General features: G+C 49.1%; 2 protein-coding genes across 11 annotated transcripts in view; both read right to left on the bottom strand.

The window, feature by feature from the left end:
- LOC111158642 (6-phosphofructo-2-kinase/fructose-2,6-biphosphatase 3) overlaps positions 1–20,848 on the bottom strand; it is a 25,809-nt gene extending 4,961 nt beyond the window's left edge. For 2 of the 7 annotated variants that reach the window (XM_022520817.1, XM_022520815.1), the window contains exons 1-15: positions 20,409–20,846; positions 13,821–13,946; positions 12,826–12,922; positions 12,394–12,460; positions 11,747–11,821; positions 11,344–11,400; positions 9,114–9,238; positions 8,037–8,244; positions 7,604–7,750; positions 7,303–7,407; positions 5,915–6,044; positions 5,210–5,272; positions 5,019–5,083; positions 3,048–3,221; positions 1,644–1,666 (exon numbers count right to left, since the gene is read on the bottom strand). In XM_022520817.1, the coding sequence (XP_022376525.1) occupies positions 1,644–1,666; positions 3,048–3,221; positions 5,019–5,083; positions 5,210–5,272; positions 5,915–6,044; positions 7,303–7,407; positions 7,604–7,750; positions 8,037–8,244; positions 9,114–9,238; positions 11,344–11,400; positions 11,747–11,821; positions 12,394–12,460; positions 12,826–12,922; positions 13,821–13,946; positions 20,409–20,484 (1,538 nt within the window). In that variant the 5' untranslated portion in view covers positions 20,485–20,846. Of the gene's footprint in view, positions 1,667–3,047; positions 3,222–3,345; positions 3,360–4,702; positions 4,706–4,948; positions 5,084–5,209; positions 5,273–5,914; positions 6,045–7,302; positions 7,408–7,603; positions 7,751–8,036; positions 8,245–9,113; positions 9,239–11,343; positions 11,401–11,746; positions 11,822–12,393; positions 12,461–12,825; positions 12,923–13,820; positions 13,947–17,717; positions 18,312–20,408 lie in introns of those variants that run through there. The other 5 variants (XM_022520811.1, XM_022520813.1, XM_022520812.1 and 2 more) reach the window with 5 other exon arrangements.
- A 68,890-nt stretch (positions 20,849–89,738) lies between these two features.
- LOC111158601 (RNA binding motif protein 17) lies at positions 89,739–120,944 on the bottom strand. Of its 4 annotated transcripts, XM_022520733.1 has the most exons (14): positions 120,696–120,944; positions 120,407–120,457; positions 118,965–119,104; positions 108,972–109,109; positions 105,065–105,181; positions 101,927–102,093; positions 100,100–100,197; positions 97,210–97,266; positions 95,688–95,829; positions 93,659–93,810; positions 92,508–92,581; positions 91,621–91,719; positions 90,467–90,539; positions 89,739–90,341 (listed from the first exon to the last, which is right to left on the bottom strand). In XM_022520733.1, the coding sequence occupies exons 4-14, from the start codon at positions 109,092–109,094 to the stop codon at positions 90,238–90,240; spliced, it is 1,206 nt and encodes a 401-aa protein (XP_022376441.1). In that variant the 5' UTR covers positions 109,095–109,109; positions 118,965–119,104; positions 120,407–120,457; positions 120,696–120,944; the 3' UTR covers positions 89,739–90,237. The 4 variants fall into 4 exon arrangements, with proteins under 4 accessions (XP_022376441.1, XP_022376443.1, XP_022376442.1 ...); XM_022520735.1 differs by lacking the exons at positions 118,965–119,104; positions 120,407–120,457; positions 120,696–120,944 and adding an exon at positions 116,512–116,562; XM_022520734.1 differs by lacking the exons at positions 118,965–119,104; positions 120,407–120,457; positions 120,696–120,944 and adding an exon at positions 115,503–115,639.
- Between the last annotated feature and the right edge of the window lie 22,387 nt (positions 120,945–143,331).

Genomic DNA, 143,331 nt, shown 5'->3' with positions numbered 1-143,331 from the left:
AAGTTTCACCTTAGGAGGTGGGGGGATGCGTCCGAGGGGCACCCTGCAGCCCGAAGGTTTCTTCCCTGGTCACACCAGGCCACGGCTCAAAAGGAGCAAGACATGCACAGGATGCAGAAGTAGAAGGCTCCAGATCCGAAGGCCAGTTTCACCAGAACGCCTGCTCTAGAAGCCCTCGGTTACAGTGGTTGGCTACCAGGAGGTAGCAGACAGGGGACAGGTCGTCTTTAAGACAGAATTCCCCGCAGTAAGGAAACACCCTAGCTGCAGAGGGCAGCTGCATGGGAGAGCCTTCTCAACTAAAAAGGACATCCACGCAGCTCTGAGCAGTGCCCCAGGGGCCTCAAACGTCAGGTGCCCAGGCCAGGGGTAGGTGAACAGGACCTGACTGTCCCCAGAAGCCAGCAGAGAGAAGGCGGTCACAGCCTTCGGGAGAGGGAAACGGACCCATTCATGTCCTGGCTCTGCTACCGACCAGCTGGACGGCCTCAGGCAAGTGACTTACCCTCGTTCATCTGGTAAAAAGGGATAAAACTACCCTATGGACCTCTTGAAGTTATTTTAAGGCCCAAAGACATGGAACATAGGCAAGCAAGCCCCTTTTCCATGAGCCATAAAGGAACGCAAAACAGATTTCGCCGCCATTGGGGCGACCTAATCTAAGCACGATGTTAAACACCTATTTTCCAAGAACGAGCCACACTTCCAAGCTTGCAGGCCGAGCTCCTCAAGCCAGTTCTATTCCTGCACCCATGACTCAGGTGACCCAACCAGCAAAAGGGAGGATGGGCAGGTAGTGGGACCTGAAGGGCTGGGGAAGGGGACAGATCGTGGCGCCTGTTAATGGAACGCCAAGACAGAAGGCCTCAGCTCCTTCTGTGGTGGGGACCACCGCAGCAGTGGAGACTCTGAATTCTCTAGCAGCTGCTCTGCTCCAGTGGACACCTAGCCGGTTCCAGGAGAACTCCGGTGAAGGACAGGGGAAACCAATGGGTCTGATTCGAGTGGTGCACCCACTTCCGGTCATGACCCTTCAGGCTAAGCAGATGCTGGTACAGGACAACCAGATCCACAGCAGTGGTTCCCAAACCGACCTCCAGAGTGCCAGGGTCCTGGGGCGCCCAGGGGAGTGGGTCTCTGCTCGGACAGAAGGGAGAGCCTACGGGGTTGCAGGCCCACCACAGTCCCCCCCCCAGCAGAGTCTGTCCTTTGTTTTGCAGACAAGGCTCTGGGTTACTTTTCCTTTCAACACGAAAGGCCTCTCCTAGGGCAGGTACAAGACGTAAAAGTCGACGCATCAGGCTTGAGGCCTAGCCTGGTGCCAAAATCAGAAAAAAGCAGATTTATGTCAAGCCGGGACCACTGCAAGCACCAGCAGTAGCCAGGGGCCCGGGGGACATACAGGAAGCCGGCTGTGGCAAGTGGCGGCAGCAGGACGCCCTGGAGAGAGCTGGGCCGGGCTGCTTCTTGCCTCTTTTTCTAAAAATTCATGAATCCCCCTCCGCCGCCCCCAAGGCCATCTTTCTCTGTCAGAGAGGACAAACACGGCCATCGTCCTGCACACCTTATCAGGCAGGAGGCCACACTGGCAAGCAAAGTGAAAGAGGTGCGAGTAGCAAAATTATCCAGAGAAAAATACTTACAGACAGGCCTTCCCTAGCAAAGGCTGCAGAGAGCAAACGTGGAGAGAGAAAGAGAAATCAGTAGAGGGACAGCGTAGAGGCCCCAAGTATCTGAAACCGGGACATTCTCTGCTGGGATGAAGCCCTGTGGACTCTTTCGCCGGGCCCCACCCAATGGCTGCCAGACTCCAAGGACTTTGAACCTCGAAGGACTGTCCTGTCGAAGTCGGGGGGAGTCCTCTGTGACCCTGCAGCACAGCCCCAGGTGCCACCCAACGCCAGCCTGGGCCAGTCCCCCCAAGTACGTGTGGCAGCGGCCTCCTAACTTCCAACTGTGACCCCACAATTCACACCAAAACTGAATGTCACCCAGAAACCACTTCAGTTCTCAGTTTTCATAAAAAGACCAGGTAACATCTTACAAGCGGGGGCAGAGATGGACACCAGCGTGCGAGACGATCAGCACGGAGGACCCCGTCTGAACCGCCTTCTGTAGTAGGTGCTCTTTCCCCATTCCACAGCTGGGAAAACTGAGGCCTGAAGAGGCTCGGTGGCCTGCCTGAGGCGGCCTGGCACTCCCCACCCCACTGCACAACGCCAAGGGCAGACACCACGAGATTTAAATGAGCCTCAGCCTGCGACTTCTTTGTGAAGAGCCCAGACACGGTGGGAGGAGAGCGGCGATCTCGAGGTGGCCCTCAAATCCACGCCTGGGGACTGCTAGGTCTCACAGACTGGCAGAGTCCTGGCTGCCACAGAGAAAAGACTGCTCTTCTGAAAATAAATCCTAATGCCCAAGAGCCAACATCTGTCAGCTTTTCCTCTTCACAGCAAACCCAACAAGTGAAACTAGCTGGGTTTTTGCTTTCTGGTGTCTTTACGACCTGGTACTCTGTGACACCCGTGGTGTGAGAAGGTGTCCCTCCCCGGGCCACCCTGTGCGTGTGGCCGCCCGGGCTCTACCCCGGCTCTGGAGGAGAACGTGCTTCTCTACAACACGGCCTGGGAGGGGGCATGTAAGGAAGCTCCTCGACTATCGGCCTGGGACTGAAAAGGGGTCCTCGGGCCATGTGTGGCCCATGACCCAGAGCTGAAGGGACACTCCTGAACTAGGCCTTCGTCTTCCATTTTGTTTGAGGAAAAAAGTATTCAGGAATGTGTGTGGGACACAGACACTTGGCCATTTCTTCTACCCTGCCCAGCTCTGCCCCGTGAAGAACAGCTCCTCAGAAAGGAGGCACGTGTGCGCAGCCCTGGCCGGCGAGGAAGGACCCCAGGGTGCCACGAACCTTGTGGGCAGGGTGTGTCCACGTGCTGTCCCCCTCCCCCACCTGCACATGCAGGCCTGGTCTGAGGCCGCCACTGCCCACGGGGGCTCTCCTCCCGCCCCACACTGACTGTGAGAAAGGAAAGGGGCCAACGCACTTGTCCGGGCAGCTGGGAGGGCACCTCCGGGGGCAGGCAGTTGGGCAGCGCAGCGGAGGTCGAAGCCACATGCTCCTCAAAGCTGTTGATGCGAGGCTTTTTGGTGGGCTCAGGGCTGGCTAGTGGGGTGACACTATTGCGTCTCATGAGCGGGTTAGGTCCCTTCTTTGCGTCCTAAGCGAGACAAAGACAAAAGAGAGAAGGCGACAGTTACAGGGAGTGGGGAGGTAAATAAGCCAAAAACCAGAAAACCAAAAAACCAACCAAACAAACAAAAACCCCCAAAACTGAACAAAACACGTTTCTCTGCTTCTGGATTTTACGGATTCGAAACTGACCATGGTCACTAGCCCTGGGACCACAGGGTCGCAATTTGGTCCTGTGACTCCCAGATAGCAAGAACGAGGGAGGGTGCTCGTTCCGAGGGCTCATGCTAAGCCCCTTCCGGCCAAAACATTCCAAGATGCCCACTCGGACCAATGCGACATTCACAAGGTAGGTGAGGGCCGGACAGCTCTGCAGACACTCATTCAGGCGCGGCAGGTCATGAGACTGGAGCAAAGAACCTTGCTGCCAGCCTTCAAGAGAGCCGAGAAAGGGAAGCGGAGGCCTGAGTGCAAGGCTCGGGTCCCCACCGAGGGGACAAAGGAGGGGGTGGGGGGGAGGAGTCAGCTCCCCCACTGACCACGAGCTGAGGTACACACAGCAGACGGGGTGGTCTCCGGCTCCCCATTACCACGCCCTGGCTGAGAACAAGAAATGCAAGCTTCAACCCCCACCAGGAGACCAAAGTGGCAGAAAATCATAGGTGGGCAGAAACGGCAGAGCCAGAGCCAAATGCCAGCCTTCGGATCAAGTGACAATGCAACGGGAATGAGGACTTTTGTCCCAAGGCCCCGAGACTCTGCAGCCTGCAGAGGGGCCTGAGTGCAGGCCTGTGACCCTCCCGACACGGCCCCGTTCCACACAACGAGGGGCTCGGGAAGCACCAGAGCCCAGCTGCGGCCCAGCCCCCCCCGGCTGAGTCAGGCTGGGAGGCTGCTTCTCACCCCACCGCCCAGGTTCAGAAGTGGGGGCCGTCACAGGGCCGTGGCTGGCCGTCCATCCTCCTTCCCCTTCAGGCCACCAGCCAGGCAATGGCTGCTGGAAGGTGGGATTTTTCATGCCAAAATATTCTGGCCGAGCTCCTTGGGAACAGGGAGGTGGGTGTCCTGCACGGACAGGAACATCACACTCCGTGGAAGAGAAAGGGTCACCTGGCGAAGTGTCGTGGTTTGACAGTCGGTGAAAAGCAAATCCAATGTTCCTTCCCAACCACGCCCGGGCGGCGGTCTGCTCTGCCCATGGCGGGCCCCAACCTGGCTGCTTCCCTGAGAAATCAGATGCCACCAGGCCTGGGGTCTCCTGATGAAACCTTCTACCTACTGTCCCTCGAGTCCCTACTTCCCAAACCACAGCGCCTGTCCAACCCCACCCCCTTGCCACCACTTTCATCTTTTTGCTCATTCTGCAGCAAGATGACTGAGCGATTTGCTAATCCCGTTTGCACCAGTCACTCTAGGACACGGAAGGTGTCTCAGCCCCCCCAAAGGAAAAGACGCCGGCTGGGCTACAATTACACTCACAAGAGGGGACTGTGTCTTCCGCCTTAATACCCACTTCCTGGGTCACGTCGAAAGTGGGGGCAGAAAGCGTGGAAAGTAAGAAAAAGAAGCAGGCAAGAAGCCACGTATAAAGACAGAGCGGAAACACACACACGGCTGAAAAGGAAAGGCAGGGGAGGACGTCACAAAGACCGGCTGATTCCAAACAAACCGCTCCAGCGAGAACCCAGGGCTGAAGGGGACACAGGTGCATGGCTACAGGCCACGCCACGTGGGGGCCTCCCTAGGGATCACAACCGCTAGCCCTGTCACACCACAGAGACCCCCCAGGACGGAGGATGACCACGGGATGGTGGGGTGCACTCACCTCTGACCTCTCCCGGTGTGTGCTCACCGACTCCACGTTCAGGTAGATGGACTCCACACGGCAGCCTGCGGGGGGTGGGCACAGGGGTTGGCTTCCAGGGCAAGAGGCCAAGCCACTTCCAGCCCTGGAGCCACCAGGAGCCACCATCCCAGGGGAGCAGGGTGCGGCACGGGCCACGTCACTACACTCACCATAAGCGACAGGTGTCAGTTTGAGGACTGTGTGAAGGGGGCACTTCAGATAAGGCATCTCTTCTGAAAAGAAGAGAAAGGGCCCCACGATGAGAGATGAGCCTTGAGGACAGACACTCGCCGGTCCCCAGGGACAGCTTCTGCCACGGCATCAGCACCCGTGGGGTCCCCGCCAAGCACAAGCATCTCCACCCCACACAAGGCCCCCTCCTGCCAAAGAACGTGATCAAAACCAACCCCAAACCCACCCTCACACAATGTACTAGAGTTTTCAAAAAAAAGTCATTCCCCAGTTTAAGCGCATGGGGATTCGGGTGACGCTTGGGTAGACACAGGCTTAAATTTTAAGTCTCACGAGTTTTCTGGGCACTTTGTTCTTTAGAGGTGGACCCAACCCCCGGCCCAAAGCCCCCGGGGATGTGAGCAGCTGTCCTGGGAGGCTGTTTCACAAAGCCCTTGGGCCCATCAGACTGTGCATGGAACCGGGCTCTGAAGGCTCTCCCGAGGGCTGGCCAGGAAGCCCTGCGCTGCGTTGTCTCCCCTCACACTCAGCAGCACAGCAGACGACCGTGTGGTCTGGGTGGGGAAGGTCTGGGTCTGCAGCACCCCACACTCCAAGGCCAGTTTCCCTCTTCCCTTCTGGGGAGCCCAACAGGCTCCTAATCCCAGCCCCCACCCAGAGGAAGCCTGGAAGGACAGTGGCACCTGCACTCTTATCCAGGAAGTAGGCCAAGAGGCAACGCAGGACGGCCTGATGGCAGATGACCAGCACGTTCTCCTGGCGTTCCAGCTCCATGATCACCGGCTCCAGGCGCTGGACCAGGTCCTGGTAGGACTGCAAGACAGAGGGACAAGGACGTTGAATTGGAGCAGAGGCACATGCGGGAAGGGTAGGAGCTCGGCCACCTCAGTCACACCTCTTCTGTGGTCAGAAACCAGAGCACACGGAATCAACTGAGCCACCGGTCGCCAGCCAGTGGTACTTCCGTGGTGCCTCCCTTCTGGGCGCTGGGGGACCCACTGGCTTCTCAGGAAAGGGGATCGTTCCCCTGTTGTACATTCTGAGAGAAACGTAAACCATCCTCTCTCCTGGCTGCTTCCCGATCCTCCACAGGGGGAGGGAGGGAATGACATCCTGACACGTGCTTACAGCATGGGGAGACGCCAAAGACCACGTGTTGTACGACCCCATTTCTATGAACTGTACAGAACAGACATCTCCCCGGAGACAGAGTAGATCCGTGGTTGCCGGGGCCTGGGGGCAAGGAGTCACAGGCTGCGGGTTCTTATTAGAATGTTCTAGAACTAGTGATAATGGTTCCACAGTATTGGGAATATACTAAAAGCCACTGAATCATCTACTTTAAAATGGCAAAGTTTACGTTATGGGAACTTCTCAATAAAAAGAAATGGAAAAACAAACGATTGGCCTGTGGCTTTTAAAAAAGACCACCAAGGCTCTCACTCACGCCACTCCCTCCGTGCCCACTCTCTTTCTCTTACTAATCAGGTTCCAGGAACGGGGCCAGGGTCACAGAGGAGGTCAGCACCCTGAGCACGCGGGAACGGAGACATGACAAAGACTGAGACAGCCTGCAGACAGCAAGGACCCACTAGGTGTCACCCAGCGGCCTGAAGCAGAGCCTGAGGGCACCCCACATTCCAGAGGCTCCGTCCAGCGCTCACACGGCCAGATAGGGCCACACGTGGCATCAAGTCAATGAGTGCACGTGACCTGAGATGACACGTCCACCACCTTGTCTGTACCCAAGGGGGGGTCCCTTGTGCAGAGCGAATGATCGCCCAACTGTTGTCCTCTCCTGCTCCATGAGGGTCTCATCAGAGAAACACCTCTGGCCGTTGCTCCCGGGAGAACAAAGTGCGCTGCTCCCGGAGCTGTGTGCAAGGTTCTCCGGAGTATGACAATCGGCGGGGACAGCACCAGGAACACGCATGGAAGGGGCACGGCGGAGGCCGGATGCAGGAGCCCTTCCGCCCCACCTCCCAGAGCTCGCGGCTGCTGCGGTCACTGGGGGGGCGGCCGCCTGGGCCCCCGCACCCGCTCTGGGCCAGTGGGGAGCAGGCGCACGTACCTCCCCCGTGGGGTAGCGGTAGTAGTACTTGTCCTGTTCCCGCAGGGCGTACTCCTCGGGGTAGGTGTCCTTGATCTCCTCGTATGTCATCTCCTCACAGACGCCCTGGGGGGGGGGGGGGACCCGAGGGCACGGCGAGGGGCCCCCCCCCCCCCCAGCAGCACGTGGGCCTCTGCCCGGGGTCTGACTCCGGGGGCCCGGCGGGAGGAGCCCGCCCCGCCCCCCGCACCCCCCCCCCCGCCCCCCCCCCACCCCCCCCGCCCTCCCCCCACCCCACGGCCGAGGTCGGTCGAGCGCTCACAGCGTCGATCTCGTTGAGCGCCTTCCACTGCTCGTAGGGCAGGCGCAGCGCCTCGGCCGTCTGGATGGTGCTCTTCAGCTGGCTGGTCCACACCCTGAGGTCCTTCAGGTTCTGCTCCTCCACGAACTTGCTGAGGGCGTTCGCGAACTGAGAGGGCGCGGGACAGGGGGACCCGGGCTGGACTCAGGCTCCTGCCCCGCCCCCCAGGACGCGTCCCACTCCACAACAGGGACATCGCTCTGCTGCCATCAGAACAACGGGGACGAACGAGCCCGGGAGCCACCGAGGAGCAGCCCCCCGCCCACCCCCCGCAGGCGCACCCTCCCCGAGGACCTGGGAGGCCCAGGCCCCGCCCCCGCCCCCCCAGAGGCGCGCATGAGCATGCGACACCCACCGGGTCCCTCCGCAGCGCGTCCTGCCCCTGCTACCCTACCTTCCTGCCCCGGCTGGACAGGCCCGAGTCCCCTCCGATCTTCCCCTGGAGGTTGTGCTCGCTCTCGCCGTGCCGACACAGGTAGATGGCGCGGGGCTGCACGTGGATGTTCATCAGGTAGTACACGATGCGGCTCTGGATGTGGTCCTGGACCCTGTTCACCAGGAACCGCCGGCCCACGTCGATCACCTTGATCAAGGACAGGTCCCTGCAGGGGAAGGCACGGCGCTGACCCACGGTCCCCGGACCGCGCAGCCCCACCCCGCCGGACCCGGCCGGAAGCTCGTGGCGGAGACTCAGCCCCGGAGAACCCCCACGTCCGGCTGTGAGCTCGGTGAGGGCCCCCGCGGCGTCTGCTGTCTCGGACACAGAACCGGCCCGCACGCGTGGTCGCGAGGCCCCTGCCTCCCAGAAGAGGGGGCCAGCCAAGCGACAGAACAGACCAGAAAGGACACAGCAAAGGGACAGGAGCAAGACTGGGCTCAGCATACACCTTCCACACCCGAACACAGTGAGCGCCTGAAACACTGACTCCGGACATGCAATCGAGAATTTCTATATTATTTTCAAAAATATTTCATTTATTTATTAGAGAGAGAGAGAGAGAATGAGCAGGGGGCAGGGGGCAGAATGAGAGGGGGAAGCAGACTCCCTGCTGAGCAGGGAACCCACTGCGGGACTGGATCCTACGACCCCAGGATCATGACCTGAGCTGAGTTAAGCAAACGTTTAACCGACTGAGCCACCCAGGCACCCAAGGATTTTTTTTAAAAGAGGTTTTAAAAGAGCTGATGAAAGGACGCCTGAGTAGCTCAGTTGGTTGAGCAACTGCCTTCGGCTCAGGTCATGATCCTGGAGTACCAGGATCGAGTCCCACATCAGGCCCTCTGCTCAGCAGGAAGCCGGCTTCTCCCTCTGCCCCTCACCCCTCTCATGCTCTCTCTCTCAAATAAATAAAATCTTAAAAAAAAAAAAAAAAAAAGAGCTGATGAAAGTATCCAGGAGCAAGCACTTTGTGGGGACGGCAAGAAAACACTAAAGCAGGGGACTCAGAAACGGTCACGTCTTAGGAATTACCTATCACATTTGTCAGGGTCGAGGGGCTGATAGCTGGCTTCATAGCAACTGATTCGCTTCATGAAATCGTCCATAGCTTCCGCTGAGTTGCAATCTTTGTAATCCGGGCTGGAGATTTTAACCTCCTGTAACACCACAAAGAGGCAGCTGATGAATCATGCTGTGAAGGCTTTCTGCTTAGACGAAGCAGGATTTGAGGCTTGCAAACGGGGAAAGTACAGAGCAGCTCAGAATAATGATGACCATACCCGGCATTTAAGAGGAAAAAAAGAAATACACCAGGGGTTGAGTCAGAGCCCGATGATTACACTGGGAAGCACCCACGGGAGACAGAGGATCGCTCCCTGGAAGGATGGAGACAGGAAACCCACAAGGATTCTAATGAACACATCTGAATGGGCCACGCTTCCGGATCGACCCAGTAGCTAGGTCACCATCAGACTGCCCACCCTCAATTCGAGTTCCGGATAAGCATCTGAGACGTTCCCCACACCAACAGCAGGCTGCTACTTAGCAGCCTTCCTGCCACCACCCATGTGGGGCACCACAGGCTTGTAACTGGTCCCCAGTTAGGCTTCTCCACCTGGACCACACACCCCACCCTTTCAAAGGCTTGCTCTCCTGGGAAGGAAGTGAAGCAAAAATGACCCTCAGACCCACCATCTCCGATAAGTGACAGGGCTGAGCAACGGGACGGATTGGAGGGAAACTCAGAATTTGTTAACGCAGGTGTTCTTTTCCCCTACAACGTCTAGCACTGCCACGAGAGAGGCTGGCACTCTTCAAAAACCCAAGTTAAGTGGGGGACTAGTGCTTCACGGTGCAGAGTCTCAGTCTGGGAAAATGAAACATTCTGCCCATCGGGGGCTGGTGGGGAGGGGAGGCGGGGTGACCATGGCGAGGGAGGTGTGAGCATGCTGAATGCCCACACGCTGGCACACTTACACGGGTCAGACGGCCAGTTTGGTCTTCTGGATATTTTACCAGTGAAAAACGATCTAAGTTCCCAAATCCCTTTTCCCCTAGCACGGCCACCGCAAAGAGTGCCATGGAAGGGCCTAAGCCCTGCTCTGGGGCTGAGGCGGAGCCCCGGGTTTCTGAAATGGGGAAAATGACCAGGTGTCTCAGTGGAGCACGAGGTAAGCGGCGAGCTCACTGCGGAGCATGGGGGGACACTCGCTGTGGAAAATTTAGTTGTGTACCTGCCCGGGGCCTCGCTACCAAGCAGAATAGCAGAACCAAACCCAAGAAACACAGCAAAACCCTTTGTTCAGATCACAGCAACTTCTGTCCTACGTCCCCGTAATTTTGCGCCTTCTCCTTTGGACACACTGAACTAATCCCGACAGACTGTCCACAGTCTGAAGAGCCCTTCCTGAAACATAAACTCATTTCCTAGAAACGCTCATAAGTATTCCCACTGCCTTGGAGAAGAGTTCCAGTGCCAGAAGCCAGTGACTCTCCAGCCACTCTGCGTACAGCCAACCGGAGCGTCCCCCTGCACAAGCATCAGCACTGCTTCTCATTAGAAACACGCCGGATTCTCCTGTGTTTAAGCTGGAGAGAAAACGGTCTCCTTGGGAAGGCGACCTGTGGTAAAGTCCTCGTGGTAACTGTTTCCATTTAGGATGTATTGCTCTCAAGCAGCAGACTTTAAGAATTGATCAAATTAAGCCGCCAACTACCCTCAGCTGATCTGGGCAAACCTCCCCCTCGGCACCGGGAGAGAAAGGAATGTCACAGATACAGAAGCGGGAAGACTTTTACTGCCTCCATTCTTCCCACAGCTGGTGGTTCTGCCTTTGAAGTGGGCCGCGACCTACGGAGTTTTACTTGGTCGTTCTTACTAAGGACCTTGACAGCTGAAGAGTCCAGCTCACTGCCTCCTTCCCCAGCTGGAGGGGTAAGCTGCCCTTTGCCCCTGTCCCCCCCCAAGGCTGCCAAGCTACTGCCACTCACAGAAACTGTGCCCAGTCCCCTGCTTCATCTCTTACGTCCCACAAAGACTGCTTTCTGGCAACCGTCTGCAAGGAGCCCAGATAAAGCCAGTCCAGGTCCGAGAACACGCTTCTAAGTTAAATACCACTTCCTGCCTCCCTGGACCCCACCTCTCACACAAAACCAACAAGCTGTGAGAGCCCTCCGCTCTCAGCGTCTGGTTATTGCTCTGGGCCCTGGTCCCCACTTTTCTCTCACTGCTGCCCTAGACTGGGGTCCTACGCGCTCTTACCATGATGTTGGAGGCTACAACCATAGGGTCGTCGCACACAGACTCGATGAAGAACACCTGGAAGGAAGCAAAGCGGAAAGTTAGGAAACAACAAATGTGATTAACACAAAGGGCGGACTTTGGTGTCACTCTGATGTCACCACATCCGAGGAGGAAGGACCCCATTTATAAACACCCAAACACATAAAATGAACCACTTGCTCAATCCCGAGTCCGTCACCCTCCCCGTTTCCCAAAGTAACCCCTCAGAGCCCCACCAGTGAGACCCAACCTCCAGGCAGCAGAGCAAGGGCAGTGGGAGGTAAAGAACCTGGGGCCCCGGACACAGGAATCAGCCCGTCCCCGAGGTGCGTGTTCTCCCTGCTCCTACATACTCCAGAGCAAGACAAGGAGTCTGGCTCACCTTGAAATCATTTTCTTTGGCAAAATGAAGGATCATGTGTCTCCTCTCTCTGGTAGTGTTGGTGGCATCGAAAACCTGATGGGGAGAAACAAGGGCAGTGAAGAGAAGAGCCCAGGTGTCAGACGAATAGTATTTACCAAAGCACAAGTAGGTCGGGCCTGTCACCTCTAGGTGTGAGCCAAAACTGGTTCCAGGACAGACCATGCCCCGTGCTCCTGCCCCCACCCCGCCTGGCCTTCCGGTGCCTCTGGCACTCGGGGACAGATAGGAGGGTGGGAAGGGGACCTAAAGCAAACAAACACCAGCATCGCACAGGGGAGGGTGCCCACGGAAGGGACACCCGCTGCCATGGCGGGAGCGACCCCAGGCCCAGCCTGCCTAGGAGGGTAGGGTCCGCACAGAGGGGTGAGCAGAGCACACCAACCAGCCGTGCCCGAGTCTGCACCCAGTTCACTACCTTCCTGGGTCCCTGTGCCGCTCCAGCCACCCGCTTCCCCAAACTCTCAGGATGGTGGCCCCTGTCCCTGTTGGAGGGGTCCCTGCAGTGGCTCTGGGCACTGCTCTGACCTGTGTCTACACCTCCCTCCCTCCAGGGCACCATCCGGCTACGGGCGCAGGAGACAGAGCTGGCAATTCCCCAGACTCACCGCAATCTGGCCCCCCTCCTTGGTCAGGTAACTTTTGACGTCCCTCAAGGCAGCGAGCGCGCACTGCCTGCAGCACAGAGAGAGAGAGAGAGCGCCTGCCTCAGACCAGCCCGGCCCGCGGGGAGGCCCAAGCGGCCCCCCATCATCGTAAGCAACAGAGCGACCGGCCACTCCGTCGCTGAGCTGCCAGCCCTGGCCCCACAGCCCTGCTCTCGGGGCCACATGGCGGCTGACCTCTGTCTGCCGCCCTCTGAACCGGACCCCCGGGAGCAGAGGAAGCCAGAGGCTCACAGAGGCCGAGGCCCATGCTAACTGGCTCGTGGAGGTGGGCCCGGACCTCCTCCCCCGCCCGCGTCCCCTCTCTCTTGCTGAGCCTGCTGTCGGGGAGCAGCGCAGACCCACGTCCTGGCCCCTGCGGCCACTGGGCCTTACTTGCGCACTTTCATGGCTTCCTCGTTGTCGGGACGGAAGAAGCTGTAGGAGCTGTACTGCTTCACGGCCTCCCGGCGGTACTCGCCAACGTTGAACACTGCAGAGGCAGACACAAGGACCCTCCGCTGAGCCCCAGGGACGAGGGAGCCACACACACAATCAGGAGCTCTCTCGAAAACAGGAAACCACACCGACACACCAACGCCAACCTGAGCATGATGGCACTAGAACAGGGACACCGGAAAGCAGACCCCGACTGGCAGGGCCGAGTCGGGAAGGCAGCCCAGACCCAGTGCTGCTCAGGGTGGCCCGCTTTCCCACTGCCCTGGGGCGGTCCAGCTTCGTGAAGCCGTGCAAAGGGGTGACAGGGCAAGGATTTCTGCACCCGGTCCCCAGCAGAGCATGGGGTCTCACGCTGCCTGCAGGGTCCAGGTCGACCATTCTCCTGCTGACCCAGCAGCCCACGCCCAGCAGAAGCACAGAGCACTGGCGGGCACTCACTGATGACACATGGCACCGGGCACCATGGGGGACAGCAGATGCCAGAATGAGTTCAGCTGACCCCATGACCCTTGCCGTGTTGTTGGAAAGACCAGTCATAAAAAGGTAACCAACAGCATAGAGCTCAAGGCACAGAGCCCATGACAGTCAATGGGAGACTGTCACAACGAAGTGCTATTGGAACTTGAGAGGCACAGATCCCCACAGACTCTGTGGCCAGAGACGGCTTCCTGAAGGAGGGGAGAGCTGAGCTGGGCGGCTGGCAGGGCAGCGGGGGACGACAGAGCAGCAGGGGGGAAACATCCCAACACAAAGTCAGGGAACGGAGACAGCGGGGTGAGCGACACAGCCAGAAAGGGACTCTCACAACACCGGGGACAGGCCCGCCCCACAGCGGCCCTGCAAGGTCCCAGCAGCCACTTTTTCCCGGTGTCAGGGGTCGGTGAGCAAGACGGCAGAAATCAACGTGACCATGGCCCGGCCCATGGCCTCACCTTTCGTGGGCACGCCGATCCAGTTGAGGTAGCGAGTCAGCTTCTTCGAGATGTAGGTCTTCCCACGGGCTGGGAGGCCCACCATGACGATCACGGTGGGGGAGTTGGTCAGCTTCGGCCCACAGGCTGTGGGGGAGCAGAGAAGGGGGTTAGCCACGGAGCAGTGCACGCAGATGATCAAAATCCCGTGCCCCACAGCGAACTGGCAAATTCTGCAGAAATTGTGATTTCATTCCCACCTCAAAACCCCGGGTGTTTGACAGTCTAGTGGGGCTGAGACCGTCCCCTGTTGACCAGAGGACCCTCCCCCCCTACCCAGTTACATGTCTCCATCTTGCTTTCAGGTCATGGGTGGCAAGGGCTGTCCCAAGCCCAGATACCAGCCCAATCCCTGAGGGCCCTAAACCCAGCCAGGAACCCCGTTATGAACCCCACAGGAGAAAGCACTTTGTGGGGGAGCATAAGGAAGGGCCCCCCCCCCCACCAACACGAATGAGGGTGAGGTTAACAGTAGTGGAGGTGTTTCAATACGAGATAAAACACCAGGGAGAGAGGTTTCCCCTGGGTTTTAAGAAAGGAACCCAGAGAACCCTGTTCTGGACATTTAAGGTATAGTATTTCCTTGGCTGGTGCCTTCCCTTGAGACTCTAAGGGGACTCCAGCATCCTGATGACAAGAGTGCCAGCGGCCGCCCGCTGGGAGCAAGAGACCGGCCACCTGCCCTCCCCCACCCAGCCCAGCAACCCTGCCTGGGCCTGCCAGCTGCCACAGTCAGGCTAGCTCTCCCGGTCAGCTACGTGCCATTGCTTCCCGAACACCGGCCACACGGATGCAGGCAAAGCTACTGAGAGCAAACCAAAGATCTAGGCAGAAGTCAGGTTCAGACAGGGGCCTTGTCTCTTTCTAAGCAGGCAAGTGCCAGATGGCGAAGGAAGGAGAGCCACCAGGCCACCGAGAGGCACAGGCTTGAAGGAGGGCACAAACTGGACGCCCCAGTACGGTCCCATGCTCAGCCTGTGACCAAACTGAGATCACAAGTGCCAACACCCACCATGTCATTCTAGGAGCTGCTCCCTGGACCCGTGGGCTGTGGGCAAGGAGGAAGGAAACAAAGCACGGAGGGGGCTGCTGCTTTCATGTGTTAGACCATCGGCGACCTTCTCCATGCAGAGTGAGGAGGAAGAAAGGCCATCAGAAGCCAGGAGACATTCAGGAGCCACAAAAACCCTTGACTGGGATTCCCCAGTTCCCAGGGGCTGGAGACAAGTTTGTAGAAAACAGGCCAGGATGAGCACACAAATGGAGCAAAGGAGCGCCAGTGGGCTTTCTTGAGTCCAAGGAGCAAGAAGAGAAAGGTGATGGCCTTCCTGAAAACCAGGAGGGACACAAGACAGACCCTGCTGTTTGCGCTGTGGCTGTTGCAGGCGACTCACGAGTAAAGTCTGCTCACTTAGGCCCGAAAACAACATTCAATCTACTAATCCTTCTCCCAAGCCCACTCTGGCTCTCCTCTCTCCTATCCGATTTCTCCACCATGCCACTGCTCCCAAGAGTATCCGAATAGGCGGGGACCAGCGGACACACACTCTCTCCCTCCCTTCCTCTCTCCACCACCCCAGCTGTGCACGTGCATGGGATACTTGTGATGGACTCATGCCAAGTAAGTAGAGACAGAGGCTGACCGATTTATCAAATGGGGGATTAGTTCTACTATCAAGTCATCATAGGCACAAATCCCTGGCAGTCGATCCTTCGGGAGGAAAAAAACCACATGGACATGGCAGAGGAAAGATCTTAAGCCACGGATTCAAGTTGAATCTCAAACCCAAATAAGTCATCACTCTTTTATTCGGCAAAGCAGAGGCCATTCCCCCTATTCCTTCAGCTTCTCGTACAAGATTCAGCAAAACTGTGAGAGGGGCCGCAGCCATCCCTCTCTCCTGGCACTCCTGGGTCTCAGAGCAAGGAAACCTTTTGACTAAACCTGTGAGTCTTACTCTCCTTCACCCCTACCCGCTCTTTTTTTAAACCCACAGGTGATCTCAAATGCCTTCATGCTATCATCACCTGCCCCTGCCTCAGTTCCCCCCCAGGCCCTCGGTTTCTTCTTCTCTGCAGACCTTTATTAACCCATGGAAGAAGAGTGCCTCCTCCTACCTCTCCTACCACACTCGCTGACGCTCTGCTCTCTCCTCCTCTCCCCCAACAGCATTAACACCGTTTTCCCAAAAGTTCCTATGTGTTTCATTTCATCTTATACACCTGTGTAACATTGTAACTTCTTTTCAACCACCCCCCCCAAAATTTTTATACTCGCATGTATTCAGATGTCCACAGAAGCATGTTTAAGGGGATACACATACGTTCGCTACGTTGAAGGGTGAAAGATGGCTGGGTTCACAGACTATAAACCCCTTGACTGTGGTTTATGCAGGGAGAGGGATGGAGCTTAGGCTAAAAGCCTCATCCAGGGTTAAGGCTGACACTTGAGCAAGAGCTCGCAGAAAGTCCCCAAGTTCTGGGAGCTCACCCTCAACTCCTGTCACTGCATTCACTCATTCACCCAACGGACACACGTGCCCGGTGCCCTGCGAGCGCCAAGCATCATGTGGCCACAGTCCCTGCGTGGGCGAGCACCTGGTCCGGGGTGGGGAAGAGACAGAGTACGAGCACATAAATGCAGAGTCATTTCGGAGAGAGGAGCACTGGCGCTGGGGCTGGGTGTGGCCGGGGGGTGAGTCTGGACTGGGCAGCCGGAGTCCACGTCCCTGAGGAGCACCTGCGCTGAGGGCTGACTGTCCATGGCCAGTCACACCGCTGTCCCGGCCCGTCATGCACGCTGACCAGTAGACACAGCAAAGCAAATGACAACCAGGAGGCCAGCCGCTGAGGGCAGTGAGCGAGCGCCAGCCTATGGGGTCACCTGCGGGGTCAGTCCTAAAAATGGTCAGCTAGGTGGGCCGGGAGAAACCCCATGACCCTGCACAGAGGCTGCATCCGAGGGCTCCGGTTCTGGCCCTGCTCCCCAGATTAAGCGACTCACCTCTGGGAGAGCGGGTAATGCACGGCCACCAGCAGGCACCCAACAGCTGTCCTCACCCACCACACCGACACCCACAACCCATGCTCAGAAAAGAAACCGTTGGAAGATACTTCGCTGTTGCTCCCCTACCTCCTTCCACCCAAAGGCACTCCACCAAAGTGCCAACCACCAGAGACGCCAAGTCACTGGTGCTCTTTTCTGCAGGCAGGTCATCGGGCTTCGGTTCAAAGTTCCAGGAAAACGAATGGAAGGGGTGTTTCAAACGGAGGGCAAGCTGTGGGTGCGGACGGGGTCAATTCCCAAGCGGTCCCGCTGGGAGTCCCCCCACCCTGTGTCTACAGGAAGGTTTGCAGGAGCAAAGCGAACACTGTTCGCGAACACCTGCTGTGAGCCCGCCACCTCAGAAGGGCTCGCTGGGAGGGTTTCATGCACTTGGCCCTGGGGTATGAGAAGGCAGGCCCAGAAAGCTCTTCTGTCCCACTGCTGGATACCAAAGCATCCATTACTTTGTACGCACGCTGTAACTCATGCCTAACTAACCCTCGGCCACCGAACAGCCCTCCTAATCTGACGCAGCCTCTGACAACAATGGGGAGGCACTGGGCATTTTGGTGAATCATCGGACAACCTTGGGAGGCAAGCTGTAGAGTGGCTGAGAGGACAGCGCATGGAGTCAAAAAAACAGTGTTCGAGGCAGGGCCTCAGGGGCCCTGCCTCGAACCTTGGCCAAGCTCCTAGGGCTCTCCGTGTCTTAGTCTCCTTGCCCATGAAATGGAGGGATGCCTCATAAAGGTTCTTGGGAGGAGGACAAGGTGAACTACAAGGTCCTAAACGCACTACTTGCCCTTGCCCACCTGTCGTTTACTTCCTTGTCAGTTGCTTCCTGGTCAGTAAGTCCTGGCACGGCTTGCGATGGAAGGAAACTGCAGGCTGGGTCAGAGGATTTATCACCACACATGGGTGTAGCAACAAGACACCCAACTGATGTGCTTTACACACTGAAACATTGTCCAACGAGCCCATCTGGAACTTTCTGTTGTCGTCTGACTGTTCTCTGTACACGAACAGTGATGGTCACCATGCCATCTTTCTACTGAGGAGTTGCCTCAGAACCTCAGTTAGGACACCCTTAGAAAGATGGTAACAGGTTTAGAGGAAAACCCACCCAAGTTTCCAAATACCACTAAAGAAGGGGAGGAAGGTGATGGGGGAGGAAAAGGAACCAGGAAAGATTCTCCAAAAGGAAATACCCTCTTTTCCCCATTCTGCTGAGAGACAAATGTGATTTTTATCAACCCAGAAAGACACCACGATGATACGTTATGAAATAAGGTCATATAATAAATACCCAGGCTGCAGAGATTTTATAAGGAAGAATGTGTCTGAGACTACACCCCAGAACCACACACAGGGATTCCAGGAGTGGGCGGGGACAAGAGACTTAATCCACCAGCTTTAGCCCCCACACCCCTCTCCCCACCCCAGGCACACACCAGGCTCTAATGGTTCTCACAGGGATTTTAGGCAAATCTCTCATCTGCGTGTGAGACGTGCAGACTGATAGCATCTAATGGATGTGTCTCCGGACTCCGGAGGAAGCAAGCATAGCTGCACACTTGTCTCCCCAATTCTCACAATGGAGAGAACGCCAGCCAATCTCGGAACTTCACACCTCACCACAAACCTCGGGGGACAACTGAATGTGTTCACATGTGTACACGCTTACCTACAAACACGTGTGTACATACAGAGACCCCCACCTCTATTTGTATGGCCAATTACAGTTTACAAAGGGCTCCAGAAATACTGGTTTTATCCAAACGTCCAAAAGGGTGGGGTTGTTTCGGTGTCTCGCCATGGCCACATCTCCCTCCCGATTTAGGGCACTGTATTCCCCACTATCGGTCCGGGAATCCTATGGTCAGCCCCAGTGTAGAAAGCTAGTTAAGAGTTTATCTGAAAGGGCTGGGTGCCAGAAACAGACCTGCAAAGCCCCCGCCCTTGGCTACCTCGCAAAAAAAAAAAAAAGCAGTTCTTAGGGCTTCTGTGGCCCAGGTCTGGCTGAGGGGATAAGCTGGTGGAGAAGCAGCCCCCCCCCCCCCCCCCGCGTCGGGAGCCCCATGCCAGGTCCCCATCACCAGGATGACCTAGAAGCACCCCAGAGCCAGCTCTCCCCACCTCCTGTCTGGGGCGGGGAGGGGGTGTTGGTGATTCAGACCTGGGCAAAGCCTGAGGTGGCAAGATGTCCCCATGGCCTCAGTGACCATCCCCAGGGAAACGTGGCAGCAGGAGAGGCCACCAGGCGGCCTGGCACTCAGGAGCCATCACTGCCTAGAAGCACTTTGAGGATCTGCCCACAGGATCCCATGTTTCCCTTTGAGGAAACCTGACCCTGTCTGAAGCGGAACACCCAGCACCGGACTGACCCTATGCACCCTCCACAGCAGGTGTTGCCTTCAAATCCCTGGGACCGCCCTTCTAATAGGTGCCTGTCTCCGCAGCTTAGGGACAGAGCCCACGGTAAAAGGCAAACCTTTCCAAAGCATGAGCCACGATGACAGGGCAGGAAGAGGAACTGCCGGCAGATTCCAAGCACAGCACGGTGGACTGTGTGCGCGTGTGCGCGTGTGTGCGCGTGTGTGCGCTCACGCACTCGCGCAAAATGCAGCCGAATGTGCGGTCTCTGATCCAGAGACCCTCCCCAAACCCAGGAGCACAGGCTTGGTTCCCGGCAGTTCTCTTCTCGCCCCCAGAGCAGGAACTGGACGGGGAAGCCGGGAGAGGGAGGGAGGGAAAGGAGAAAGAAAATACACTGAAGAAAAAGGAGAGAGCGAGGAGATAGGGAGGGAGAGAGGAAGCAGACAGAAACAGAGAAGTGGGGAATAAAGATACGCAGAAGAGAGAAACAGGAGATGGAAATATAGAGAAGGAACAGAACGATGCAAAGCGGGAGAGAGAGGCGATGAGGAGGGAGGGAGAAAGGCGGAGTGCAGGGGAGGTAGCCAAGGCAGAGAAAGGGTGGGGAAAGACCTGCCGAGTCCTTCGGCAGAAGTAGGCCGGGCTGGGGGACCGCCCGGGGGGCGTCCCTGGCCAAGCGTCCCCGCAGCAAAGGCTTCCCGCCCGGTTCTGCGCGCCGGCCCCCCGCGCTCCGGAGCCGAGGCCGGGACGCGCTCGGACTTTCCGAGCCCCCCCCCCACCCCCCGGGCGCTCCCGGCGCGAGCCGAGCGGAACACGGCTGGGCGGCGGGCCCGGCCACAGCGCCCCCGACGCCGGCCAGGGGAGGCGCAGCGTCCGCGCCCCACCCGCGCCGTCCCCGCCCCGCGGCCTCAGCGACGGGACCCGCCCGCCCGCGGGGAGGAGCGGGAAGCGCCCCGGCCCGGCCCGCGGGGACGGCGGAGGAGGGCGGCGCCGGGCCCGGCACCAGCGCGCCGGAGGAGCGCAGTCGCCACTACAGCGCCCCGCCAGCGCCCGCCACACAATGGCAGGGCTCTCCACGCGGCGCGCCGCTCCCCTGCAGCCCGGCCCCCGCGCGAATCTGCACTCACATCTGGGCAGCGAGGGGCGGTGGTCGACGGGGATCCAGATCTTCTGCACTCGGCTCTGAGTCAGCTCCAAGGGCATCTTCACAGCCTAGACTCGGCGGCCCTCCGCCCCCCGCGAACAGTTCAGACTTGGGGAGGAGAGCAGCCTGTCGACCCCCGAAACAAAGGGGAAGGGGGGGTGCGTGCGCGGGAGCGCGGCTCGGGAGCTCTCCCGTGCGCTTTTTGGAAACGTGCTTTGTGCTAAATCACGAACGCCCTCCCGGGGCGTGGGGCTCCACGGGCGCGGCGACAGGGCAGGGGGTTAGGGCTGTGCTCGCAGCTGCCACCCGGCCGGGCGCGTCTACTCGGGAAGCCACCGGGATACTCGGAGCGCCGTGACAGCCGCGGTCCCCGGGTGCCGGCTCGAGCCGAGGTCCTACCCTCTCGCTCGCCGCCTCTCCAGCTCTGCTAGGCTGCAGCGCACCGTGCCCGGGCTTTTAAGAGTCACGACCGGCAGCTACGCGCACGTCAGCCTCGGGGCGGGGACGCATTCTTCGGGATCCAGCCCTCTTTCACGTGGGGGTGGGCCGGCCCGGAGCCAGCCTGCTGCCGCCCCCTGCAGCTCAGTCGCAGCAGCGCGCTTTGCGGCTGCCATCGCGGTGAGGACGCCCTCAACTCAGCTCTGGCCGAAAAGTCCCACTCGCTGAGCTTCGTCCTCCGTCCCCTGAAGATGACTGGCCTGCTTCCCAGAATAATGACCTCAGCGGCGCTGGGAAACAAGAAGCGGAACAGTCCAGTGTGGTGCGTGGACCCCCGCAGCCAAATCACCTTGGATGCTGGTTAAAATGCATCCTGCTGACTCAGCCTCTCTGGGAGTGAGACCCCCCCCCCCCAAAACCCCACATTCTTAACACGCGATCCACGTTAGGCATCCTCAAGTTGAAGACCCGGGCTTAGAGCTACAGGTTGGACAGAGATTGGGGGATTCGGGGGTGGGGGGGGGGTCTCTGCTACCTTAGAGAGTAAGCCAGAACGGGGATGATGAGAGCTCCTGTGTGACATAGGTCTCTGGGTCATCCCTTGCCAAAGCTGCTCCCTGAAAATAACTGTGAGTCTCACCCACCACGACTCCTGCTACCCGTGGGGAGGGGGCTTCCCTGGTCCTTCTTCCTCCCCACACCCACTTTCCTAAGTCCCTTGGAAACCTTGAGTTGTGCGGAACATTGCTCCCCCAACACCCAGCCCTGAGAGCTGGAACCTGGTCTTCTCCCTGCCTCCCCCGCCCCCGCCCGCTGCTGAGAGACCCAAGGGGCTGGGCACCAGAAGGGGACAGGAAAGCCCCGGAGGCCGGACTGAAATGGACGGAGTCCTATTGATCTTTGTGATCACCATTTACTATTTTCAATATACCCTAATCTCTCTGAGTAGAAGAGGAGGGAAAACTAGAGCCTCTTCGGACCTGCAATTCATTACCTGACTGTAAGCCCCCGGAAAACTACTGGGAGGTGGCACCTTAATTGGGCAGATCCCTAAAATTCATGACATTTATCCAGCACAGCTCACATCTCTTCCTCGCCATTTTTGAGGGGCGCGGGGTGTATGTGTTTCCTTCCTCCACGGTCCTCGGAGTCCTGCATCAGCTAGGGACACGGGACAGTCGCGTGGTCAGGCAAGTGCCCACCCTGTGAAGATCCGGGTGGCTTTTAGCGGGGACTGCCGCCCGCATGGTGGTCTTCCATGCATGTGGCTTCTGCACGCCGCGCGTCAGCACAGAAGCGGGGCCCTGCCTTGCAGAGGTGCATACCTCCCCCTGAGATTGTGCTGTGATTGGAAGGAAGAAGGCGGCGCTCCCTGAAATCCACACGGCCGCAGAACAGTCTGCGCAGAGCCTGCCACACGTCTCTCACGTCCCGCATGGCTCCGCCGGACCGCGCCCGCCTGGCGGCCCGCGCAGCTGCTCCCGCCCCGCCCCTCCTGGGCCTCCCTCCCGGGTCCTCCCTCCCTTCCCTGCACCCCAGCCCGCCCAGGGGCCGGGAGTGCCCAGCGTCGCCCACCGGGCGGGTGTCCCGGACCCCCACTCCGGGCACCCCCGCCCAGCCAGGGCCTTCCCCACCCCCTCTCCGCACCCCCAGCCGGCCCAGGGGCCACGACCGCCCCAACGAAGCCCGCAGCGCCGGTACTCCAGACCCCACCCCCCACCCCCCCCGCCCCCCCGCGCCGGGGCACGCACCCCCCCCCCCCCCCCCCCCCCGCCATGGCCCTCCCCGGAGTCCCGCTCCCCCTGACAGCTTTGCTGACTGTCTGGTTTCGGTGCTCGGGCAGCTGTTCAGAAACCCGAGTGCATTGCATTGCACTTGTTTTTCTGCAGTGGGAGCAAATGCCAGAGATGACACCCTATAACTCCCCAGGGAGAGTCCCACTCCACTCCTGAAACAAGAGTGGGCTGATCCAAAGAGAAAAACAGCAGCAAGCCAGCGCCGGAGCCCTGGGGAAAGTTGCTGGCTGGGGTTCCTGGGGTTTGGGAGGAGGCCCCCTGCAGCTGCACCCCTCCATGCTTGCACACTTGCCTCCCCCGGGGAAGAATCGGTGTGCCTGCTACTACCCCATCGGATTTTTTGCACACACAGGCAGGGCATGGGAACGAGGTGGCACTCTTCCAAGCTCCAAGCTTGCGAACAGCTGTGGGTTCAGCCCAGGGAGAGTGGGGTCCTTGCTAGCGGAGGCACGTCTTTAATGTGCTGACCCAGATAATGTGCCTGGCAGGGTCCAGTTCTGAGGGCACCAAGCAGTGGAAGTTCCTGGGTAAGCACTGGCACACGCCACCAGACCCCTCACTGGCCCTGCCTGTGTGTCAACAATGCCTTGCACTTGTGTGTCCATGGCTACAGAGCAAAGACGAAATTCTTCCTCCTCGCCGCCTGCACCTGATAGGGGAACAGGGGAACAGAAGTTCACTTAAACCGCCCCCCCCCCCGATTCTGATGTCTAAGTGCAAACAATGTGAGGCAAGGTGGTGTTCAAGGAGGACTTCACACTTGAAAATAAAGCAAGGGGACAGCTAGAATGGGTGTGGCATTTGCAACCCTCAAGTACATTAGGATAGTGTCCCTGTGAGGAGAAAATTGCCTCGTTGCAAAACTGTTTATGAACTCCAAGAATGCACTAGTTCAGAGTTATGGATTTAGACCTCCTCCTAACTCTTTCCCTAGTTCTGCTAATGGCTCCATCCTCTACCATCTCCCCGTCACCCACTTAAACATGCAGCCCTTCAGAAAAGGCTGCAGAGGACATAAAATCTTCTGTAATACATCCATATTTCACAGACAGGACAGCTCCAAGTACTGGGGGAGATTCCACGGTCGGGGCACAAGTAGGGCTACATGGAACCTTCCAGATGAGTCAGCCCTTTGTGTTAGTTGAGGAAAGGGAAGTTTAGAGATGAGAGGGGTTAATGAACTAGGTCAAAGGGCAAGACTGCCGTTATTAACTCTGTTCCCGGACTGACACAGACCTCTTCTGATAGTTCCCCAGGGGGACTCGTGATGGACGCAGTTTCAGCCCAGGGTGCTGAGTGGAGTCTGGTGAAGGGAAGACCGCCCTGTGCTTCAGACCTTGTCACCCAGAACAGCTGAGCCATTGGATGGGAAAGAACAGAGAAAGACCTTCTTGCACAATAATGTCTGGTGCAGGTGCTTATAGAGAATTCTCTAGCGCAGCGGAGACTCAGAAAACGATGGTGGAAATGATTGCTGGCCAACGTCATCTAACCCTTACCCTTGCTCCCCAGTGGGGCTAGACAACAGCAAAAAGCAAACCCCACTTCCAAGATCTTATGCCAGCGAGCCAGACTGCAAACCAGGCCATACCCACCTGCTCCCCCTTGAGAGAATGCAAGCACAAGCCGCGACAGGCTGGGAGCCATCCGAAGTTGTTAATTAGACATGAATTGTCGTCATTTGCTCCTTTAACAATCCCATGTCTGAGAGAGTGAAGTGAGACACCAAATAAAAGACTGAAATAAACCCTTACCTCACCATCCATCCAAAAACGAGAGAGAGGGTGATTTTTTTTTAAATGTTTGTCAGTGGTAGGTACATGAATGGGAACACGGACACAGATGTCCACACGATGCCACCTCGGTGGGTTGAAAAACCAACTCAAAACTTGCACGGGGAGGTTTATGCCATCTCCGTTCATAATCACCAAAAAGTGGAAGCAGCCAAGATGTGCTCTGGGAGGTGAATGGATGAATAAACAGGGGTCCACCCAGACAATGGGATTATCATTCAGCACTACAAAGAAATGAGCCATCAAGCCATGAAAAGACATGGAGACCTGTGTGTGTGTTATGGAGTGAAAGAAGCCAGTCTGAAAAGGCTCCCCGCTGTACGATTCCAAGTCTGTGACATCCCGGACCAGGCACAGCTATGGAGACAGTAAAATGATCAGTGGTCTCCAAGGGTCGGGGGAAGAAACGGTTAAGAGGAGAAACACAGGGTTGTGCAGGGCTGTGAAACCACTCTTTGGGCTACCGTAATGCTGGATACACGTCATTTATCCAAACCCCTAGAATGTCTAACGCGAGGAGTGAGCCCCGAGGTAAACTGGGGACTTCAGGAGATGGTGACACATCTGCGCACGTCATCCTTAGTCAAAATGCTCCAGCTGTTGAGTGATGTGAACAATGTGGGAGGCTGCACACGTGTGGGGACAGGGACATACGACAGCTCTACACGTTCCTCTCAACTTTGCTGCGAACCTAAAACTGCTCCAAAAAATAGAGTCTATTTTAAAAATTGCTATGTCTCGGGACGCCTGGGTGGCTCAGTTGGTTAAGCGACTGCCTTCAGCTCAGGTCATGATCCTGGAGTCCCGGGATCGAGGCCCATATCGGGCTCCCTGCTCAACAGGGAGTCTGCTTCTCCCTCTGACCCTCCCACTTCTCATGCTCATTCTCTCTCTCACACTCTCTCTCTCAAATAAATAAGCAAAATCTTTTTTAAAAAATTGCTATGTTCCTGCCAGTGCCATACACTTGTCTCCAAACAAGGGGGCTTACATGTCTCATGATGGGGCTGGGACAACATTCCTCCGTGGCCACAGCCGGGCTCCATGTAAACAGATGCAAAGGGGGCACCCCAAGTCCCGCTGAACCCTACAGCAAGTTTCTATCTCCTTCTGCCCAGGCTATGTTTCTCCACTTTCCTTTCTCCAGACCTTTCCGTTCCTTAGGGCACGCCCCTGAGCTTGAGACCAGGCTTTTAAAACTGCCCATTGGTGTTTCTTATCCTGTATTGAGCCCAGCTGCTGCTCTCAGAGTATCTTATACTCCTCATCCACCTCCTCATCCAATACCAAGACATAAATTATTTGTGTTTTAAAAGTATTATTTTGTGGCTTCAAAATATTTGTGCTTTCTAAAAACCAGATATCCTACAGTCTAGTTCATGGGATCAAACCCATGTTAATTTCCTGGTTTTGATATTTGATAGTCACATAAAATTTCACCAATAGAGGAAGCTGGGTGAAAGGTTCACGGGACTCTGTGAACTATGTTGTAACTTCTTATATTTCAAAATAAAAAGTGTTAAGAAAACAAAATATTTAAAATCAGTGAGAGTTCAGTTTCCTCAAATTCTGCAAAAAAAAAACAACAACAACAACAACAAAGAAGACACAGATAGTGTCGATGTGGGGGAGGCACTGAGGGAGAAGGGAACTGGCCGAGAGGCATCAAGAACTCTGTGGAGATTTGCATATGTTCCTACCATCTTTGCCTCTTGCAAATGACACACACAAACAGATTTTGCATGAATCCTGTACCTGCGGAGAAAGGGAATCAGGCTCAAATTGTGTTTTACCGTAGGGGGAAAAGATTCTACTTCTGGGCTTTGCATAGATCTTTGGGAGAATTATCAGTGGGTCTGTAGCTTGTCCCCGTTGTGCAAGCCTAAAATAAGAGAAAGACAGTCATGCAGAGTTCATTTGAGGGCTCCAAAAGGTCCTTGCTGATCCTGTCTTTCCCTGAGGGGAAAGGAGCACAAGGAGAAGCCCACTGCCCATCTTCTGGGGTCTGGCATTTATTAGATACTCACAGCAGCGACTGCGTGTCAGCTGCTGCAGGGAGCAAACTATGCCGGCATCTCAATGATCCTGGGTCCCACCACGGGAGAGAAGTGGGTGGGCAAACAGCTGTCATCACCGTACTGGGTGCCCAGCCTGACGCTGAGTATTACAAAGAAAAAGCTCCCACACCAAGAGTTCGTAACTTAAGAACGGTGGGGTAAATGTCCATGCCTGAGAATAAAAACGGAACGAAGAGCGAGGTGGTAGGTAAATGCAGGCTGTGGGGAGGTCCCTTGGGGACGGTAGGAAAGGTCCGCACATAATGGGGGCAGGTCAGGCAATTTCATATTCATCTCATGGTTCTTTAGTTTTTCTCTAACTCCGAGAGGACACATGGAAAAAGTCAACATCTCTCATTTCTTCCTACATTCAATAAGTATTCACCAACAGCCACTGCACCAGGGAGGATAAGGGCAAGTAAGATCTGGTCCTTGCCAGAATTACGAATTCGCTCTGGAATTTCATAGTGTCCCCCTGCATGCGGGTACACACACGCACACACACACACACACACACACTCACTTACTCCTCCCTCTGTTCCTTATAGTTAACCAAACTGAGGCTCAGAAATATTCAGTTCCTTGCCTGTGATCACATAGCTAATGAGCCAAGGATTTAAAAAAAAAAAAAAAAAAAAAAAAAGATCTTCAATGAGCCCCGCAAACTTTCAAGCCTCTCCCGTTTCAAGGGGATTGAAACCTTCCAAGTGGGATGTGCAATTTCCTTCCCAGTAACAATGCCAATGACAAAATCTTGAATCCAAGTGGTTTTGACAACGGTCCCAAAATCACTTAGCATTTGGCTACGATATGGAACAATCATCTTCAGAAACTACTGTGAGGATTCAGACCTAAAAACTTTCATAAGGCCCTACAGTGGAAGGTGCTACTTAACATATGAAAACAAAGCCAGCACCGCAGAGATTCACACATCTTTTCCTTCCAGCGGGTACACCTGGAGAGCCTCCACCTTATGATGTAAGAAAGGCTCATGGTCACTACCACAGGAGAGCAAATTCCCCAGTGTTTCCCAATGTTTAAGCCACCACGTCCATAAGAGCTGAAATATGGGAAGAGCCCACATGTCCATTGACAGATGATGGATAAAGATATGGTAAATATATACAACCGAATATTAGTCAGACATCAAAAAAAAATGAAATCTTGCTATTTGTAATGACTTGGAGAGAACTAGAGGGTGTTATGCTAAGTGAAATAAATCAGTCAGGGAAAGACATTTAGCATATGATTTCACTCATTCGTGGAACTTAATAAACAAAACAGAGGTTCGTAGGGGAAGGGAGGGAAAAATAAAATGAGAGGAAAACAGAGAGGGAGATAAACCATAAGAGACTCTTAACTCTAGGAAATAAATAAGGTTCCTGGAAGTTAGGTGGGATGGGGTCACTGGGTGATGGACACTGAGGGCACGTGATGGAATGAGCACTGATGAGTCACTAAACTCTACCTCTGAAACTAATAACATACTATATGTTAATTAACTTAATTAAAATTTTAAAAAAGAAAGAACAGTTTTGTGAAAGGAAACTACATCAACATGAAAAAAGAAAAAAGAAGTGAAGGAAGCCTTGGGCTTCTTGGCTACCTCCCAAAGGTCTTAGCATGTCTTAATTTATTAGTAAAAGGAAAGAAGGAAAGAAGAAATACTCCTATACCTCCAACATCATTCAAATCATTAGATAAATCTCAAATTTCTACTGTCAATAATACATTTTTACAGAATGGCTGCTTCGCCCAGGTTGTCAACAGCCTGACATCTCTGTGCCATCCTGTGGGAGCTACGATCTTAGCTGAAGATTTTCTAGTAGTCAGAAGAAACAGGTGAAACTAGCACCAGGAATATATTTTTAGTTAACGTCTTTTACATTAAGTTAAGTTCGTTTACATTCCGTATGTTAGCCATCTTTGCGCTCCCTTCCATACATCTGGAGTAAGAGCCATCCGAGGAGGGAAATAGGAACAAAGGGTCCGGAGGGGGATTCTGATTGGGGATACAGCCAGGGTGGGTGACACAGGGAGGTAGAAGGCGCCCCATCAAGTAGCACCTTCTAGATCCATCCGGAAGGCTGGTTCCTCTTCTGAGAAAGCTAGGAAGCCCCCGGAGGGCAATACGAAGACTGAGCAATGCAACGGATGACCCGTTAGGACAGGAAGGCCATATTCATGAATACTTCCATGTTGGCTAATGTAGCCATCCCAAGCGTCTGGAACAGAGGCACACCCATGGTAGGCTCTCAGGGTTGACCGAAGGAGAACTTGTTTAAAGACTGGCCTCTGGTTGCTGTGTTAAAAACAGGTTATAACATGCAGGCGATGATCTTGGGACCCTGAAATAATCATAAGGTCCAGAACCTCTGATTTGGATTTATAAGAAGGAGGGAGTGAATGACAGCTCAAGAAACAGTCTCCTGCGTGGAGATGTGTTTCCAACAACTTGGCTCTCAATTCCTCCTCCAACACCTCCCCCAAATAATGTCCTTCCTTGTGAAACTGAAAGAGGAGGGCGAACCAGAAAAGCTTTAGTCTGCAAAATTTCTCTCGAAGGCTTGAAAACAAGAGGGAGAGTGGGGGAGAGAGAAAGCTGGATGTTGGAACCCGTATCTGAGCTATATGAAGGAGGAAGGGGCCCTCACATCACAAGAAAAGTTGTCAGCTGCAGTGAGAATAAATTAATGGACAATTCATTGAGAAACCAACATATCAGGCTGCCTTAGCTCTTCAAGAAGAACCAATGCAGTAACCCTCTTTCTCCTGTCTCCGTGCCACCATGCACAGCAGCCTTCTAATTATCACTCACCCTCTCTCACAGAGACAACCACCACTTAACTCCCCTCACAGAATTACCATTTGTCTTCTCTCACAGGGAACTCCCAGGTGAGCGGCCTTTCCAACCCACAGTTGGAAATGTATCAGGTGGGCAACCTACATTGACACGGCATTCTCTTACCAGTTTGGTTTGCGACTCAGCCTCCCAAAGCCTGACTATCTCTGGATCCACTGCTAAAATCCACTTCTAATCTTTTTTTTTTTAAGATTTTTTTTTGTTTGTTTATTCATTTGACAGAGAGAGAGAGAGAGAGAGATCACAAATAGGCAGAGAGGCAGGTGGGGGGGGGGAAGCAGGCTCCCCGCTAAGCAGAGAGCCCGATGCTGGGCTCGATCCCAGGACCCTGAGATCATGACCTGAGCCGAAAGCAGAGGCCTAACCCACTGAGCCACCCAGGCACCCCTAAAATCCAGTTCTAAAGAGAAAAACCTGAGGACCAGACCCACACAGAGCCAGCCACCAGGAGGGCATGGCTGAGGGACCAGCCGCCTTTCTCTCTACTGGCGCCATCTTGCTTCTCTTCATAGTCAGCATGGGGATACGCCTGGGAACGCTTGAGGCTCTGTTTTTGCCACAGTAGTTTCCCAATGACAACATTTTATAGCCAACAGATACAAAACAAAGAGAGATTGAAGAAAACATCCAGGAGTGTGTTAAGATCCAGATTAACTGAGGTAATATCTCTGGGAAGAGACAAACCATGGCTACTACTGACCCTAGATGTCTCCTGTGTAAGGGTCTTCTGTGACCCTCACGACACTCTCTCCCCAATCACAGGTGAAAAGGAAACAGGAGAAAACTCACCTTGCTAAGAAAAAGACTATGTGACTTTCAGAAGGTAGAAGATTTTTGGAGCGCATCACTGGATACCTTGGACATAGGTCTGTTCAAGGAGGATAAGCTGGACAACCCCTGGCATTATTGTTCTTGGCAGTTCAGGCTCTTTCTCCATCAGTAAGAAAACTATTACTCAGACATCAGTCATCCATCGTCGTTGATCAGAGATGCCAAGGACGGTGTGTGACCAGCTGGATGGTGATTAAACCGGCGAAAGATGCAAACAGCCCGACAGGCGGCCACCGTCCCACAGCGAGCTCACAACCACACAGCCTGCCACCAGACACCTGTGTGCCAGCTTCAGGGGGACGGTGGCACCAGCACTGCCCTGATATGGAAGGCTGGACACTGAATGTGCACTCAGCCACCTGCCACCAGTGTCTGGGACAATATTACCTGCTACCTGGCCCTCTTCTCCCATCCATCCCCCAAAGCCGGGAACCTCTTTGGGTAAAGAGATAGTGGGCGTAGCAGCAGCATTCACAATAGCCAAAAGCCCAAGTGTCCACCAACAGATGGATGGAGAAACAAAACCGGGTCCATCCAGACAATGGAACACTCTTCAGCCACAAAAAGGCAGGAAGTACCAAAGCACGCTGAAACATAGAAGAATCCTAACACCCCCATGACAGACCGGAGCTGTGTCCTCCCAAAACCCCTATGTTGAACTCTAACCCCTAGCACCTCAGAATGTTTCTGTATTTGGAGACACTGTCTTTAAAGGAACCATTAAGGTAAATGGGGTGAGGATGGGCCCCCATCCAGCTTGACGAATTTCTCTGCGAGAAGAGGAAGTGTGGACACACAAAGAGACTCAGGCACGTGTGCACACAGAGGAAAGACTATACGGGGACACGGCCAGGCAGCAGTCACCTACAGGCCAAGGAGAGGCCTCGGGAAAAACCAAACCTCATCTTGGACTTCCAGCTTCCAGAACCGTGAGAAAATAAATTTCTGTTGTTCAAGCCCCCAAGATCGTTTGTTACAGCAGCAAGAGCAGACGAGTACGATTCTGCTAAGGGAAAGGAATCAGACACAAAAAGTCATGTGTCATAGGATTCCACTGACATAAAATCTCTAGGATTGGTAAATCCATAGAGAGAGAAGGCAGATTTGGGACAGCCAATGCCTGGGGTAAGGGGTGAAGGGGGACTGCCGGCTTTTTGGGGATGGGGCTTCCTTTTGGAGTGATGACAACATTCTGAAGCCAGACAGAAGTGAGGGTTGTTCAACACTGTGGATGTGTAAATGCTACCCAGTTGTGCACTTTCACATGGTTGGCTTTATAACGTGAAATCAGAGAGGGAGACAAACCCTAAGAGACTCTTAATCCTAGGAACCAACTGAGGGTTGCTGGAGGGGAGGTGGGTGTGGGATGGGGCAACTGGGCGATGGGCATGAAGGAGAGCACGTGATAGAATGAGCACTAGGTGTTGTATGCAACTGATGCATCACTGACCTCTACCTCTGAAACTAGTAACACAGTATATGTTAACTGAATTTACATGAAATTAAGATAAACTTTAAATGGTTTTATATTATGTGACTTTAATTCAATAAAAAGGGGGAAAAATAATGGCAGTAGACGAGAGACGGAAAGCTATCTGAGAAATGAAGCTATGAAGCCTGTTAAAGTCATAACAGGGTAGTTAACTAGACCAAGGAGAAGAGGATGCTAGGAAGGGTAAGGACAACCAAATCCAAGAGACCGGAGAGAGTTGGGAGAAGCCATGGTCGGCCCAGAGCTCCTCACCAGAGGCCCATGAGTGGTGGTGGGCAGAGGACCACCATGTTAGAAAATGGAGAGTTTCCCCAGCTCCTCCTCCTTGTCCATTCCTTCCCATGCCGTGAGATCAATCACATGCTTGGGAGGTTTCGTTACTTCCTGTGTTAGGGCTCCGGAAGGAAAGAAAGAAAGAGAGAGGAGGGAGTGATGGAGGGGATAAGGAAGGGGAACGTTTTAAGTGGAGTCGGGAAGCCCAGAAGGGGGAGCTCTTGAGCACATATCGCCCAGGCAGCTGACTCCACATTCCGGGGCAGGAAGAAGTGGGCTTTACTGGGGTGCCTGGGTGGCTCAGTGGGTTAAGCCGCTGCCTTCGGCTCAGGTCATGATCTCCAGGTCCTGGGATCGAGCCCCGCATCGGGCTCTCTGCTCAGCAGGGAGCCTGCTTCCTCCTCTCTCTCTACCTGCCTCTCTGCCTGCTTGTGATCTCTCTTTGTCAAATAAATAAAATCTTTAAAAAAAAAAAAAAAGAAGTGGGCTTTACTATCCCCAGAGGACTAAGGAAGTTTTCTCTCCCTGCCCAGCAACAGCCCAGCCAATGAGAAGCTGCTATACTTCAAACTCCCCGTTTCCCCCCCTGGATCTGGCTTTTTGACAAAACCATCCCTTCCAACTCCCCTCTATTCTCCATGAAAGAATGTTCCCCTCCCTTGCTCTCCAGGTTTGCCTGTGATGTACCACAATATGCATGTCCCAAACTGCTATTCCCAAATAAACTCATTGTGCTGGTAAACGAACTGGTTTTCTTTTTTAAGATTTTATTTACTTATTTGAGAGAGAGAGAGAGCGCAAGCACATCAGCGGGGGAGAGGCAGAGGGAGACGGAGAATCTCAAGTAGACTCCACCCTGAGCACAGAGCCCACTGCGGGGCTCAGTCTCACGACCCTAAGATCATGACCTAAGCCCAAACCGAGAGTCTGTTGCTTAACCGACGGAGCCACCCTGGTGCCCCTGGTTATTTTTATGTTTAAAGTTGAAACTATGTATGTATGAGAAGAGATGTTCTAGTAATTGGCTCACATGGTTCTGGAGGCCAAGAAGTCCCATGACATGTCACCTGCAAGTTGGAGCACCAGGAAAGCCAGTGTAATTCAGTCTGAGTCCAAAACCCTAAGAACCAGGCACACCGCTGTGCAAAGCCAGGAGGAGATGGGTGTCTTTGCTCAAGCAGACAGAGCACACTCACCCCTCCTCCACCTTCCTGTTCCATTCAGGACCTCAATGGACAGGGTGATGCCCCAGTGCAGTGGGGAGAGTCGCCTGCTTGACTCCGCCCCTCAGATCAAATGTAATCTCTTCCAGGAACATTATCATGGCCACGCGCGGAAAAAAACGTCTTACCAGCGATCTGGGCATCCCTTGGTGTAGTCGGGCTGACACATAAAATGATCTGTCAGGCAGCCCATCTTCCTTCACAGGACAGCCCCAGTTTCTGGCTGCCTGGGTAAATGATATTTTTCAGGCCTGCAGGTTAGACATGGCTGAATGGCTAAGGCAGGGATAGCAAAGTAGGGTCAGGCTCCAAAGTGCTCCACTGGCCGTCACCTGGGTGACACCTCACCTGGGTGTCTTCTGCTGCCGGAACAGCCTCTACATGAGGAGCAGCAACGGGGACGGGTTTCCCAGCAGCGAACCAACTCACCTTGCTACATCCAAACCTCACATGTCCCTCAGGCCATTTCCACCCTGAATCTAGAAACCCCTCTCTGACAGCCCTCCTGGGAAGCCTCGGCTCAAACTTGTGGCTTCAGGCAGCTTGATCCCTTTTTAGACAGTGCTACTGGCCAGACTTCCTTACACTGAGCCAAATGCCTCTTCCTGGAACTCTCCCCCACGGGTTCTCATTCTGTGCTGGGGACACAACAAGCCTATGCCCATTCCAGCAAGAGGCTTGGCCTCCAACATTTGTGAACAGCTGTCATGTTCCCACAAAAACATACAGTCTTCAAGCTAAGCAGCTCACTCCAGGGCTTGAAAACAGTGTAAATATGGTCTTCACACAGCACACACTGCAAAGCCGACTAAAAGCGTGAATGTGTCTCGTGATGTTAAAAGCATCGGTTCCAGAGAGAAGTTAATGGAGTAATGCCATTAGAGGTATGACAAATACCAAAATGAGCCAGGCCCTCGAGATTCCCAGGACAAAAAGCAATTCTCGGAAACCTATGGATGATCTAGGTTTTCTCAGCTACTGCGAACCAGATCTGTCTGGTCTCCAAAGCTTAGCCAGTGGGAGTAGGGGAAGGGGAGGAAGGGGCCTCAGCTGGGAGCAAGGAGCTTGGACCCTGCTGCCCACCCCGCTACACCAGGCCACAGGGCTTCTGGACCTCGGTTCCCTCCTCCACAAATGAGCTGTCGAGATGGCCTCTCAGATCTCTTCCACTCTCCAAAGATCCTAATTGTTCTCCACGACACAGAAATAGAAACTTGATAATAGGGACGCCTGAGTGGCTCAGTCGGTTAAGCCACTGCCCTCGGCTCGGGTCATGATCCCAGGGTCCAGGGATCGAGTCCCACATCAGGCTCCTTGCTCAGTGGGGAGCCTGCTTCCCTCCCTGCCTCTGCCTGCCACTCTGCCTGCTTGTGCGCGCTCGCTCTCTCTCTCTCTCTCTCTCTCTGACAAATAAATAAAATCTTTAAAAGAAAAAAAAAAAAAAAAGAAACTTGATAATAAGTACCAGACTCTAAGCAGCTCAAAATGGGGACAGCTGTTCATCCTGGGGACACCAGAGCCTCAGTTTTGGGCACGTGGGAGGTGTTCAGTATAGGTCTGGGAGATCAAGGGTGGTTCCCTTACAGCGACCCTGGGGGGCTCCCATTAGGGAATGGAAATGGCCTTCGTAAGTGCTCCAGGGAACTTGCTTATGAGGAATCAGATAGGGATGCAAACGCTCTCCTAAAGACTGTGAACTACTCCGCAAATGCAGAAAGATGAGAAGTTTTGAATTGCCCTGGCCCACCCCCAGGGGGATGACTGAGACGGCTGAAAGCACTTCCTCTGAGCCTGACTGCCCTGGGATCCGGTCTCCATCCCCAGGTGTCCTCCGCACCCCAAGGACATGCCCCCAGCACACGCACAAAATGAGGGGAGGAGCCCAGATCCAAACAGAGGAAGTCCGCACGCCCGGACTCCGGAGCGGACAGACACTGGCCAGCGGACCACCTTCTGCCGAGTAGGGAAAGAACGTCTCGGGGGCGCGGAGGGAGCCCGCGGTGGGGAAAGCGCGGAGCCGGCACTATGTGGCAAGGCCTGCCACGTGGTGTGGTGCCTGCAACACCGGATTGCCACATTCGAACGGGCGTCCTTGCCTGCTCTTCTCTGTGCCCCTGACACTTCCTTCCCCAGTCGAAAGCGCTCTAAAAATAGAGCTAAATCCAGACCAAAAACCATTTTTTTTAAGTAGCCCCCACACCCAGCGGATCCCACCAAAGGCTTATCCACCTGGAGTTTACTTTGTGTGTGATAGAAGTAGTGTATAATCTTTTTTTTTTTTAATTTGGATAATGCATTGAACCAGAACGTATTTCTAAATTTTTTATTTAAATTCAGTTTAATTAATATATACTGGATTATTAGTTTCAGAGGGAGAATTCGTCAGTTGCATAGAACACCCCATGCTCATCCCATCACGTGCCCTCCTTTGTGCCCATCACCCAATTACTCCATCCCCCCACCCCCCTCCCCTCCAGCAACCCTCAGTTTGTTTACTAGGATTAAGAGTCTCTTATGGGGGAGCCTGGGTGGCTCAGGGGGTTAAGCCTCTGCCTTTTGGCTCAGGTCATGGTCTCAGGGTCCTGGGATCAAGCCCTGCATCGGGCTCTCTGCTCGGTGGGGAACCTGCTTCCCCCTCTGTCTCTGCCTGCTGCTCTGCCTGTGATCTATCAAATAAATAGATAAAATCTTTAAAAAAAAGAGAGAGAGAGAGAGAATCTCTTACTGTCTCCCTGTTTTCCTCTCATTTTTCCTTCTCTTCCCCTATGTTCCTGTTTTGTTTCTTAAATTCCACATGAGTGGAATGGTATGACAATTGTCTTTCTCCGACTTATTTCATTTAGTGTAATACCCACTAGTTCCAACCATGTCACTGCAAATGGCAAGATTTCAGGTTTTTGATGGCTGAGTGATGTTCCATTATAAATATATACCATATCTGTATCCATTCATCTGTCGATAGACATCTCAGCTCTTTCCACAGTTTGGCTCTTGTGGACATTGCTGCCATAAACATTGGGGTTCATGTGCGCTTTTGAATCACTATGTTTTTATCCTTTGGGTAAATACCCAGTAGTGCAATTACTAGGTCATAGGGTAACTCTAGTTTTAACTTTTTGAGGAACCTCCATGCTGTTTTCCAGAGTGGCTACACCAGCTTGCGTTCCCAGCAACAGTGTAGGAGGTTCCCCTTTCTCCGCATCTTCTCCAACATCTGTAGTTTCCTGACTTGTTAATGTTGGCCATTCTGACTGGGGTGAGGTGGTGTCTCATTGTGGTTTTGATTTGAATCTCCCTGATGCCGAATGACGTTGAACATTTTTTCATGTGTCTGTTGGCCATTTGTATGTCTTCTTTGGAGAAATGTCTGGTCATGTCCTCTGCTCATTTCTTGACTGGATTTTTTGGGTTTTGGGTGTTGAATTTGATAAGCTCTTTACAGACTTTGGATACTAGCTCTTTAACTGATAAGATATTTGCAAATATTTTCTCCTATTCCACAGGATGCCATTTAGTTTCCTTGACTGTTTCCTTTGTTGTGCAGATTTTTTTCTTGATAACGTCCCAATAGTTCATTTTTGCCTTTGTTTCCCTTGCCTCAAGAGACCTGTCTAGCAAGAAGTTGCTGTGGCCGAGGTCACAGAGGTTGCTGCCTGTGTTCTCCTCTAGGATTTTGATGGATTCCTGTCTCACATTTAGGTCTTTCATCCATTTTGAGTTTCTTTTTGTGCATGGTCTGAGAGACTATGACCGGTGCTTTACGGTACACAACAAATGACATCTCTCTGCGTTAGGCTCCTGTTGGTCAGGTCTTCTGTTAGCTTTAGCCAAAAGCATTCTTAACTGGTGAATATGTCATGAATATTATCAAAATTTTACTAATATAAACTTCATAATTACAATATTAGCAATGTAATTGAGAACAGTTCTACTTAAAATCATTTCCCTATTCTATATCACAAAAAACAGCACCCAAAACTTTGACTTTTGGCCACTTCGCCACCAGCAGCCACCAGCAGCCTCACTGAAAATTTGGCCAAGGCTCCTGCTCTTGCAGAAGAGTCAGCAAGACGAAGCACCGTGAACAGGTGAGGTCTGAACCCGCAGAGTTGCTCGGCTGGGCCTTAGACGAAGTACTGGTCCAGCCACAGCAGACAGAGACAAACGAGATCATAAGGGACACCTTGGAGGCCCTGGTCTTCTTCCAACGTCCTCCTCACCCCGTCAATGGACAGTTTTTAGGGTCTGTTCTCTCCACCCTTAGTAAACTTGCTTTCAGAAAAGAATCTGCCCCCATTCCGGTTGGATCCTATGATTGCTAAATGGTGTGGAGCATCTACCCCCTCTCACAATGCTTGACTTTCAACTTTCATCCAGGCCTTGCACAGAAGGAGGAAGCTGAAGGAACAGCATGTCAGGCACCCACCACCAAGGCCCCTCACGAGGGGGGTGCTGGGCACCGGCTGCCTGGTGGGCATGAGAATGGCCTCTCCTGGTTTACGTCTGTTTCAAGGGACTGGTCTCTCCTGAAGGGATCACAGTCTGCCTTCTGAAGGGGTTCTCCCTTCGCGGAGTCACTCAGTGATGCCCCAGATCACTCCCCAAGAGTCGGAAGACACCCCCAAAGAAGGCAGAGGAATGAGGCTGGACTGGCAAAGATATGTGGGGAAAGCCGCCCTCACTCCAAATGAGACAGCTCAGGAGATGGAGAGGCACAGCCCTGTCTACAAGGGTGTCCTTGGCGTGTGTACATCAAGTTGCAAGCGCCAGCGTAGACGAGGACCCTACCCAATGACACTGCTGAGTCTTCAGAAACTCCTCACCAGTGAATAAGAAACAAGGAGACAGAAGCTGGCACACACGGACGGCACAGGACACAGAGGGCGGCGTTGTCAACGTGACCAAAGCCTTTGAAAACTCTAACGCACCACATATAAGGTGCAGTCCAAATAGCAAGACATTGTGATTACGCATTAAAGTAACGCGAGTGGAATGTCAATTTTCTTAAACATACTGGGTGTTCCTACACATCAGAAACGCTACATCCAGGTGGGTGAATTACATGCAATTCTCAGTCTTGCTTTGCATATGTGCCTTCCAATACATTTTATAATAACTCTCCTACGGTAATATTATAGCAAGTACTTTACAGCCTAAGAGCAATCATTATTAGCACAGCTACCACCTCCTGAGCACTGATGCTGGCCAGACCCTGTGCTCAAATTTTGCAAATATTTTCCCAACAACTCATTGGTAAGTAAGTGTCCGTATTTTTCAGATAAGGAAATGCAGGCTGAGGCAGGTAAAAGTCTTAAACCAGGTCACATAAGGGATTCCAGTCCACATGAGATCTGTGCCCTACTGACCTCCAGAAACGCAACTTTTTTTTAGGAATGCACATAGACATCCGGTGAAAAGGGGCAAGAAGAGAGGAAGGTCCGCCAGGAAACCTCAGGCAGGAGGGGCCGCCGGGAGCCCCCATGTCATTCCAGAGGACGGGGCTGCCTGGGAGTTTATCCCCTCAAAGAACCAAGCAGTTAACAAGGATAAATGAGGGTTTCTTCTTCTGATCCCCCCTTTTTTGGTGAGGGGACAGCAGTGTAAGAGAACTCAGGAGCCCCACATTGGAAGTTGAGGTTAAGGCATGGAAAGGAGAAATTCCTGGGTCAGAGACAGCCAGGGTCAGACAGGGACAGAGCAAGGCTGTGCCTAGCCACAGGTAATTTTGACGTGGCTCTAAGTGTTACATGGGTTGACATATAATACTGAAAGCTTTCTTCCACAAGGTCCCATCACTGAAAGATCCCTGTGTGTTGCCTCTGAGATGCTGTGTGCCCTCCTTAGAGGAACACTTGGGTCCACTCAGCCCTTTCCATATGAAACAGAAAATTGAGTTGCTCGGTCCCGTGACACACCGTGACCTCTGGGACCCCCAAGACATTGTACAATTCAGATGGCTCTGCCTAAAATGATAAGCCTCACAAGCAGGAGATGATAATCAGTTATTCGTGGTTCAAAATTAGGTATTACTCAATAAAGAGGGGCCAGAGGCTCCCTGCAGCGTGCGCCCCCGGAAATGGAGCCAAGGTCAGAACACGTTGGCTCTGGACGTTACGGCATCTGTGGAAAGTAGAAGAGCTTAGCTCCCTGCAGAAACAGCCCATCCCGGGATGCCTTCTAAGTGGATTATGCAATAAACCAGCCGCTGTTCCTATAATCCTCTCAAAGCAACGAGGGGGTCAAATGAGGATGTACAGAAGCAGCTGGAAGGCCTTGTGGGCAGATAGGAGAAGTGACACAACGTCACCAGGAAGCCCTCTGGGGCCCAGTCTGGTCACCTAAATATTTCTTCCACTGTAGTCCGCATGTAGAACCAGAACGTGGCCTCCCGGCTATTTAAATCAGGTCTTTTCTACCTTGGGTTTCAATAAATGGAAACGCCCACCTGATATGCTGGATAATCGAGGGAGGGGGCAGAGAGCGAACACACATCGATGAGTCTGAACCACAATATAGGTCGTGGTTTTCAACATCTGTGATGTGTAGGAATCATCCGGACAACTCTCTAAAAAATACCCAGTCTGCCAGGCCCGTGCGAGGCCAATCAGATCAGAACTGCTGGGTGGGGTTCAGGCTATGCAATTTCTCTAAAGCGTCTCAGCCGAGCCCCGCGGCTGCAGAATAAAACCTCCCGTCTTCGGGGCACCGAGCCACAGTGCCAGCAGGTGCATGCGCGGAGCCTCAGGCCGGTGCTGCATGAAGAGGGAGCCCTATACGGCACCTGACTGCTAAGATTTTATACCTTGTTGAGGAAGCAAGGGAAGGATGCACGGGGAGCAATCAGCAAACAAAATCACAGCGGAGGCTGGAGGTGTTTTGGAGATTTCTGAGCAAAGAAAAAAAATCAAGTATAACAAGTGAACCCTCTGTATTTGGTGTTCCTGCTGCATCTGCAATTTTTTTTTTCCTCTGTGGCTTGTGACCAGCCATTCAGCAGCCTTGAAAACCCTTTTTTTGTTTGTTTTGCTTATGAGAAGGAAGAACTGCCTCCTTCTCAAAGAAGCTGGATAAACCTTTAGGATATTCAATTACTAGGTAGTTTCCAGAGAAAATGACTTCCTGCTCGCTATTATAGGAGAAAAAAGTCCCCTGGGAGGTCACTTACGGCACCCAGTGCTTCACGCAGCACACAGGGAAACAGGCTGGAAGTCCCCGATGATGAGTATGGCAGGTGCGGCACGTAGGGACTGGGTCGGGGGACCGGGCTTGGCGCGTGCGCATGCGCGTGTGCAGGTGCACGTATGCGCTGCGGACTCTGCTGCTGGAAACCCAGGAGGGCTCGGCCACGGCCGCTTCCTAAGCCTGAGGTTCACAGGATGGGTGCATGGGGACAGACAGCCACTCTGGCTGACCCCGCTGCGAAGCAAGCAGGGCCCCTGGGGCATTGGTAAATGCGGTACGTCGCCTGGCACAGACTGGGCCCTCTGCCCTCCTGGCCCCAGACCCAGACTGGATGACAAACTTCACCCACATTTGGACCCTGTCCTGCTGAGACAGTGAGAGCGCAAGGGGTCTCACCTCCCTCCTCCACTGGCCCACAACCAAAGCGCCCTAGTCCCAGCCCGTTGTGACAGAAGCCAAACAGAGGTGCCGAGGGGGGTCTAGGGGTGCCACGCAGGGGACCTATGGCACTACCATTTCCAGCCCACCAGACGGGAGCCTGCTGCTCGGCCAGTCTGGCTGTACCTTAGAGCGAGCTGGGTGTAGAGAGGTGGCCTGTGGAGATCCTGGGGAAGGGGCTGGGCCTATGACTTAAGGAGGCCCTGTTTCTCCCAGAAAGCGGCATTAGGATTCAAAGCTGACCCACTTGAGCCCTGCACCCTCCCATCAGCTCCTTTTCCTTCCCACTCCCCTCCTCTTGTCCATGTTACTCTCTTAGTCTCATCTTACTCTATCACCCCCTCACCATCCCCACCCCAACCCTGCATCATAAACTTCTACTAACTCCATTTTATTGAACTCTGTGATGTGTAGGGGGGAAAATCTGGTAAGAGGAATTCATACTAAAATGTGAATGGCTACATTTCAGTCATCAGGTAACTTCCGAATTTCTCTATCCACTAGGAGGAAAACCAAAGAGTCCATCTACCCTGTTAGAGTTTACAGCAGAGCTAGAAAATCTGTCCCATGGGAAGACGTCACAGAACAATGGAGTGCTGAAGTAGGTCCACACAGGCTGAGTGCTAGAAGCCCGGAGTTGCCTCCCAGTGCAGGAAAGGCAGCCCGGCAGCCCCCCCGGAGCATGCAGTCAGGGTGCTCCTGCCTGCCTCCTGGAGCCCCAGCCAGAAGGACACCACAGCTCCTCGGCTACTGTCATTCCCAGTCTCGTCCCAACCCACGTGAGCGGTTTCATACTTAGATTTTACACAAAGCTCTGTTTGCAGAGATCGTTCTGGGCTACGACCGATTTGCAAGCCAAAGTCGGATCCAAGCCATTGATTTTGCAGGAAGTGGATCCAGACAGACGTTCTTTGCTTGAGGCCCTCACAAGTTAGGAGGAGCGAGGTCTAGGGCCCAGGCTTCTTGTCACCCAAGTCAGGTTTTAAATAAACATATTACTGAAATAGCAACAGGTAACAGTAACAGGTAACAGACCTATAAACATGCACAGTTCCATGAACGCTCAAAGCAAACACACCTGAGTAAGCAGTGCTCAGCTCGAGCCTCAGAAGCCCCCAAGCCCTTTGCCAGTGCACCCCACCCCCACCCAGTAACCAGTGTCTTGACTTAGAGCAACACTGATTAGTCTGTATGGTTTGACTCTGCATCAGCAGAATAGGGCAGTATGTACTCACTCTATCACGTCTGGCTTTATTCACTCAACTTTTGCCCACAAGCTGTTTCCTCTTACTGCTAAGGGTCCCTGCTACCATAGTCCTGTACGTTCCATCGTACAAATACACCACATGCATTTATCCATGCTGACGGGACACTGAACGGTTCCCCATCAGGGCTCTCACAGTGACACTGCTGTGCACATTCTCGTGCCTGTCTCAGTGCGCACATAAAGGCATTTTGGTAGGGTCTACGCCAATGGAGCTGCCAGGTCAGTGGACTTGCTGGGTCATAGCTGGTGCCTCTATTCCGTGACTACTGCCAAATGGTTTTCCAAAATGATTACACCGCTTTTCCCTCCACGGGAGAGTTCCCTTTACTCTACTCTGGTATGGAGTAGAAAAGAGGTGGACAGTAGCATCTCACTGCAGCTTTAATTTGCATGTCCTAGCTGATTCCGGAGGTGGAGTGGCTTTTCATTACTTAATGGCCGTTTGGGTTCTTTTTTTATGAATAACCATAAAATGTGTGTTTCCGTGTTCAGCTATTTTCGGTTTGCTTGCCTTGTGTTTTTCCTTTCTCTAGGGTGACTCTGGTGGGTCTATACATACAGGGACATACTAAGGGCCAATGAGCCAGACTCCCTGGCTGCAATGGTGACCGCCTGTCATTCTGGGCTCCTCTGGTCCTCTCCAGGCCCCCACTGTACTGGCTGTAAGATCTGATGAGGGTAACAGGACCTTCTCCCTTCTGTGTGAGTGAGCGAATGCATGCAAACAGCTAGCACGATCTTCGCACATCAGGAGTGCTCACTACGCTGGGATTTTTAGTTACCCCGGCAGTCTGTCTCGAAACTGCCCAAAACCGCAGGTAGCAAGTGCACACAGCAAGGCTGGGATGAAACATCACTATTTGTCGGTAACTTATCACCACCGGAATAGCAACTTCATACTTCTCCCTACTAAAAAGAGTTCTTTCCCTTGAGCGTGGAAACCAAAGGAGAGGTAAATCTGGAATTTGTTAGAGATGCTGGGACCAATCCATCCCAACCGAAAAGAAATGAAACAGAAGTGGTCCATGAGCACACATGAGGACCCCGTGTCCAGGCATCATCCGCAAAGGCTGCTGAAGAGGGATACCGAGTCTGTGCAGCTGGGGAGCCCACTAGCCACCCGAGCAAGTGCCAAGTACTCGCTCAGCCCCGCCTTTCCTCTCACCTCAGCAGTCGCCCACAGCCCATGGGGCCATGCGTTCCGGCTCCCCCAGGCCTGCCCCAGTTTTAGCCCCTGCTCGGCGGCCGGGTGTCAGTAAGCCTGGTTCCAGAGACAAAACTGCCCTGATGCCTGCGCCGGAGGCCTTGGCTTCCTCGGTGCCTCCAGTCCGGGACCGCAGGCCCGCCAGCAGCAAGAGGAGGTCAGGCTGGGGTGTGGAAACCCGCTTCCAGGACACACGGCCTGAAGGGCATGGGCCAGGGCCAGACCAGTGCTGCGGGCACTGTGGCTCTCTGGGGGGCCCCTACACTGGACTGCAAATGCAGGTTATGTGGCCGGACAGGAAGAGGTCAGGGAAGTCTCCGGTTCTTCGGGGAAACAGACCTGGGTAGGCGAAACGATGAGCACAGCAGGTCGGTGCTTGGAGACCAGGTCTAGCATGAAACCAGAGTGAGTCACAGAGACTGAATTCCCTTATTTTACACACAAGGAAACTGAGGCTCCCCAAGGCTTGCAGACAAAGTACGAGCTTTAGAAGGAGGCCCACCTGATCAGCACCGATCCCTCCTTTACTACGACTTGCTGGTTCACGTCTTCCTACTGCGAATTCATCTCTGAATCCTACCTTCCCTGTGCCGCTCACATGGTGGCCCGGCCCCAGCCCCCCCCCCCCCCCCCGCTGCGACTGTCTCCGCTCCCATTAAACCCCAACGACCCCACCCAACAACCTCACCCGGACCACAGGTCACCATTCCCATCTCCTTCCCCCGAGCGGCTCCCGCTCCAGTGCAGGGAGCCCACCGCAGACACACTCGTCCAGGACAGCGCTCGGGTTCTGTCCCTCCCCTGCTCAGAAAGGTCGCTCGCTGTCTCCCGACTTCCTCTAGGACCGCTCCCAAACCCCCGGGCTGCGTCCTGGGTTCTCTGCGAAGAGCTCTCCAGCAATCTCTCTGCACTCTGGTCACCTGACCTGCTGCTTCCCCCAAACAGCCCGTCCTCCCGGACACTTCTGCTTTCCCGGAGCATTCCCCCCCCCAGACCCCTCCTCCTCTTTTCTGAGTCCTCCTGTCTGGCGTGACTCTCCGCATCTCCCTCTTGCCGGGTCCAGACGCCTGCGTCCGGTCTGCGCCCGCGCACCGGGGAGCGGGCGTCTGCGGCGCGTCCCACCCGCACGCGAAGCTCTTCAGCGCTGCGGGATCCGTCGCCGCGTCGGGCCCAGAACAAAGCACCAGCCCTGAGAACACGGGTGGGAAAATCGAGGCAGGCGGGACCCACAAAAGCCGCCAGCACGGACGGCCTCCTTGGCCAGCTCGCCCTCCGGCAGGGGATGTCGTGCCTGGCGCTGGGCCCAGGAGGGTGACAGAGGAGCCCCTCCGTCTCTCGGGGGCTGCTGGCCACCGCGGGCAGGGGCACAGGCGAGGACAGCGGGGGCAGGGCTCCCGTTATGAGGAGCGCGAGGGCCTGGTGCGAACGCCGAGAACGATGCCCCACCCTGCCGCAAGACAAGGTGGAAGGCTTCGTGGAGGAAGGGGTGTGACGTGACGTGAGTTCTGGGGTGGACAGGTCGGGGGCTGCGGCGTCAGGGGCCAGAGAGAAGAGGTCGCCCCGGTAAGAGGAAGAGGTGGAGTGTGAGGGGCTACGGGGAGGACCTGAATGACTGGCGTGGGTGATGCCTCATGGATTACGATCTGAGTCTCCGTGAGTCTTCACGCGGGGTGAAGGCACCGGAGTCAGCAGGGGCCTGTCTCCAGGGAGCGACAGGCCCACGTGCCCAGCGCACAGCTGAAGCCTAGCTCTGCGCCTTCCGCGCCATCAAGCCGGCCGGCCGTGGCAAACCTGTAAGTTGCTCCAGTCCCGGGTGCTTCCCAGCGTCCGTCAGGGGGACCCTGAAGAATCCATCTGTGCCTTAGGAGAACCACACCTGAAGAAGTGACCCGCTACCCTGCCAGGTGTCCCTGGGTCTTCAGGTCCCATTTAAGGCACTGGGAATCATGCCTCTTGTTCCCAACCAGGAAGGAGCCCAGTCCCACTGACCCCGACCCTTTAGGGACCTGAGAAATGAGTGCTGGGACTGCAAGATGACTGCACAGGGACAGGATGCGCCAACAGGGTATCTGGATATTTACCGGGAGAATGTCCCACTGTTTGGATGGTTCAGACACAGAGGCGGACATCCTTCCCCACACCCGAGCCAATCCCCTTTGTGACAGGACGCGTCACATCGCCCCTGGCCCCTACACTGTAAGCTTGAGATGAGGAGTTAGAAATTCTGCTTTTGAAGGGATTTTTCTTCTCACTGCAGCCCAGAGCGCAGTAAGATTTACACTGAGTGAGTGTGCCCTGCAGAAGTAAACCCCCTGTGCAAATCAGTCAGTTCTCTGGCATCATAAGGTGTCATCATGAGGCCACGGAGCTTTTTCAGGCCAGAAAGGGACAAGGGGAAAAGCTGGATGCTTTGCATGGCAGGATGTGGGTGTGAGGGTGGGGAGAGTGGTTTCTACACTGGCTACACCTACTGGCCATCGCTTTCTCAAGACAGCACTCCACACCTGAGCCCCACGAGCCCACACCCAGAAGGCCACTGATCCTGGGGCCCGCTCCTGAGGAAATCTTCTCTAGAGAAAGCAGGCCAAACCCAAATCCAGACTCTGGCTCAGAACAGACTGGAAGAACCACTCTTGCTACCCCCCATCTTTGCCCCCCATGAGGGGAAGGGGGACAGGGAGCTTCTGGTTCTTGTGCTTGAGGACAGTTGATAATTACATTAAGTATAAATGGTCTAAACACTAATCAAAAGACACAGTCATGGTGGATAAAAAGAAAAAGCAAGCCCAGCTCTAAGAGATCCACTTGAAACATAAGAAATGGATACGTCAAAGTAAAATACACCAGGCAAACACTAACCAACGGAAAAGGGAGTTGCTCAATCAAGAGCTAAGTCGGTTTCAAAACCGAGAATATTTGTGGGGTTCAAGAGGGACATTTCATAATGATTAAACCAGCTGATCTGGCAAAGAGACACAGCAATTAACAGGCATGTCATTAGGACTATCTGTTAAGTATCAAATGTATTAATTACTATCGTTTCTATTTGGGTCAAATTGAGGAAAGCTTCCTAATGTCCGCGTACTGATCTCCCTGCTGGTAGCAACCTCCCCCTCCATATCTTGCTAGAATCATTCACCCTTTGGACACGCTGCTGTCAGGTAACCTTCTCTGTCGCCCCCTCTACGGGCCACGGGATCCTGCACCCACCACGGCACTCAGCAGTCCGGTGAACGCACCTTTGCGTCTCAAGTCTCTGTCCTTGAAGCCATGGGCTGTTTTGTTCACTCTGATTCCCAAACACATGGGACCAGACACTTCATATTGCTCGAAGAATGAATGAATGAGAAGTTCAGTCCTCAAAAACTCTGACCTCTCAGGGCCTCCCAGGACAGCAGTGTTCATTTGACTCGAACAGAAAGAACACTGAGCACTCAGCCAGCGGAACGTGCCCTACCACACGGCTAACAAGACCCGCGATCCTAGATACGCGATTTAAGTATTTGGGGCCCCGGTTTCCTTATCTGCAAGGTGGTCAAAGAGAAGAGCGGCCTCATGGAAGTGTCCCTTGAGAGCCAGGGGGCGGAAATGTGTTGGGCAACTGTCCGTGCACATCAGAAGCAGGAGGGGTGGTGTCCCTGCGTCAGCAACACCCCGGGGGAGGAAAGCACGGCTGTCTGCCAGGTACAGAACAGCGGGAGGGGACAGGGACCTTGTCACAAGCGCACCTGTCCACCCATCTCCTTCTCCACACTCCCCAGCCACCGGCTTGTCGCGGCTGAACCCAGCACCTTCCCTCTCTGTGAAGTGGGCCACGGACACCATCTGGACCAAGGAGCAAATTAACATCACAAGGCATGTGACAGGGACACATCCCTCATGGGAACAGATGCCGGCGAGCTGATCCACCATGCGTCGTGCGGGACGTCCTGCAGCGGCGAGAGTAAGGGCTGAGCATGCCAGGAAAGAAAGCGCCAGAGCATCTGTCCCTGACCGCCCCGTGGCTTTGGGTTTCCCTCTACGTCTGAGACACCGGGTGCAATGCTGCGGCAAGAAGAGGAAAACACCATCTCACCCCTTCTGAGTCAGTTCCAAATGCAGAACCTGGGGCTCCAGCCCAGACCTACGGACTACAAATGTGCATTATAATAACACCGCCAACGAGCCTGGCACATTCAAGTTAGAGAAGCACCGCTGTTCCCCTGCTGGGTCATTTCTCTGAGGAGCAGCATCCAGACGTTGACCACACAGTTTCCTCCCCAAAAGGCATTTCTTTAAGTTGTCCATTATAAACATGGGCTCCTGTGCTGTTATACCATACTTATCATGAAACTTAAGCAAAAATTAGAAGTTAAAAAGGATGCACTAAAATAAACAGGAAGGAAAGTTGTCATATTTTCTTCCTGCACCCAAAGTAATCTTTTGGGGGCCAAGGAAGGACATGAGGTATGCTCTGCCTGTCCCAACTCCTGGATTAATGGAAAACATATTGGTCATCTCCTCTTTCCAGAAAGTTCTTATTGCACAGTACCCCCCCACACACACACATGCCCCACTTTTACTCCTAATTTTTCCATTCCCACCATCAACAGCCACAGGAATTTCTGTGGCTGGGTGTTTCCAGTCCCATTTAAATGTGTATCTTCTGCATCTCATTCCTTGGAGAACCAAGAAAGAAAACATAAACAAGGGATGGAGGGGAGTGGGAGGGAGTCCGGCAGGTGGATTTCTTTTTTTTTACCTTAAAGGACTTAGTATTCCTTCTCAATTTTAGGTCACCAAACAAAGCAAGAAGCCACTCAAGATACAGTGAATTCAAGAGCTACAGAGGTTTTCAAATTTCTTCTCCCTGTGCCACCACCTCCTGTCTTAGGATAAGCATCTATTTTTGGAGCTCTGGTGGCCGGTAAACATGGTTCTCCTGCTTGAAAGCAAAACCACTCATTAGAGAACCAGAGGTGGGCCCCCAGGGCACATTCCCCCAACCCCACAGCTTCTGAACCACCACCAGCAGCATTCCAGGAAAGTCATTGCAAAAAAAGATTCCCAGAATGTTACTAATTTAAGGTTCCTAGAAATAGGGCATAGGGAAAGCCTTTTCAAGGAGTAATACTACATACTTCTAATAACACATACTATCAATCAGTATTTCATCTTTTCAGTATCTCAACCCAGACTCTCCAAGAGGCTGGGGACGGTTTGCGAAAATGCACATCCATGAAATAACTATAGAAACACGAAGCTGGGAACCCGCCAGCGGCCAGTTCTCCCTCATCCTTCTGAGCCTTGTGGCCGTTTTTGTGGGCGAGAGCGACGCGACAGGGATATCACCCCACAACACAACATTTAGATGGTACGGAATTTTTCACAAGTATTTTTAAAGCCTCTGCATACCTGTAAGCCTTTGTCTAGACCACAGCAGACAACCCCTTCCTCCCCGTCCCTTAGGCACCTCCCTTAGGCACCAGTCTGCAAGGGCAATTTCACCCCCAAGGCAGCCTAAGGAACAGAAACAAAGGCCCAAGATCAACATCAAAAACCCCTGGGGAAAGATGGGTCTGCTGGGTCCCTGCTCATGCCTCCTGTCTCCTACCCCTTCTTATCAACTCCAGTGGCTCCAGCCCACTTTGGAGCCGCGTTATTCCTCCTGCACTAAAATGAAGATCCAGCTCTGTGTCACCACGAGACCCCATTACAAACCCCCCAAGTAGGAGAACCAGAAAGAATGGGGAAGTGTCTGTTTCCCCAGTGCATCAGCAGCCCAACCAGCTACCTCGTGGCAAGAGAATACAAGGACGGGGACTCTGTTAGAGGACTCTGTTAGAGGACTCTGTTAGAGGACTCTGGGAACAGAAAGGAGAGGCATGTGGCTAAGGACCATTTTGGGGGGGGCTGTCCTGGGTGGCTGGACCATCAGCAAGTTCCCTGTACACGAGTCAGGGCCCTGCACATCGCCCGGTTTTCCGCAGGGCAGGCCTGGCGGACAGGTTAGCACTTGGGGCAGGGGAGCGGCTGTGCTGACCACCCATCCTTGAGTCTGGCAGCCCACTGAAGCTCACGAGGAAGTGGAGGTGAGAGCAACAGCAGCGCTGTCATTGCCGGACAGGGCTCCTTCAAGTCAGAACCAAAGCCACCACCTAGGAGCACCCAGCATGCGACAGGCACGTTTGGAGTGCTTGGGGCACAATCCTCACAACCACCCTGCCATCAACAGGTGAGGAGACGGAGGCACAGAGAGGGGAAGGAAGTTCTCTAAGGTCACACAGCTTCTACACGGCAGAACTGGCATCTAAGGCCAGGAAGTATGACAGCAGAGCCCAGGAGCAACTTCCCGCCTCACTCGCTCTCACTCCCAGCTGCAGCAAGAGCCTGGGGGGGGGGGGTGTTCCATCTCTGCCCCTTACCCGTTAATACAAAGACGACCAGGGTGGGTGATCAGGGGCGAAAGACAAGTCTTCCAGCACACTCCCCACCGGAGCTGCCCTTTAGGAGGAGGATGCTGGGGTGGGGACACCGAAAGGCCAGGGAAAGAACAATGTGTCTGGACTTTTGCTCCTAGCCTCTCCCTAAGTTGTTTATGCCTTAAAACCTACTGTTAGGGCACCACCCCTTGAGTTCCAGATCTCTAAAATCAGTTCAAATGGGAACTGAGCTACTTTGGCTTTAAGAATCCTCCTTAATGAAGGATCTGAGGGAGGAGGCAGGAGAGGACTTGCAGACAGACAGAACATTTCACCTTCTCTACAGCACTGCTTAGATCTTAATCTGAGATCTAAGCACTACTTAGCTGGGCTGGACTGGTTACTTGGATGATCTCCAAGGCCTTGATACCGTGGAGGAGACACGTATGACCCGGGAAGCTTAGAAGGAATCACCCGAGACTTACTGAAAGGAAGGTATGTGGACCTTCAGAGACAGCATCTAGATCTCTGAAAATTACATCCAGGTCAGAGAAGAGACCAACTCTGGATGCTGCCTCCAGGGGAAGAGGGCTCGGTTTTTTTCTTTTTTCTTTTTTTTTTTTTTTTTTCTGGATTTGGTAAGAAATTACAACCCGTCTGCTGGAGAGCCAAGAAAAACCAGATATTGCCTCTTTATACCAATTCCATACTCCCACCTTCCTCCCAGGGATGCTATTATGGGTTTTGTTTTTGACAATTTAATACATGGAGTAGAGGCAAAAGTAGATTCCTAAAGAGCTCCTGTCTTTTCACAAAGTGTTAAGCTATTAGTTTATAATATGAATCCAAAACTTCAGAGAGGGTTACCCCCTCATGCATCTGCCCTCCGGGCTTGGAGTCCGCAATGTCAGACACTGAGGGCCACAAAGCGAGTCAGAGCAGCCCAGGTGCTTCCCTCCTGACCTTTCTGTACACCGGATCTGTGCTGCCTCAAGGGCTGACATGAGCTCAAGTTAGTCACCCCTCCACTCCTCAGTCCTTACTGCGTTGGTCCCCCTTTTAGTCTGGTCAAGGCACAGGGGCTGAACAAGAGGAAGGAGCATCAGATTTGGAAAGTGGACGGGCTAAGAAGCAGGACGAATGTTGGATGACAGCTGGACACTGTGATCGCATTTGTTACACTACACGGCAAGATTACTGCTCTACCAAGGTGGAGAGCACTTATAGGCACAATGGGTCAGACGTGCCCTGCTGGAAAATTTGACTTGCTGGTGAGACAGGTGGCCTCCTCCCTCTCAGGTGGTGCTGGCATTGGCCTCTGGCCGAGGATGACCTCCCTCTTCATCCCAGGTGGAGAATCCGTGATATGGCTAAACACGGCCGAATGACCTCTAGTGTCATGAGTTCCATCCACGAAGAAACCCTTTGGCACTAATCCCAAAGTGACCCGTTCCATTAAAACAAACGCATCATGAAAGGCTTTGGAGTCTGGCACATCAAACTCCGATCTGAACTGCCCCATTTTCTGACTGATGAATGTATACGCCCAGTTGTACCTGGTTCCTAGAAAGAACTCCACAAAGGGTCATTCCTGCCCCTTCTCTATAACCGACCTGAAATTCCCCTCCCGTGAATAGTCTGCTCTGTCCCCTAGGACAGCACTGCGGCAGGGGACCACATATGACCACACGAGTCTCGTAAACACTAGCCGACGGCCTCACAAGGTCCTGGGACCTCTCCGCGCAGGGCTAACCACCCCGTTCTTGGAGCACTCCCCCTAGAGCCTGCTTCCTGCCCCTCCCCCAGCTGAGTCACTCTGGGCAAGTTAACTCCACGCCCTCCCAGGGAACTCAGATGCAACCCCGGCCCCAATTCATTCCAGACTGCGGAGAGGGGGTGGAGGTGAGAGGGGGTGGAGGTGGGAGGGGGTGTTCTCGGCTCGTGGTGAGGAGTCTGGGCCCCACACCAGGGGCAACTGGCCCTCAGAGGATGGCTGCGGTTTCAGGGGACCCCTGTGGCCCACGGCAGCCGTGCCGGCTGTTTACTGATGTGACTGACACAGAACATCCCGTCCAGGGTGCCGAGCAGGGACCAGCGGCGTCGGGCACTTACGACTGTTTACTCCACAGAGAAAAACACCGCACGCTCTGCTGCAATGTCCCCTATTCGCCTAATGCTCCCCCGCGTGTCCTTCCCCCCTGCGCCGCGCGAACCACCGCCCCGCCCCGCCCGGACTCCGGGAGCCACCTGCTGACCTATTTCCGCGGGCGCACGGACCTGATGGGGGGGGGGGAACCCGGCGGAGGAAACGAAAACAGGCCACTGGGCGGAGATGCTCGGAGCCTACACGAGGCGAGCAGCTGCGCAGGGTGCACGCCGCGCCCACGTGCCGGACCCGGCAGCGCGGGGCAGGCTGGGGCGGCGCCACGTGAACGCAGCGTGCGGGGCGGGGGGGCGGGGCGGGGCGCGAGCTGACCGGCCCGTGCGCCGCGCCTGCAGCCAATCCGGCCCGCCGGCCCCGCCCTAAGGCCACGCCCCACCAGCCGGCCCCACCCCGCGCGGAGCGTCCCGGGCTGACCCGTCTCCCCGCCCGCCAGCCCGCTCTGCTGACCTCAGCCCGGCAGCAGCGGGAGCGAGGGAGCGGCGGCCCGGCCGGCTTTGCTGCACCCCCGGCTTGCGAGGCGGCTCCTGCCCCTGCCCAGACAGGAAAATTGGCGCGGGCGGGGGCACCGTCCAGGAAGCCCTGCCCTCCACCTGCCATCGTCCTTAGCGCTCTGTCCGCACAGTGCCTGGGTCTTAGGAGGTATATGGAAGAGATCCAGAATATGCCACCCCAAAATATGCCTCTCTGGCATAAGGGTTATTTTGCGCTGGTTATTTCTGAGAAACTGCAGACACGCAGGAGCTCTGCAAAGTATAAGATACCCTTTTGTAGGGGGAATTACACGCAAAGGGGGTCTATGCCAGGAAGAGAGCTATGGCCACAGATCACCTCACTTACATGCGCGGCTGCGCAAACTGATTACCCTACATTTCGCCTTCTGACCCTTCTGTGAATATTCTTTCTTGCCTTTGAGGCCCCGGACCCTTGTCCCTTTCCTTAGCTCAGTTGGGTCCATGAGGCCCAACTGTCTGGCAGTTCAGAGTCTAGTATTTTTGTGGGACACGTGAATGTATGCACATCACAGACATAATGAAAAAGTGGCTTTTTCCTTCCTGATTATTTTTTGTGGGGGCAGGGAGAGTCTTAGCCAAGAATGTAAAAAGATAAAGAAAAACGTATTTTTTCTTCCCTAAAATATGTAGGACCAAGGTGTTGACATCCAACCTATGTAGGTTTCTTTTGCCTTAAACTATCCCTATTTGTTACTTTAAAAGTAATATACATTCATTGTGAAATGACTGTGAAATATGGAAAAAAACATATCCCAGTTGTGTTTCCTTCAGGCTCTCCTATCTGTGCAGATTATTTTTAGAGCCTCAGGAAATCTGGCATTAGCCTTCACCTCTGCACTGAATTTATGATCTACTCAATGTCATCACTTATGGGAAAATAGACCTCAATCATGAGGATTTTTATTTTCATAATAAGGCCAGGAGTAAAGGAGATTCAAGATGAGTGGAAACAGAGTACTAGATTCACACTTTGTGAGCCGTCCCAAAGGATCCTCACAGGTACATCTGTAATTGCGAAGGGGAAAAGCTATCTCTATGAGATGCCCTAACAAATGGCCAAAGTTATTCAACGTCACTGTTAAAGGGACAAGCCGACCCCTGGTCTGTTGATGGAATGCCAGTAAGAAGGACACACAGCATCTATGCAGTCTTCTTGCCAAACATGTTGAATCTGAGAAGGAAACCATCAGGCAATTCCAAATTGAGGGGCTTCCTGCAAAAGAAGTGGCCAGGGTCTTCACAAGTGTCAGCATCATTAAAATAACACGAACTAAGGCTGCAGAATTCTTCTAGATAAAAAAGAGACTTCTGGATAAATGTGTGACCTTTGATTGGATCCTAGATGCAAAAAGAAAAAAAAAAATCTATGAAAGACACTACTGAGACCACTCAAATACGGACCGGCAACTAGGTAACAGTCCTATGTCCCAGCAAGTTTCCAGCTAGGATGATAACTGTATGGGGATAATTTAAGAGAATGCTCTTGTTCTTGGGAAGAACATGCTGGAGCACCGAGGGACGAAATGCTGTGATGTCTGCAGCTCATTCCCTGATGGTGCAACATCAACAGAAGCAACGGAGTAGCTAAGATGGTTAGACCAACAGCTGGTGCATCCAGGTCCCAGAGGTCGATCACTGGGGTCACTCCTGCAATGCTGCTGAAGGCTGGACACTCTTTAAAGTAGAAGGAGACAGAAATGAAAACTTCCCCAGGCCAGCACCCCTCCTTGTCCTCGCACACATTTAGTTTCCTAACACACAATCAGTGCTCAGTGGGCCAAGACTGCATTTCTGCGTCACCAAGCAAACACAAGTCAAGCAACCCAAGTGGTATATTTGTGTAGCTACACAAAGAAAATACATGCGAAATTAAAGGGACAAGTCTGTGGCGAGTGAGTCCCTAACCGATGTTCAGTGTCGAGAAATATTTCCCATCTGCTTACAAGGCATGTCTCTGGAGCAGGATAGCTCTTCCCTCTCTCAGAGGCTCATGTAGACACACACACACACACACACACACACACACACACACACACAGAGCAAGTGCCTGAGACCATCATGTGGTTCAGCAACGGGGCCATGTCAGTGACCGACTTTGAGAAGGAGCACAGATTCTGCAACTTCTGTTTCAAATCAAAGAACACCATGGACATTGGTTATCAGGAGGCTCAGCGGGTCAAAGAGGTCTCCTGAAATCGAGGCCTCCCTTTGGCCAGTTCAGCTGCGATGCATTTCTGGCTGTTGCTTAAGCATTGTTACGAGAGGCCAGCAAAGCCTGTCTTGTCCACTCATTCAACAGACATCGGCAGTGGTTCTCACACCTTCTAGGGGAGACCCGCTACCGCTGATCTTTGGTGCCTGGCCTAGTCCAGGGCCACACCCTCTCAGAGGTTGTTTCCTTTTTAATGTCTACCTGACCAGCCAAGCGGATCCTGACGGAGGATGTTCCCAACTAGAATAATGCAGGACACAAGCGGAGCAAGGGAGAGAACGCGGCCTGGAACCAGCGGTGGTCTCCCTTGGAAAATAAGTGTGTAACTTGCTAGCAGGGGGAAGGATGAAGGAAACGTGCTCAGGAGAGTGAAATGAAATGAGACACCCCAAAGTAAGTCATGTGAATGAGTTTACATGTTGAACTATGCCTAGATACCTAAAGGCTAGAAGTTCCATGAGCCACTCTGGGAAGGCTGCACACCTTCTATTCCTTTTTTTTTTTTTTTTTTTTTTAAGATTTAATTTACTTATTTGATAGAAGGAGAGAGAGAGAGCAAGGAGAGCAGCGGGCAAAGGGAGAAGCAGGCTCCGCAATGAACAGGGAGCCCGATGGGGGAATCAATCCCAGGACCCCGGGATCATGACCTGAGCCGAAGGCAGACGCTTCACCAACTGAGCCACCCAGGCGCCCCACACCTTCTGTTCTTTCCTCAGCAGGTCAAGCTCCCCTAACCACACCTTTCATATGATCGTTGTAAGGAAACAGTATAAGATTCTAATGCACTTTGAAATTTCGATCAAGAATAGAGATTTAAACAACCGCAAGTCAGAGAATGATATTGTTTGAGGACTCTTATGTGCACGGAAGCATTAACGTTCCCATAAATGAATCACCTGAACATACAGTTCTCTCTCAGTCATCCACCAGGCACAAGGCTGGGCGGCAGGAACACTGCCCGGGGAGTTTACGGAATGAACACAAATTATAGCACAAGAACCATGAGTCCCTCCGGCTTGAAGACTTCAAGGCAGACTGTGGTTTGGGTGGGGCCTTAAAGATACAGCACAAACATACCCAAGGAGGGAGCTGATGAGGAGAGCACAGCTGGGAGGGTGAGGGGTGCGCAGGGAAAACCATGCAGTAAGACAGCTGACGTCAAGAATTGGGAGACAGTGTTTTCAGGGGCGAAGGCATGGTCAGCAAGATGTGAGCAGAAAAAATCTCGAGAGGGTAGACTTCTCCAGAGGAAGACAGTACCTTTCCTCTAGATCACATAGATAATACAGTCCCTAGGTTACAGAGGGGAAAATCATCCAGAGCAAGGCTGATTTAAGAACTAAACCTACCACCCTGCTTCAACCCAACAATTCCAAAGTGGACGCTTGTGCCGACCAAAAGTCAGATACACATAGAGTGTTCGTGGTGGCTCTGAACGTCATGACCCAAACCAGAAATGACCCAAAGGTCCATCAACCATAGAAGGGGGATGATGAGCACGGAATAATGTACGGAAGTGTTGAGTCGCGTATTGTACATCTGAAAATAGTAGCACACTGTATGTTAATTCAGTATAACTAATCCCAGTATGGATTAAAATTTTTTAAATAAAAAAATTTAAAAATTAAAGAAAAACAATGAAAGGGATAAGATGTCAACTATTCGCACAAAAGAATACTACACAATAGAATACTACTAATAAACATAGAATACTACGTTTCTAGACGTGACAACACGGAAAAAATCCAGAAGGGATGTTGAGGGAAAGAAGCTACATTGAAAAGATACATTAATGTACAATTCCATGTATGTGGATTTCGAGAATGAGCAGAACTTACTCCTAATGAGAGAAGTCAGCCTAGTGGTTTCTGCTGAGAAGCAAGGGCACCAGGGAGCCTTCTGGGGGTACCGGAAATGTTCTGTAGCTTGGTCAGATGCTGGGTTACATGGATGTACACATATGTATAAAACCATCTGGAATTTGCACACTTACTACACATATGGTATGCCTAAGCTTTAAAGAGACATAAAATATAAGCCAGAAACAAGAGAAAGAGTGACGTAGGTCTGTGAACCACTAAGGACAAAAAATTTACTGCCCCCAGAGCATGGCGGAGATGTGGCATATTATGGAAGGAGACTGGCTCGCCACGATTTGTTCAAGTTGGAGAAGAAGGAAGAAGGACAAGGACGGGTGCACGAGGCAGAAGTTGAGGGAGCCTGGAACGTAGGTCCCAGCCTCAGCCCCTCCGCCTGTCATCCGTCCGCCGTGACAAAGTTTGTAAAATCTCTGTATCTTTCTGCTTCTCCAGAAAATGCGGACAAAGCCTTGCTTCTCGAAGACTGAGAAACGAGCTGCCGTGGAGGACGATGAATTCCTTTTGTTTGTTTTCTGGAACAGCTTTATTGAGCTATAAATCACCCATTTAAAACTGCGCGATCCAATGTTTTTTATATACTCACAGACTCATGTAAACATCCCAATTTTAGAACCTTTCCATTACCCCAAAAGAACCTTTAGCTGTCACACCTCCACATCCCTCCTCCTCAACCTGTAGGCAACCACAAATTTACTTTCCTATTTCTACAGATTTGCTTTTTTTGGACATTAAATATAAATGAAATCACACAATCTTCTGTGAATAGCTTTTTCACTGAGCAAGTGTTTCAAGATTCATCTGCTTTGTAGATACAGGATTCCTTTTCACTGCTGAAAGATATTTCATTGTATGGATATATCATATTTTATTTATCGATCAGTGGATGGACATGGGGTTGTGTCTACTTTGGGGGTATTGAGACACGCTGCTCTGAAAAATCCATGTGTATCTTTTTGTGTGGACGTGTTTTCGTTTCTCGTGGGTAGACATCTAGGAGCGGAAGTGCCTTGCCTATACCCTCAGAAGGGAAGGGAAAGCCCAGAGGAGAGAGGGATGGGATGGGGTGAGGGCTCTCAGCTGGGCGCTCAGGGAAGGCCTCTGTGAGGAGAGAATCAGCCAGTGCTTTGCAGGAAAAGCTCTGAGGGAGGAATATTCCAGGCAGAGTGAACATTGCCCTAGGCCATGACCTGGCACCTTGAAGCACAGAAGGATGGGGCAAAAGCAACCGGGGGATGGGATCAGGCAATGAGGCTGGAGAGGTGACCAAGCATCTCTCATTCCGTTTTAACTTCTCCTTTTGACATCATTTCAACCTTACAGAAAAAGTCCCATGCACGAGGCATTTCCCATGTATCCCAGACTTCCCAATTCACCCTAACATTTTCCACATCTGCTTTATCATTCTCTGTTAGTACATTTTTTAAATCTATATTTTATATATAGAAGATAGTACATAAGTTAACATTTTTAAAAATTCATACCTATTATTTTTTTCTGAACCATGAAGATAAAATTTGCCCCATTTCTTAATCCTTCAGTGTGTATCACCTAAAAGCAAAGATGCTTTCCTACGTGCATAACTACAATACAACCATCAAAGGCAGGAAATGAACTTGAATACAACACAGACGCCAAATGCATTTGGCCAACTGCCACGCTAATGGCCAGGCTCCAGTCCAGCCTTTACAGTCAATGTCCACATGTCTGTCTGTCTCTATCTATCTATCTATCCAATCTGGGTCTCTACCTCCAAGGACCTAATATTTAAAAGTACCTACTACTTGAAATGGACTCTCTAAATAATTTCATTTCTCTGTTAAAACTTAAATGTCACTGGTAATAATAGAAATGAGCAACTAAAATTTAAGACTACAATATTAAGTTCTACTGTGGCGAAGCAGGTTTCCCATACTCTTCTCACCGTGTGTCCACTTCACTCCGAAGGTGCCCACTACTGTACGCACAGAGGGCACTCAAGTTGTCCTACTACTATTTTACAAACCATAAAAACACAGCTTTGGGAACCGCTGATCTCCTAAACAAGTGGGAGGAACCATTCTTCATTCTTTCTTGATCTCTGAGCCCCAAGCACAGAGACCAGGGTCCATCATAACCCCTGGTCCACCTCGTACACACATCATTGATCCCCGAGTGGCCCTCTTCTACACCGTTTGTTGAAGGGATGTAATAGACAAGCAGAAACCCATCAGCCAGTTGACGTCCGAGCTTCTCACTCTACCTTCCATCGAGATACACGTTCCCCCATTCCTGCTCCTGCCTCCCTCCAAACACAAGTAACCATTATCCTGAATTTTAGAAAAGAAATACTGGTTTTGTTAGGTGCTTACTGCTTAAAAGCATATTGTTCAGTTTTAGGCATTTTAACTTTATTTAGAAAGTATTTTACTGCATCTAAGGTTTTGCAATTTTTTTAAACGGTCGTGACAGCATCAAATACCACTGTCTCTCCAGGTCGGGCTCATCCAGACGGCACCGCGACCGACACCGCACTGCGTGACTGCAGCGAGAACGCATCTTCTCCTCTCCTGTGCGTGCGCTGGGTTGCTGAGTGCTGCTCCTCTCGGATGGAACATGGCCTGTGCAGGAGATCCTCTCCGTGACATGCCCAGGAGGGACACACCTGGTTACAGGGGATGTGAATCCCACCTCTACAAGAAAACTCCAAACTGTTTCCTGGACACGTGTACAACTGACGCGCCCATCACGATGTATCAGAAACGCTTCTGACCCACATTCTCTCCAACACCTTACCCCGGCAGACCTCTTCACTTCTGCCAACCAAGTCGGGGTGAAACGGGGTCTCCCGCTGTGGTCTCCACATGTGCTGTCTTGGGCCCTGAAGAGATTCAGTGTCTTTATCTCCTTATCTTATATTCCATAGCACCTGATTTTTTTTTTTAAGATTTCATTTACTTGACAGAGATCACAAGTAGGCAGACAGGCAGGCAAAGAGAGAGAGGAAGAGAAACAGACTCCCCACTGAGCAGAGAGCCCGACGCGGGGCTCAATCCCAGGACCCCGAGATCACGACCTGAGCCGAAGGCAGAGGCTTTAACCCACTGAGCCACCCAGGTGCCCCCGAGCACCTGATTTTTAAAAGTCGTTTGGTTCTTCCTAACAAATGGGCAGAAGACATGGCCAGACATTTCTCCAGAGAAGACATCCGAATGGCCAACAGACACATGAAAAAGTGCTCCATATCACTCGGCATCAGGGAAATACAGATCAAACCACAGTGAGATCCCACCTCACCCCAGTCAGAATGGCTAAAATTAACCAGTCAGGAAAGGACAGGTGCTGGCGAGGATGTGGAGAAAGGGGAACCCTCCTACACTGTTGGTGGGAACGCAAGCTGGTGCAGCCGCTCTGGAAAACAGTGTGGAGGTTCCTCAGAAAGTTGAAAATAGAGCTACTGTATGACCCAGCAATTGCTGAGAATGTACTACTACTGGGTATGTACGCTAAAGATACAAATGTAGTGATCTGATGGGACACATGCACCCGACTGTTCACAGCAGCAATGTCCACAATAGCCAAACGATGGAAAGAACCCAGATGTCCATCAACAGATGAAAGGATAAAGAAGATGTGGGACAGGGGCGCCTGGGTGGCTCAGTGGGTTAAGCCTCTGCCTTTGGCTCAGGTCATGATCTCAGGGTCCTGGGATCGAGCCCCACATCAGGCTTTCTGCTCAGGGGGTGGAGGGGAGGCTGCTTCCCCCTCTCTCTCTGCCTACTTGTGATCACTCTGTGTCAAATAAATGAATAAAATCTTAAAAAAAAAAATGTGGTGTATATATATACAATGGACTATTACGCAGCCATCAAAAAATGAAATCTTGCCATTGGTAACGACGTGGATGGAACTAGAGGGTATTATGCTGAGTGAAATAAGTCAGTCAGAGAGAGAAATATCATATGATCTCCCTGATATTTAAGAAAAAAGACAGAGGATCATAGGGGAAGGGAGGGAAAAATGAAAGAAGACAAAACCAGAGAGAGAGACAAACCCTAAGAGACTCTAAATCTTAGGAAACAAACTGAGGGCTGCTGAAGGGGAGAGGGGAGGTAGATGGGGTCCTGGGCGATGGACAACGAGGAGGGCACGGGAGGAAATGAGCACTGGGTGTTATAGAAGACTGATGACTAACGCCTCTACCTCTGAAACCAATCATACATCATATGCTAATTAATTGAATTAAATTCAAAAAATATGAAAAAAAAACCATTTAAAAAAACCTTAATTCCTTCTAACAGAAGGCAGAAAAAGGAACACAGCCACAGAGAAAAAAGGACGATCTCACCGCCCAGGACAGTTGGTTCTTCAGTCACGTGGATTATGATTTTTTTGACAGGCCATTGATGACTTATCAGTAGGTACTCCAAAATGAATTTTTTTGAAGTTTGATAAGGTTAAGAAATGTCCTATAAAACAACCGTGACAACATGACCTTCTGCTTCATTCAAACGACTTCAAATAAAAAGTGCAGCTTCTATTCGGGATTTGCACAAAACGTGGTTCCAGCCTGAAGTCGATCCCTGCTTCTGTTCCCCATTCGCGGTCCGCAAGCATGAGTCACGGTAAAGTGGGCACCAACTGACTCACTTTTTTATTATAAAAGCATGACATTCAGCTTGTAGGTTTTTCACACAGAACCCGGCCCAAGTGCAGACTCAGAACCCTTTCCCATGCGGACAAGGTGGCAAATTGATGACAAAATTCCCATTTGATTCTCTTACACGTCTGTTGGCAGAACTGCTTGGAGACGGAGCCCCACAGTCTCCGGGCTGCGGCCCGGACCGCAACATTCATTGGTTTCTTTCCTTTTGTTGCTCAAACGTTAATGAGGTTTTAAAACCAGTTTCTCTGAATGAGGCCGCGAGCCTGGGGCCCCGGGGTTGGCTGGGGGCAGGTGGGGTGACCAATCGCCCCGGGAGCGAGGAGGCCGCTGTTTCTTGCTATTTTCCAAGCCAAACAGGGGAAATCCGGGGCAAACCAGGCTGAGTCAGTCCCCTCGGCCCAGAGGCTAAGGGGGGCCGCTGAGGGCTGGGCTGAGTTTGTTCAGGAAGCCTTTCTGGAATGGAGTTTTCCCCTGCCCTACAATGAGCCCTTCACAGGCTAAGGAAATGAAGAAGGGACAGAAATTAACCGGCAGTTGGGTACCACTGACACAGAAAGCCCGGCCACATGAAAACCCACCCCTGCTCCTCTCCCTGCTTGGACCATATCCGTGTGCAGCGTCCTTGGGTAAAACACATCAAAATGGGAAGAATCCCTCATGTGTGGCAAGAATACTTGGCCCTGATTCTGAAAGCCAGCTTGTTCCGAAACAAAGTATCTGTCCGGCAGCTGGCCCGGAGCACAACAGATCTTTCTAGAATGCTTCTTGCTGAGTCCCAAGCCTCTGGAACCATGGATACAAAGTGAACCATTGCCTGTGGAGATCCGCTACTCTTGTAGGTTAGTCAACGGTCACTCCACGGAGCCCCGCCGGCCCCCACCCCTGCTGGCCGCACAGCCATTAGGATACCAACCGGTGTCCTCAGCACCCCTCCGGGTCACCTAGAGCAGCTGCAGGAGTCCTCCGTGACTCAGTTTTTCTCTTCCCCTACACCCAACCCCTCCCAAACCCTGCGGTCTGTGCCTCCCCTGTGCCTCCCCTTACAAGCACCTGTCCCTCCCCACGCTGACCTCGCCCAACAGACCCCCAGCTGGCCTCCCTGATTCACCCTCGTCACCCTGCACATCAGTCTCAGGAAGGCAGCCACATGCTGCATATTTGGCTTACAGTATAAAATTAATTCATGCCACCTCTCTGCTTAAAAGCTCCAAGGGCTTCCTGCCCCACCCCAAGTTAGAGGCCAAGGCCTTAGAGGAGCCCTGATTTACAAGATCTGCCCTGCTACCCTTCTGAATGGTGTCCTACACACACTTGGCTCCAGCCCCACTGGCTTCCAACACTCAGCCCACTCTGGCCACAGGACCTTTGCACCTACACTTCCCCCTGCTAGAACACTCTCCTAACATATTCCACAGTCCACTCCACACTCCCTTCAGCCTCTACCCAAATGTGCCCCCCCAGTGACCATCTTAGTTAACAGCCACTTGCCCCCACCTCCCTCCTCCTCTTTCCTGCTTCACTTCTCTCCATGGCACTCAGGCCCATTAAGCACACTCTGTATTTACTCACTTCTCTATTTACTGTCTGTATCTCCCGGTTAGAATGTAAGTCCTACGGAGGCAGGCAGCTTTGCCTATAGTGGCCACTGCTGTACCCTCGGCTCTTCACCCCCACCTGGCCCACCAGGCGCTGAACAGATGTTTGCTGAATGACTGAAGGGCACAGGGAAGTGACTGAGGTAACACCACCGGCTAGGAGAGGAACCAGCAGGCGGGGACAGGTGGCTGGCATCCAGCTGTGTTTTCTGCCTTTTCTACTAAGCGTCCCCGGCTGACAAGTCTACACCCTCCCTCTCCTTGTGTTCCCCCAGATGGTTAGTTTGTGAATGTCCCCAGGGAAATGTGGCCCTTGCAGATGGCTGACTGTGCGTGGGGCTCCATCCCTTCATCTGGATTCTCTGCTTCCTCCCAAGGCCTCCCGGTTCAGAAAGCCCCCAGGAGAGGCCAGATGCCCCCGCAGAATACCTACCAGAAGCCTTGAAGCATGACCACTCGGATCTCACAGAAGATCCTAAATCACACCCAGAGCCCTAGCTGCAAGGGAGTCTGGGAAATGCGGCTTACCACTTCCCAGCCTCCACGGGAGAGCAATCACGCGAGAACGGTCCTTTCAAGACGGCGTGTCACTCCCCACTAGTGGCCTTGAAATCAATTTACTGGAAGCAGACCAGAGTCCTTTTTAATGAAATGGAACAGACGACAAAATATCACAGTGTACTATATATTCTGGGATAAGTACTATTTCATGAGAATGTCTGTCCACGCATCAACCCAAATGATTACATCAGAATTTCTGGTGCATCAGACTTTTTAAAAAGCTCCCTGATTAATCCAAATGTGTGGCCAGGAAGGAGAGCCATGGGGTCTGGTCCTTTCCATAGGACCAGAAGCTTCCCCATGACTCCCGAAGGGGATCCCTTCTGCCCCCTGCAGCCAGCTTGGCCAAGAAGCTTGGGACAAGCCGTGTCTGTGTGACCAGTGATTAGAGGGCACTGAATCAGATTTGGAGGGAATTTTAGTTCACACCTTCTTTTTCCTGATGGGTAAACTGAGGCCATATGCTCACAAGTGGCTTGAGATAACCAGCCAGTACCTGACACAGTGGACCTGTCATTACCAGGTCTCCGAGTTCCCGGGCCAGTGTCTTCTCCCCAATGCCATGGTGTTTTCATACACATCACCCCTGGGTCCCCTTCCCTGGGGAGGAGTCAGGGACATGCTGCAGTCACGTCAGGAACAGAGCTCCGAAATGCCCAGGGAGCCCTAACCTTATCCAGTAAGCCACTGGGCCCCCGGGGGAGGAGAAGGCACCCCAGGACCCAGCCTGGGGACACAGACACCCAGGGTGCAGAGCGGGAGCCCAGGCCGTCAAGGACGGCACCAGCCCAGCCCCTCCTAGAGACGGTCTTTTCAGGATCTGCTCTCTGCACGGCCACTGGGGAACTGGAGAGAAAAGGAGAGATCCAAGGGCTTACAGTCCAAAAATGCTGACCCCAGGTAGCAAAATCGTAAGAAACGCAATTGATTTCCTTCCTGCTGCCCGTGGTTGAGTCATAGGAATTCCGAAGGGGCTGTATCCCGTGTGATGGTGGTACTTGGGTTTTGCTTCTGTTCCCTCATCATCCCTGAAACTCAGTACCCAGCAGGCACCTGTCAGCTCAGCAAGCCGCCGTGGCCTGTCATCTGGCTGGCCCCTCTCAGCTCCACGACACCAGCCAGGGTTATGGGATCAGCACGAGTGACAGCAGTGTCCTGGGGCCACCCGAGGAGAGGCAGAAGGCTGGGGTTTTCCTGGACAGGCGCACCTGCATTGGTCTCTCAAGGATCCCGACGAGTCAGTCCCCTTCGTCTGTCTCTCTGCTCACGGCCAATGTGAAAGAGTAGCTGGTTCCTAATGGCGGACTTATCGGACTCTATGATCGCGCCTGGCGGCACCCAGCCAGGACTGTTTCTCATCATGGGCCGTGCTGGAAAGCACAATGCAGGGGGTGCCTCCCAGCCCTGTTCACCACACAGCTTGAGGAGGGAACCAGACAAGCCACATAACCCCTGTGACCCACATGTCCTTCATCTGTACAGTGGACACAAGGCCACATGCATCAGAGGGCAGCTGGGAGGTGGGTGCACACACGGGAGGCACTCAGGGGGTAGGGGGAGCTCAGTAATGTCAGTTTGGCTTCTGACCATCAGGCAGGACCTCCACCCACTATTCCCCTGGCCCCTCTGAAGGTGGGGGTGGGGGCGGTGTGTGGTGCCAGGATACTCGGTACCCTACTCTCTGAAGACAGTGTTACAGACTTGTCGACCAGAAAGGGCCCTTGAGAATTTCATCAAGACCCCAACCTCCGAACAGAGCCACACACGAATCACAGGAGAAGGGTGTCAAGGGAGAACTCCCCCAGCCTTCCCGCACAGCTCGGCCTGGCTTTCCCCAGCCAGCTGTGGTCTTCCTGCGGGAACACGGCCTAAGCTTTTCCTGCCCACCCGCCTCTTGTTCTCATGGTAGCACATTTCCTCCTCTGACTCAATCCAACCTCAAGGCTGACTTCTCCAGACCTACTTCTTCCAGCCACGTGGCGGAGGAACGAACCCTGTTCCCCACCATGGCCACCATCACCCTGGAACCGTCCCAGAAGAGAAGTGAGTGTTCACATTTCATCCCCACCTGCCTGGAGGGGGACGGTCACTGCTGCCCGGGCTGGTCTCAGTCATAGACACTCAGGGCTTTCTGACTGACTGACTGACTGACTGTAGCACTGTGGACCATGTCGGGGAGACAGACTGTGGAGGTCTCCCTACAGGGAGGGAACTGCCAGATCTTACCCAACCAGCACCCCCCTTGGGCCTGGTGTCTACAAGCACTCAATCTAGAGAATGAACGAACGAACGAATGAACGAATGAATGAATGAATGGCATGGCATGCAATCTCTGAACTCTGCATTCTCTGCACTCAGGAGATACCAGGTGCATTCCTTGCACACCCAAGACACAGGACCAACACCTAAGACCCTGGGCTGCTTATCTGTTTGTCTCACCGGATCCACCCTTCACAAAAGGCGAGTCTGCCCAGTTCTGCGTCCCAGTGGGCGGACGTGCAAGCAAATTCATGGGCCAATGCCCTGAGGTCAGAGGGAGGGAGGGGCAGAAGGGCTGACTTGCCCAGTTTGTTCTCTGGAGGAATCCTTAAGGGAAGGTCATCTCCGATCAGGCCACAGATCAGGCCACAGGCTCCTCAGCCCTTTAAGCTGGGGTGGTAATGCCCAGGGTTCTGTACTCTCTTCTTTGGCTTTCCTAGACCCCACCCAAACTTCTGTAATAATGCTTTCAATTTTTCTCAGCTCGCCCCATATGCAAGCATGCCCCGTGCTTCTCACCAGGCCTCTGATCTCTTGATCCCAAGGTCTTACCTGTCAGGGCACAGAAACACCTCATGGGAAGGGAATGAGTGGTCCAGTAACGTTCTAGAGGTTAGCTAGAAGAAGTCCTTCTCCGGCTAGCTTCTGTTCGTCTTGGGGCGGGGAGGAGTAGAGAGCAGGAAAGTCTTTTCCTATTTTTTAAATTACTTTCTTTGAATAGTTAATATATTGATTCAGATGGCTCCAAGCCCAAAAAGACATGAACGAGTATCTGCACTCACTCAAGTCTCCCCCACCTGGACAGTTTCAGGGACAGAGCGCTGAGCCCCCCTCACAGGCAGACCTTTCCCCCTCCAGCAGCTCCAGATGACGTCCCATCACCGTACTGCACGGACCCGTCTCCCCACAGCTCCCACCGGTGCTTCCTTCGAGATAGGAGAGCACAACTCAGTTAAGTGCGAAGTCCCTCCTTGGACTCCAAGCCCTCCAGGGTCCCTGCCCTGGCTGCCCGCCGGAGCTTCCAGAACACCCAGCCAGGACTGTTTCTCACAGCCTGGGACCTTCAGGAATTGGCATCCACAGAACGGAGGAACAGCGTTTTTCCTCCGGCAATGTTCTCTTCAGCTCAAAAAAAAGAAAAAAGCCTAACATCTCGCAGTTTGCAAACGTCTGGTCCTGTATGATCGATCAGTGCCGTCATCGAGTGCAATCTCCACGCGTAAAACGTCATTCAGCAGCCCAGGTATTTCTTCCCTCCGTGATGCGGAAGCCCCACTCCTCTTCTCCCCCCAACAAGTGCTGGGACAAGCCTCCTGGGAGTTTGCCAGCAGAGACCACAAGGAAGCAAGTGCGAAGAAGGGGTGAACTTGGCACACCTGCGACTGTTCCCACGGCAGCTAAATGTGGTCAGGTGAGAGCTGAGGGAACCTCCCGGCCAGGGCACCATGTTATACGGGGAATCCGGGAGACCCCGAGGACCCCACGGAGCTCTCCGGCCCCGCTCTCAGAAGCAGTCACCTCACTTCTCACCATCCCCCAAAGAACAAGGAGTGCCAACCATCCCCCTTCCCAACCAGGTGCTCCTAGTGGCATCTTAGCAACCTCTGTTTACGAGACAAAGGCCAACAGGGCAACACGGGCAACCACAGCATTAACCTATTAAACCGAGTTACAAGGAAAGAGAAGAGAGGGCAAGAGGACAGGGTTGGAGGCAAGAGGGAGAGGACCACACAGCTCAGTCCCAGGCACCCGGGCGGGAGGGGAGGCCTGCTCTCACTTCTCGCCAGGCCACGGTACCCAGGTGGGAGTGCAGAAGCCTTGGGTTCTGAGGGACAGTGGGTCAACGGAGCCCAAGCCCCTCCCGGCCCCAATAAAACAGGAAGGAGTCGGCGCTGATTGCAAAGTAAAACCGAGTCTTCCTGTCCACCCCGGGGCCAGCCTTCCAGCCGAGCCCTACGCGGACTTGGGAGCATCAGGGCCTCCATCACCTGCCCGCAAGATGAGGCCAAATAAAGACAACGGGGGCCCCTTTCGGGGCAGGGGGGGCCATAGGAGCATCCGGGGCTTGCTGACAGGCCCTGTGCGCCCACCACGCCCCCCTGCAGAGGGGACGGTCCCAGTGCAAGAGCCTCAAGGCCTGCAGGTGGGGGGGGGCGGGCGGTGCTCCATGCAGGGGGCCCGGGAGGGAAGGTCTGGCTGGAGGGCACCTTCCGTGGCCAGACCCACCTCCTCCCATCGGTTTGCTCTTCCGTGCCCTGTCCCACCGGTCCCCGTGCGGCGTCCCTACTCCTGTCCATTCCGCCACATTAGAACTGAGGCTCCGGGGCGGCCCGAGGACTGCTGCCCAACAGTCGGAGGGCAGAGAAAGGCGGCGGCACGACTCGCACACAGACCTGCCTTCCCCACCCGCGCGCCCGCGGCCGACCCTCCCGCAGACTCAGCCTGCAACCCGAGTGCGCGACCGGGACCCCACGCGGCGACGCGGCCGCCCCCGAGCGCCCCCCGGCCGCGGGTCCGCGCGCGAACCCGCTCCCGCCGCTCCGCGAACTTGAACGCCGCGCGCCCGGGGGCTGCTTCCAAGTCGCGCCGCTCGCACCGGCGCGGGCACGTGCGGCGGCGGCAGGGGTGGCGCGGGGCGGCGGCGGGCGCGGGGAGCCCGAGGGCAGGGCGGACCCGGGGGGCGCGGGGGGCGGCCGGGGGCGGCCGGGGGCCGGTGGGCTCGCGGGGCCGGCGCCTACCTTTCCTGAAGGGCATCGCGGAGGGGGGCGCCCCGTGGGGCCGGCCCGGGACTCCGAGGCCGGGCGACGTCCGAGTGGCAGCCCCGCGGCTCGGGGGCGCCCTGGCCGGGCGAGGGCGGGGGGAAACGGGACATATTTGGGCAAAGCGGGGCGCGTCACAGCCGGAGGGAGGAACCGCGGCGCGGCGGGCGGCGCAGCCTCCGGGGCGGGCCCGGCGGAAGCCGCTTAACCCCTGAGCTCCCGGCGCGCCCGGGGCCGCCCACCAGCCCCTCGGGAGCAGGAGCGGCGTCCGGCCCGCTGGTCGGCTCCTGCGGGCGGCTGGGGATGCCCTCCCAGGAAGGGTCTGGGGACTGTGCCCCGCGCTTATCCCTCGGGCTCAGGGGGACGTCTCAAGGGGCTGCGCTGGCTGGAACTGAAATGAAACGAGGGGCGCAGGGAGTCACCCCTACCAGTGCGTCTCTGCGAGGCTCCCTGGCCACCCTCCTTCTAAACCCTCAAGCCTTCCCACTCCTGGGCTCCTGTCCCCCTTTATTACTAACCACCCCACCCCCCCACCCTCATCAAACCAGCAATTACCACCTCTGTCGAACATTCTAGTTTTCTCCTTTGGTCCCTGCTGTCTCCCGGGAACCTAGAGCAGCACCTCACATGTAGGTCGTTAAATATGTCAAAAATAATAAAAATAATGGGACTCGAGGAGCTGTAACCTAGAGAGATGGAGGAGGGAGGCCATTCCACGCATCACTACTCATTCTGCCTCTGTAAAGGCCAGCGCCTGGGAAATACTTCGTTGTTTGATGGGATCGGATACCTCACAGGCTGAGTTAATGCCTGTGGAAAGTGCTATTTTATACTGCAATTTGAAGAAATGATGTTACGAATAATCTCCTGATCTAATACTTAAGACGCTCGTGCAAATAGCAATTTCCCCACTTTCTATGTAGTGAAAAAATCCATCCAGGTGAACTGAAAACTCAGTGGGTTGTCTGTATTTAATCATTCCTTAGAATCAGTTTCCCGGCCTGCTCTCTTTTATGGGTAGTAGTCCATACTCCTGCCCCATATTTGGAGGGAGCCACTGTCTGGGGAGAGGGAAGTAATTGTTAATTCAGACAAGGTATTGTCAGTTGGCTTGGGACACGACCCCGGTGGAGCCTTCTGGAAAGACACTGTTGCACAGGGTTGGCTGGAGTCTGGGATCAGGAGCTCTCAGACCTCAGCTCCTGTGCCACAGGCCTCATGAGTGTGGGTGTCAGTCTGTGCAAGAGGAAAAGGAAGTGAGAGATGGGGAGGGGTTGCCAGATTCAGTGCGCTGAGAGATTGTCAACTCGTTTCCCTACCACCACTGTAACACTCGGTGAACTTGCACTTTACTCCCTGGACTCACATGCAAGGAAAGCCGATTTTCTCAGGCCAGGTAAAGGGGGCAAGACTTCTCGTCTCAGTGAAGCCAGAGGACATGCACTTTGAGGTGGGTGGGCCTTTCTTCCTTGTACTTGGCACCTTTATTGCCTTGTGGACTCACGTGCCTGATTGTGATACAGTCAGAAAAGTACATTTGGTCTTTGTCCCCAGTTCCTGGCACGTGGCTCCCAAAACCCTTGGAATCTGCGCAGGAATGAGGGAGTGTTTGCTCGTGAAATGACTGCTGGGGCAGGGCACATAGGCAGCTTCGGGTGAGGCGGTGGCCAGAAAGACTGCATCGTGCCGGGAGGGTTGGAACTTTGATACCACCTGTCTACCTCCAGGGAGGGCAGAGGGGCTGGAAATGGAGTCGGATCGCCACTGGTCGGTCATGCCAACGTAATGAAAACTCATAAAAACCCTGAAATGACAGGGTTCAGAGAGCTTCCGGGTCGGTGAGCACGGGGAGGGTGGCGTGCTTGGGGCGTGGGAGGTCCACACACCTCTGCCCTCCTTACCTTGTCCTTGGCGTCTCTTCTGTTCCATGAGTTGTATCCTTTATAATAAACTTATAATAACAAATAAGGCACTTTTCTGAGCTCTGGGAGCCGTTCTAGCAATTTCTCAGACCCGAAGGAGGGAAAGTTGTGGAGACCCCTGACTTCGTAGCCAAGTCGGACAGAAGAGTGGGTACCCGGGCACGCGGTCGCGGCATCGGCATCTGAAGTCTTGTGGGACCGAGCCCTTCCCCACCCTGTGGGGTCTGCTGACTCCAGGGAGTCACGTCAGAACTGAACCAAATGGCAGGTCCAAGACAACTGCCTGTTGGTGTGGGAACCGCACACAGGTGGTATCAGAAGCCTTGTGAGGAAAAGCGGTTTGGGCCCACGGAGCCTGATCTCTCCACTTGGAGTGTCGCCCTGTGGACGAACAAGGGCATGGGAGTCGCGCTGTCCTGCTTCTGTCGTGCGGGAGAGCGGCCCTCTCCGATGCCGGCTGCTGTGGATAATCCCCGGACACTTGCTCTTTCGCTCCCAAGCAGAGCGCACCAGCGGGGGTTGTCGTTGACGTTTCACAACTGGGAGGGTGTTTCTGCTTGTCCTGGGCACCAGGGAGGGAACGGCCTCGGCAAGTTCGCACAACAGAGAAACGAGCGGCGTGAAAAATCGGATTTGCTCAAGAATGAGCTCATGGCAGCCAGGCCCCAGGACGGGCTGGGAAAATGGCCTGGGGTAGGGGGACGCAGCCTTCGGTGTTGGACACGGAGGCAAGAGATGAAATGATTTAAAATGGGGAATATATTCCAGGTGCTGTCAACGATGCAGTATGAGCCATGGGGTGCAGTCATTCTGTCACTACTCTCCGAACTTGCGACTGTGTCAGTCTAATGACTGTTGACTTAACCCCGCTCTTCCGAGGAGCTCTCCACACAGCAGAGTGTGGCCTGAGACTCTCGCCTAGTGGCTGGAAGTGCGGGGGAAACTGCAAGGGCTGCCGTTCCTCCAAGGCCCCAGTTACTGTCCCTGTAGGATGGTCGCCATCAATAGCATCGTCTGGTCACTGAGGTCCTGAGGACCGGGGCGCACTCCAGTGTGGGGGCCCGGAGAGCAGGCTGGAGGGCGGGGATTGTGACAGGAGGCTGGGCCGCCGGGGCAGTTTCTGATTTAGTAAGTCCAGAGCGCAGTGCAAGAATGTGCACGGGAGCAAGCTTCTCGGTTGATCAGGATGTCCCCAGTCCTCCCAGGGCCATCCTGCACTAAGAGACCCAGAGAGGGGCACGGAACTGGGCTGTGGGGTGAGGGCCCCCTGAGAACTGGATCACTATTGGGGATCCTTTCACGTGGGGCGCGAGCCACCCCCTCCTCTGGCATCGATGACCCGCTGGGTGCCACCCCCCACCCCAGGCTCTTGAGGCAGGAAGGGCCAGGTCCAGAGCCTCTGGTGGTCTCACTGCAGGAAGGAAAGGGTCCTCTTCCCAGATTACTTTCCCAGTTCCTAGGCCAAACCGAAGGCTTTCATGACCTCTCCATAGGGAGGGCGACACTCGAAAAGATCTCACATTTTCTACCCCAGAAATCCCTCCCTCCCTCGGCCCTTCCTTAGTAGGCATTTGCATTTTCAAGCCTTTCCTCTCTAGTTATAGAATGTGAGATTTTGTCTCCAATGAAGGAATTCAGGCCATAGGAAGAGGGGCCAGGGAACAGTGGGAAGGAGTATGTGAAAGAGGAAGGAAGAGGCGTGCCTGGGGACAGGGACCACCAGGGCGCATACAGTACTTGAGAGCCCTGTCCCCCTCTACTAGGTTCCCCAGTGTGGAGAGTCCAGTGGGGACTGTCCCCACCACTGGGCAACCCCTGCCCCCTACTCTATGACCCTTGGCATGTATGCTCCTCGAAGTTTAAAGCTCCTGCTGCCTTAAGCTTTCCTGCTCCTGGGGTTCTGCCAACAGCTGACCTACAGCCAGCCAGCCCTAGGATGGGTGCGTACAAAGAGCAGGGGTGGGGAGAAGGGATGGGCTAAGAATCCCTGCACAGCTTCCTAGGCTCTGTGACATGCCCTCTTCGAGCCTCACTGTCTTATCTGTCAAATGGGTATAATGCAATCTTCATGGACTGCTGTAAGGGTTCAGTGAAACTGCATTTGCCTGGGGCACAAGTGCTCAATGACAGGTAGCTGCTACTATATTATTAGTAGTAGTAGTATTACAGCTGGAAGCAGGGTCCCTGGGGTAGTGAGAGGGAAGGGTCCCAGAAGAGGAGAGAAGCAACGGGGAGTATCTGGGAGAAGCAGTGTGGAGCCTGTGGGCCGGCCCAGGAATGCTGGGGCTGAGCTTCCATGGGGTCACGTGGGACAAAGGAAATCCTGCCACCTGGGGATGAGCTCTTCAACTGCCCATTACCAACACATGAGTGTGTGTGCGTGCACGTGTGCAGGTGCACACATGTCTCACTGTGTAACTATGAACGAATCAGTGACCCACAGTATTGGGAAAACTATAAACATTACAAGTAGTTATACGGACACATCTAACTCGCAGCTGTTGGTTTCTAAATACCAGTCTCCGACTAAAAGAACCAAGAGACCTTGGAGGGCTGGGACAGCGAAGTACAAGATGAGCCCAGAACACCTCGTGGTGCCAGAAACCAAGGAATTATTTCGCTGAGGTACCAACAGGTGACGAGGACGTGTGCAAAAGCCACAGAAGCAGAGCTGAAAGGGTGCATCCGAGCCAGTCTGAGCAAGAAAAGAAACTGTGGTGGAAACGGATCGTGCCCCGTAGAATAAAGTGAGAATCCGTGAGTCCATACCGACATAAATAAAGAAAACACTCACTAAATACCTAGGGAAGGAGGGAAAGCTCTTCCTCACAAATTCTAGAATTTATGGAAATGATTAGAATCCTAGATGTAGAAGGAATCATGGAGCGAGAAAGTCACCCTTGGGCGAAGATCACAGACCACATTGTCTCCGGGAGGAGCAGGACCGTGAGCGGGCGCTGAAATTAGTGAGCAGTAGTGCGGTGAGGGACAGGAGATTCACAGTCTCATAGTATCTCCTACAAGGTAATCACGGATGACCAAGGGGAAGATGGTGACTTTACGGCAGAGGAACCTGGAAGCCACCTGGAGCACATCATCAACATTGAGGTCTCCGGTGATGGACCCAATCGGCCTCGGGTGCCTCTGGATATAACGCACTGGGGAGGACACATCACATGTGTAGCGTTCTTGCCCCAAATGCATCACCTGAACTGGACCTTGAGGAAACATGAGACACCGAAGATATAGGACGTTACAAAAATAACTGGCAAATAGTTCTTCAAAAATGTCAAAATTGTGGAAGACAAGGAGACTGAGGAAGTGTTCTTGCTGAAAGGTAGCTGAAGGCGCGTGAAGGCTAAATGGAAGAGGTGACCTGGATGGCGCCCGCACCCACGGGGACGTTAGCAGGACAGAGGGTGACACAGGAGTAGTATTGTGCCAATATTAATCTCCGGATTCAGATGACTGTACTCTGCTGCTGTAACATCTGGGGAATTGGGGGGGGGCGGATTCTTTGTCCTCTTTGCAATATTTTTGTGTTTTGAAATTCAAAATAAAAAGTTAAAAAAAAAAAAACCTTAAAAAAGTCATTATAGAGGCTGCAGAACTCACTAAATGAGAGAACTCCCAAACTGATTTGGCTGTGTCGTCAGCTACTAATTACCATTAAAGATGGGAACTGCCTAATTTCCAGCAGCACAAGGAGGAGCATTACCGCTATGTAGTGACTTAAAATACCACTTACTGACTCTCGATTCTGTAGGTCGGAAGTCTCGCAGCGATACTGGGGTCTCCTTTCAGGGTCTCACGAGGCTGGAATCATGGTCACAGGCGAGAACTATACTGACTGGGTTTGGATTCTTAGTTGAGAGAATAATGGGATGGAATTCGATCAACTCTCTGGCTTCGTTCCAGAACTTTTATATTTTATACAAATATATTTTGTGTTTTTTAAGAAAAAAAAAAAAAGAAAAACCCTGCTTCCAATCTCACTCCCATGAGCAGAATTCAGCTCCCGTGGTTGCAGGAATAAAGTCCTTTTCTCCTGCCAGCTGCCAGCCAGGGCCCCTCTCAGTTCCCAGGCGCTGCCTGCCTTCTTGCCACGTGGTCCCCTCCCTTCCGCAAGTCAGCCATCCAAGCAGGCCCATCGCTTCTCATGCTTCGACCTCTAACCCCTTCTTCTGGGATCCTCGGGGGGAAACTCCCTGCCTTAAAGGGTTCAGGCCTGTGCAGATCATCACCCTCCCTTAAGCTCAGCTGAGCGGGGATCTTCATTTTATCTGCAAATTCTCTTCATGGCAGTACCTGGATTAGTGTTAGACTGAATAATGGGAAGCTTTGTGTGTGCCGGGCCAGGAATCCTGGGGACCGTGTGGGATCCTGCCCACCACAGAGAGTAACTCCTTAAACCAAATAAATGGGTACAAACTGACAACAGGTTTATGGGGGGTGGGGGGCTTGGCCTAATGCCCTGAGGACATGGGCTCTCCAGTGCCCACCAAATCAGTCTGACCTGGCTCAGAGAGAGTCTCCTTCCCCAGTAATCCTCCTGTTTAAACGGACTGTTACGCAGCCACCAAAAAGATGAAATCTTGCCATTTGCAACAATGTGGATGGAGCTATAAGGGTGTTATGCTAAGCAAAATAAGTCAATCAGAGAAAGACAATTATATGATCTTACTCACATATAGAATTTAAGAAATAAAACAGAGAATCATAGGGGAAGGGAGGGGAAAAAAGTGGGGCCCAAACCCCAGGACCCCGGACCATGACCTGAGCTGAAGGAAGACGTGCCACCCAGGCACCTGACCCCAAATGTTTCTACATTCCTCTCATCAAACAGAATTATAACTTGGGTGCTGGAAAGCAGAGGATGTGTGTGAAGAGAAGGGGGAAGGGATGCCTGTACCACGGAGCTCCTGCACGGAGAGGAGGGGATCTGAAGGCCTCTCAGTCCTGTTCACGGAATGACCCAGGGATGGCTGGGAGCAGTGTTCTCTGTGGGATTAAAGCTCTTTATATCCCAGTGCTTACAACTTAGAGCAAATGTTCTAGACCAGCACCAACCTTGGACTACAGATTTAAGAACATTTTACTAAAATGACCTGTTTCAGAGTCCCAAGATTCACCTGAAATTCAATGTCACAGCTCTGCGCCCCGATGGGGCTGCTCAGTGGCCCCTCTCGGGCCGGCTGGAGGGAGAACTGGAGACAGCAGAGAAGCCAGGGATCAAACACCGGGAGTTCTGTGTGGATGGCAGTGTTCACGCTTTGGAATGGTTTGTTTTAATATGGCTCTAGAAGTCAGGAAAAAAAACCTTTCCTCTAATTTAGCTGAAATCCTTCCTCTACGCCAATCAGCAGGGAGATGGCATCTTTTAACACTGAAGAAAGCAAGTTGGAGCCCTATTCCCTCCACACCTAATATTTCCAAATCGACTTGCCTCATAAAGAAGTCAGCATCTTGCTCCAGCCTCCTCTTCCCCTTTACGCCCCAGGAAGAGGAAACATTTCAGCACAGACAGGCTTGCGGGGGCCACGAAAGAGTGCGGTGGGTCCGCCGGTACCTCCCAGGGGGCGATGTCTCCAGTCTTTGCAAACTACTTCTGGGTCTGCCCCAAAGGTCCGTCGTTAGCAGGAAGGGACCTGCTACTCAGAATGTGGGGTTGTGTGGGTGGCTGGTGTGTGGGGGGGTGGGGACCATACAAGGACCGGTCGGAGAAAGGCTTATTTGTGTCAGAAAACACGCATCTGTCTAATCTAATAACGTGGCCTTCGTTCCTGCATCGTTACTATTATGAAAATAATACAGGCGGCGAGACATCACCAAGTGTGCAAATTACACACCAGCCTCACTGTTGAGGGGTGAGCACTCATGAGTTTCCCCAGCCACCGGCTATCACAAGGTCTACAGAGAGTCTGAGAAAATGAGCCGTTTTTATTTCCTCAAGAAAAAGGAGGGATTCTCCGGTGGGGCCCAGCCTCCTCCCTGCCGCGGCATCCAGAAGGCATCACTCCGAGACGAGGAGGTACGACATGGGGGCGCACGGGTGAGCTCGGGCGAAGGAGCGGACCGCTGCAGGTGTCCTCCTCGCCTCTTGACCCCTCTCACGCACTTGACCCAACCCCCAAGTTCTCGCCGTGCGCCGGGACATGACTGTGACCTTCCTACTGGGACGTCTCCTCCACAGGGCCCGCTGACCTAGTTCAAGCTGGGGGGAGGCGCTGACACCTGTGTGTGCTACTGAGGCCACGAGAAGCCCGAAACGTGAAGAGAAACTGGAGACCGCCACCCCCCTTTGTCACGGGGAGGCTCCCCTCAGCCGGAGCACTTGGAACAGGCGGGCGCAGAAGCGAGGTGACTCAGAGACCGCGTGTCAAAGCGAAGACGATGACTCACCGGACCAGGGAGACGTATGGTGGCGGGAGGTGTGAAGTGTCCTCCTCCATTCCTGTCCCTGAAGACTTCCTACGGAGCCAAAGTTTTTTTTAGCAAAGGTAGTATCTCTCCCCTTTGTTTTCTCTGAGAAGGTCCAGACTCACACTCCTGCAGAAGCCGTAACTGTGTCCACACCTTTGGGTGCTCGTGAGCCCACACAGGATGGGCATGGAAGCAGAGCAGCATGGAGACGCGGTGGCCCGGACGCAGGAAGGTAAGGGGGACTCGTTTCTCTGGACTGGGGAGTCGTGGGCAGGATAAGGGAGGCTGGGACTGTTTCATAGTCAGGCTCGCACAAGGGTAGACACGAAGCATCACGACTTCCCCTGAGTTTCTAGAGTAACGCGGTAGCTCTGGATTTCATTTAAAAAAAAAAAAAAAAAAGTCACTTGAGGAGTTCTTCAACCATCTCTGAGTCCTACAAGCATACATCAGTTTTTGAGAGAAAACACTATCCAGACATTTAGAGAATCACTTAATAAACACAGAAACTTCTGGAAATTCATTTAAGAATCCACTTACTCCACACATGATGTGGGGAAGAGGGACAAGGCCGCTCCAACCATGGGAGACTCCTGGCTGTCCACCTAATCTCCTAATCTCCGCCCACTCTCTTCCTCAGAAACGGAACTTCCAAGTTTGAGTGGGACACGAAGCTGTCCAAAAAAAAGGCTACAACCCCAGCTTCATCCACAAAGTTCTGCCCAATGTGATATAAGCAGAAATACTGCATTGTGGTGTGAAGGACAGTTGGCACATGCCACGTGAACCCTTCTTCTCCCCTGTTCTCCCTCTCGAAGGTGGAAGGCAGACGTGATGGATGGAACTTAAGCAGCCTTCACACACCATGAAGTGCAAGGCACATGCTGACAAGAGAGGAGCCATCAGACAGGCTGCCCCTGGGTACCCAATATCTTCACCTGGCCACCCCTGGATGCGTATCTTGGAACTTTTCTGTAAGCGACAAAAGCCTTCTCTTATTGAAGTTACTGTGCTGGGTTGACTAGTGTCTCCCCCCAACCTCCCCCCCCTCCCACATCCACACAATTTATGTCCTTTCAGACACCTCAGAATGTGATCTCATTTGGAAGCAGTGCTTTGCAGATATAAGGAGTCACAATGGGGTCATGTTGGAGCAGGGGGAGGCCTGAAGCCAACATGACTGGTGTCCTTAGAAGGAGAGAGACATGGAGACAGAATGCCACGTGATGACTACTGGAATTAAGTCTCTAAGTCAGGAAATGCCAAGGATGGGCAGCAGCTGCCAGAAGCCAGGAAGAGGCAGGGAAGGGTCCTCCCACAGCACCTCCCGAGAGAGCACAACCCCACTGGTGCCTTGATTTCAGCATTGCAGCCTCCAGAACTGTGAAAGGAAACAATTCGTCGGAGGCCACCGGTTGTGGTTATTTGCTCTGGGCAGCCCCAGGAAACAGACGGAGCTCTCTTCCCTTTTGTCATCTTTGCCACGGGAGGCCTAACTGTGCAGAACGTGCTGCTTTCCATTTGGCTCTGATGTCATTGTCCACTAAGGGACTGGAAATGTTGCTGGCAAACGGCTGATGACTCCCACTGATGTAGAGGAGATTACGGCGGTTTTATTACTGACTGCCCACTGAGTCCCAGCCGTGTTCTCTGTGACCACTTTTCCTCACAATTGGATTGGATTTAAAAAAAAAGAATGCCAGACGAGGTAGGAGGCAGAGGAGAACGGACGGATCAACAAGATCACTCAGAGCTCACTTCCTGAGATAGGGCTTCCCCTTCACTCTCGTTCCATCCTCCCCCTGGGACCCTCTCCCCTCTCCACCCACCCCGACCCATCCGTTCTGTGCCAGCCACCCCAGGAACAAACCTCAGAGTGCTCCCCCGGGAGTGTATTTTAGACCCAAGGAGGCCTTCTTCACTCCCCAAATTCCGACATGTAACCGCCCCGCTCAGAGGAGAAGCAAGGGAGCAGACGGTCGCCGTGTCAAGCTAACTAGGCAGGAGGCCCTCGCCCCTTCCTTCTCGTCGTGATGTAAAGGGCAGGCGTCAGCCTGAAGGACACACAGCCTCCGAGGACAGCCGTGTCCGTCGGCGCCTCCCTGCCGCGGCAACAGTGAACGGGCAAGAGGGACGTGTCAAGCTTCTCCTTTGCCAGCACTGTATGTGGCTCCACTCCTCCCTCAATTTTCAATTACATCAATGCCTGGAGGATTATCTTGTTAAAACGAGAAGGTAGAAGGTAGGAGACTCGAGGGCCCAACAGAAAACACCGCCAAGGAAGTGTGACATGGCGATGTGCAGCAGGCCTAGGAAGTGACCGGTCCGGACTGGGGAAGAGGACGCCAGGAAAAATACAAAACCCACAGATTCACTGATATGCCTGACCTGGGGAAAACTACTAAATGGCAGATAAACACCAATGGAGAAATTAGAAAAATCTTACAATAGGTACATACACTAAACAATTTTTTCAAACTGGGCAATTATTATTAACTCTAAAAAACCCAAAGGTTATATAAAAAAAAATAACCATTAATATACTACCTGCATCGTGCGTGAGTCATATTTATGTCCTAATAAGTTTGCCGTGACTGCTTTAACTCAGAATTTTGATGTAAACAGTTCACAAGAGTTGGAGGGAGAGATGAGACAGGAGCTGGGATGAGAGCGCTAAATCCTCCTCCCCCAGAAAATCACTGGGAACATGTCTACAAATAATAAGTCAAGAAATAGCTTATGAGCCAACGAATTCAAAATAGAAATAAATGCCATAAAAAAGTCAGTTACAAGAGTTGAATGTGTTTGCCTTTGGGCAACAAGGCTGGTTGGAAGACGGCTGTTCTAATTCGCTAGGAGGCTCTGAGCACTTCGTGGATTTTATAATTATGTGCATGTATTGTTTTGAAAAATTAAAATAAAAACTGAAAGTAGGAATAGCAGCCCTGAACTTACTTTTCAACCGGAATTTTGGTAAGAATTCTGCAAAATTCAGGTCGGAATGACTCAATAGGGCTGGCCCCGCACAAAGTACCCCTATCTGTACTCGCCTACAAAGGTTCGCTGACTTGCCATCTGTTTACTTCCAAATGATACAGCGAGCCTGATTTTGTTTCTTAGTTCGTGACTACAGCCCAAAGAACAGTACTGCAAGTAACTGGAACGTGTATCTTTGCTAGTTTAAGATTGTCTGCTAAATTATCAGACACTGATTCTATTTGTTCCTTCTGTTTTTTGAAGATAGTTCAGTAATAAAATTCCCTTAGCAACTCCATTCTTGTGGAACCATTCCCTCCCCTGGCATCCGCTCAGGTTTCAGCAAGCCACGGACCCATCCACAGGCTCTGCCACAAGCCCATCCACGGACTACAGTGCCTTAGCTTATGAGAAACTTGAAAACATCAGGTGTTCACTGCTTAGATGGGACATAGCAGGAAGAAGATAATAGAAGAGATTTAATTAAGAGGTATTTTTAACATCATTTGATAGTGCAGAGGAGGGGGAAAAGGCGGTTGCTCAAGAGAAGGACCCAGCTGTTTCCAAATTTGGAAGTCACTGGTATCCTGAAACATTTAAAAATAGGCTGCAAGCGATGTACCTTCAAAAGGGATGATAAGGTAGTAACACTGTCTTTCTTTGCTATCATAGTTGTAAACCCCAAGACATTCTCCATGTAAGCTAGTTTCCTAATCTTTCCCTTTCTCAGACTTTTAACAGAAGTTTTAGGTCACCTTTAAAAAGGAGAATCTATTTTATGAATGTCTAGCCAATGACTGAAAAAGGAAACTTACTAAATCGCATTTCATAGAACGAGGTCTATGTCTTTATATTTAGCAAATAATATCTGTATCTTAATAACTAAATACTAAGAGGAATTCTTCTAGAAGGAAACTGCTAGCTTTCCCCACAGTGTCGGTATATGTGCATTTATATAAAATGTCATTATTAAATTCACTGTCCTTCAAGAGACGAGAAAATCTTTATCATGCACTGCTTCTAAAAATAAAACAACGCGCGCAGCTCCCAAATTCTGCTACCTCTAAACCCGTAAGGTTCTGGTTCTTGGACTTAACCACTTCATTTTATGGCCTCGGATGAGAGGTCAGCAAATAAGAGAGAAAAGACAGAAAGACCAATTCAGGAACAAACTGACTAATAAAAGCTCCAGAAGAGATACAATGAAGGAAGATGTGATGATGGAAAGAGAGGAAGTTATCAAATATCACATATGACATGAAAAATTTCCAGGACAGGAATTCAAACATGAATTTCCAGATTGAACGAGTCCATCCCAAATGCCTAACAAATGAAGAGATATAAACCACGGCACATAATCACAAAACCTTCCTGAGAGAAGAGAAACATATCTAAAGGATGATCATCATTTTCTCTACAGCACTAAAGAAAGAGGATAGGATAGCAATACCTTCACATTTTTGAGGGAAAATGGGTTTTAACCAAGAATTCTGATTTAGTCAAATTATCAAGTATGATGACAAAATTTATTTTCAGATGCAAAAGCCTAAAAAAAATGTTATTTCCCAAGAGTCATTTCTCAGGAAACTACTAAGCCCCACCAAAAATAGGGAGGAAATTCAGAAATGAAAATAGAGAATCCAGCACAGATATCCAATGTGGGGGAGTCAAAGAGAATTTTAACAATTCCATGAGTTCCTGGGAAAAACAGAGTTAGCCTTTCTACTCCCTCTACTCATCCTTTCAAGTTAGTCATAGAGTAGCATTAAAAAATAGAAACAGAAATAAGTATTTGTATTGTTGCCACATTTTGTATGTTACTCTCAGCTAAGCCATGGTCCATTTTCAGTATTATACAACTTTTCCTGGAATTACTTGAGTCAAGTTTTTCCTGGAAGTGAGTCAGAGTACTCCATTTCCCCCCTGGAGACGTCCTTCTGAGAGCCCCCATCTTCTGGCTCCCACAGGGACCATCTTCTCCAGGCTGTCTTTCGCCATTGTCTCAGGGATTGCTTTCCCCTCTCTGTGCCGAGTCAATGTCCCTTTTCTGGATTTACTCCTTGAGATGCAGTGGCCCAGAAAGCGAATGGAAATTACGAAGGTGGAGACCGAGTTCAGACTATTCTTAGACATGAGCTTAGGAAGAGCAAGGCGAAGAATGGGAGCAGTGGCAGGGGTGGGGGGGGTGGAAAGTAGCCTCGTGAGGATGTATTTAGGAATAAGGAGCCAGAGACCAGAAGCGACCAGCTAACACATTTAAAGGTAGCTCTCGCAGGAGGGGTACGGAACAGAGGGCTGTTGTTTTCCATCGTAAGGCTTGTGGTGCCAATATGCCTTGCGTGAGTAGTAATTTATCAGGTGCAGGATAATTCTTGGAAGAATACAGGGAAAGCGTCCATTCTCTAGGCCAATCAACTTGCCGATGTTTCTACCTGCTGGAATGTGAGGCGCAAGTGTGGTGGTTTGAGTAGGCACAGGGGTCCGTCAGGGAGAGCTCCCCAGCTTGTGGGCTTCCAGAGCGGAGACATGACTAGAACAAAGTCTCTCCTCTTTGGGCATAACCCAAACAGCTAAGGCATTACTTTGGCAGATCGGAAGACTGCCAGATCAGAACAGGGAGAGTGGCTGGAGACCGCCATCCATTCCAGGCAGGAGAATGAGGTTCCTAAAATCAAGGCACTCCCCTGGGTCAATATGAAAGAAAAGAAATAAAATCAACGGGGCTCAATTACAGATGGGGTTGGGATAGAAAGGAAAAGGAAGAATCGAAGATGATGCCTGGGCTTGTGACTTAGGCAATGTTTTTTCCAAATTAGAGCACTTAGCAGGAGGTTTGAAAGGGGAAAAGTGAGTGAAGTTTGAACACGTTTCAGGTGGGAGGGAGACATCTAACAGGCAGCTGGATACAGATCAGAAGTTTTGCAATGGCTGGCTGAGATAAAGATGTGTGTTAGTCACAGCAGAAACTAAAGGCTGGGAGAGCAGAGAAAATCACCTAGGGAGAGAGGGTGAGCGATAAAGGCAAACACTAACAGGAAGAGTGGTCACAGGCCTCAAGAAGGGAGTGGTTAGATGTCAAATGCCATAAAAGGTCAGGAAGGAGAACTGAACAGACCCCTTTTAGAAGTGGCTCACAGTGATCATTAACAGAGCAATCGAGAAGGTCTGGTGGCAGCAGAGGTCTGATTTGTAGTCAATTACAAACCCCATTCCTTAAGGCTGAACTGAGAGGGGGTGGGGGATCAAAAGTCAGCAGGTGGCCATGGAGGGCACGTGATTCTTTGAGAAGCCCAACTGTGAAAGAAGAGGCTGGGCACTGGGGAGGAGGAAAGTGAGCTAAAAAATAAAGGGTTTAATTTCTTTTCCCTACAGAAGGGATTCTCAGATTTAAGAATGTTTATATGCTTCAGAAGAGAAGCCAGTCTGGGGAGAACCTGAAAAGATGGGAGAGTCTTGCTGTACAGTCTTACCACACAATCCAGCAATCACACGCTTAGAGATTTACCCAACTAATGTCCACACTGTGTCCACAAAGAACCTGCACACAAACATTTAATGCACCTGATTCGCAACTGCCGAAGCCGGGAAATGACCAAGATATCCCGCAATAAGGGAAGGAATAAACATCCAGACGATGGCATATTGGTCACTGATGAAAGCCAAGCTATCAAGGCACAAAAATATATGCACGAATAGATGAATCTCAAATGCACAATTAAAGGAAGGAAAGTGTGAAAAAGCCACATACATAATGTATGACTCCAAATAGAGGACAATCTGGAAAAGGCAAAACTACAGAGACTATGAGGAGTGTAGTTGCCAGGCAAGGGAGAGGGGAGAGATCTGAACAGGTGCAGCATAGGGATGTTTTTTAGGACAGTGAAACCATTCTGTGTGATACGGTATTGGTGAACCCAGAACATTAAGCTGTTGTCAAAACCTGTTAAGACTTCAGAGCCCAAAGAGTAAACCTTAATGTATATATAAAAATTTAAACAACTCATTTAGGAGATTGGGGGATCCCAGGGTGAAATGCAGAATGTGACAGGTAAATCCAAATGTGTTAGAAACATCAAAAGCCACCTTAGTAAATTAGGTCGGGGTGGGGAATAAAGTGTTGACCTAAGTAACCAGAAATGAATGAAGTCTGTACAACTAAACATGACAAACTGCACATAAGCACTGTATTTTAGCTGATAAAGTTGTTCCCCAGAGGGTACGGATTAAACATCTGGAAGTGGCACTGAAGCAATCCAGCTGATGGGCGGCAGAAGGTGGGGGCCCAGGGGACAAGGGATCAGAGTTGGATAATATACATACAGATGGCCACACAGACACTGGTTATTCTATACATGTTTATTTCTCCTCATGCTATCAGCTGAGAGGGCCTGGAAGCAATGACACCCCAACAACAGTGAGCACACCCAACACCCAGATCTTGGTTCCTAATACCATTCCCCGGTAAAAGGAACAATTGTTCCTTGGAGAAATGGCTGATTTTAGGACTCTGGCAGAAAATCAGCAAGCTGAACCTGAAGCACCTGGTAGTGCCAGAAAGTAAGAAAACGCTATAAGCAAACACCCTACCATGATGGGGATGTTGAAAGCCAAAGGGATATAAGTGCCAACCAAAAAAGCTTCCAACAGCCAAAGCTGGAACAATTTAGGTCAAAAAATGAATACTGGTTTATAATCCAAAGTATAAGATATATTATCAATAAACTCCCACTGACAGAAGACTGAATAAACAAACAAATGGGGGAAAAGGGGACGAACTTCCATGCAAAATTCCAAGTATTTATGAGCCACTCTACCCTGAGAAGGTGGAACCCACCTCCCTTTTCTCAAGTGTGGGCTGTGCACAGAGCCTTCCTTCCAGAGTACAGTACAGTTCGGGACTGAGAAGAGCAACTTGAGAGTGGGGAATCCTGACACACACTAATTCAGTCCAGTGACTGAGATAAACAATAGTGACAGGTCATGTTCATAGTACATACCCTTGACAGGAGATGAAAATGGCATTACAGCTCTGTGGTCTTCTTCCCCCACCTACTCCCCAAATCACCCAAGTCTAACCATGTGAAAAACATCAGATAAATGCCAACTGATGACTGTTTACAAAATACTTGACCAGTAGTCAACTGTCACAGTCATCAAAAACAAGGAAAGGGGCGCCTGGGTGGCTCAGTGGGTTAAGCCGCTGCCTTCGGCTCAGGTCATGATCTCAGCGTCCTGGGATCGAGTCCCACATCGGGCTCTCTGCTCAGCGGGGAGCCTGCTTCCCTTCCTCTCTCTCTGCCTGCCTCTCTGCCTACTTGTAATCTCTGTCTGTCAAATAAATAAAAAAAATTTTTAAAAAAAAAAAAAAAAAACAAGGAAAGTCTAAGAAACTGTCACAACCAGGAGGAGCCAAAGAAGACAGGGCTAAATGGAAAGTAGTATCTGTATGGGATCCTAAAACAGAGAAAGGATTTTAGGTAAAAACTTAAAAAAATCTGAACAAATTATATATTAATAATTTATAATAATATATTCTCTAAAGAATATAAGAACCCATCAATATTGCTAATTGTGACAAACGTACCATGTTAGATATGAATGTATACGGGAGTGCACAAGGGAACTCTGTACTGCTGTCACAGTAATTCTGTACATCTAAAATAAAAAGTTGAAGAAAACTGGGAGAGCAGTAAGTGATCCAGCTGGGATCAGATGATTCCTAGCTCAAGGTCAGAAGACCACAATGCACCATCACTTCTGTCCTTCCCCTGCAGTTGTCTGGGAAGCTGTCCTCTTGCCTTTCCACAGGGCAATCATGCCTCATCCTTCAAGATCTATGACTCAAGTCACCTCTTCTTTAACTGTAGTGTCAGACTCTGCCACTCCTAAGAGATCTGCTCAGTCATCTGTGATCTGTAGCCTCACAGTCAGCAAATTTACTGCCACTTTATTGTTTACCAGATACATGCTAGATGCTGGGACCAGAGAGGACAACGTCATTAACCTCAAAGTATTCAAGTCGAATAACATTATCTTATCTCAGCACCGTTCACCTTGCACTGTTTTGTCTTTGTGTGCCTGTCTCTGAAATAAACTATGAACTCTCTGAAAGCAAGGATAACCACTGTGTTCATTTCTTCATCCCAGTGCTAAAATCTGTATCTGTACCCAGTAACGGACAAAGAAATGCTTGTTGAAACAAAATGAACTAAATTCTCTTTCAGTTTAGGTAGGGACTGCTTCTAGGAAGAGCGAACTGAGAAGAGTCTACAAGGTTTTTATACTAAGACGTGATTTTTAATTATTTGCAGATTAAAAATCTGCAAAAAAATTCTCATTTTCAAAAATATCACACACATTTTGGGAACAGATTGCACCAGCAAGACGTGAATGCACCTTCAGACAATACAGAAACAGCTGTACAGAAACCCTGAAAAGTGACACGTCATGGAGGTGACCAGGCCTCTCCTCTGCACCCTCCCTGGCACACTGGTGATCTCCTGGACTAGCTGGCTGCCATGGCTCCACCGGGCAAATAAAGGCATTTCTGAAACTACCGAAACGCACCGTCCATGCCCACGTAGAGCTCACAGGCCAGAACCGCCGCCCGGCTGCCCCTGGCTCCAGGTAAGAATTTAACTTTTCCAGCCTTTGAAGAGGCCTAAGATAGAAGTTTGGGGATAGGTACTGGGATATGGAGTGCTGCCAGTCGACGTCTTTGGCTCCCCCCAAATACTCATTGTTCTCCCCACAGAAACACATAAAGGCATTCATTCACCCCTGACCCAGAGACGACACCAAGTCTCTTCCAGCGACTAATTCCAGCCCAAACCTTGGGACTGAAAGGCAGTTTTTTCCATCATATCCAAATGGGGCCCGACTTGGTATACACCTGCAGCTACAAAGCCAGGGGACTTGCCCTGGACAGAGGACCTGACATACAAAGCAGGACAGGACGTGGGTGGCTGCCTGTCCCGCGCCTGAGCAAACCTGACCACGAGCTCACCTAGAGGGTCTCACCGGAGCACTGTCTTACAGCAGCTGGTCTGGGGGGTGGGGGTGGGGTGTGTCCAGCCCTCTCCCTTACCTAGTCATTAAGGCTGTTGCCTCAAGCAATCAGAAACATCCTTTCTAGTGGGCCAGTAGCATTCTTGCAGGACTACAATTTAGTTCCACTTCCGCAGCACTACACTCTCCAGTCCCAAGTCCGGTGAAGGCTGCTCCTGGGGCCGCTGGTGGAGCTTCAGGGACGGGAGGTTTCCCTGCACCAGCCGGGCTCTACCTCGGAACTCAGTGGACTGAGATGCAGGCCGGGAGCACGGGAGCCTTCCACGAGGCCGGGTTCTCTTCTTCACTCTTGCTTTTGAACCAGACTCTCGGGAGGCCGGCGTCCTCGTTCTTCTGCAGGACCTGGCAGCTTGCAACGACGCCACACTTCTGGGATACCGCTTTCCTCGGAGGACTGACTTCATCTTCCTACCAATCCTAAGTAGTTGTGATTATCATTTCCATTTCCGGTGAGACACCTGGTCACACACCAAGCAAGCAGAACCGGGGTCTGAACCCACGCAGCCTGGTACCAGCATCACAGCTGCCTAAGAAGTGACCAACCCGTGCTCATGCTCTGTGGTTTCCCTCCCATCGCCCCTCACAGCAGTCCGTCCGTGCGCTAGAGCACAGTAACCGCTTGGCAAGATATTTTACCCCCAACTAACCTAGCCTAGGGAATCGTCCCTAGTCCTGTCCCAGCTCCCCCATCATTTAAGGTCATTTGCGATTCCAGAGAGCAACTGGTTTACCAGTCCGTTGCTCTGAGCTGCCACTGAGAGAACACACTCTGCCTTAGGAAGAAAAGGAATTTACAAAACAAAAGCAAAAACCCACCTAGATAGAAAACTAGCATGACTGGCCCCAGTCACGCTCAGAGGTTTAAAGAGAGCAAGAACACTGCCAAACCACACCTCGAAACTGCTCCAGACCCTGCCCTGCCACACAAGTGGCCCCACACAGCACGGGCTACTCCAACACGACAAGCTCTCTGCCACAGCTGCCCCCAAGGCCACACAACGCTGGGCCTGCCCCCGCCAGGGCGAGGACGGTGCCCCAGGGGCAAGACAGGCTGGGAAAGCAAGTTTCTGGTCGTGACCTTAGGGAGGGAGGTGGATGCAGGCGACTCCCTGAACACAGGAGGGGCTCGCTGATCACAGGTGGACCAGGAGTGACAAAGGTCTATTAGGCTGAACATAATTATAACACAGCTTCACTGATTTTTTAAAATTTATATGGAAATTTTGACCTTGCAGCTAGTATTGGAATTAACTTCAAAGTTCTCAAGCACCATCTTGCAGGTGACTTAGAAACACAAAAATTCACTTCCAGTAACACACTAGGTGACTAATGCGGTCATGGAAAATTTCAGAAGAAATCATCAGAGAGGTTGGGGGGAGAGACACTAAGTTGGGCTCATACTAACAACTGAAGTAGTGTAAGGAGGCACCTGCATTCCTCCCAGTCCATTACGAAAACACTGGCAAAAGCCACCTGGCTGCAAATAAACAATGATGTTACTGTAAAGCAGAACGATTATATAGGCATTAGAGACGCTGTGAACTTAACACTTAAAGAACATTAAGCTGTCGTCATAAACACAGATGGTCTCAAGTTTGTCAACTTCATGACGGAGTGAAAGCGATGCACATTCAGTAGAAGCTGTACTTGGAACTTTGACTGTGAACGTGGACCTTGTCCCAGGCTAGCGACCTGTGGTCACATCAGATTTCCGGTAGCTGGGCGGTGAGGGACCCCTCCCAGGCAGCCAGCGATCAGGAGAGCAGAAGGCCGAGCCCAGCGCGCCGTTCTTCGCTCACGGGGCCATCCTCAGTATGTGACGCGAGACACGAAACACCTGATCATCACACAGGCTTCATGTGAGGAGACTCTGCCCACCTGGAGGTACCGGGAATGTTGGGGCACGTTCAAGGTGGGCCAGGCCAGGCCAGGCCGTTGGGCAGGTTAGGTAAATGGATGTACAGCTTGTAGTGGGTTTGCTGGAGCAAACCCGAGTAAGCCGAGGAAGGTCTGTACTTAGCATAAGCACGGTTAGGTACTTGGGAGCCCCCAGGCAGCCTCCACACTCAGGATTTGGTCCGGGTGGTCAGGTCCACAGGAAGACCTGCTCGAGTCTCAGGGCTGCTGCTGGTTTTATTCCTGCAAAATACTCAAGTATGTAATTCTTGGACCTTATATTCTTTATCCCAAACTTATTTAATAGAATATGTGCACCTTTATCAGAAAAACCAAGTCTTAATTTTCAGTTTTACTCAGTAAAATAATAGCACAAAAGAGAAAATGTTATTTTTTTATTTATGTTAAATAAAAACATGAGCAAATCCTTTTTTAAAAAGGGTCAGAATATTCCTTATGTCTCCAAACCATGGATGCAAAGAATTGTTGAGTGCTTTTCCCTCCACAGGGTCACAACAGACTTCCATGTGGTAATCACCTAGAGACAACACAGACGCGTACTCTCCAGCCGCTGCTCCGGGAAAGTCGCACGCGGTACGCGGGCAAACGAGGAACAGAACACAGGCACAGCATACTCTGGATACACGTCCTATGCTGGCAGTGAACCTCAGTACCAAGTATAGTCATCGGTTTGGTTTGGTTTGGTTTTTTGTGGTTCTGCTGCATTTTTAAGCCATATATATCACCAAACTTCAAAGGTACAATTTTTCACAATTCCAGAATTCTATCAACTGGCAGTACAGGTTAAGTAGCCTATGTGGCAACATTTTATAAATTCAAAATTACATATGAGAACTAACGTCATTGCGAATTTTGCCAGTAGACACGTGACCCTCAAGGAGCCACTATTTCCAAAATACAACTGGACACACGTTTACAACGTACCTGTGAATTCTAGAATCAACACATCATTTCCGACATCCACTGAGACTATAGGAGAGTCTCTGAAAACAAGTGCTAGATCCATGGTTTTTACACCCATCTACCCCTACACCCACCACATACCCCACAGTCTAACCTCACCAAAGAGGATTTATCCAAACAGTCATGGCAGGTTTGCAATTCTTCAACCTTAGCTCACGTCACAAAGAGTTTTCTATGACTGGAGTCAATGAGAACTTCTCTGTTAGAGAAAGCAAACATTTTCACCTTTGGCAGACTGCCAAGATGATGCTTTATTATAGAATTTATGAAGCTACAGTTTAATAACTTGCAGGTTTTATTAAAATGCATCAAAAAATGAAAGAAAAGCAAAGGATGACAATACAACCCCATATCCCAAAGCTTTCTAGATTTTTTAGTGCAAGAAATGCTGTATCACTGAAGCATTTGAGAGTTCTCATGAAATCCTAGCAAAAAATGTAGTCACCTCAGAAGTGGTAATAAAAAAAGAGAAAACAACCAGAGAGGCACACAGACTGTTTTTTTTTTTTTTAAAGGATTTTTATACTATATTTAAAAAACCACAAAATAAAAAAGGGTTCAATCAACATGTATCTTAGAAGTCCTTCCAAGAGTCTCTGTATGCAGCAGTCACCCAGGCCGGCTGATGCCTTTTCTTTCTCTGCTCAGCCTGCAGCTCATTTAAGGATCGTTGGAGATGACTCGTGCTCTAGTTCTTAAAATCAGACTTGCTCCGCCAAATCCAAGACCCTGAACTTATCCAAATTGTAGAAACATGCTTTTACCACCCGTCCACCAAAATACCTCCCATTCAGATCAACAACAGCTAAAAGACAAACAGAGAGAGCGTCCGTTAGTACAGGCGTCCTGTGAGGCATCGCAAGAGTGTGTTCTTAGGCTCAAGACCACAAATTGCATTCTCTTATTCTTGACACTCAGTGCGCCACTTACCTTTAATTGCTGATTCAACCCTCTCAAATTCTAAAAATATCCGTACTGCTTCATCATCAGGGGCACCAGGAATCTGAGAAAGAAATGACAGTGTAACAGGTGAAGTTACCAACGGACACATAGCTGAACGTGCTTCCTTCCTTAGCCGGTCCTTGTCCGGGAAGTATTGCATTTACCATCACACAAGTCTGACACCAAGGATTTGTAAGTACGATTTGTTCTTCATCAAAAACTCCGTTACCGTCTGTTGTTTTTCTGAGTATCTGTCTAGGAGATAGAGGCACTGTCTTAGGGGCAAGCAATGCAGAACTCAGTAAGCGGGGCGCTCTCTGACCCTGACGCGGTCCTACACCAGCGACACCTCAACAGATGATGCGGTCATCGGACAGAATGTGAAACGAGAGAGCGGCCGGAGCAGGATCCGAAACGTAATGAAAAGATCTGTGTCCAAACGGCCTCCCGCATTCACTCAAATTCCCCTGCTGGGCTCTCCAAGCAGCACCCCCCTGGCCCCCCGTTCGTTCCCAGCACCCCCAACCATGCCACTCAAGAGCCCTCCTTAGGCTCCCAGAAGCTGTGACCCCACCGGGACACCTCTTCCTCCTATCCAAATCCTACCCATGCGTTTCAAGCTCAGCCCACATCTGACTGCTCTATTTTTTGTGACCAAGTCCTTTCCTCGACTCCTGTATTTATAGTGACTACTACAGAGTCTAGCAACCGCACATACCCTATTTTTACATGTGCGTGTTTCGTTGTTTCTTCAACTGAACACACCACTGAGAGCACAGCCCACGTCTCCTGCCTCCCAAATGCATGTGGGAGGCACTAAATATACACTTGCCCAGTGAAAGAAACCCAAGGCAGGTCCAACTAACTGAACTATTGGGCACATGACAGTCCTGAATCACCAAATTAAATCTCAATCATAAAATGAAACATTTTATTTCTTCACCAAAAAAATCTGAAGTCCTTCTTGTCGTTATGTTTAAAATTGTTATAACCCTGTAAGAGAAGGGTAACTAAGGAACATCTGTCACCTTCAGGTCCTAACAACACACTCACAGCACACCTTGTCTCTACTTGCTGAAAATGTGTGGTAAAATCTGTCAGTTACAACTTGGGTTACAAACATCAAAAGAAAACCCTCTTACTTCAAATATCACACATTTTCCAACTTTGCCATATTTTTCACACTCTTCCTTGGTTTCCGCTTCCAAGTCTTCATCTACCTCTCCTGCACCAACCATGTTCTATGAACAAAAATGAGTTAGTTCAAGTATAATTTACAAATACATAAATGAGATGAATAACTTTCTTTCACGATGGCAAACGTTCTCAATCCCAAACGACACGATGAAAATTTTCATACTTGTAGTATGCAAAAATTGGTATTGCTTAACAAAATGAAAATATGTATTTACGTTTTTTAACATGCTGAATTAAAGCAAATTATGACCTCATGGCACGTAACAGAGTACAGAGATGTACACTCTTACTCCATTTACTCATCTAACTGAAAAAAAATTTTCTAAGCTTATGTGCTACTTTCAGTATAAGCTGAGAAAGGGTGTCCTACACGGACAGATGCCCAAGTTGAACACGGCTTACCTATTGCTCGAGGCAAAAGTAAGTGTGTTTCAGGTGTGAATAACGAGCATAAGTGCATGAATACATTTATGTTGTAAAATAACAAGTGAAATAAGTAAATCTTTTGAGAAACACAACATAAAGACACACACATACATTAGGCTTCAAAGAGTCACTAAGTGAACTTGTAACAATTTCAAATATTTTAAAGCAATTACTCACTGTGGTCTTAAATACTGTATTTAGCAAAAAAACAACATTAGTGAAAAAGGAATCTAAAACATCAATCTTAATTAATGGAGTCTATCCAGAAGGATCATCTGCACAACAAATCATTTTCGGCTTTGACTGCCACCGTTATCAGTAGGGTGGAAAGCACGCACAGACAGCCCGGGGTGGAGAGACACGCTAAAATCAAGGTGGGAAAACTGGTTTCCATTCTGCTTCTTACCCTTAGGAGGACCACTTTGGTAGGACACTTAAGTATTTCAGTTAATGGATTTGAATCTGACTTCTTGGATGCATCTGTAGCAAAACATTTAAGATGTAGGCGTGTTAGAACATCGAGTCCAAGTTACGATGACTAATTTAATTTCAAGAGTACTTCCCACTATTTATGTCCTCAGCGTCATCTATAAGCTTTTATGCAATCAGTCTCTGAGCAAAAATGTAGCCTTATGTGTGATGAAAATATCTGCTCCGCTTTGGTACAGGTTTTTGCCATATTTCTACAAGTTTTTAGCATCTCTAATCTGTGATTTTTGCTTCATTCCCCTCCTCGGGTCATGTAGCTGACAGCACAGACCACAAACCTTACGGATCAGAACAGTGGCACATGCAGTGTGGCCACAGGTCACTAGTCCAACCTAACAAGCAGTGGACTGGCCAGCCACTGGCTGACTCACCGCGCATTACCCCTCCCGCCCCCAAAATCAGGGCGATTGCTGACTTCTTCCTCAGACTGCGTGTCGACAGGGCTGCCAGTAGTTTTCTTCTTTCTTTAGGAAAGGGAGCTAAACTAACATCGACAAAATAAACTCAATTCTGCTCAAAATGTGAAGTTATGTTTGTCTCATTCCAATATGCCCTCAGCACAGAACAGAATAATCAAATGAAAATAAGACACCAAGTGCTACTTGGGGAAGGCATCATCTAGCAACAGACTGTGAAATAACATTACATCTCACAGAGTGATGGATCTGTAAGAAAATGAGAAATCACACTTAAAATGAAAGGGCAGGGGAAAAAAGTAAAGAACTCTAACAGGATGGACGAACTATATGTGGCTCTTTCATGACCTAAAAACTAACTAGGACTTCACCAGTTTAACAAGGTCTTTGCCTAGTACAAATCAGCATGAAATCACTTCTCTGAGTGCTGTTTATTTTCTGCCAGTCTCTCATCTTTTCTCCCCTGAACCTTCCTATCTCTAGGTCTGTTCTAAACAAACAGATGAGCCTCTGGAGGGTCTGTGTCCACAACACAGAACTGGAATGCACCATAATCCCAAATTCTTGTGGACTCCAGAGAGGGCCGTCCTCTGGCGCTGGCCCGCCCCGCCCCCTGCTCCCACCCGGAAGGCGGCCTGTGGAGGAGACCCACCTTTCTCTGTGGCATCACCCACAATGATCTTGCCTCCTCGCTTGCTTGTCTTCTCCACTGACAGTGCCGTGCTCAGTCCCTGCTCATGCTTCCCAAGACCCTGGCCTTCCCGGAAGCCATACTTCTGCATGATTTTATGTGCTACTGTGCCACTGGAAGGGAAAGAGAAGGAGCTCTTGGACTTGAAGTCACCAGTTACAGCATAAACCAGTTTCACATCACAGCAACTGCCTTCTAAAAAGAAAGCATAAACTCCACATGGGCTTCAATGTGGTCACATAGAATTACCAACAGGTCATTCGCTAGGAGCTGCAGCGATGTTCAGGATGAAAAAAATGGAAAAAACAATGCTGAAATCCTGGATATCCCAAGACCGTCTCGGAGCTAAGGGAAATACCCATTTCCTACGAGGTTCTCTCACACCCTGTGAGAAAACACTGCATGTCCTGCACGTCCCAGAGTCAGCCCTGCTCTACAGTTTCCGACCATGGTTTACTTACAAGTGTGCTTTCACGTTATGTAGAGCACCGCATTTTTCTAGATAGTACAAAAGAGTTTCCAATGACAGCTCCAAAAGAACTCTTAGAGATCATCCATTTAACAGATGGAAAAATATATTGAGGCCCAGATTAGCTGACCAGCTTAAGGCTGACTAGGAGCAAAGCAAGACACCTAACTTAGAAATTCTTTCAGAGGTGCTAACGGTCAAGCAAAACTGGAACCTACAACTCAATTCCCAGGCCACAGCTCTTTCTTTAGTACTCAGCATCCAAACTGCACTTGGAGGTGCTTCACGGGTTTCTACGGGGGCCCCCAGTGACCACTGCTATTTAAGGCTTGAATCATAAAACCCTGCTTCAAGTAACAGCATCACCTCATTGTTTCCCTTACAAATTCCACTTGAACAAGCCAACCTAGAGCAGAGACGCCTGAGGACAGCTGAGCTACGCCACCCTCTACCTTCCTGGGGTATATGATGAACACTTAATCCCTGTTCAAAAGGAATTCAGCAGAACAAAAACCAGCTTCATATCTGTCCCCCATTCAACACACATCCTAGGGCCAGAGTGGACATATTCTCCATCTACGCTGCTTGTAGAGGAGACTACAGTGACCGAGGAAGTGCATTCATCTTCAAGTAATTTAATAAGCACCAATTACCCACAGAAAGCAGCATGGGTCGAGGAGATGGATCCCAGCAAGACCAAATGCTGAAAACCCTCTTGCAGGGCGTGAGGCCCAGCCGCCTACTCCCACGGCCTGGCCCTCTCTCCAGGGGCTCTCCGAGTCAAAGCACAGGCACTCAGGGTCACTGCTGCAGTCACAGCAGCCCTGTGAGAGGCAGAGTGGAGGCCTTAGTGTCATGTCGCCTCACTGACAGCTCATAGCATGAGACACACAGAGGCAACACTGTAAAACATTCTTTAAACCAAAACGCAGGCCAAATCCAGTGGGGGTCAAAAAAACCCAAAAAACAAAAAACAAATCCTCAAGCCCCACCAGAAAGTCAACCTTAAAACTGAATTTTATATGCTGGCAAACAAATTTTAATTACAGTCAGAATGACTAAGTGTTTTAAACCCAAACTGCAGAATCATGATCTTAAAGCAAATGGCTCATTTTATCAAGAAAAAAACGTCATTCGCCCTTTGGATGTAGCATATGTCAGCTCTAATTTGTAAGAGCTACTTTCTTTGCAAATGTTATAAAAATCAATGTAAGTAATTATCACAGAAACTGTTTCTACCTATAGACTCTAACACTGTATTGAAGTCATTCAAAACTTACATCAGAAGGCTTACTGTTGGATCCAAAACCTACCAGTGTCAGGCCGGAACACCCTCCACAGGACTCGAGTGCTGATTCTTAAGAAGGACGCTCTGCGACCGAATACACCAGTGTCTCCCCATAAGCTCGGGAGTGCCCTCATTCCCCAACAAAAGCTGCGTCTACTGACAAGGCTGGTAACACTCCACACCGAGTCTCGTCCTTCTCACGCTACTGAGATGAGCGCACTCAGAACCATTACCCCATGTTGGCAAGGAAGGAGTTGCCAGGTCCGGTCGGAGATCTGGGTCTGTCTTGTTCCTCATATACGGGAGGAGGGATAGCAGCTTTGGAAGACTGGGAGCGAGGTCTTGAATCCTCTTCATAAGGGAAATCTCGGGGTACTATTGAATAAAAATAAATCAGGTTTACCAAAATACTACAAGAGTTCAGAACTAAATTTATGTAGATCAGTTACTTACAAGGAGTTAAGAAAAAAACAAATCAATCTTACAGCCACTACATGACATTTTTAAAAACCAGAGGCAGAACACTGTCTTCCTGATTCCTGCTTTGCTCCACCTGCTTTTATCTCCTCAAAAAAAATTTTTTAATGTCCTACTGAAATGTTACTCACCTTTTAAAGTGCTCTAAAATGACAATCTGTGCTTAAAACTTTAAGATGTTCTCTATGTTCCAGGCAGACCCAACTAACTCTCTTCTGCTGCTCACAGCATTTTGTGTACCGGTCTTAAGATTCTACTCTTACTACCTCGTTAGCCTAGTAAACGAGGGTCTTTGTGATTAGGGACCATAATGCCAGAGCACTGAACAGGGAGGCTTTAAAAAGACCTAGATGCTTGGGTTCTACTCCCACAGACTGGGATTCTATTGGGGCTTATGGTTTGTCAGGTGTTTTCACATAAAAGGTATTTAACAATATCTTTTGAATTATTTTCTTTAAAAAGATAACATAAATTGGGCAACAGGTATTAAAAAGCACTAGGACTGGGCGCCTGGGTGGCTCAGTGGGTTAAAGCCTCTGCCTTCGGCTCAGGTCATGATCTCAAGGTCCTGGGATGGAGCCCTGCATCAGGCTCTCTGCTCAGCAGGGAGCCTGCTCCCCCTCCCCCCTCTCTGCTCTCTGCCTACCTGTGATCTCTGTCAAATAAATATATAATATCTTAAAAAAAAAAAAGCACTAGGATGACTGTATTTTCTTGGGATAGTTTAGGTGTGGTCCAATCCAAAAGATACAAAAATGATCTAGATGCTGTATCAAAGTTCAATTCCAACCCAAATATTCTAGAATAGATCACTGGGAGAAGAAACAGCAGGTGAGCATGTTTTGGCAATCTAAGTAAATACATACAACACATGTAAGGAAACCGAACTACAAAAAAATCTAACCGAGGAAGGCACTGCCACCTTGTGGAAGGTCATGAATTTAGCAGCCTCCAAACCCCAAGAGTATGAAAACCGTAAACTGAGCTACATTTGTTCTAAGCCGACTCCAACTATGAAATGTTAGAGAAAATAAAATAAATTACTGAAAAGCAAAGCATTTCACTGCATAAAACACTAGCCTCAGCCTGGCATGAAAACTTCTAAAGCACAGGAGTGAAGGGCGGTCGCCCCCTTGGCCTCCGTGGTGGGGCCAGAGGATGGGTTTTCAGGCCATTACCCTTTACGTGCAGAACATCTGGCTGCTTCCAGCTAAGACTTCCCCTGACCAGGCCCCAGATGTGGGTCCGAATAACAAAGGACAAGAAACAGATACGTACACTCTTTGTCCTTCTCTACCAGAGAAGTGGGTGGCGCAATGGCAGCTCCGCCCATACCTGCAAGACACGAATGAAGCCACCTTTAGAAGAGGAGACCCTCGGGTGCCTCACACCCCGTGCTGTACCACATCCCTTCTGGGGGGCGGGGGAGTGGACACCAGCCACCTTGTCCCTCCTGCTAACATTTACGAGTTCATCTTGGAGTCTGGGATTAAAAACACAGAAAATGGGCAAAACAGAGACAGACAAAATTATATTTTTCACAGCAGGCATTCAAGAGCCCCAGAATGCAGTTAATGAGTCAACGCAAGGTGAAAGGACACAGCCCAGAGAATGAGCAGTTACTTAGTAACCAGTAACACAACCCTCCTGAGAGTCTGCTGCCTGTGAAGTGTTTTCGCAGGTGTTATCTCCTTTAGGTTTAATAGACCTTACTCCTTCCGAGGAATAACGGGCAAAGCCAGAATAAAACCCAGTTGCCCATGGCACCAATGCTCTCAAGCCCGCCCACTTCCTTCCAGGGCGTCAACCACTGCAGCTGAACACCTGTTTGGAAAGGTGGGTGCTTCTGGCCCCTGGGCTGTCGCCATTCCTGCTCCTGTTTCCTGGACAATGACGACACAGCCACCAAAACAGACCCCACTTGCCACCCAGCAACTGGAGGACACGCATGGAAGACCCAAGAATTTTTCATTCAATACAAACCCTAACATGCATATTACAACCTAGTAGCCAGTGAAATGATCAAAACAATAAAATGTCAATTAAAAAGAACTGATTACAAACCATGCGGCACCAGCGTTATGTACGGTTTCACAAAAGCAGCTCCTCTAAAGCCGGCATACGTGCGTCACGGAGAACGCGGCCGGACTAGACAACACACTTACGAAAAAACAGGAACCTGAATAAAACATGTTCTTTCTGAAATACCTCGTATCATTTCTTTTTCACCTTGTCACTAAGACCCAGGTGATGGTTGACTAATACTGAAAAAAAAAATCAGCTCTGAGTTCAGTATAAAAAATGCAGGTGATTACTGGAAATCTGCCATGAATCTGGTTAAAATGTGAATATCGCTCTGTTAACAGCGGCATGCAGAACAGCTATAATGCCATTATTTTCCTAATACTAGACTGTATGGCTCCTGTTAACATTAAAAAAACAATGTCCTTAATATAGAAAACACAGCTCCTTATCCAAAGGGCAGCCAATCTGTACGCTGGCAAGGTTAAGACAAACATTCAACCTATACACTGGCTTCTAAAACAAGTCAATTAACATTTGTTAGTTGGTAAGATAATGGATATGGAATGTTTAACACAATGCCTGACATACAGAGCGCACTCAAGTGTTAACTCTCCTCTCCATTAGAAAGACAACATAGCACCTGACTGACTGTGCTCAGCATGTGTTTTTTTTAAATTGAGGTATAACTGACATATGGCCTGTTTCAGGTGTACAACATAATGACTTACTGTTTGTGTACACTGCGACCACAGTAAGTGTAGTTAACACTGATCATACGCGGTCACAAATGTTTTTTCTTATAATGAGGACTTTTAAGATCTACTCTCTTAACAACTCTGAAACATGCAATATAGTTTTATTAACTACAACGATGTTGTACGTTACATCCTCATGATTTATTTTATAATTGGAAGCTTGTACCTGTTCATCTCCTTTACCCATTTTGCCTACCTCCCACCTCCATCTCTAGCAACTGCCCATCTGTTCTCTCTGTATCTCTGAACTTGTTTTTTTGTGGTTGCATATAGTAAGCCTCCTATAAATACATTAAATTCATATCTGCACTGAAAAATTAAGAATTCTAAATTACTACAGACTTGTTCCTTTCCAACTCAATCAGTATCTTAAATTTTACATTAAACCCTAACGCAGCATTGGCTGCACCCTGTGGAAGACCAGCCTTGCCAAACCGCTAGTCATACGAGCGCGTTCATGTACACGGACATATGCCGCAACTTTTATGGTAACATGACTCTTAGGTCCCATGTTGAAGATGACCACGTGGGTTTTCAAGCACATGAAGACCTTGGATAAGCTGAACAGCGGACCTGTATTTAAACAGCAGTAATTCCCTCTGTGCCCTGGATTCCTCACCTTCAAAACGGGGATAATCACAGCTCCAAGGCTGTGTGATGAAGCAGGTCATCTATGAAGGTGCTTATTCGACCAGTACCTGGTATCCCGTAGACAAGCAGAAGACTTACATTCCTCACTTAAATAAATCTCAACCTGTCCACCAAACTGGTCAACTAAACCAAGGAAATCCCAGCAATTAAAACACAATGAAGTTAATGTTAGAAGCAATCCATTCTCTCAAGAATGAGCACTACTTAGCTATCTAGAGATCATGAAGAACTCAGCTCTAACACAAGGACAATTCTGCCTGTGAAGTTTTAGAGATGGAAGGGGCCGTATGAAGCGCCTGGCTCAAATTCTTGTCGCCCTGCTCTCCACAGACCCTGAAAGAAACAAACGTCCAGGGAAGGGAAGGGATTTCCTTCGATTCATGCATGTTAGTGGCAAAAACTGTGGAAACGAGTGCCTTGACTCTCTGTTCATGCTGAAGAGATACACGGCTGGCGACAGAGAAGAGGTCTGTGTCATGCTGCTGTGGGTAAGGAAACTGGCACGTACTTAAGGTATCCCCGAGATCTCCAAGCAACACACGTGAGAAAGTGATCTCAAAGCACAAAGTGAAAACAGGATGTAGGTTAAAACTGTTAGGCAAACACGGACCGCTGGGATTCCAGAGAGGAAATTACCCAAATCGATGTCCGCTGAACTATTTACCAAGCTGAACATGAAAAGCAAACAGCAGAATGTCACCATGTTTGAAATGTGACATGTACGTTTCACGCCTTACTTCTTTTCCGCCTCTCTCGCTCATAATCTTCATCTTCATCAGAATCTGGATCTGGTCGCCTCGAAAACCCACTAGCTTCATGTCTGTCCTTACGCCTCCTGCGATAACAAAGGCACCAAATATTCATTACAGAGGAACCAATTCAGAGATGTGAACCCAAGGATGTCACCTTGACTTGCTCTTGGCTAGAAAATACTCCAGCCCTCTCTCTCCCGCTAAACTATTAATTTGGGGGGCTGGGAAGGAGGCACATGTGCAAATAACTGGCTGAAGACTAAATTTAGTAGAAGTGAGCAAAGTGAGAAAAATCCAAAAGATTAAACTGAACAAATTTAACACACACATGGATGTAAGTAGCAAGAAAAAAGTTTCCTTGATGTTTACCTCTTTGGATTTAAAGCATATCAACAAATGTAATATAATTAACATTCAATATTTATAAAATAAGAACTACAAATAAGCCTTTTTACCCATACCTTTAAAAAATATAAATAAAAGATATATGTACGCTTTTCAAAATTCCATCTGGCTCAAAATTAGTTAAACTTAAGAAACATTTTAAGTATTTTATTTTATCTTTTAAAGTAAGCTCTACTGCCCAACGTGGGACTTGAACTCATGACCCTGAGACCAAGAATCACACGCTCTACTAACTCAGCCAGCCAGGTGCCCATAATGTTTCAAGTATTTTAAATAGTTATGATTCTAGAAGAACAGGAAAAATGTCCAATTATTCAACTCCAGATTTCTAAGTTACTTTTTTAACTATTCACCTAGAATGTTTACTTCCAAGTTTTCTGCATCTGGACATGAAGTCTGCTCTAGCATTTGCTTTCACACTGGAACGTAAGGGCAGGCACACTTTGGAGATACTGCTGGTTTGGCTCCAGACCACCACAGTAAGGCCAATATTGTAACAAAGGGAATCAAACAGAGTTTTTCGTTTCCCAGTGCATAGCAAAGTTATGTTTTCACTATCCTGGAGTCTGTTAAGTGTGTAATAGCACTAAGCCTTAAAAAAAACAAGTATATACCTTAATTAAAAATATTGCTAAAAAAGGCCAACCACCCTCTGAGCTTTCAGCAAGTCATAATCACTGATCATATCATCATAACCAATCTAATAGTGGAAAAGTCTGAAATACTGTGAGAATTACCAAGTAATAGAGACATGAGGAGAGCAAATGCTCTTAGAAAAATGGCCCTGAGGGACACCTGGGTGGCTGAGTCAGGGGAGCATCCGGCTCCCGCTCTCAGCGTCAGGAGACGGAGCCCGACCGGTGTCAGGCTCCACGCTCGGCACAGACTGCTTGAGCCTCCTCTTCCTCTACCCCTCCTCCCACTTCCACATGCACTCTCCCTCTCAAATATGTCATCTTTAAAAAAGAAAGAGAGAGAAAATGGTGCTGATGGATTGGCTCCTACAGAGCTGCCATTTTAAAGATCGATTTATTGGCGGGGGAGCGGGAGGGGAGTGGGAGAACCTCAAGCAGGCTCCGTGCTGAGCGTGCAGCAGGAGGCAGGGCGCCCGCTCAGGACCCTGAGATCAGGACCTGAGCCAAAAGCAAGAGTCGGATGTTCAACCAAATGAGCCACCCAGGTGCCCCACCACAAACTTTTAATTTGTAAAAAATACTGCATCTGCAAAGCACAATAAAATGAGGTATGCTTGTACAAAATCTTAAAAACAGACTGATTCCTTCTGATGACTTCTTAGAACAACCAGGAAAACTAACTTCAGCCTTACAGGCAGCACAAAGGTTCACTCATTAATAGCACAATGATATTTCAATGTAAAAAAATCCTCGAATCCAAACAGAGCCTTACTTTTCTCTCTCTTCTATTTCTTTTTGTCTTTCCAGCTCCCGCTGTCTCTGTCGTTCCTCTCTTTGGCGTTTCACTACTTTCTCATAATCATTAGGAAACATGGGATCATATTCATCAGCTAAAGGAATCAAAACTTCTCCTGCAGAAAATCCACTGGGAACAGGATCCTGAGGAAGGTAAAAATGCCAGACCATGTATCATCCTCATGTTTTAGAATTTTATTCACAAAGAATATGAGCATTAGGAGGGGCTTTGCAGACCACCCATCTGCCTCCTTTGTTTTATAGACAAGGAAACAGAAGCCCAAGGAAGGTTAGTGACCTGACACGGCCACACAGTAGGTAGCTATGTAGCAGCTGAACCAAGAGTTCCCTGCTCAGTTTAGTATTAATTCCATAAATACCTTAGGGCATCTTGTTGCAATTCCTAAACAAGCTGCCACCATCTAAAATTTCAAGCAATACATTTGACTCTTTATAATAAACAATGAATATTTTTATTTTAATATGTCTCTCTGAAAACTTAAATAAATAATCCATGAATAACAATCATTCTTGTGGTCATTTAACAGACTAATTTTAGATTCTGCTTACATGGAAACATGATATATTCAGAATTCGCAATAAAAGGCAGAAAGGCTTTCTGAAGCCCTTTGGAATACACATCCCTTTCCACGTGCGCTGCATTTCAGGAACTGAGTCTGGCACAGGTAGACAGAATTCCCTTCATCATTCATTCTCTTAGGGTCCACTAAGATCATTTTGCATTTTTCTGTATATTTAGAAACTGAGGCTACTCTTTGAGAGAAAAAAGGTAGCCTTAAAGAAATCAGAAAAACAAAAGGTAGACAGAGCACAGCTGACCTGAAAACAGGGACCTAAACCTCTACACTTTCATTTCAGTTTTCTTAGCATAACTCCTCCTCAGTTATCTGTGGGAATGAGATGCCTTAACTGGTCTCCACAGACATCCTGCGCAAGCACAGGCTGGGACTAAGGTCTCTGAGGGCTCACCCTGTACCGCCTGCAGGAAGGACACTGCCCACACTCACAAAGGCAGGACAGTTGTTCATAAAATGTATTTTGTATTTGAACACGAGACTGATGTGATACAAAGAGCTTATGTCCACCATCAATGGATCTAAATCCCATCATTCCTGCATTACATGGTTCCATCTGATGTTTTGTATTGTAAAACACGCTTTTCAATGCTTCCTTAGAACTAAAAATCAGGAACCATGATGTCCTATGAGTATATGAGAAAAACAGCTATAATCAGCTTCAGGCCTGAACAGTGGAAAGTTTACACAAATCTATTTAAGGAAAGGTTCCCAAAGTGTAGTTACGAATATGCATTCATATAAAAGACATTTTAAAAAACACAGAGGCACATGAACAAGATTTCTTTTCAGTTATTATTCAGACAGGACAGAAACTAACAATTAGCTATTCAATTTATATAATACTATCACCACAAAGTTTCAGACAAAACTAATTGTCAATATCAAGGTTAATTCTTTGTCATTCAAAATCTGAAAGTAAACAACTTTTACTGTATAAATCCTGCTGAGTGGAACAATGAGCCATCATCTCGAAATGCTATCAAGAGTAAAGTGATCTGTCCAATTTTTTTTTTTTTAAGATTTTATTTATTTATTTGACAGACAGAGATCACAAGTAGGCAGAGAAGCAGGCAGAGAGAGAGGAGGAAGCAAGGTCCCCGTTGAGTGGAGAGCCTGACTTGGGGCTCGATCCCAGGACCCTGGGATCATGACCTGAGCTGAAGGCAGAGGCTTTAACCCACTGAGCCACCCAGGCGCCCCAAAATCTGTCCAATTTTTAAAAATTTAAACGTTAACACCCCAACGCTGGAGAAACTAAAACACTCGTATGCTGTGGGGATATCACAGAATCAAGACACAGTTAACAGAAGACAGTGAACCAGTTTTTGATGAGATGCAGTCAGGGAAAATTAGGTAGATAATCTGTGGGGTAAAAATGCTGACTGACGAAGAATCCCCAGAAACATCTCCACTGAGGGACTCCTTTCCTCCTCGACAGACGATCAGCCTGCAGGACCAACACCCATTCTTGTGTTGGCCCAGAAGGCTCAGGATAAAGGCAAATGGCCCAGAAGGCTCAGGATAAAGGCAAATGAGGGGAGCAGATTCCAACCCAGAACAGTCTGGACTAAAACTAAATACAGGAAGGAGGGGTCATGCAGTTGGGACTGTGTCTCAGATTCATTTGCGTTCTTTCTAATGGGTGTGAGGGTACGGGGTGGGAAGAGGATCTTGCTAGAAAGAGCAGTAATAGCATATTCTATTTATTAACCTTTTGGTCATTTTTCATCAAGTCATTTGTGTGCACAGTCACATCACACTCCTGCAGTCACACTGCTTGACTGCCACCTGCGGAAGGATGGAAGTTCCCTGACGGTGGGTGTGATTTTAACCACAGTCTACGCTGAATCCACTTACCTCTCATTCTGTGTCATCTGAACTATGTTCTCTGTTATCTTTGTCCAGATCCTCCCCATCCTCACTAACCCGTTTACAGAGCTGACAATGTCTGTTTCTTTGTTTTTAAGATGATGTACAATCACTGAAGGTAATCAAGGTTCGATTGACAGAATTTCAACCTTTTCTCTATTTTCATCCATGATAAGACGATAAGCACTAACATTCCTTTTTGATAGCAGAAATTAGAAACAACCCATATATCCAGCTTTAAGTGAACTAAATAAATTATAGTATACCCATCTGAGGAAGTACACTGAATCCATTAAAATGATCATACGGTCCTGTACTTTTTAACACAGACGGTCACCATAAATAGAGTGAGAAAAGCAAGTCGGAGAACAGTAGATAGAGGAGGCAGAGAATGGAAAGCTATTCCAAAACATAAAGTTTTTAACTTCTAGAGGGTGGGAGTGAAGTCCTACTGTTTTCCTTTCTGCATCTCTCCAGTTTCTGATTTTTCTATGATGCACTATGTTACATTCAATACTAATTTTTAAAATTCAGTTGGAAAGGACACTGGCTAGCCTACAAAGACCCACTGAGGGGGACCGTGCTCTGAGGACACGCAGGTGAAACAGGAGAGCCCACTGGGGGGTAGTGGGGGGGTTAGGGCTCACCTTCAGGCCAGCTGCGACGTGCGGGGGGGTGTCCACGATCTGCCGGTCGTCTGAAGAGCCACCTCGCTTTAGGTCGATAACTGGGGCGAGTACTGTACTCTGTTTCGTTCTCTGGCTCTAAAATCATGGAAAAACAAAAGGACACTGAACCTTCAAACTAAAACTCATACTGTTTGTAATAAAGCTTCGTGGTCTCTGTAACAAGCCTTCTCCAGATATGAGAAAAGCAATCTTAAAACAAGAGCCTTTTAATTCAGTTATTACCATTACCACATACCAATTACTGTAGCCTTTTTTTTAACAACACAAATTTCCTCTATTTTTATAAAAGGTTTACAGTAAGCTTGGTTTCTTTTATTTAAATTTGCATATATATAATACATGAGAAAAGCTCTAACACTGATTTTCCCTCTGAGCACAGGAGGGCAAGTCTGTAACGGCACAACACACTCGGAGTGGTGGGAGTCTTTCACCAGGAACAGGTGTGTCTGTACATCCTCAGCAAAAGATACTTGCGGATTAGGAGTTTTCCCTTCCCAGTTGAATCTAAACTCCTACCTCTTTTATTACGAACCCACAGAAAAAACTTTAAAAAGAGAACAATCTTCCTTCATGTCCCAGCAGCCACTGTTCCCACGTTTCCACATTTTCTTCACCGTACACGGTATTTTGCACTAAACCATCTGAAAGGAAGTTGGGAGACTCACAACACTTTCCCTTAACCTTCCCAAACTACAGACTTTCTTTTATGTAAGCACAGTACTACCACCACACCTAGTAAAATCAATAATCCCCTGTACCATTTCCCATCCAATTTACACTCAGGTTTTCTAAACTGTCCCCTAAAATGACACTTAAATAGCTGATTTTATTTTGAACCAAAATCACACCAAAGTTCCACAACTCATTTGATTGTTAAATCTCTCAATTTAGAAAAGATTCTTTCCCAGCACAGAGCCTCTGTCTCCTCTTTTTCCCGACACCTGTAAGATGCCGCACGTTCTAGACCAGTCTGATAGACCAGTCTTCCTGGCGGTCTAGTTTCACTTACTCCTCTACACCCCGTAATTCCGGAAAACCGAGTGCCTCCCAGGTGCGGTGCTGGGCTCCGTTTGGCCCCAGCGTGGCAGCCCGTGGGGTCGGGCTGTCCGGCAGCAGCGCGAACCTCAGATGGGCACGGCGGTGACCATCTGGTCTTGTGCTTACGAAGCTTTGACCCCCCTGTGCAATTTAAAGGGTTAGAGGTTTTCACTGTTATTACTACAAAAGGCTCAAACTAAACCACCATCCCTCTTGAATTTACCAGTGCTTATAACGTTAAGGAAACAAGCTTAATCCAATCATTAAACACAAAATCCACCAACGAAATACCATAGTTGAGAGGACAATGAGGGAGATGATCAGAAACATGTACTCTTCTATCATCCCACAGATGAGAGCACAGCTCCATCTTCCGGTTTCATGTAAAATTTTCTCCACCAAACATCTTTATAGGTTTGGTTAAGCCAACCTAGTACTGAGTAATTATTAGTCAATTAAAGCTATGAGAAGCAATGCAACGTATCTTAACTTCCCTTCGAGAAGAACAAAATACTAAATTCACACAGCAATCTCAGATGTAAGAAAGTTAGCAGAAATGATTTCACAGGCCGGTTTTTATTTTGAAAAGTCAAAACCCATCTGAAAGCTCAAGAGACAACCTCGTAGCTGACGTCACTCTGCTGGAGAAGGGAAAACCTGGCAGGCGCAAATTAAACTGAGGCAGATGCTACATAGGATGCCTGAGTCTAGACTCCTGCTTCTCAGCATCTCACACTTTTTCACGTGAGGGAAGTCATGGCACACAAAAATCGGTACGTGATGAATAAATTTCATTAAATTTTTTAGTACATTTCTTGAAAGGATCTATTTTCTGAACTGTATTTTATATAAGCTAGTTTTTAACCTACAGGGTGTAAACACGCTCTGACTGGAGAAAGAAGTGATCCTGAAGTTACACTGGGCAGGAGAAAACAAATTGGTTAGATTTTTAAAATCTGGCTGCAAGTGATCTCTGAAGCTGACAATATTTACACTGGTAGTTAAAGAATTAGCCCGGTTTTTAATCTGTGTACACCCACTATAGTCTGACTTCTCTTCTGCTTTGTTATTCCCCATTGACCTAAGACTGTTCACTAGTTACATCCACTCAGTCTAACTGAATTTACGTCCTTAAGCGTGACACTGCTCCTTACGGCCAGTGCCATCTCACAAAAGGGAGTATCAGGCCTTGAAGAATGATACATGAAACGGTATAAAACCTTATTCCTAGATCTCGTGTGCAGAGTAAAAATTACATGAAATTCAGAAAGATTTAAAAAACTTACCAATTTAAAAAAATTAAAGGGAAAAATAAGACTTCCTTTGCTAATCTTCCCTTCACATAGGGTGAAAGTTTAAAACAACAAAATTCTGTCTCTTTAAAAATACTGGCATAAAAAAACGTACATCTCGTCATGATGAAGATTTTAAAAGACAAAAACCCTCATCACGAGAGCTGACCAAACAAACTAAAATTTTCAGACACTGTTGCTTTACCTGTGGGTATCCTGATCCTAAAAACCTTCCATAGCGCTAAGCACTCACGAGAACACTTCAATACAAGCACCGACTGAGGAGGTGGTAAAGGAAAAGAAAAATAATTCCAGAACCTTAAGAAAACGTTTATGATGTAAAATTCCAAACACAAAATGTAAAGAGAACAGGTTCATGAATCCTTAAATCTCTCTGACCCAGCGACACCAGTTACTGCATTCTGGGTGACTCCTCACCTTCCCTGCCCCATAGTGGATTAATTTAAAGCAAGTCCCCTAAATTCAAACTTTTTTTTTTTTTTTAAGATTTTATTTCTTTACTTGAGAGAGTGAAAGAATGAGAGGGGAGAGGGTCAGCAGGAGAAGCAGACTGCCTGCTGAGCAGGGAGCCGGAGGCAGGACTCAATCCTCCTGAGACAAAGGCAGTCGCTAAACCAACTGAGCCACCCAGAAGCCCCAAATTCAAACATTTTATCAGTAAATATTTCAATAGATCTCTAAGGCAGGTTTTCTTAACTTCTTGTTTCATTATTGCTTTCCCCTTAAGAAACTTTTTAATACATTCTTTCCTGCCCATAAAACTTCACCACAGATTACTATGTATCTGCTCACGTACCTAATGTGTGTCTGTGCTCCACACATAGAAAGAGCAGTTTTCACCCCATTAGGACAATATTCACCCCCTTCAGGCGGATACAGCCTCCACTGGGGTTATACGCTCTAAAACAAGGGCCTTAAAAAACAAGCAATCAGATACCATTCTCGTTCCACACGTGTAATACTCAGTGGATAACTGTGTTCGGAATGTCATTCAGTTTCAAAGCTGTCACCAGTGCCCAACATGTATACAACAGGAACAAACCAACTCCTCCCAGAATACGTATGCCGACACATTCAGACCAGTCTGAGCCGTCACTAATGCAAACAGATTATGAATTCCTGCACAGCCTCACTCCTCCACGTGCCACCTTCACGCCGTCTACAACCAACAGCAGACTCCTAGGCCTGGACCCAGGAACACAGCTAACGAAGCAACATTTCAACCACATTTTCGGCCAACCTCAGACATACTGACTGAAGCCTGAAAACCAGTGTCATTGCTGGAAACAGTCCTGCTTTTCCTTCATTCTGATTCCCTGAAACAGTTCTATTCCCAGGACTGGAGAAGCACAAGCACCTTAAACTCCGTACTTCTCCGTGCCCAGGGCCTCTCCCCGCAGACTCGTTTGCCCTCTGCATTTGAAACACAGGCAGAGGAGAAACCGAAGTACCCGTGCTCCTGAGGAGGAGCGTGCTTTGTAGATCTCTGCTCCCACACCGTGGGGGCATCTTACCTTGGCCTGCGTCAGAGCTGCCTTCTTGACCTGAAGCTGGGACTGCAGAAGTTTGAAGTTTTTGGACCAGCCTTCCGTTTTTGAATCACTGGTCTCCACTCCCAGGTCATCGTACAGGGACATCTTTCCAGTTTAATGCTGAAAGGCAAGGGAGATGAGGTTTAAAGAATGCAAAATACAGGAAGGATTTCACATCTTTCCATGTTAAAATAACTCAGTATCATGGAATTTTAAAGGTGAAGGGTACCGGGCGAGAACAGCTCATCCAGGAGGCTTCGGCGCTTCAGCAACAGGAGCCAAGACGCCGATGCTGCCAACCACTGCCCCTTTTAATGCCCGATCCGCATGTTAGTTTACAAATAAACTTGCAGGATCAAGAAATTCACGAGTGAAATCATGCTGCACTATTGCATACAGCGATTATTAATAATTACATATTGTCAATTATATGTATCCAATTTTTAAAAGTTCTTTTTTGTCTCAACAAAAAGTAGAAAATGTACAACAGTGCACTACCAGGTTGACTTAGCACTATTAGCTGTATTTTATAAAGAAGAAACCTAAACATATGCCTAGAAATTTAAAGAAAAACAGAAATGACGTGATGCGATATCACGGATGCTGTATTTTCATAAATCCCGAATGATTACTGAGGAGAGCAGAGAGCAGATCATGAACACCCTGACTTCCTCGTATTCCACCAAGTTGAAGTTTATAATCTCTGAGAACACTGATTACTAAGATAATAATCTACAGTAAGTGATCCATACATAATATCCTTGCTGATCAGAGGAACGCAAGGCAACAACAGAAAAAGCCAGAGTTCCCACTCAGGCAGCCTTACTGGAGAAGCCTACTAGATGCCAGCATCAAAGCCGAGCCTCCTACAGAACTGGGACTCTGCGCGATAAATCTGCCCAAGGTCACGGTGGGAAGACCCATTTCAAACCTAGTCATGGGAACAGCACAACCTAAATCCCTACTGTCACCTTTTTAAAAAACTCAATGTTCTGGGTGAAACCACAACAGAGACCACTTCCCAAAATTAAAAAAAAAAAAGAAAAAAAAAATCAATCTCTTTCTCACAGATGGAAAGAGAAAAAAAATTTCACGGAAATCCCGAAATTGCAAAATTTTCAGCATAGGTACTTTCTGATTTATGGACACATTCCAAAAACTCTTGTCAGTTCCCAGGTCCAGACAGCATTTTGCCATAGAAACTGCGTTAAACAAATCCTGTTTCGCCTGTGTCTGTCTCTCAGAAAGAGAGGGTGATACAGACGAGAGGGAAAGTATTTAATCTTCCCTGGTTGTGTCTGACTCAGGGCAAAAACTTCTCTCTGGCACGTTTACTACTTCTCCGTCCTCTAAGACCCGGCCACCGCAACACCCTGGCCGACCTTGGTCCTACTCTGTGTGGGGCGGCGACCAACATGAGCCCCCGCCACCCCCCAGAGGGGCTGGTCTGGGTCTGAGCAGAGCAGCTCTTGACCTGGAAGTCAGGGCCCAGGCAACGGCTGCTGCTTTTCGGTTTCTTCTATTCCTTAATATTCCAACCTCAGACTACCTACAAGCTCTCAGGTTTGATGTCTAATGAAAGGCCCCCAAGGCAGTACAGAAACAGGGGAATAAAGGACAGCCCAGGGTACTGGTGGCCGGCTGCTCTAATGAATCACCTACAAATCGCCGCGAGCTTGCATGTTCTCCTCAGTAGGCTTCCGTGACAACTCACCCGCTCGGCTGATGGCACGAACAAAGAATTTCCTAGACAGCGTCTCTAACAGGGAAATAAATGCCCACTGCCTGCAGTGCCAGACAGAGTGAGCGTTTTACTCAGGAACTTGGCAGCCCATTGTCAGGGTAAGCTGAAGTCACTGAGGCAATAAAGAAACAGCAAGGAAAGCCCCTGGCGGCCACTTCAGAACCTGTTTTAATCCACACTCTGGTAAACCCCACGAACACCCGGATCCAGTCTGCTGAGTCCGCTGCTCTCTCCCCAGACCGCGACCACGTCTGACCCAGACAGAGCTGAAAAGGAAGGCAGGCCACTGCACAGGTAATGCTCTATTTGCAAACCCCTTCCAAGCCATCTTTCCAGGAACCTCTGGCCAACACAAGTGCGCAGAAGAGCAATGCACCAGAGAACTTCAGAGGCTTTCATGCACCTTCTGCAGAGCCCACATGGTATTCAAAACGAATCATTCTTATCTAAATACATATCCTTACACTTTAAATTTCATCTGAAGAACTCTGAGCAAAGCAAAGAAAAACAATGCTGAATGTCCAGCTTGCTCCTGTGGTTCTCCAACTACTTCAAAAACGACATGCACCTTTCATCCAACCTAGTCTACCTGTCTGGGCTCTCTTCATTCAACTAGTCACTAAACCAAAGCCTAGTTAAACTGTGGGTTCATTTGTTTTCTCTTTCTTTATTTTCATAAAGGCGAGGGAAGACAAACACATCCTGGGAAACAAATATAAACGACGAAGCTTTCAGGGAAATTACAAACAAAAATAAATTACCAAACTTTGTTTGCAACCCAAACTCTACTTCTCCCCGTGCTTCTTCATAAAAAACTTCAGAACCTCATCACAAACGCTATTTACAAATATGTTCGTGCCAACGGAAATAGGTTAACCAAATACCCACTGAACTATGAAGGGAAAAGATCAGCTTATCCATTTTTGCATCTCCGATTTCTGGCACAGGGTAGGAATTCAATAAACAAACATTTGCTGAGATACTAGTAATTAAGTAAAGTCTGTGCAGCCACGTGAGTCAGCAGTGAAATGACACAAGGCCCGAGGTCCCACTAGAAAGGTAGAGACAAGCAAAAGGTCTGGAGACAGACGGTGCTAATGGCTGTACAGTGTGTACGGACCTACCGCCACAGTCCCGCGCACTTAAAATGGTTCAAATCCCAAGTGGTGTGTGACATACGCTTACCACACACAGACGAAAGACTAGGTAAACAAGAGGGGGAAGCCGCAGCGGGGGAGAGGGCACGAGGTGACAGGCTGCTGACTGACTGACACAAGCACGTCTCCCTACCAGGAAGCGTAACATTTCATGGAATTATTTCCCCACATTTGGGGGCGAAAAGAAAGTCAAACAGTACAGAGGATCTGTTCCTCCACCAGAGTTCTTCCACCCAAGAATCCAGTATTTAGCCAAGATTTCACGGCTGAATTAATGAGGTCCCACGGGGCCACACTTCCCGCGACTCCACTTCCAAACCGAAGGTGGTCTGCTGACAATCCCGTCTGATCTGCCTGCCTCCCCAGGCTTCGAAAATCACTATGCAGCAGAATCTTATGTTCATCTAAACCTCCATTTCTGTCCTCAAAACTTTCAAAAAACACACTTCAAATATTAGAAACTGATGTCATCTCCCAGCGTCGGCCGCTTTTCTGCTAACACGGAGCTTATAGATCGGATCTGTTAATCACAGTAAATGAGGAAGAGCTTCCTTCGCTTTTCTCGCTGGAGCAGAACTTCAAATCCACGGAACTGGACTAATCTGAGCGATGCCACGCTCATTATCCACCCACACACGACGGCCTGCTTTAAGCACTGTAAGGCTACAGCGCCGCTGAGTCTGCTAGAAGAGTCAACGTCTGCTTCCTGATGCCCAGCCCTCCCCGTCCCACTCAAGCGGTTTCTCCAGCCTCGGGGTGGGCAGCACCCTGCAGCCCATGCCCGCTGATTCCGGGCTATTCTTTCACATAATGTGATTTCCTTAAAAGGTGGCACATTTTGATTTCAGCTGTTTGAAGCACTTCTAACACGCAGAGTTGATTCGTTCACTTCCCACTGCAGTCAGGGAAACGTAACAAGCACCGACAGACCGCCCGCACATGAACTTAACCTAATGACTGCCGAGCCGTTGGGCGGCAGAACACGTTTACTTCACGAACTCTAGTGCCAGGTAATAAAAACCAGCGCTAACGTTTGGATACACTTCAAGCCAGGGTCAAATAGAAACAGGGACCCGAGACTTTTAGAACTTTAAAATACCTGTTACTTTTGTATGGTAACACCAGGCTTTGATCAACGCATCTTTCTTGACGCGCCATTTTTTTTTCCTTAAGAAGAAACACAGTAAACACGGTTCTGCCAAGAAGAAACACCGAAGAACGATGACTTGATAAAATTCTACCTAAGCTGGCAAAGTATTTTTTTAAACGTGCAACTAGTAGAAAAAACATGGAACGAGTCCTCTCAGAAGCAGCCCACCTAGCTCATCTCTCACGTGATCTCTGAAGCCTTCGGTGACTGCCACCCCCACATAAACTCTTCGTCCTCAGCGTGTTTCCCCTGAACACACTCAGAGCAACTCCTATAGGTTACGCTGCCTGCTGGGTGACATGCCTGTCTCTTCCCCTGTTTCAAGCCCCTTAAAAGGGCTGTTTTTGTCTTCATCTTTGTATCTCCAGCTGAACACCATGCTTTGAACACTGTAAGCACTTTGTAAATATTTTCTAAATGTTATAAGTGCACCTACTTAATTGGCATTATTAAACAATAAGATCTTCAGATCAACCTTTTAAGGACACAACTTATTTCAAGTGGTATTTGACATAAGTGTGCTAAATTTTAAGTTGCACACCGTCATAATGGGAGAAAAACCACCACCACCATACCACGGAGTCGAAGTCCGAGTTCTGAGCACCTAAAGCAGCAGCATGGTAAGAGACCTTTTTAAAAAACCATTAAATAGATACTCATGTAACATACAGTAAAAATGAAGCCTAAAAAACACGGGAAAGTATGTACAGACAGAAAGGAAAAGGAAGGGAACTACGGGGTAGTGCATGTTGATGTTCACAAAAAAAAATAGGTAATAAGCAATGAAAGAAATCTGCCCAGTTGTAAAACTTCCAACGGCTTTTTAAAGAATAAAAACATTTTCCCCCTGTATGTCCGTCCACCTCTGACACCCTGGTTACATCCCTTCTTAGGCTGGAGAGTCTGGCAACAAAGTCCAAGAGAGTCGCCTGGAATGTGGGTGTGTAACAGTCCATCCTCCACCATCCACTGTTATGTCGGCCTTAGGGGATTACTAGCCCTGGATGTTCCCTGAAGATAACTTAAAACAAACCGGGAAAAAAGAAATGCATTCTGCACATTCACGGCTGGGAATACACCAACAACCCCCCCCCCCCCAGTTCTTGTTTTCCATAAAGGCGATCTTGAGTCATCACAGAACTCCGCCGTCGCACAGCTTTCCGCTGATTAACAGTCCATCCCACCCTGTCATACTCCTGTCTCACAACCACTCGCTCTAAGCTGTACCGCAGGCCGCACATCTCTTAAGAAAATTCTAAAACGCACCTTCTGCTTAAGTTCCTAATGCACTACCCCCATTCCTCAAATATCTCTGTTACGGTGAAAATGGCGGTGACCTGTATCCCCGAAATGTGCGGAAACTGAGGTGCATCCTTTAAAAACTCCACCTGTCGCCAGGAGACACAGTGCTCACCGGCCCTTCTCCAGGACACACGACTTCCCACCCGGAGGCCTGGCTCCAGCAATAACGGCCTCAGCGTCTGCCCTTGACGGCCTTCTCTCGAGCCCACCCGACTAGCCGCTCCTCGAAAGCACCCTACCTGCAGTTTCCAGAACGCGCTACGGTGCTCCTCCCCGGCTACCTTTACACTTCTGTCCTCCGCAGCGAGCCTTTCCCCGCTCGTGCGCACCTAACCAAACACCTCCCAGACTCCGCGGTAAGCATCACCCCCTCCGGGAAGCCTCGGATCAAGCCGGGCACGGGTTCTTACTCAACGCCTGTTTCCCCAGAGCCCAAACCCCCGGAGAGTAGGAACCCAGTCTTCCTCATCCCGCGTCTGCTGCTCAGCGCACAAGGTCCGGGCCAGGGCAAACGCCCCAGAACCATGCCTGCGGCAGGAGCGTCGGGGCTACGACACCGCCTTCACAAGGTCAGGGGCCGGGGCCGAGGCCGCCGGAGCTCCGCCTCCCATCGCCCGTCCAGGGGAACCCGCGTCTCAGAGAGACGTCAGCAGCAGGAGTCCCCCGTCCCGCCGCTTCCCTGCCCTCCGCTCCCCGGGCGCTGGGGGCGGGCACAAGCGTACTGGGCCACAGGTGACACAAGCCCGGCGCCCAGGGTCGAGGCCCCGGGCAACTTTCTCAAAACAGGACCGACGGAGAGGGGAAAGGAAGAAAGCAGCAAGGCAGCGTGCTCGGGTCGGAGCGAGGAAACACCCGGACGGGAAAAGGAAGAACAGGAGGACCAGGAGAGCTCCAGGGCCCAGTGACCCGAGGCACATAAAGGGAGGCGGCGGCGGCGAGCGCGAGGGGAAACACGGCGGGTCGCCCGCCGCCGGGGCCGCGGGCCCTCCTTCCGGAGACCAAGGGCTCGGCGGCTCCGGGGCGTCCGGCCCGGGACCTCTCGGCCCCCTCACTGCGCGGCCTAAAGCCGCGGCCTCGCGTCCAGCGCCGCCCGGGGAGGCGCTCCCGCCCCGGCTCCCCGCCAGGCCGCCCGTCCGGACGCCGCCGGGAGAGCCACTTACCCGGCCCGCCCGGCCGACTCTCCCCATGGGCCGCGGCGGCGCACCGGGGCGAGGCGCCGCGGACAGGGCGGGCTGGGCACACTCGGCGTAAGCCCGCGACCGCAAGACCCGAACCGGCGGCAACCCCTACGCCGAGTCCGCAGGGCGCGCAGCGGCGCGGGGTCAGGGAGCGCGTGCGGCCGGGAGAGAGGCACGCCTGCGCCTGCGCTGCGGGCCGCTCCGCCGTGCGCCCCCTGCCGGCGGGAGGACCGAAGTGCACCACCCCTCCGCCGGCTTCCTTCTCTCCCGCCGTAAGGGGTCGCAGCGGTCCGAGTTTGTGAAATTTCAGCCCGGGGAGAGCCGGGCAGTGACGCCCGATGGTGAGGAGGAGGAAAGGTCCACAGGCTGCACACAGCGTCCTGGGGAGTCCTCTGCTTTCTGATAGGAGAGGGCCCAGAACCCCTCCAAGCCTCCGTTCGCGTTCACTCAGAGCCGTGCATGTCTAAGCACAGAGCGGAGAGTAGGTCACCGAGGGCGGCAGGTGCGGGACACCTGCTGCCAGTCGCCAGCGGATGGGGGCTCGGAGAACCCCGCGGAGAGAACGTGCGTGGGATGAAGCCCCACGACTTAAAAACGATGCAACAAAAAGCGGGAGCAAACGGGAAATGGGATTTCCTGTAAATGTGATTTTTCACCTCCATAAGGAGGCGTAAAAATATTTCGAGCTAACAAATCAAGTAACAGGGCTCAAAATACACATCTTCCCACAAAGGATCATATAAGAAGAAATATAATCAGCTAAAGTCTGGGGATTAGGGAAAGGGAGAAAAGAAAGAAATATGAGAGGGAGTTGGATAACTGACACTAAAGAAACGGACGATTGAAGTCATCAGGTAACATCGTCCTTATGATCACAGACCCCAGGACGAGAACCAAACCTTTCCAGTGATCAAACACAGACACACGACCGCAGAGTCAAGCGAGGGCCAGAAACACACAAACATAAAGAAGTAAGGGATCACGAACTTACTGATTTCAGGGCAAAAAGCATTGCTCAAAAGATTTTTTTTATAATCATGAGAGTTGCAATTCACAAAGAGGAAAAAATAGGAGCATCTATGCACCAAATATCATAACTTCATTATTCATAGCAAACACTGTAGGAGATATAAAAAGAATAAATAGTTAGAAATAATTGGTGGTCTTTGCCAGACTAAGGCCACAGGAGGTAAAAGAGGATAGACAAGACCTAAAAATATAGTCTATCATATTAATTATATATATAAATTTAATATTAGATAGATTACTAATATAGTAATATAGTTAATATTCAGTATATTAGATAATATATTGATATATGTTGATAATATATTAATATTAAATTAATAATATATTAGTGATATATTACTAATAAAATAGTAATAGTATATAGTAATAGTAATATAATTAGTAATATATTACTAATATATTATAAACTTATTACAGTGGATCTAATATATTAAACTCTGTATCCTGAAACAGAAATTACATCTTTTCAAGTGTCCTTGGAAAGAAGGCTAGTGGACCTGCCTCTAGAAACTTCAACCAGGAAAAAAAAAAGTAGATCGTTAGTGTATCTTTCTTTGAAGGGCAGACGGCTGCCGTATTCTACATGGCGATTCTCAGTTTCTCAGACTCTAGTATGGACGCCACTCCCCATCCCCTCTGTGGTTCCTGTGAGAGAACAGGCTACAATCTTGTCCTCTCTCACCACCGGGTTACTCTTGGCTCTGTCTCCCTACTGGAAACCTCCATGGGACTTCAGCCCCCACACCCGCCCCACACCACACTCGAGGACACAGACAGCAGCTGAGCCAGCCCAAGCTTCCTCCTTCTCCCTCACTCCCAAAAAGGCAGCTTCCAGAAGTTTTCTGAGCCCCTGAGAAGTGTGGTTCTTTGCTCACTATGTTAGAGACTACATGTTGGTGTGTCCCCAGATGCAGGTGTTGAAGACTTATCTGCCAGTGTGTTGCTGTTAGGAAGTAGGGTCTTTGGGAGGCAGTTAGGTTTAGATCAGGTCAGGAGGCAGGGGCACCCAAGATGGGAGTAATATGCTTATATGAAGAGAAAGGGGTCAGAGCTCTCTCTCCGTCATACAGCAAGATGGCAGCCACCTACCGACCACCAAGCGAGCCCTTTCACCAGCAACCAGATCTGCTAACACTTTGAACTCAGACTTACAGCTCTGGAATTGTGACCAAAAAAAAAAATCAATGTCTGTGATATTTTGTTACAGCAGCTTGGGCTAAGACACTCTCACTGCTTCTTTCTCAAACCATCTTTATGGGGATTACCTGATAAATGTAATTTTCCACCATGTTACATGAGGATTAAGGGGAAGGGGAGTAAGTAGAATGCCCGTTGTAGAAGCAAATAGTGAGCCGGACTCCGGATCATGGATTTAGTACTTGTCAAACAACAGGAAGAGTTGGTTAACCATAGTCGGTTAACAATCTATTTCCTTGTAGAAATCTGCCTCTCTTGGGTTCCTTGTTGGTGCCAGTTTTGTATGATGTGGGATGGGAAGATGTGCTTCCTCATTTCCAGGCCCTCATTTCCAGCGGCAGGTTACTCTCATTCTGCGCTCACGGTCTGTCTCAGTTTTCACTCTGGGCACTCAATGGGATTTCAGTGATATCCAAATGATTTCTACAGGGTTTGCTCCTTCTAACATAGCCTGGAAAATACCAGGTGCTATAGATGGAATGCTTGTGTCCTCCCGAGATTCACATGTTGAATCCCATTCTCAGTGACGTTATTAGGAGGAGGGCCCCCTGGGATGTGAGGAGGTCATGAGAGTGCGAGCCCCCATGTACAGGCTTGATGTCCTTATGAAAGAGATCCTGGAGGGCTCCCTTCCTCTTCTGGCAGGAGGACAGACTAAGATATCACACAGGCTTGCTTATTCATATGGTAGCTTCATGGTCCTATAGTTGCATTCAAATAAATAACAGACTGGCAAATAAGAAAAGGAGAGAGTAAGAAGAAGGAGACTGGAGAGAACAGCTGGCTGGCCGGCTGGTGGGCTGCCCTGACGGGTACACAGACCATCACGGGCCCAGCTTGGGTTTTCTTCTCAAAATTCACCCAGGCCCTGGACAAATAAATCTGTTCACATCTATTTCATCTGTTCACCAGTTCTCTGATGTCCCACCCTCCCAGGGAAGAGGGCTGTCTCCTACAATCTGGTCTACCCACCTCCTGCCATAGACTGGGGGTGCAGAGAGCCCCACATCTACCTTGTCTCTCTCCAGTGAGATCCTAATCTCCTGCAGGGCTGAGTCATTGCCTGTGTGTCTAGACCAAAGTTCCTTCTACTGAGAATTCAGTGTGACTGCCTCCCAGTCCTTGCACATCCTCCTGCCTCTGGGAAGGGTGTGTTCCCTAGAGTTGTACAAATCCTTGTTCGAGCCCTGAGCATCTCTTCCTAGTTATGTTACCTACCTCTAGCAGTCTTCAATATGTCTGGTTCATGTTTCCTACCCGCTTTTCCTTCTGCTAGGCTGAAATGCTACCTGGTTGACCATAGGCTTCTAGAAGCAGCAATGTCTTTGGACAAGTCTTCGGATGCCACAGTTGACTCTCTGTCAAATTAAAAAAAAAATCATAAGATGAAGCTGACCCCCCACAAACTTGGGTCTCCAAGCCAACCCTGGAAATGAACCCTCCCAAACCAGGATTGGTTCCTTCAAAATAACGGAGTGAGCATTCCAGCCCTCAGCATGTTTGTCTTACTGCCAGAGTGTTTCCCTTCTTGCTGGGGCTGATCGCCGCACCTCTGGGAATGGACTTACCCTAGGACTAAGGATCTCTCCTCATACTAATGAGGATGCTAATGCCATACTATATTTTATTTAGGACTTTTGACTTTGACAATCTTAAGTGAGAATGACGTAGTTTTATTTGGGATATATTTAATAGGTATCACTACTGTGCTGGCTCATACAAGAAATTTGAAGCAAGGCTCCCTTCATTTTCTATGCCCTGGAACAGCACATCAGGATTCGATGGCCCTAAGGGTTCCCCTGTGGACTTGCTGTTTTGGACAGTAGGACTTCGGTCTTCTTTGTGATTTCTCCTCTGATAGTTGGTCTATTTAAATTTCATAACTTGTCTAAAGCCCATTTTAAGAAATTATACTGTCCTCCAAATTAACTCCTTGGTCCAGATTTTCTGACATACTTGATAAAACTCAACAAAGTCTTCTTTTAATATAACTTTCCTTTCCTCTGTGTCTGGAGCTATTTGCCTTGATTCCATACTTGGTATATTTTTACTTTCTTCTTGTTATCTTGTTGAACCAACAGCTTACCTATTTGCTTTCAAACAAATACAATTCTATATTTTTCTGTTGTAAAACACCATCATTTTAGGCTTTTATCTTTATTCATTACATCCTTCTGCTTTTCTAAGCTATATTTTGTTGTATTTCTACCTTCTTGCATGGGTGCTTGATTCACTTTGTTTATTCTAACTCTTTAATTAATATGATCACTTAAAATCATGATCTTAAGAATATGTGGCTAAATCCCATGGGTTTGGATTTGTCATTTTCACTTTCAGACTCTCACAGGTATTTTCTATTTTGTTCTTGTTTTTCTTTTTGATACAAATGTTATGTAAGGCTTTAAAAATTCATTTTGTTTATGTAAACCAGGCAGGGGAAGGGGGGGACTGGCTTTTATTTGGGTAACACTTTGACAATTCTGTGAGGTTGTATACAGTAGGCCCTGAACAGCGTAGGGGGGCGGGGCGCCAACCCCACCCTCACCCCGCACAAGTCAGAAATCCACATGTCACTTCTGACTCCCAGAAAACTGAACTTCATATAGCCTCCTAGTGACTAGAAGCCTTACGGATCACATAACCAGTCGATTAACACTCACCTTGTGGGTTGTATGTATTAGAGGCTGTGTTCGTTCTTCCAGTGAAGCAAGCTAGAGAAAACAAAACATTATTAAGAAAATCATAAAAGGAACGCCTGGCTGGCTCAGTCAGTAGAGCAAGCGACTCTTAATCTCGGGGCCGTGAGTTCGAGCTCCATGTTGGGTGCAGAGATCACTTTTAATGAATACATAAATAAAATCACAAGGAATAGAAAATACATTTACAGTACTGTACTGTATTTATCGGGAAAAAAAAATCCACGTGTAAGTGAACCCACGCAGTTCAAACCTGTGTTGTTCAAGGTCAGGGGCGTTATCCCTTTTCCAGATGACCCTTCATGAGGTGAAATGACTTTGTCATGGGCACAGTTGGCCAGCGGCACAGCCGGCCGCCCCTTATTGGAGACTGTTTTCTCTCAGCGGCACCAAGAGGAAAAGGAGTCTTGGGCTAAGCTCTCAGGCCGACGTAAAACGTAGTTCCTAGACAAGGAGAGTGGAAGTCAGTGATGACATAGGATGTTCATTGAACATTTCAGAAAGAAAATGACCCTACAGAGGGCCTCTGATAGCCTCTGGCTCTCTACCAAGCTCTGAGCAGGGGAAGGGCCCTGAAAACAAACACAGAGTCTGGGCTGGGTCTCTCCACCCCGATCGAGGCATGGGAGGGTGCGCAGGAACCCTGAGTCCGAGATACGGAGTTCTCAGGACCCTCCGAGTGGATGTGCTGTCTCCCAAGCCTCCCTAATTGGCCAGACATGCCTGGTTTACTTCTGACCAGAGTTCTGTGCATGTCCCAATCACGACAACACACATTTTCAGACAGCTTTTTGGCTTATAGACCACAGACGTGATCACCTCCGTTGTTGAGGAGGTCAAAGAAATCTTCTTTCCCTCTTTCCCATTGCCGAGTGTATTAGAAACTTCATTCTTTCTTCCACTCCTGTCAAAAGTAACTGATATGACCTTTATTTTACAAACTGAGAATCTGCGTCTTCATGGGATCGAGGAGTATAGCCTGGGCCATGCAACGAGCAGGCAGGATAATTAAATTGTGGAGACTCAGAAGAGGGACAAGATAAGAGGCTTGTCTTGGGGTGGAAGATAGGGGCAGGGAGGATAGTCCAGGATGGAGAGCAGCGTTCAGCAGGCCGCAGGGCAGGAGGGCAGAAAGCGGATGGTAGAGTTCATCGAAAACTAGAGATCAGCAGGGCAGATGTTCTAGAAACACGGGAGATGAGGGAGATGCTTGGGCTGGCTGGCAACGCAGCACACAGGACACCAGGGATGGGGGAGGCCAGGAGGTGAGGAAACAAGGGCCTGGGTGCACCGGAAGGAAACAGTTGGTAAACTGACAGTTTGATCAAAATTATAATTTGACCAAAAATAATAACTCCCAGGGGCACCTGGGTGGTACGGTCGGTTAAGTGCCCCACTCTTGGTTTCTGCTCAGATCATGATCTAAGGGTTGTGAGGCCGACCGACCCCTGTATAGGGCTCCACAATCAGCATGGAATCGGCTTGAGGGGTCTCTCTGTCTGCCCCTCCCCCGACTCGAGCGCAGGTGCACGCTCTCTCTTTCCCTCTCTAAAAAAAATTAAAATAATAACAGTTCCCAGGGACTGGATGTGTAGTGATACCTTTGGTCTACCACAGAGGATGACTTCTGCTGATGTCTATATATCTCTAAGCAGTTTTGTCCATTTTGTAGAAACTTTTTTTCCCCTGCCTTTTTCCTCAAGTCATTCTCTACAGCTATTTCTGCTCCGCAGAGTTTGTAACAGTGACAGTCTAGAAACAAAGTACGTAGTCAATAAAAAAGACTCAGTAAAATTCAAATATGTTGGGTGACAATTTATAAGGAAGGATTCCATTTTTGTTTTAAAAATAGTTAAATATAATACAGAGAAAGCATCTAAGGGTTATCTGCCAATCTGAGTTTCTCCAGATAGGTGGGATCACAGTAGCTCTTTATTTATATTTTTTGCTTGTTTGTATGTTCTCCCAGTAAAAGATTTTACAGGTTTGTAGAATTTTCTGAATTAAAAAACAAATTTTAGAAAAAGATTTTAATTTATCTGAGAGAGGGAGAGAGCAAGTGCCGGGGGAGGAGCAGAGGCAGAGGGACAAGCAGACTCCGTGCTGAGCGTGGAGCCCAACGCAGGGCTCGATCTCAGGACCCTGAGATCAAGATCTGATCTGAAACTAAGAGTTAGACACTTAACGCAACTGAGCCACCCAGGCACCGTTTAAAAAGTAATATCAAATTTATTTTCTACCAACTGATGTTCTGTTTGTTCAACTAGATTTTTCATAAGTTTTTAATTGTGTTTATTAGTTGAAAACTCACTCTTTTAATAAGAAATTTACTTTTTAAAAAAAATAACAATTTTTGTGCACATTTTATGACTTTCATGTGGGTATTTTTTAGATGCTGAGTTTCCATATGCATTCACCTAAAACAGTCAATAAAACTACGAATTGTCAGGGGGCCTGGGTGGCTCAGTCAGTTACTTTTTCCACTCTCGATTGTGACTCAGGTCATGATCTCAGGGTGGTGGGATCAAGCCCCACTTCGAGCTCTGTGCTCAGCATGGAGTCTGCTTGTCCCTCTCCTCCTCACTTTCCCCAACCCCTTCACTATCTCCAAAATAAATAAATAAAGTCTTCAAACAACAACAACAACAACAAGAATGAACTGTCTTTATCACTTTCCAACACTGAGGCTCCCATTCTTCAAGCAGCCCGATCAAGAGCTTAATCTGTGAGCCAGTGACTCGGTGGGGGTCTGTTGTCTCCTCCATCGTGTTGTTTGGTGCCATCCCCACAGCGCGTGGGCAGAAGCAAGCCTTGCTCCAGAACTTTGATCATGAGTACAGCTTTGAGTGATAACCTTAATGTGGTCCTCAGTGTGCGATCGGGTCATCAAAACCAGATCAATGGCTTACGTGGCAGGATCGGGAAATGAGTTTATCTACGATCAGAGGGTTTCGAGGGATTAGTAACCCTTTTAAGTTATGCTCTTCCTTTGTGGAGAAAAGCACTGCAGAGAGGAGTGATGATGGCCCAGCATGGAGGTAAGACACCCATAGAACCATAGAGAGCCAGTGCTCACCTATCCCGGGAATTTTAACGTAAATCGTCTCTTTTTGATCTTGAAATACCCCAGGAGACAGGTGTTGCTATGAACCTCTCCAAGAGGCCAAGTCATGTGCTGAAGTTACAGTTAGTAACTGGCTGGACTGTGGTGAGAGCCCAGGTCTGTAGGACTCTGTTGAAGGTTAGCACACTTTTTATTGGATTAAGCTGCCTCCTGACCGGAAGGCAATTTGACAAAGAGCAGGACAGATATGCCTCCTGTGCTCTACAGTTTATGTTACTCTACAGTTTCGTCTCCACATTCCATTGGAATGCTCCCGTTCTTCCCGCTCTGGCAGGGATAAGGGATGCCATTTATCCAGCACTTCCTATGTAGCTGGCTCTGAGCAGAGTGATTTGCATATATTATCTTAATTTATTCGTCATAAGAGCCCTGGAAGGTAGCTATCATCAGCCCCATTTATGGGGCTGAAGAAATGGTGGCCAAGAGAAATTATTTGCCCCAGGTTCTAAATATAGGAACCCAGAGCTCCCTGACTCCCAAACCTGTTCTCTTCAACTCTATGCCTTACACCACTCATCAAAGACACACAGAGACCAAGCTCACTACAACATACTGTGTCTCTATAGCAAAAAAGTTTTTTAAGTCTGAGGTCATGTTTTATTTCTAACACTGAAGGAGGACTTACAATTCTTGGATGCCTCCTTAGATTATATTGAGTTCCATCTTGGAATTTCTGAGCCCAGTTTCTTAGAAATTCATCCAAGATCAGTATTGTGGTTTAGAAACTAGGAACTTTATCTAACACTGAATATCAAAGCCAAGGCTGAACAAGCCCTCCAGTTTTAAAAGGGAAAGGCACAGTTGGTGCTACTCTTTTATCTTCTCAGATGTCTACCTAAAGCCTCGGATGGGTCAGAAATAGAACCGCAGATTCCATCTTTATGAAGAACGCATTTCTGACTCTGGACTCTGGGGAAGGGTTGCTAAATGCAGTCAAGGATAAACAGCTCCTGGCAGCCCACCACCCCAGATGCCAAAAGAACACAGCTCTCCAGAGTAAGCAGCTTACACCTACGAGCAACACCAATATTCCTTTTTCGAACCGGTTGAAATGAAACACAGGAGCAGCAGAGGAAGTGGGGTGCCGGAGGAGAAGCACTTTTGCAGGAAGCTGTCTGTAACTGAAGAAGGATGGAGGGAAGAAACCGCAACTGCGAGCACCTTACAGCTGCTGACGTAGAGAAATACAGGTTAAAAGAAAATAACGGACACCAACACACACTCCCCATGCCTAAGAAGTTCTGCTACTTCGGACCACGACCCCAGGATATTCCCTACCCAAGCCTCCTGCAAAGGTCTTGTTTAAAAAGGACTTGACTCACTGAAATTTTGACAAAAAATGGAAAATGTTTCCAACACAGATCCATACCAAGTCATACCAAGAAAAAAGGGAAGAAAATAAAATTATCCGAGAAAAATATTGCACCGTCACGAATAAGTCCTGGGACCAAACATATTGCCATGAATTTTTAAAATGTAATGAAGCTTTGGCCTCTGTAAATAGAAACTCAAAGCAGAGATACCAGGGAAGATAGGATGCGAGAACAATTGGTAAAACCTAGGCTGCTTGTGCTCAGGAAATTAGTGCAGGGGTTCCAGTGGAAATGGGACATCTGATAACACAGCCAGCTGAAAACACGGCAAGGCTGAGAAAAGTCAGCAAACCTAAACGGACTTGAGCAGAGCTGTAACTTTAGAGTGCTGTCCGGGTGAATGGCCTCACTGGCCATGAGGCGGCCAGTGTTTGAGAAGTTCAAGGAAGTAAGAGCTGTAAGGACAATGAGATGGTGTCTAAGTCCATTCGAGCTACTAGCACAAAATGCCACTGGCTGCGTGCCTTATAAAGAATAGGAATTCCTTTCTCACAGTTCTGGAGGTTGGTAAGTCCAAGATCAAGGTGCTGGAAGGATTGGGTTCTGATGAGAACCCACTTCCTGGTTCCTCGACAGCCATCTTCTCGCTGGGTTCTCACATGACAGAAGGGCAGGGGAGCTCTCTGGGGTCTTTATACAGACACTAACCCCATTCATGAGCACTCCCTCATGACCCAGTCACCTCCCAAAGGCTCCACCTCCTAATATCATCCCCTTTGGGGTGAGGATTCCAACATATGAATTTGGGGGTATGGCAGATAAACACCCAGACCATAACAAATGGCTATTCTTAGGTTCCACTGATTTTTTACAAAGAACAAATAAAAGCCTGTGGGCATTTAATAGGGAACTGAAAGCCAGAGAAATTCCCTAGTAACTTACAAAAGGGCTCTCCTGAGTCAATAAAAGGGAGGAGAACACTGAAAACTCCCAGCTAGCATCTCCCCTTGTTTTAAGACAACACAAACACCTTTTCTCCACAGCACAGAATCATTTCCCTATGTCCCCCCCTTACCCCCCAGCCATTACTCTCTACCTAGGGTTGAGAAGCAGCATAATCCTGCCAGGGCTTTTCCCCCTAGGGATGTCATATTCCAGGAACCCTCTCCGTGAGTCTTCAGGTCAGCCTTCACTCGCAGCCTTCACTTGCATGGCTGCCTGTCCGTCCACCCTGCTCCTTATTGTGACCATTGTGCCTCCTCATCCCAAACCCTTTCCCCTTGCCTTCTGGTGAGTAAGGGCTGGCACCTGGCTTCTATTACAGAGCCCCCCATTGCTATGAAAAAGCCCAGATGGGCAGCCAGCAAGGGTACTACTCAGTTTGTAAACATTGGAAGAAGTGAAGGATGATTGACCCGGTGGCTGAGGGAGGTCATCCTCATAAAAATTCATCATTCTTTGCCCAATTTCCAGACATGAGCCAGTTATCACACCCAGGACCCATCAACAGATGAGGAGGCTCATTCCCCAGGAAAAAGGCAACACCTCCGCAAGTACACATAATAATAATTCCCCAGTCCTTTACCCAAGGGACCTGTGGCCCTTTACTTAGGCAACTGCACTAGGGAAAGAGAAATACCAAAAAAAATTTGAGGATTCTTGTTGACATGGACACCTGGAGCCCTGAAGAGTGACCATGCCCCCTTGTGCAAGTTGGGGTATAAGAGAACAGATAATAAATGGAGTCCTGACCAAAGTCCACCTTCATGGACCCACCCAGCGACCCATTTTCCCAGCTGAATGTGCACTTGAAATTGATGTACTTGGGAACTGGCATAGTCCCCACCTTGGTTCCTTGGCCTATCTATACATGAGGGCTATTGTTGTGGGAAAGGTGGAAAAAAGTTTGTGAAGCTCTCTCCTCCCGGATTAAGGTAGAAAACAATACCACGGCCCAGGGAATGGGAAGGACAGCAAAGAAAAATGTCCTGCTTAAGGATCTAAAGCAGGAGTTGGTAAATATTTTAGGTTTTGCAGGCCATTCGGTCTCTATCTAGCACAACGCTTGTCTTTGCTATAACAGCAAAAAGCAGCTATGGAAAATATGTCAATGAAATAACATTTCTGAGTTCAAATGAAACTTTACTTATAGACACTGAAATGTGAGTTTCATATAATTTCCATGTGTCCTAAAATATTCTTTTGATTTTGTCTCAGCCATTTAAAAATGTAAAAACCATCTTTAGCTCGCTGGCTGTATGAAATGGGCAGTAGGTCAGATCTGGCCCACGGGCCAAAATTTGTGGACCCCTGATGTAAATGATGCAGGGTGGGTGTGCACATCGTATTTCTTTTAAATTCACTAGTCTGACCTTGGAAAACATCATGCAGATCCTGAGAAATGATAGGAGACTTCCGTTAAGTCAACCACATAGAAGCCCCAGTTGCAGCTGCCATAATAAATACGGTATTTTTGCCAGAGCAGATTAAGGTGGCCTCAGGGGCTTAGCAAGTGGCCAGTGAGTTGTTTCCAATTCAGTCAGGACTAGTTATGAGAGACAACGATCCACATTTACTGTTTTGCCCCAGGGACGTGTTAACTCTCCTGCTACCTGTTATAATTCATGAAGAGATCTGAGTGGCTGAGACATTCTGCAGAACCTCCCATGCTTATGACGATGATGGTGATGGTGATGGTGATGGTGATTGTCCGTTAGCCAACATATTTTGCTGATCAGGCCAGATAAGCAAGAAATGGCAGGTCTGCGGGAAGACCTCGTAAGACACGTGAGCCACAGAGAGCGGGAGATAAACCCTAAAAATATTCTGGAGCATTCTATAGATTCGGACAAATGAATAAAGACATGTAGCTACCACTATAGTACCATACAGAGTAGTTTCACTGTCCTAGGGGTCTTCTGTGCTCTGCCCATTTCATCCTGTTCCCTACCCCAACCCCGGGAAACCACTGATGTTTCTACTGTCTCCATAGTTTTGCCTTTTCCAGAATGTCATATAGCTGGAATCATACAGTATGAGCCTTCTCAGATTGGCCTCTTTCATTTAGAAATATGCCTTTGAAGGTTCTTCCGCATCTTTTCATGGCTTGTTAGCTCATTTCTTTTTAGTACTGAATAATATTCCATTATCTGGATGGACCACCTACTGGTGGACATTTTGGTTGCTTCTAAGTTTTGGCGATTATAAATCAAGCTGCTACAAAATATTTTTTGTGCGGGTTTTTGTGTGCACATAAACACTTTTGTGTCAATACCAACAAGTGTGATTGCTGGTTTGCATGTAAAGTAAATATACTTTTTAAAATGTGAGTCTTGGCGGGTTATGTCTTTCAAGGAAGTGGGCATAAAATTTGTGGACATTGAGTTGTTCTTAGCATTCCTTTATTACCCTCATACTGTTCATGTTGGTAGTGACGTCCCCTTCCATTTCTGATATTGGATTTTTGTCTGCTCTCTTTTTTTTCTTAGCCTGGCTAGAAGCTTATTGCTTTTATTGATCTTTTCAAAGAACGAGCTTTTGTGTTCACTGATTTCCTGGCTCATACTTCATTGGCATCTGCTCTAATTCTTACCATTTTTCCCCCTTCTGCTTATGTTAGCTTTAAGTTGCTCTCCTTTATTGACATCCCTAAGGCAGAAACTTACATGGCTGATTTTAGATCTTTCTTCTTTTCTAATATATTCAGTATTGTAAACTTCTCTCAAAACACTGTGTTCTTTGCATCCCACAAATTTTGATAGGTTGTGTTTCCATTTTTACTTGGTTCAGAATATTTTTGAAATTTCTCCTTTCAACTCTGTGCTATTTAGAAGTGTGTGGCTTAATCTCCACATATTTTGGGGGGATTTCCAGTTATCTTTCTGTTACGGATTTCTAGCTTGATTCCATTATGGTATAAGATCAGCATTGTATGATTTCTATTCTTTTTAATTTGTAAAGATGTGTTTTATGGCCTATAACAGGATCTATCTTGGTAAATACTTCATGTGAGCTTGAGAAAAATGTGTATTCTGCTCTCGTTGAATGAAGTGGTCTACACATCCAGTACACCCAACTGACCGAAGGTGTCATTAAGTTCAGCCAGGTCCTTGCTGGTTTTCTGCCTGCCACTTCCTCTCTGTCCACTTCTGAGAGGGGTGTTGAAGTCTGTGACTGTGAGAGCAGTTTCATCTATAAACCTCATAGTTCTATTAGTTTTTGGCTCACATAGTTCTATTATTTATTTATTTATTATTTATTTGACAGACAGAGATCACATGTAGGCAGAGAGGCAGGCAGAGAGAGAGGAGGAAGCAGGCTCCCCACTGAGCAGAGAGCCCGATGCAGGCCTCGATCCCAGGACCCTGGGATCATGAGCTGAGCCGAAGGCAGAGGCTTTAACCCACTGTGGCTCACATAGTTTTGATGCTACTATTGGGGCATGCACATTAAGAATTGTTACATCTTGGGGCGCCTGGGTGGCTCAGTGGGTTAAAGCCTCTGCCTTCAGCTCAGGTCATGATCCCAGGGTCCTGGGATCGAGCCCCGTATCAGGCTCTCTGCTCAGCGGGGAGCCTGCTTCCTCCTCTCTCTCTGCCTGCCTCTCTGCCTACTTGTGATCTCTGTCTGTCAAATAAATAAATAAAATATTAAAAAAAAAAGAATTGTTACATCTTGGAGAACTGACCTCATCATCATTCCTTCTTTGTCCTGATAACTTTCCTTGCTTTGGAGTTCACTCCGTCTGAAATTAAGACAGCTACTCCTGGTTTCTTTCAGTTAATGTCGGCATGGTGTACTCTTCTCCACCCATGTACTGCTCGTCTGTACGTGTCCTTGCATTTAAAGTGGGCTTCTTATAGACAATATAGAGTTGGAAGCCTTTTGATCTAATGTTTAAAACTTCAAAGACAGAAGTGGTGGAAACATTTAGGAAGTAAGAGAAGAGAGCTGAGTACTCTACTTTTCAGTGCTCCAGGTGGGCAGGCTGTGAGTCTTTGAATTGATTCTGACGTTATTAAAATGGTCCCTACTGCTATTGCTATTTTAAGACAATGTGCACACATTCCAACTATCCGGGATTTCATCATCATGAGTAGTAACTTACTTGCACTGTGTATATGATTCAGCTCTGGGCTGAATATAGAGAGGGGACTTGCAAGTGGGTATGAGGTACACAAAGGGGACAATGGGATGGAGGAAGCCCAGGTGCAGCTCATGGTTACAGATGCATCTATCATGACACACACGCAATCCACCGAAATACACCCCAGACAGACTTCCAGAAATGGGAACTAGCTGAACTTTCACTTACTTTTCTGTCGGAAGAAAAGCCACATACAGGTCCGTCAAAGGGAAGTTCTAAGGATAGCTTTAGTCTAATTTAGGGAACTGGTGAGTGCTGGGATCTTTGTACTCATTATTTGGTACTTTCCTTAACATGGGTAAAGACCTACCAGTGTGTCGGGACACCACCATTTCAGATCATGACCTAGATGCCCTTATGACCTCTTCTACTTCTGAGGACCTACTTCTCATTCCCTTTTAAGGGACAGATAATGAGAGAAGCATCTAAAAGAGAGACATTTGGAACCTAGGAGGAGAAAGGCAAGGCCAACCAGTGGCCAAGTTACCTGGAGATGGTTCCTACAGTATCATCTGTAACCATCCTCACCCACAAAGGAAGCACGCAGGTCGGGCAGATGAAGGACCCTCTCCTTGGATAAGCAAGTCTTGTTCTGTGGGCTCCCTTTAGGAAATCCTGGAGACAATCTTCCTCCTGTTAGCACATTCTTTCAACAGGCAACCAAAAATTTATCAGACTTAATTTTTTAAAATTACATTCAAGGGAGCTCTGCTCACTTCTTACACACATTATCCTCACTAGACATGTATTGCCAGATTCTCCCAAAGGTTTATGGCAATCATTGTCGGTTTGACCTCTATGTGGGCTTGAAGTCCCTTGTTAATTTTCATTTCCAAAGGTAATTTATTTCCAAGCTCTAGGGATTTGTGTACTAGCCATACACATACTATTTAGTATCTTATATAAACATGTCTTTTGCAATAAAGATTTCAGGAAATTATCTCTTATCATATCTTATATATTTAACTACAAACCCAATGACAGATTATTATTTTCAGTGGTTTATTTATGATCCTACTTGAATGCCGGATGCATATCAAGTTCTTTTTCTAGTCTAATAACTCCAATAATGATTTCCCCACAGTATACTTTCACATTTTATTTTATTTTGTTTTATTTTATATTTTAAAGATTTTATTTATTTATTTGACAGACAGAGATCACAAGTAGGCAGAGAGGCAGGCAGAGAGAGGAGGAAGCAGGCTCCCCGCTGAGCAGAGAGCCCGATGCGGGGCTTGATCCCAGGACCCTGGGATCATGACCTGAGCCGAAGGCAGAGGCTTTAACCCACTGAGCCACCCAGGCGCCCCATACTCTCACATTTTAAAACACGCATTTTTAAACCAGAGGATTGCTTCCTAACAGCAAGCATGAAAATCAAGATGCAAAGTATGGAGGACACACACGTGTGTGGTTGGAAAAGTGATAAAAAAAAAAAGAAAAAGAAAAAAAGAAACGGTGACGTTGGCCTTGGGGAAAATGAAAACCCTTTTCTTCTGTTTCCCCAACATCCTACCTTCTGCTACATTTCAAGGTAAGGTGACAACTCTGACTCAACAGTGCCAACTGTCTCTTCCCCATAATGTGAAAAGACCACAAGCATTAAAGAGGATGTCTTTATCAAAGTATCTGTAATTGTGACCTTCAGAGAAACAGAACAAGAAATATTAGTGAATTTTTTGTGTTTTTTTTTTTCATGGGTATCTTTCCTCCCTTCCTTTCATTTCTTTTATATCTAAGACTTCTTCCTGTAGTAAAAACATAGATTCTATTACAAAGAAAACTTGAAAAACAGAATTTAATTCAGTCTATCCACAGGTTTCTCTCTTCTGCGATGGTTGGTCTTTCCTGCTCTAAGAAGAGACATTTTGTTTGCTGGACCTGAATATCATCTTAGAGGAAAAAAAAGCAAATCTGAAACGTGTTTTTTAAAGCTGATTTGGGTCATCCTTCTGGGAAAGGCCATACAGTGACTCCTGCACACCTCTGGGCTTTCTTGCTTGAGAGAAGGGGATGAGATTGAACAGTCGTTACTGAGTCATACAACTGTAGGGCTGAAATTAACTGTAGGTTACATCACCATATTCAAGGCTTAACTCTTTTCTGTTGTACTCACAACGTTGGGACTTCACGGTGCTAATTAATTTATTCTCTCTTCCCTCTGAGTTCTGAACCTGTTGGGAAATAAAAGGAGTGTGACTTTGTGACTTAGGATAAGAAATAGTTATTTGGCCTTCATCCCTGTTCCTGGCATAGAGCTCCTAAAACCCTTGGACTCTTCTAAGTGATGAGAGTGATCTGTATATTTTGTTATGGTAATGAGGTGATTTTTGGAAAACCCCTATTGATGGAGACTGGTAACTGGGGAACCAACCATCCATTTAAGGGTTGGAACTTTCAGTCCCACCCCTCCCCGTGATCTCTGAAGACTGGAGAGGGGCTGCAGGTTGAATTCAATCACCAATGACCAATGATTTAGTAACTATGCTTATGTAATGAAACTTTCATTAAAACCCGGAAGGACCAGGTCAAGAGAGCTCCCAGGCTGTGAACAGGTGGAGATTCAGGGACAGTGGCACGCTCCGAGAGCATTCCCCGTACCTGTCTCTGTGCATCTCTTCCATCTGCCTGTTTCTAAATGTATATCCTTTTAGAACAAATCAGTGATCCATAGTAAAATATTTCTCTGCGTTCTGTGAGCCACTCTAGCAAATTAAACAAACCCAAGAAAGGGGTCTTTGGAACCTGTGATCGAAAGCCAGTAAGTGTAGGTAACAGCTAGACTTGCAGTTGCCAACCTGAGTTGGAGGTGGTTGCTAGAACTTCCAATCCGTAGCCGGTTGGTCAGAAGAACAGGGAGAAGCCTGGGCCTGCAGCCAGTGTCTAAGGGAGGGGGCATTCTTGTAGGACTGAGCACTTAGCCTGCAGGATCTGACACTCTCTCTGGATAGGCAGTATCAGAATTGAGTTGTAGGACACCCATCAGGTGTCTGAGAATTGCATGTTGATAGGGAGAACCACGTGTCCCCACCCCCTCTACGTTGGAATTAATGATCAGAACACATATAAGAAGGAATACAGGGATCAAAATATTAGCTTTACAGAGGCAAAGCTAGGTGGCAGTGGGGGGTAGACCCAGGCATAGGCCTTGTGATATACATGGGGAGGATTGGGTGTGTAAAACGGACACTTGCCCAGCCCTCTGAGGGAGAGGCCTGCCTTGTACCGTTGAAGGCAACCCTGGACATGTTACCTGTTGCACACAGAAATATAGAACATAAATGCCTACTAGACTCCTGACTTTTCGCCAATCGGGGAATTACGCCCCTCTCTTGGGGAGGATAGTGATGTGGGGAGGAAAGATAGCAATTTCTACCCAATACTTCTGATAGCCAGAAAGTCAGTCTCCAGAAACTGTCCATCCTGGACAGTAGTGACTTCTAGAAAAATTCCTATGTGCAACTAAAATCCATATCGTTGAAGCTTCTGCTCTACAGCTCCCATTCCATTCGGGGGCTTTTTAGAATAAGACTGATTCCTCTTCCACGTAACAGCCCTTAAAAAGCTTTGAGACATATGTTTAGACGGTATCATAGCTCATCTTCTCTCAGTTAAGCATCTGGAGGTGTTCAAATGAAAAACCTTTGGTCGGCTCACTCACCATCTAAGTCTGTATATTAGATAACTTTATGGTAGCAAGATTTAAAAAATCACATTCATTGACAATGGACAAAAATAGACCAAATGGGAAAAAATAGCTAAATACGTAAAGAAAACTTATTAAAAATAATAAGCTATTACAATGAATGATGAGATAATAAAAATCTCTCATCAAAATCTAGGAATTGGCCAGGTATGCCCACTCTTATCACTGTGGTTAAGTGCTGTTTTGGAAAGCACTGACTCAGCAGTAAGAGGGGAAAATGAAATAAAGGGTATGAATCTTGGAAATAAGACACAATAGTTTTAATCTACTCACGACATCATTATATTGCTAGCAAAACGGCCATGGCTTCTTAAAGATCTGTGATACTGTTTTGAAATTTTCTTTATTAGCTCTTGCTGGAAGCCAGGAAATGTTACGGCATTAAGAGATGTTAGGTGCTATCTAATAATCGCTTCCTCTCAAAAATACAAAAAGCTATGTTCAAGGCAAAAACGACAACAACGAAAACAAGAATAATTTGGCTCGCTGCATTTTCTGTACTATTAACTGTTCACTGCAAAGCTGTTTGGGCTGTACTTTCTCTTTTCTTTCAAACTTCAGCTCAATTTGGATTTTAGCTCTATTACACTAGTAAACAGACCTGTGGCTCATCTTACAATCACCATGGTTTTACCTTTCTATTATGCACTTTTGAAATCCTAGCTTTTGAGAATCCCATTTAAATTATTTAACTTCCTCTCTCACTGGCATCATTATTTGCAATGATACCATCAGAAACTAGATGTTCCAGCTTTCCAACTTTCTCAGTCCATCTTTCCTCTCCAAGTCTTGCGCTGCCTAAAACTGCCTTTTTATGAACTTCTGCAACATTCCTTCCTAAAGGTAAATGGGTTTCCTTTTACGGTTATCACAAATTCTAAGAAAATAAATAGAAATATGGCTATCCTCCCCACCCTAAATTCCTGCTACTTTTACCATTACCCACTTTTTTCCTTCTCTATTAGAATACTGTAGAGCTAAGATTCTCTAAGTGTAGTTCCGAGGCCAGTGCAAATTCTCCAGTCCAAGGTCTTCAGGTTCTTCTAGTCCACACCTAGGGAACTAGGAGTTCTAGAGATGGGGTCCATCAGTCTGTGTGGTAACAAGCCCTCCACGGGATTCTGATGCATTCTAAAGTTTGCAAATTACTGACATAAAAGACAATAATTATGTCATTTATCTCCTTGAACATTTTTTTAAAGATTTTATTTATTTATTTGATAGAGAGATCACAAGTAGGCAGAGAGGCAGGCAGAGAGAGATGGAGAAGCAGAGAGCCCGATGCGGGGCTCGATCCCAGGACCCTGGGACCATGACCTGAGCTGAAGGCAGAGGCTTAACCCACTGAGCCACCCAGGCAACCCGAACATATTTTTGAGTTGTGAAAACTCTAAAAGATATTCCCTTATGAGAATGTGTCTAACCTCTGTGTTCTGCAATTTATGTTAGGGAATGGGGTTTTCTTAAGTCTTCTTTTGAGTATATCTGGGCTGCTTCGGTTTTCAGAGTGATAAATGTTCATGCAGACCTCTATCCTCTTGACATGCTACAGTAGTCCTTCTCATCTCCCCAGAAGCCTGCTCCTTTGAATCACGTGTGCTCTTTCAATGTTATTTTCTAATCTAAGTACCTATTAGTTGATCTTCTGCAGCTGCTTCTGCTTTCTCCACTAAGCGAACCAGCCGTGCTCGGTTTCCAAATGGTCCTGCAGCGCACAGTGTTCTGTGACAGCATCTTGGGCCCTGGGCCCACCAGGGTGGGGAAGGGGTACTAGGGAAAGAATTAGCGGGAGCTTTGGGGTCCCCCATCCCCACTTCAACCAGAGTGCCTCTGCTTTGGTCACTTCTAACATGGGATTTACACATTTAATAAATTTGTTTTAAAAAGAAAGAAAAGTTTTCATGTTTTCAAAAAAATATTTGATAGCAACTGGTTAAGTAAGTAGAATACATGTCTACCTAGAAACGTGTAGGTGGAGTCCAGAGATGGGGCAGATGCCAAATGTGTGAAGCAACACCTGTCTCGTCATTACCATCATTATCAATCAGAAGGCAATCTCATCACCATTCTTGACCTATAGCCACACACGGAGAACTGCAGAGCAAAATGGCTGTTATTACACTCATTCTTGGTCCTCTAATCCCACTCCATCAGCCCGAGGAGTTAATTATTCTGATAAACATTTATTCCAAAATGTATTTACATCAATAAGCATTTGTTGAACAGTGACCACTGCTCTCAATTTAATCCCATTCCCTGCAACTTGAGAAAAGGGCTCCAGACTTTGCTTTTCTCTCCATGCGCATGATGCACCCCGTGTCCATTCTCTTCTTTGAACTTCCCAGCGCAACAGTGTCAGAGCCTAGAAGCAGGCTACATGTCTGAATGCCTCTTTTACGCAACAGAAGTAGAAGGTCTTACATTTCATACTGTTGGGCTGGAGTGAGGAAGACGTGTGCATAGACGAACAGGGGAACAAGTAATACAAAACAGGAAACAAATCATCACAGTGGGTTTTTGATGTATGTATAAATATATTATTTTGCAGCAGTTTGAATTCTCCTGTATGTTTTTTCATGCTTATTCAGTTAGTTTTAAGTTTTCTTTGCTCAAAATAATTGACTGCAAGAAACATAGTCTTAGAGAAGTATGCTTTAAGACAGAAGCCAAATTGAAATTGTAAAATTGTGATAAAAATTCACCAAACAGAGACTCAAGAGTTGTTGATGACACCACATATTCTAATTATTTCATTCTTTTCATCCATATTCTTCCTTTTATATTTCTGGGTTATCCTTATTCTCTTTTGCATGCCTACTCAGCCCAGACTCACTGTCTTTAAGAACTGTGCCCCTCAACACACACACACACACACACACACACACACACACACACACGAATGGGTTCCTACAGCCATAACCATATTATGTGGCCATGGCCATTTGGGCACAGTTGTTTGCACCAGGAATGGACCTCTGCCTTAAGGAAATTCAATTCATTGGTTGTGTATGGCCAGTCAGATGTTCTTTTGAGGATGTGAATTGATGGACAAGAAGACTGAGGGTTCAGGGTGCCTATGTGGCTCAGAGGGTTAAGCATCTGCCTTCGGCGCAGGTCATGATCTCCAGGTCCTGGGATCAAGCCCCATGTCAGGTTCCCAACTCAGTGGGGAGTCTGCTTCTTCCTCTCCCTCTGCCTCTCCTGCTTGTGCTCTTTCTGTATCTATGTCTACAGAGATAAAAAAAAAAAAAAAACACGAAGAAGATTGAGTGCTCATGGGTAGTCCTCTAATGCTGGCCCATTAGACTGACAGTCCATACTTTCCTACAAAGCCACCAATGAATTCTTGAGACCTAGTTCAGCTTTCCTTGGATTCTGTGATATACCCCATATTCTTCCATAAATACCCACTGTCTGTTCTCTCTCTCTCCTCTTTCTGCTTACTTCGAGTGGCTTTCTGTTAAATGCAACTAATTATTCCTTAAGACACTCTATCTTTGACAAAGTTTATTTATTAGCTCCTACCGTTACTCTGAAACATGAAACCATATGCCTTCTCTACTCCTAAACTCTCTTATTTTAGATTTTTTTATTTTAGAGAGAGAGGGAGAAAGAGAGAGCATGCATGAGTAGGGGAGGGGCAGTGGGAGAGGAAGAGGGAAAGAGAATTCACAAGCAGTCTCCCCACTGGACGTGGAGCCTGAGCGCATCACCTGAGCAGAAACCAGAAGTCAGCCACTTAACTGATAGAATCACCCAGGTGCTCACCGCCGCTCCTCCCAGCCCCGACTCCCCCTAGCCCCCGCCAACTCACAAACTTGTAATCTCAAATTTTAGTAACCATGTAAACCATACTTCTCAATACAGGCTACAGTTGAAAATGACTTGGAAACTCCATAAAACCTATTAGTGCCCCAGCCCACATCCCACACTGATTGAGTCTGAAAGTCCAGGTGCAGGCCCTTGATGTTAAAAATAATATTAAGGTTCCCTCAGAAAATTCTAAGAACCAGCCAAGACTACAGACCACTAGAATATGCCAATAACCACCCATTCAGATAATGGAGCTAGTGAAGTTCACGCTCACCATGAACTTGATCTGCCAGTGATGTCTACTCTAAGAAAATCAGATCTAGAAACATTACTTAAAAAAAACAACAGATAAATTAACAAGTAATTCTTCTCTTTAAAAGGAGATTTATTTCTCTTTCCAATATGGTATTTTTTTTTTACCGTTTTCTTAACTGTTTCTTGTTGATTAAAAACATGTTTCAATTTATTCAGCAACCATTAAGAAAGTGAAAGCCACAGACTGGGAAAAATATTTGCAATATATATATATATATATATATATATATCTGATGAAGAATTATATAAAGGATGCAGAATATGCAAAGAATCCCCAGTAATCATTTTCTTAAAAAAGACAAAACACCCAACTTTAAAAAATGGGCAAGAGACTTCAATTAGACACCAGACAAAAGAGGATATCCAAATAGCCAATAAATATATGAAAATATCCTCGACACTCTTGTCTCATTAGGAAAATGCAAGTGAAAGCTTCAGTGATAGGTGAAGGACTAAAATGGTATATGAAAGGATGAAGTAATTAGAATGTGTGTTATTGTCAACAATTACCATATGCAAATTAAATCCAGCAGAATACCTAAAGTTTAAAAAGACAGGGGCGCCTGGGACAGTCAGTTGAATGGTCGACTCTTGGTTTCAGCTCAGGTTGAGACCTCAGGGTGGTGAGATCAACCTGAGTCCGGCTCTGCACTCAGCGGGGAATCTGCTGGAAAGTCCTCTCCCTCTGTCCCTCCCTGTACCCTGACTCATGTGCTCTCTCCCTCTCTAAAAGAAATACATAAAACCCTGAATATAAATAAATAAATAAAATGGAAAAAGACAGGCAGTAATGCATGTTGGTGAGCACGTGAGCAACAACAATTAGAATCTATACGTCTGTTGCAAGAACGAGTATAAAACAGTCACTTTGGAAAAGTGGAAGTTTCATACAAAGGTAGCATACAACTGCCCCATGACTTAATGATTCCACTTGCATGAATATACCCAAGATAACTGTGTGTGAATCCTCAAAAAGCTGTTCTTAGGGGCTTTATTCAATGGTTTGCCAGTTTCATACAGTCAACATGCATCAACCAACCACTCAGGCTTTCACTCCTGCATATACCTGGGAGAACCGAGTATGTGTTTACAAAAAAAAAAAAAAATGTACAACAATGTTCATAGGAGATTTACTCATAATAACCAAAAGCTGGAAATAACCCAAATGTTCATCAGTAGAAGAATGAATAAACATTTTAATGTACTTATACGAGGGACTGCTACACAGTAATACAAAGAGAGAAAAACCTAGTGACATATGGGATGACATGAATGAATCTTAAAAACATTATGCTGGGTGAAAAGAAGCCAGTCCCCTTCCCTGCCATATATATATATACACACACACACCCCTTACCAGTTACATGAAGGGAAAGAACAAGCAAAACTAGTGTATCATTAAAGAACTAAGAGAAGTGGTTATCTCCAAAAGAAAGGAGATATTGATTGGGAAGAAACAGAGGACACTTTCTAGGGGAATGGAAATGTTCTGTAACTTGATTGGGATGGTGGTTACAAGGGTGTGTTTGTGGGCTGAAATTCATCAGGCTGCACATTTAAGACTCATGTATTTTAGTGTTACATACACTAAAATTATACTCCAGTAAAAATATATTTAATAAATATTACCAAGCTTCTGTTATGTGCCCGGACCAGTATGAGGCATTTAGAATTCAAAGATGAATGAGACAAAAAGGAAACTTCTGCCTAGAAGGGATGTTGGAGTTTTAGGTAATGTATTTATAATAACCTTCCTTCTCTCTCTCCTGGGTCCACAATTAAAATAAGGAAGGAAGGAAGGAAGAAAGGAAGGAAGGAAGGAGGGAAGGAGAAAAAAAAGAAGCACGGGGACTTATGGGTATCAGAATGTCAGCATTATTACCACATAAGGATTGGAGAAAATGGCTCTGGATTTATCATCCAAATCTAGACATGATCTGGCAGTCCTTGGACTCCCAAGAGTCCATCCAAGGAGAAGTTTGGGTCTACAGATCAGACTTCCCAAGATGGCCAGCTTCACAGCCTGACATTTATAACAACATGGATGGACCTTGAGGGCATTATGCTAAGGAAAGTAAGTCAGAAAGAGAAAGACAAATACTGAATGATCTCACTTATATGTGGAATCTCAAAAAAATGAACTCATAGAAGACAGCAGAGCAGTGGTAACCAGGGGCTTGGGGGTAGGGGATGTGGGGAGTTTTTGGTCAAAAAGCACAAATTTCTAGTCCTAAGATGAATAAGTTTTGGGGATCCAATGAACACTATGGTGATTATAGTTAATAATTCTGTTTCACATACTTGAAAGTTGCTACGTGAGTAGATCTTAAGTGTTCTCACCACAAAAAAAAAAAAGGAGGTAATTACGTGACATGAAGAAGGTATTCTAACTCTGTGGTGGGAACCATTTTGCAATACATAAGTGTATCAAATTAACACACAGTATGCCTTTAACTTACACAGTGTGTATGTCAATTATATCTCAATAAAGCTGGGGGTGGAAAAAAAAAGATTCTTGGCTTCTCAAGATTGTTGCAAAGTAGACCCACTTTCCAAGATTGCTGGCTCAGGGAATGGTAATAGAACAAGAGTAAATCTTTAGTGCTTTTGAACTTTCAGGAGACTAGCTCCACCCAATTGAGAAAGAGAGGCCAGTGGATGTCAATCAGGAAGGTCAGTCCTCCTCCACAGGAGTAAGTCAGGAGTGGGAAGAGAGGCTGACTCCATGTTCCAGCAGAAGACCCTCCAAGTGAAAACACGAGGCCAGAGAAAGGCAGGGTGCCCCCAAGACCCCCCAAACAGGGAGACAGACATAGAAACAAGCAATTGCAAAATGTTTTGTAGATGACAACAAGTTTACAACAGGTACACAAGAGAATGGTCTACTCTACTGGGAGTGAGTCATAAAAACCTCAAAAAGGAGAAAGATGAGCTGACCTTGAAAGACAAGGAGTGGAGGGACTTTTCAAACAGAGTTTTCCCAGAACCCAAGAAAAACCATGAAGATATGAAGTGGTCTGACACACTTAAAAGATCTTTGGGGACTAGGTAGTTGGTATAGCTACTTGGTAATAAGAATGTGCTGAGAAAAGAGGCCCCATTACAGATGCCCTTGGACGCTATGCTAAAGATCTGGGGATTTATTTCCGTGTAATAGAGATGATCACATGTAATAGTGATGATCATATAATGATATTCCTGTTTCAGGTGGTTGCCTACATGATGAAAGGTAATTCTGAAGGTCAGGGTGAGAGTCAAGGAGAGGGACAGTGAGGATCTGACATCTTTGAAGGAGATGGGAGAAACCAGGAGAATGACCGAGGGGAAAGAGAGAGTTCAGTTCGGGAAGTGTTGCATCTAAGAGATTTACGGGACCTGGACAAATCTCTCAAGGCAGCCCAATGTACCACTCTGTAGCTAAAGGGAAACACTGGGGCTGAATGTATAGATTTGTAAGTGACCCAAATGATTAAAGTTGTGGCTAGACAGGATGAAAATAGAAGAAAGCACTCCCCTTCTTGGCAGAGGATTCTATATTTCCATGTACCCTCTTTCTCACCAGTTGTGTTGTCTCCTGTGGGAGGAGTTTACTGTCCCATCCCACTCGTGTCATGCTGGACCATGTGACTTGCTTTGGCCAATGGAATGGGATGCCCAGTGCACTGAGAAAGCTCTAAGAATTATTCCATGTTTCTGTAAGCTCTCGTGCTTGATTCCTTGCATCACAAGACTGGCGCATGCCAAACAGGGGCTGATTTTATTTTGTTTTTTAAAAAAGTACTTTAAAATATATTCTTTTTTTAAAAGATTTTATTTATTTATTTGATAGAGAGAGAGATCACAAGTAGGCAGAGAGGCAGGCAGAGAGGCAGGCAGAGAGAGAGGAGGAAGCAGGCTCCCCGCTGAGCAGAGAGCCCGATGCGGGGCTCGATCCCAGGACCCTGGGATCATGACCTGAGCCGAAGGCAGAGGCTTTAACCCACTGAGCCACCCAAGTGCCCCTATTTTAGAATACACTCTTTTTTTTTTCAGTTAATACCCATAGGTTTGTTTTATTTATTTATTTATTTATTTATTCAACTGGTTAACATGTGGAGTTCAGTAATTCATCCATCTTATGCAATACCCAGGGCTCATTACATCATGTGCCCTCCTTTTTTTTTTTTTTTTTAATAAGCACAGGTGGAGTATGAAGTAGAATTTAAGTATATGGAGTTGGGGCGCCTGGGTGGCTCAGTGGGTTGGGCCGCTGCCTTCGGCTCAGGTCATGATCTCGGAGTCCTGGGATCGAGCCCCGCATTGGGCTCTCTGCTCAGCGGGGAGCCTGCTTCCTCCTCTCTCTCTGCCTGCCTCTCTGCCTACTTGTGATCTCTCTGTCAAATAAATAAATAAAATCTTTAAAAAAAAATAAGTATATGGAGTTTTTTTTTAAGATTTTATTTATTTGACAGAGAGAGAAATCACAAGTAGGCAAAGAGGCAGGCAGAGAGAGGAGGAAGCAGGCTCCCCGCTGAGCAGAGAGCCCGATGCGGGGCTCGATCCCAGGACCCTGAGATCATGACCTGAGCCGAAGGCAAAGGCTTAACCCACTGAGTCACCCAGGCACCACTCATGTGCCCTCCTTACTGTCCATCACACAGTCACCCTATTCTCCTCACCCCCTCCCCTACAGGGGGACTGATTTTCTGACTGAGATCTGCGAACGAAGAAGATCAAGACTGAGGAGAGTTTTAGTCTACTCACTGTCTGGAGCAGAGCCATGGCCATAGCAGAAAGGTAGAAGACCCTCAGCTGACAGGCAGCATGGGGGGAATTAAACTTTTTTTGTTGTGAGCCATTGAAGCTTTGGGTTAAACCTTGTGACAGCGAAACTAATACCCATTCTCACCTCTCACACCTTCTCAAATCTACTAGAATGTAAATTCCATGAAAGCACAATGTGATTTTGCTCACTAATGTTTCCCTGGGTCCCAAAATGGTAACTGGCCCCCATAGTAGTTGCTCAATAAAACCTTGGACGAGCCACCTCCTCTAACACCCCTCAGTTTCCCCTTTTCTCAGGTGACAACCTTATTTCTTTCATTTCACTGAGAAAATGAAGCAATCAGAGGGCTCCTCTCACCTCTCACCACCACATGTATCAGCAGACCTACCTCTGACCCGTTATTCACTATCTTCCACCTGTTATAGTAGAAGCACTGTCTATGCAGGCATCTCAGGCTGGGTCTTTTGTCCACACATCAAATCCTTTGGTCTTTCTCTTATTCAAAAACTTTGCGCCTGTAATTCCTCTCTGTCTCTCTTGCCAGCATTTCTTCAGCATGCTACTATAGCATAAGTCCCCCTCAGAAAACAAAAAAGTAATTTTTAAAAAGTCACTAATTACGTGCAAACAATGAATCATGGAATACTACATGAAAAACTAATGAAGTACTGCATGGTGATTAACATAATAAAAATAAATAAATAAGT

Source organism: Enhydra lutris, unplaced genomic scaffold, assembly GCF_002288905.1.
Source record: "Enhydra lutris kenyoni isolate GAN:26980312 unplaced genomic scaffold, ASM228890v2 scaffoldscaffold61, whole genome shotgun sequence".
In the NCBI taxonomy this organism is placed as follows: Eukaryota; Metazoa; Chordata; class Mammalia; order Carnivora; family Mustelidae; genus Enhydra; species Enhydra lutris.
Note: the sequence above shows the minus strand (reverse complement) of the source record. Positions and strands in the feature narration are given on the sequence as shown.

What these genes read in the sequence shown, in the direction of transcription:
- LOC111158601 (XM_022520733.1), bottom strand. Translation starts at nt 109,094, where the DNA reads ATGTCCCTGTACGATGACCTGGGAGTGGAGACCAGTGATTCAAAAACG. An exon ending in ACGTCGCAGCTGGCCTGAAG is followed by an intron (nt 102,094 to 105,064) that starts GTGAGCCCTAAC and finishes TACCTTCCTCAG; the next exon opens with GATCCTGTTCCCAGTGGATT. An exon ending in GCGAGAGAGGCGGAAAAGAA is followed by an intron (nt 97,267 to 100,099) that starts GTAAGGCGTGAA and finishes CGTGTCTTGCAG; the next exon opens with GTATGGGCGGAGCTGCCATT.